The sequence below is a fragment of the Heptranchias perlo genome, chromosome 9 (assembly GCF_035084215.1).
Source record: "Heptranchias perlo isolate sHepPer1 chromosome 9, sHepPer1.hap1, whole genome shotgun sequence".
Classification (NCBI taxonomy): Eukaryota; Metazoa; Chordata; class Chondrichthyes; order Hexanchiformes; family Hexanchidae; genus Heptranchias; species Heptranchias perlo.
In genome coordinates, this window is record NC_090333.1 from 30,244,983 (window position 1) to 30,377,864 (window position 132,882).

The 132,882-nt window shown below is 44.3% G+C and overlaps 1 protein-coding gene across 5 annotated transcripts; it reads left to right on the top strand.

Annotated features, from left to right (window-relative positions):
• The first annotated feature begins 3,064 nt into the window (after positions 1–3,064).
• On the top strand, positions 3,065–109,155 carry ccdc24 (coiled-coil domain containing 24). Of its 5 annotated transcripts, none has more exons than XM_067990107.1 (9): positions 3,065–3,149; positions 7,657–7,826; positions 23,617–23,789; positions 39,535–39,702; positions 62,434–62,526; positions 75,456–75,510; positions 105,492–105,561; positions 106,901–107,015; positions 108,189–109,155. In XM_067990107.1, exons 2-9 carry the CDS (start codon positions 7,659–7,661, stop codon positions 108,913–108,915), a joined length of 1,569 nt encoding a protein of 522 aa, XP_067846208.1. In that variant the 5' UTR covers positions 3,065–3,149; positions 7,657–7,658; the 3' UTR covers positions 108,916–109,155. The 5 variants fall into 5 exon arrangements, with proteins under 5 accessions (XP_067846208.1, XP_067846210.1, XP_067846209.1 ...); XM_067990108.1 differs by having other exon boundaries at positions 3,066–3,149; positions 7,566–7,826; XM_067990111.1 differs by lacking the exon at positions 3,065–3,149 and adding an exon at positions 15,894–16,028 and having other exon boundaries at positions 7,766–7,826.
• The last annotated feature ends 23,727 nt before the right edge of the window (positions 109,156–132,882 follow it).

The window sequence follows — 132,882 nt, forward strand, 5'->3', positions numbered from 1 at the left end:
CAAGGGGGCAAGCAACCTTGGACCTGGTCCTGTGTAATGAGCCAGGATTAATTAATAATGTCCTAGTTAAGGATCCCCTTGGAATGAGTGACCATAACATGGTTACATTCCATATCCAATTAGAGGGTGAGAAGGTTGGTTCTCAAACAAGCGTACTGAGCTTGAATAAAGGAGACTATGATGGTATGAGAGCAGAATTGATTAAAGTGGACTGGGAAAATAGATTCAAGGGTAAGACAGTACATGAGCAGTGGTGTTCATTTAAAGTGTTATTTTACAACTTTCAAAAAAAATATATTCCACTGAGGAAAAAAGGGTGTAAAAGAAATGACAGCCATCCGTGGCTAAGTAAAGAAATTAAGGATAGTATCCGACTAAAAACAAGGACATATAAGGTAGCCAAACTTAGTGGGAGGATAGAAGATTGGGAAGTCTTCAAAAGACAGCAAAAAGTAACGAAAGGATTGATTAAGAAAGGGAAGATAGATTATGAAAATAGATTCGCAAAAAATATAAAAACAGATAGCAAGAGTTTCTACAGTTATATAAAAAGAAAAAGGGTGGCTAAGGCAAACGTAGATCCCTTAGAGGATGAGACCGGGAAATTAATGGTGGGAAACATGGAGATGGCAAAAATGCTGAACAAATATTTTGTTTCAGTCTTTACGGTAGAGGACACTAAGAATATCCCAACACTGGACAAACAGGGGGCTCTGGGGGGGGAGGAGCTAAATACGATTAAAATCACTAAGCAATTGGTATTCAGTAAATTAATGGGACTCAAGGCGGATAAATCCCCTGGACCTGATGGCTTACATCCTAGGGTCTTGAGGGAAGTGGCAGTCGGGATTGTGGATGCTTTGGTAATAATTTTCCAAAATTCTCTGGACTCGGCAAAGGTCCCGGCAGATTGGAAAACTGCTAATGTAACACCCTTATTTAAAAAGGGTAGTAGGCAGAAGGCTGGAAATTATAGACCAGTTAGCCTAACATCTGTGGTGGGTAAAATTTTGGAGTCTATTATTAAGGAGACAGTAGCGGAACATTTGGATAAACATAATTTAATAGGAGAAAGTCAGCATGGCTTTACGAAGGGGAAGTCATGTCTGACAAATTTGCTTGAGTTCTTTGAGGACATAACGTACAGGGTGGATAAAGGGGAACCAGTGGACGTAGTGTATTTAGACTTCAAGAAGGCATTCAACAAGGTGCCACATAAAAGATTATTGCTCACGATAAAGAATCACTGGATTGGGGGTAATATTCTGGCATGGGTGGAGGATTGGTTATCTAACAGGAAGCAGAGAGTTGGGATAAATGGTTCATTCTCGGACTGGCAACCAGTAACCAGTGGTGTTCCGCAGGGGTCGGTGCTGGGTCCCCAACTCTTTACAATCTATATTAACGATTTGGAGGAGGGGTCCAAGTGTAACAGATCAAAGTTTGCAGATGATACAAAGATGGGAGGGAAAGTAGAGAGTGAGGATGACATTAAAAACCTACAAGGGGTATAGACAGGCTGGGTGAGTGGGCGGAGATTTGGCAGATGCAATACAATATTGGAAAATGTGAGGTTATGCACTTTGGCAGGAAAAATCAGAGAGCAAGTTATTATCTTAATGGCGAGAAACTGGAAAGTACTGCAGTACAAAGGGATCTGGGGGTCCTAGTGCAGGAAAATCAAAAAGTTAGTATGCAGGTGCAGCAGGTGATCAAGAAGGCCAACGGAATGTTGGCTTTTATTGCTCGGGGGATAGAATATAAAAACAGGGAGGTATTGCTGCAGTTATATAAGGTATTGGTGAGACCGCACCTGGAATACTGCATACAGTTTTGGTGTCCATACTTAAGAAAAGACATACTTGCTCTTGAGGCAGTACAAAGAAGGTTCACTCGGTTAATCCCGGGGATGAGGGGGTGGACATATGAGGAGAGGTTGAGTAGATTGGGACTCTACTCATTGGAGTTCAGAAGAATGAGAGGCGATCTTATTGAAACATATAAGATTGTGAAGGGGCTTGATCGGGTGGATGCGGTAAGGATGGTCCCAAGGATGGGTGAAACTAGAACGAGGGGGCATAATCTTAGACTAAGGGGCTGCTCTTTCAAAACTGAGATGAGGAGAAACTTCTTCACTCAGAGGGTAGCAGGTCTGTGGAATTTGCTGCCCCAGGAAGCTGTGGAAGTTACATCATTAAATAAATTTAAAACAGAAATAGACAGTTTCCTAGAAGTAAAGGGAATTAGGGGTTACGGGGAGCGGGCAGGAAATTGGACATGAAGCTGAGTTCGGATCGGTCAAGGCCCTATGGGTGGCGGAGCGGGCCCAGGGGCTGATTGGCCGGGTCCTGCTCCTACTTCTTGTGTTCTTTAGATTTGAGGTTAGGATCAGATCAGCCATGATCTTATTGAATGGCGGAGCAGGCTCGAGGGGCCGATTGGCCTACTCCTGCTCCTATTTCTCATGTTCTTATGTAGGAAAAGCTCAACAGGCCAGGACTCTTTTCTCTGGAAAAGAGAAGGCTGAGGAGTGACTTGATGGCTGTCTTTAAAATAATGATAGGCTTTGATCGGGTGGACATGGAGAAAATGTTTCCACTTGCGGGGCAGTCCAAAATTAGAGGTCATAAATCTAAGATAGTCACTAATAAATCCAATTGGGAATTCAGGAGAAACTTCTTTACCCAAAGAGTGGTCAGAATGTGGAATGCACTACCACAAGGAATAGCTGAGGTAAATAACATGGATGCATTTAAGGGGAAGCTAGATAAACACATGAGGGAGAAAGGAATCGAAGGATTTGCTGATCGGGTTAGATGAAAAGAGATGGAAGGAGGCTCGTGTGGAGCATAAACACTGGCAAAGACCAATTGGGCCAAATGGCCTGCTTCTTTTTTTTATTCATTCTGTGCTGTGGATTCGATGTAACAGCAGGTTGCTAAATTGCCACTATATTTGGTTGCAAAGTTTCTGATGATGATTACTACGTATCGCTTTAAGGTGAATTTAGTGTTTTTCTTTTGAGCTGCAGTGCAGTAAATCCAGCTTTAAGAGACGCTGTTCCCGCGAGATGTGGGCCTTGGAGATGAGAGTTTGCGATGGCGACGGTGTCAGGTTGCCAGACTGAGCTGGAAGCTGCCGGCCGGGAGGTGAGTGCAGGTTGTCTGTTTCCCCGCTGGAGCTGCTGAAATCCGAGTCTCGGTCACTGTCCGTGAGTGTCCGGTTATGTTTAAAGGGTCTCTGGTCAGTCTCAAGCTCCGACATTTTCCAAGGGGGCCCTTTGGAGCAACAAGCCTGATACTGGCCGGGGAGGGGGGGGGGGGGGGGGGCAGCCTTGGTCGGCTTCGTCCGTGTTTTCATCGCCTGCAGGATCTCTGTGTGTTGGTGGAAGGCGGGCGAATAACAAGCGGCTGCTGCTCCTGTTTAAAGAGACACCGAAAGAAAGATGGCTGGAGAATTGTGCGCATGCGCACTATGTCCATTTTTTTTAAAAAAAAGAACAATAATAGCAACTAAATTAAAAAGGTCAGATGAAAATAAACAATTGGAACTTTGCTCTTAAGGTTTATGATCATATGTAAACCCCTTTAGATCATTTCTTTGCATCCGTCCATTACTCCCTCTAATTTCATTTAAGCCAAACCAGAACCTTCTCATCCTTTCTTTCGTTTCAGTCTCTATTAAGTAGTTGTTAGCTGCTATCTACTGAGGTTACCGTTCTTTTCATTAAACCTCTATATATAAATGATGAATGACTCATTGACAGTCAGATTTGTTCCCATGCCTGTAATCAAGAAAAGTGGAATTTGCCCATGTCTCTTTTTATTGATTTAATATTTTGGTTAATAAATTTATTAGTCTAATAATCTTACATTGGTGGTTAATTCTGACATTTTCTGAGCTGCACCAATTGGAGGCAGATATCGTCTTTGAAGCATGGGCACTAGAAGTGACTAAGACACCATGTGATATCAAGAAACTGCTGAGTGTACTGGATACAGCAAAGGCTACGGGCCCCGGCAACATCCCAGCTGCAGTGCTGAAGGCTTGTGCTCCAGAACTAGCTGCGCCTCTAGCCAAGCTGTTCCACTGCAGCTACAACACTGGCATCTACCCGACAAAGTGGAAAATTGCCCAGGTATGTCCTGTCCACAAAAAGCAGGACAAATCCAATCCGGCCAATTACCGCCCCATCAGTCTACTCTCAATCATCAGCAAAGTGATGGAAGGTGTCATCGACAGTGTTATCAAGTGGCACTTACTCACCAATAACCTGCTCACCGATGCTCAGTTTGGGTTCCGCCAGGAGCACTCGGCTCCAGACCTCTTTACAGCCTTGGTCCAAACATGGACTAAAGAGCTGAATTCCAGAGATGAGGTGAGAGTGACTGTCCTTGACATCAAGGCAGCATTTGACCGAGTGTGGCACCAAGGAGCCCTAGTAAAATTGAAGTCAGTGGGAATCGGGGGAAAACTCTCCAGTGGCTGGAGTCATACCTAGCACAAAGGAAGATGGCAGTGGTTGTTGGAGGCCAATCATCTCAGCCCCAGGACATTGCTTCAGGAGTTCCTCAAGGCAGTGTGAATGGCCCAACCATCTCCAGCTGCTTCATCAATGACCTTCCCTCCATCATAAGGTCAGAAATGGGGATGTTCGCTGATGATTGCACAGTGTTCAGTTCCATTCGCAACCCCTCAAATAATGAAGCAGTCCGAGCCTGCATGCAGCAAGACCTGGACAACATCCAGGCTTGGGCTCATGAGTGGCAAGTAACATTCGCGCCAGATAAGTGCCAGGCAATGACCATCTCCAACAAGAGAGAGTCTAACCACCTCCTCTTGACATTCAATGGCATTACCATCGCCAAATCCCCCACCATCAACATCCTGGGGGTCACCATTGACCAGAAACTTAACTGGACCAGCCATATAAATACTGTGGCTACGAGAGCACGTCAGAGGCTAGGTATTCTGCGGCGAATGACACACCTCCTGACTCCCCGAAGCCTTTCCACCATCTACAAGGCACAAGTCAGGAGTGTGATGGGATACTCTTCACTTGCCTGGATGAGTGCAGCTCCAACAACACTCAAGAAGCTCAACACCATCCAGGACAAAGCAGCCCGCTTGATTGGCACCCCATCCACCACCCTAAACATTCACTCCCTTCACCACCGGCGCACCGTGGCTGCAGTGTGTACCATCCACAGGATGCACTGCAGCAACTCGCCAAGGCTTCTTCGACAGCACCTCCCAAACCCGCGACTTCTACCACCTAGAAGGACAAGAGGAGCAGGCACATGGGAACAACACCACCTGCACGTTCCCCTCCAAGTCACACACCATCCCGACTTGGAAATATATCACCGTTCCTTCATCGTCAAAATCCTGGAACTCCCTTCCTAACAGCACTGTGGGAGAACTGTCACCACAGGGACTGCAGCAGTTCAAGAAGGCGGCTCACCACCACCTTCTCAAGGGCAATTAGGGATGGGCAATAAATGCCGGCCTCGCCAGCGACACCTACATCCCATGAATGAATATAAAAAATAATGCTGAGAGATTAAATCAAAGTGAATCCGGTGAAGCCTCAAATGATGCCTGTTGTTTCCACGAATACCCATATATTTAATAAATGGAAACTTTTTTTCCCAGATGGACAGCTCTCAAAGTTTACCACTTTAGTGACCTGCATTCACTAAAGTTATGATTTTAGTGATTGAATAAACCTAGCCTGTTTGTGTAAGTCTGTTGAGATTTGTGAAATTAACTGCTAAAACTGGTTGACAGCAAAGTAGTTGCAAAATGACAACTTCAGGTAAATATATAGACGTCAGCAATGACTAAATCTGCCAAAATATATATTCTTAAAGGAAAATGGTCTAAGACTCAATGCTGGAGATAATTTATTTACCCCATTAGTGTCCCACAGCAGTAGGCTTCAAAATCAATGAATTGACATTTTTTGTTCCACTTCGATTTTAATTCATATTTTTCATAATATAATTGAGGTTACAACAAGTTGTATTGTCATAAGGTGCTTATATGCAGAGAGACATCTGGACTTTATAGGGCAGGCACAAAGAGTGGACATTGAACAGGAGAGGGAAGACAAAAAAAAGCAGTTTGTGGGACAAACACAGTTGAAGAGAATAGTCTTGAGGCTTTTAAGGGCAGAGATGGGGATGAGAAGTGAAGGTGCTGGGAAGAGAGTTTCATAAGGTGAGAGCACAGTCTCTGAAGGAGAGAGAGTAGAGAACTAGGAGTAGACTGCTGTCAGAGGAGCAGAGGGTGTTTTCAGAGGTATATAGCTAAAAGAGATGTATGATTTTTATGATGTGGAGATGCTGGTGATGGACTGGGGTTGACAATTGTAAACAATTTTACAACACCAAGTTATAGTCCAGCAATTTTATTTTAAATTCACAAGCTTTCGGAGGCTTCCTCCTTCCTCAGATGAATGTTTTGGAAACATTCCACAACATTCACCTGAGGAAGGAGGAAGCCTCCGAAAGCTTGTGAATTTAAAATAAAATTGCTGGACTATAACTTGGTATTGTAAAATTGTTTACAATTATGATTTTTATAATATAGACGAGTAGATTTCCTGTGGTGTTGCTAATAGTGAATTAGTATTCAGTGTTTTGTAACAATAGGAGTGTTTATACCATGTAGGGAATAAGATCAGGGCCATGAATTTACAGTGACTGAATTAATGTATTTTGCAATTTTTTTTTACTGGTGCTTTGGGGATTGAATTACTCAATTCTGTGACAATTGTAAATGAGTAGCTTTTATATATTTATTTACTTTTCATTCCATGTCATTTTTAAAGCTGAGAATACACATCCAAGATTTTATGTGAGATACACCAATTGGAGGTAGTTATATGCTTTTTAGCAGTAGTGGGGAGGGGGAATGGAATTTGGGCACTTTGGTAGCAACTGGACCAACCCTGGGATTTGACAGCACTACAGTGGGGCTGCAAGAGTTCGGTAGCATGGGGCTGCTTTTGATCTGGCATCACTGGAGGGGAAACCTGGAGTTTGGCAGAACTGCGAAACGTGCACCTGAGGTTTAGCGCAACGGGGGATTAAATATGAGATTTGGCTCGTTGTGTGGGTCTGACAAGTGTTAGACTATAATTAGAATGTTTACATTTTCTGTCGACATAACAGGTGATAATCAAGTGAGATAATTGGATGCTCTTTACTTCAAAATGCAACTTTTTTTTAAACATGAACTTAATTACATGAGGAAATCATTCCCCCTCTCTCAGCTTAATGCACTTTCTGACGTTTATACATTTGCTTTTGCTTTGTGATCTATAATCAGTAGACTCCCTCCCTCGCGCCCTGCCTCCCTCATGCTCTCACTCATACAGTCTCTCTTTAACAATAAACCCTGAAGATAAATTTTACCTAATTAGAGGATTTGAAAATTGTTTGCTAGCTTTTCTTCAAATAATTTTGAAAAACCTTTGAGCAGAAGCTGTTAGGATATCCACCAGTACAATCAATGGCTGGTATTGTTGCATTTATCCCTCTGATTGTTTTCCTTTGCAGATTCTATGTGAGAAATAATTGGGAAGTTTTTCTAAATTCTCGAATTATACAATCCTTCCCGAATTCTAATGCCTCTGGATTTGACACACAGCTATGAATCTGAAGTGTGAGGAAAGATACAATGGATTTGCTGATAACTATGAACAACCTCCGTCACTATGGAAACTAATAGAGGAATGTGTCCCTGTTAGTGAGAGAAATGAAATCAGGGAGATTCTGGGAAAAACTGCAGTGGACCTCAGCCTGGACTTGCATGCAGAGGTGAGAAAAATCAATTCCATCCATCAAAACCATGCTCTGGGTAAAAATATGCTTGACTGATTAGGTATTTCAGACATGCATATTAATTTTGTCAGAACCTAAAAGCCAACTGTTCGGATATTTTACAGGCTAGGTTCTCCTCCCTCAGAGAAAAGGAAATGTATGATAAAATCTATATAATTGCATTTAGCACTCCTCAAGACTGTCACGCTTTTCAGAGGTGCTATATCTGAAAGCGTGGCCTCGGAGGTATCACACTTCCAAAGGTCTACATGTTTGTCAAGAAACAAAATCATAACTTGCTGAAATAAACACGTAGCTGTAGATTACCAGTCAAATGTTGATGAACTAAATGCGAAGGAATCAAAAGGAATAAGTAACCAGCGGAAAACTGAGCAAACAAATCCCTCAATTTTTTTCGGCACACAGCTCGGTTTTTACAGCTAGAAGGAATATTTCCAAATATGAACAATTACACAATTCTGAAAAAAAATCACTAAATGTACTCATAAAATTGGTTGCTTAATGTTAGGAATGCCTGCAATAAGTTTCACCCCATAGGGCTACCCTTCAACCTGGATCCTAGATTTGAATTGGAAGTTTCACCTGGCCTGGGTGTTGGAGATTAACAGCTGTGCTGGACAAATTGTATGTGAAAGAAATGCATCATAGGAGTTGTAGTTTCATTCTCACCTGCTCCTGTATTCATAGTGAACTGTGATAATCTGATGGAAAAGGACAGGGAGTTCCAGCTTTTGTGAAGAAATTCTATGTGAGAGAGGGATGCATTATGAGACCCTGCTTTGGAATTACAATAGGCACAATATTCTTCGATAACTAGGTAGAAAATTTACAAATAGCTGTGAGTGTCTGGAGTGGTGGGGGTGGGTGGGCAAGGGGTGGATGGCAAAAATCAAATATTTCATTCCTTTCAGCACCTTAAGATTAAATTTAAATAATTAAATAAAAATGATCAAGATTAACTTTTTAGGGACTGAAGTTTGAAGCACTTTTTAAGCTGGCCTGCCCTGTGCCATGACAAACAACCACATGTTCAGGTGCTGATCATTGGTTGGGGTGGGGGACCTTCCTGGGAAGTGCAGTAGCAACAAAAGGTTCAGAAAGAACTATACATTGACTCTGTGAAGCAAGTTTGAGAAAAAGTATCTTTTATGATTAAATGACTAACTGAAGTGAAGTTTTGCGGAGGGGAGAAGAAAGAATAAACAAGGATGCAGCAGGGCCTCAGTTAACGCTCTTGGTCTGGACTACCACGAGTAATGCCATGGTAAATCTGCTAATATTGTGGAAAATGAATGATCAAATCAACACCCAGCATAATGTTGAATTCTTTAATTTTAATTTGTTCCCAGTTCCAGACTTGGAACTCAGCTAGCCCTTCCGTTTTAAGTTTCTTGCTTACAGTAGAGGTGGTACAGAAATTTGTGTGACTCTCTTCACATTCTCTTAATATTCAAGTCCTTTGAGTGGCAATATTGTTGCCAAGAACAAATGCATAAAAATATTGTCTTCGGTGGCGCTCTGTATCCTCCACTTTAAAAAGTGTTTTAAGCTAAATGAGAGTAAGTGATAGAGACTTTCTTTTAATGTTACTTCAATTTAAAAAAAATACCAGTTGGATTTTAAAGCCAGATAATTACCTCGCCTGAGTTTTATCATTAGAAAAGGTTAATGCTAATGCCGTACACCTGTGAGACATAAATTCTACTTTCTAACACCAATGCAACAGGAGAAAAGAGAAAGAAACACAAAGAGAGAAAGGTCAGGCAATTTTGTTCCTCCATTCTAATTTGATTTTACAATTTAATAAAGTTGAATTTAGAAGCAAACAAAGCCTCTTTGACAGAAACACATGCCTCAGCATACAATCTTGATGAGGAATGAGTGGGAGTGGGGGAAAGTGGAGGGAGAGTTTAGGGTGAGGTGAGGCAACCAGGTAGTATAGGACTGGAATCATGAAGGTGGGTTCTTCCCTTACCTGAAGGACATTATGGTTCACTGTTTTTCTGGCACCAATCCACAAATGACCAGCTTTATTGAATTGCCAAGGGGGCATTTGAACTCAATGACATCTGGGTTACTAGTCCAGTTCCACAACCACAACACTATCATACCCATGACATTGTGGAAAAAACCAGAATGAAACCCTTCTCATGGATTCATGGTCTCTATTACAGGTGAAAATACGTTTTTGGCGAAGGGTTTGATAGCTTTTGACACCATGCCATCTTTCCCCCCTCGCTCCCCTATCTCAATTGGTGAGCATGCAGGGACTGAATGCAGAAGCAGACTGATTTCATCAGGCTCTGTGGAACCTTTCACATCTGTGCTCAAGAATGAGTATTTTTCTTCAACAAGAGCAAGGCTGTGTTCTGTTTAAAACATGCCCGTTTCTCCCCACACTGCTGATGGGCTAAGAGCACAAACGACTGCGATCTTAATTTTTAAAGCTGTATTCTAATTGAGCAGCTCCTGGAACATATCCTGGAAAAGCATGAGAGTTTGGAATAGTTTATTCCTTCAGTCATTTGTGGTTTACAGTAGCTTAATGACTTCTTTCCTGAAATGATTTTCCTTCTTGTAATCTAAATAACATGCTCCTGAGGCATTTCTGCCTCTCGTGAGATCGAAGTTATTGTAATTGCACAGGATGTAACCAAGCTGAAGATTGTTTGCTTATTGTACTGAAAGGCTGGCAAATGATTGCAGACTTTCTCCTTCGACTTATGCAATTAGGATTTGTGTTTTGAATGAGGCAAACCACATCCTGATTTGATTGTCTATTTATTTCATAATATGGTACAGCACAGAAGGAGGCCATTCGGCCCATCGTGCCTTTGCCGGCTCTTTTAAAAGAGCTATCCAATTAATTGCCCTCCCCTGCTCTTTCCCCATAGCCTTGTAAATGTTTTCCCTTCAAGTATTTATCCAATTCCCTTTGGAAAGTTAGTATTGAATCTGCTTCCACCACCCTTTCAGGCAGTGCATTCCAGACCATAACAACTCGCTGCATTTAAAAAAAAAACTTTCCCAATGTCACTTTTTTTTGCCAATCACCTTAAATCTGTATCCTCTGGTTACTGACCCCTCTGCCACTGGAAACAGTTTCTCCTTATTTCCTCTGTCAAAACTGTTCATGATTTTGAACACCTCTATCAAATCTCCTCTTAACCTTCTCTAAGGAGAACAACCCCAGCTTCTCCAATGACTCCACATAACTGAAGTCCCTCATCCCTGGTACCACTCTAGGAAATGTCATCTGCACCTTCTCTAAGGCCTTGACATCCTTCCTAAAGTGTGGTGCCCAGAATTGAACATGATACTCCATCTGAGGCCTAATGAGTATTTTATAAAAGTTTAGCAAAGCTTCCTTGCTTTTGTACTCTATGCCTCTATTAATAAAGCCAAGGATCCAATATGCTTATTTATATATTTAAGTTTTAATGGTATGTGACAGTATCGTTTGAAGCTTTTTAATTCTGAGGGTGGCTCAGCTTTAAAAGATTTGTATTAATTGTACATTGATGATTTTGTTGCTTCGGCTGAGTTTTAAGGATTTGGCAGTGTTTGATGATCTAGATAAATAATCTATAAATTGCAGGTCAGCAAGGACTTTGGGAAGGAAGCAGAGTCTATAGTATAGAGTTGTGGCTAGATTATTGTTTGTTATATTAACCCATGACTGATTTCTATTTTTGTCTTGTTTTGCTTTAACTATTTACTTTGGCACTGCTATACCTGACTCCAATCAGTCCCTCAAGAGGTGACGTTTTGTTCTATGTATGCTATGTTACATTTACTTTCGAGTACTATCATTACTGGTAACTTCCACATCATTGGCTGGGTTGTAAAATAAATGAGGTGCATCTGAAGAAGTGAGAGGTAGTAGAACCCCCAAGTGGAAACTATAAACATTGCTGCCAGAGTTAAGTCACCACCTTTCCTGTCCATTGGTGGACTGAGTGGCTCAGCTCACAGGAACAGGAGTAGGTCATTTAGCCCCTCGAGCATGCTCCACCATTCAGCTAGATCATGGCTGATTGGCACCTCCACTCCATTTACCTGCCTTTCTCCATATCCCTGATACCCTTACCTAACAAAAATCTATCTCTCATTGTTGAAAATTTCAATTTTCCCAGCATGGACAGCCTTTTGGGGGGAGTGTTCTAGAGTTCCACTACCCTTTGTGAAAAAGTACTTCCTGATTTCACTCCTGAATGGTCTAGCTCTATTTTTAAGATTATGTGCCATTGTTCTTGATTCCCGCACCAGAGGAAATAGTTTCTCCTATTGTTTTAACCTTTTAAACATCTTGATCAGATCACCCCTCAATACTCAAGTGAATACAAGCCAAGTTTATGCAACCTGTCCTCATAATTTAACCTCTAAGCCCCAGTACTCAACTCATCCAAAACTCTGCTGCCCCTATCCTAAATTGTCCATCACCCCTGTATTCACTGACCAACATTGGCTCCTGATTCCCTAATGCCTCCAGTTTAAAATTCTCGTCCACGCTTTCAAATCTCTTCATGGCCTCACTCCTCCTCCAGCCCAACAACCCTCTTAGATTTCTGTGTTCCTCCAACTCTGGTCTATTGTGCATTACCCGCCCTAAACTCTGTAATTCCCCCTCCCCTCCACCTTTACGATCCTCCTTTAAAACCTACCTCTTTAGCCAAGCTTTTTGTCTAATTATGCTGCTGTGAAGCACCATGGGACGTTTTCCTACAGAAAAGGTGCTATATAAATCCAAGTTGTTGTTCGATTTGTGAACTGACCAATCAGAGAATCTATGCTGCTCTCTTCTACATTTTGTAATGCATACAAATTCATGTAGGTCATTGCCTCTTCAAGATTACAAAGAGAATTCACAAAGTTAATCCAGCCAAATTGTTCACTGTGGTGAGGGGTTCAAATACCAGGAGACACAAGTTTAAAAATGAAGAAGTTAGGAATAAGAACTGAAGTCACGGAGAATTTTTTCACCTGGAGGCCGTGGAGCCATTGATTTTAATAGCACAGAAGGCTGCCATTCAATCCACTGTATCCGTGCCGGCTCTTTGCTAGTGCAATCCAAAACTAATCCCACTGCCTTGTGTTCTCCCAATAACCTTGTATCTTACTCTATCCTAAATATTTATCCAATTTTCCCTTAAAAGAGGCAATGTTCTCTGCCTCAATCACTCCCTGTAGCAAAGCATTTTATGTTCCAACAACCCTTTGTGTAAAGAAATGTCTCTTAATCTCTCTCCTCACTATCTTAGTGATTTTAAATTGATGACCCCTAGTCACTAACTCCCCAATCAGAGGACATAGTCTTTCCCTATTTACTTTAAAATTATGAAGCATTTTAATAAAGATGTCTATTAAAGCTCCTCCAGTATCTCACGTCCCTCTCCTCATAAGTAAAGTTTCCCATCTCTGGCATCATCCCACACTATGCTCTCTACGGCTTTAATGCCCTTTCTAAAATTACATACTGTAATCTAACTGTGGACTAAAGAATGTTTAGTATAAATTCGTTATTACCTCTTACTCTATGCCCCTATTTATAAAACCAACAAATCTACTGGTCTTTTTATGGTTTTATCTACCTGCAGTCTCACTTTCATGTATTTAAATCCTTAGGTGTCTGTTCATCGACACCTTCAGTTTTTTCATTAAGCGTATACTCCCATTTCTTGATTTTTTTCACCTTAAATTGCATCTGACACTTGTCCATCTAGATATAGAATAAGTTACTGGGAAAGTCACTGATGACAACAGTATAAATGGGTTCAAGAAACAATGATGCATTTCTGGTTAGAGAATAGATTAAGGATATGGTGAGTAGATCTATGAAAAAGATACCCGTTGGGCCATTTTTGAAAAATACTTAGGTTCCCTGTCTCTTACAGTTACTTTACCAGTTGGTCTTTAGCTCTGAAAATTTGACAATAATCTAGACTGAGACAATGGTTTTACCGAGGATTTGTTACAAAGCAGTAAATGAAAAATGTGATGCACATAATGGAATAAAACCAGTAATGAAAACCATATGGAACATGTATGAGTTATTTATGAAGGGAAAATTGCTCTGGGGTGGAGAGAAGGTGACTGTGTAAGTATGATCCGCAACTTGATAAGTTGGAATTTGTGATTTAATTGTACAGTAATGAAATCTTGAAGAAGAGAACAGAGCCAATAACTCCATTTCCTTTTTGAAAAGCACAATCAAACCTTTCAAGAGTCTAGTTGGGCTTACTGAATAAACTCTTAGTATAGCTTGGAGTTTGAGCTGTTTAAAATATGTTTGAAGTCTGCTCTTGTTCACTGTATAGCTTTTGTACAGAGGGTTGGTTGAAGCCTTTGAAGAAATGTATGAGATTTTCACACTGTTCAGTCACAGAACACATACAGATGTGAAACTTTGTGAGAGAGGCCCCCATGGAAATTTGATGACTTTATATAATTGATTCTAGAAATGCATCTAGACTGATGGATTGAAGTTCAATTAAGAGCATTAGAATGCTGTGGTGTTGTTGGATGTGATTTTATGTCCATGATCCCCTGTTTGACAAGTTCACAGACTTTGCTGTGCCACCAGAGAGGAGGGGGAAAGTCAGGCATGTCATCCAAGGGAGGAAAATTTGCAGAGCTAATTATTCTACATTGCTTTATGAGCCTCCCTGCTGCTGACCATAATGATTGACCAATACAGTAAGGCGGTTTGGACTTGAGTTAGTAGTCCCACCTTTCCCCACATCATGTTCCTGATCTCAATCATGAACTGAATTTTCTAACTGAAGGCTGATGGTAGCTTGATGCCCCTCTACACCCCCCAACTGTGCAAACGAACACACATGGGCACAGGTGTTTAGGTACATCTCCTAGTGCTGGTTATAGAATAGCAGTAGCAGAGGTAGTTATTCACTTTCAGCACCTGTAAAACGGCATGTGGTGTAGAGGGAACTGAAGCAGGGAATGTCGAATTAGGGAAAATTAATAATTTTTAAGGAATTCTATTTAGAAATGGAAACTCCAGTAACAAACAACTAATGGCATGGCTTCTTTTGACAGTTATTTATAAATTTGTTCTACCTAAACCACAGCAGAGAAACTCATTTGAAGTTGCAGCTGAGATTTATCACTGGGGCAGTGTAGGAGCTTAACTTTGCATGTGCTTGTGCTATACCTGACATAAGAGCGCTTGCTGCTGACACTGTGTGCCTCAAATGGAAAGTGTTCTGTTTACAGCACAAAGACTCCTCACCTAGATGAGCACATGTTTTTTTCAAATGTAGCCAGTATAAAAACAAATCACAGATAAAGCCTATCCTCAGTTCTGCAACTATAGCAGAGCTTTGTTGTATTAAAATTCAAGAGTTTGTGATAATTGGACCTGCTTAGCTCCTGTTTCTGGACACATCACTGTGTGGAGGCAGTAGCTTTGGGTCAGGTACTTCCTGGAAGGAGGGAGCATGATCTCTGTGCCAGAGATTTATACCTTTTGATAGGTACCAGCATTGGCTGAGATCTGGGAGCAGGACATGACACACAAGACCACCAAAGAAGAGAACATATTTGAAAGAAGTCTATTACTCCTCACTATTTATTTATATTTCTTGAAATGTGGACTGTAATATAGAGAGAGGCCACTGTGGAAAAATAGCAGAAGGTTAAACAGTTTTGTGCATGTAGACCTTAAACAGAATGCTGTTTGGCTGGATTAACAATCTGTATTGCCTTTCACACAGTCAGGATTCATCCCTCCTCTCCCCACACGACCCCCCAATATTTCATTTGAAACAGCTCATGGAGAATTTCTTTTTGACACAAGTTAAAGCAGTAACACAAAGCTCACATTGATCAAGCAGCACTGGTGAGCTATGGGATTGATGTTCAAATTGCAGTTTGGAATGCAGACAGCTCACGATTATTTTTCCATTAGTTGTATTTATACTATTTATTCCACTTAGCAAAATAATTGCAACACTAGTAATTATTAAGTGATTCCACGTAAGTAGTTTCTGAAATGTTTAATAAAGTAAGTCCACATCTCTGCAGATTGTCATCTGACAGAATTGTAGGTACCAGCTGGCAAGGAAATTATTGCTGACTTCGCTACCAATTTATCATTGGACTGTGAGTACGTCTGTGTACATAGACTATACAACCGTGCATAATGGGATGTGTTTCCAGGTAGGAACACTGCTTTACTGTTAATAAAACACTTGAACTTTCCTTCTGCTTTGTCTTACTGCCTTTGATACACTTCGTATATCATGTGACTTAAACAGCACCGTTGGGTAGATTTTAACTTTGTGTGATAGTGAATTGGCGGTCTGTTTTTTACATCTCTCCTGAAAATGGAAATAAAAATTGGGACAGATGTAAAACTGGCTGCCGATTCACTATCACCTGTTTAACACTATCGTACAAAGTCAAACTCTAACCCCATTACTCCTACATTAACTCTTATCTATCCAATCATGGCCAGAGCATCTCTAGCAATTGCTTCTCATCCCGTCCACACACCTTTACCTCTGGGGTTCCCCAAGTATGTATCCTTGGCCTCCTCCTCTACTCATCTACATGCTGCCCCTTGGTGACATCATCCAAAGACACGTCAGCTTCAACATGTACGCTGATAACACATAGTTTTACTTCTTGACTCCTCCACTGTCTGACATTCAGCGTTGGATGAGCTGCAATTTTGTCCAGTTAAATATTGGGCAGACTTTAGCTGATCCATAACTCTGCTACCCTCATCCTATCCCACACCAAGTCCCGCTCACCAGTCGCTCCTTTCCTCGCTGACCTATATTGGCTCCCAATGCCTCCAATTTAAAGTTCTTGCCCTCTGTTTGTTTAAGTCCCTTCATACCATTTCCTCTCCCTAGCTCTGTAACTGCCTCCAACTGTACAACGTCCCCAGAACTCTGTTTCTTTGACTCAGGCCTCTTGTGCATCTTTCCTTCCTTTACCCCACCATTGGCAACCGCAGATTCAGCCGGTTAGGTCCCATACTGTGGAATTCCATCCTTAAACTTCTCTGCTTTTCCATCTCCCTCTCATCCTTTAAAATCCCCCTTAAAACCCACCTTTTTGACCCAGTTTTTGGTCACACCCCCCTAATATCGCCTTTTTTTATTTGCTTGACATCCATTTTTGTCTGATTACATCTTTGGGATGTTTTTCTAAATTCAAGTTGTTTGTGTTAAATAGAAAAGTTATACACCAGACCAGTGTATTTAAAAAAAAGAAAATGGTAAATAAAAAGAGGAATACATTCAAGACTGAGATCTTTGGATTTTAGTTTGGTGAGGGTATCGAGGGATATGTAACAGTGGTGGGTAAATGGAGTTGAGGTACAGATAAGCTGTGATCTAATTGAATGGGGGAACAAGTTTGAGGGGCTAAATGGCCTCCTTCTGTTCCTATGTTCCTATTTTAAATAGAGAATATAACAGCTACAAAAATGTGGTGAATTTAAATCTGAGCATAAAATGCAAAGGGTATGAAATATCTTTTTATAAAAAACATATTTTTGCCATGAGCTCTATGTTACAAACAGTTCCCATCTGGTTGACAGTGAAAATTTCATTGTCTTTCAGAGCATGGAACTGTTCTCTTAATGTATCAGGAATGCTGTGATGATTTGTAAAGGTTGAGTAAGCATCCCTGGGATGAATGCAAGGTTTTTTTTATAATGGACTCAACTGTCTTTCCTTGCCTGTTGGCCACCCTACTGGATTTCTCTTTCTGGAATTTTACTTGAAGTTGGTCCAACTTTTTACTATTTGGATCTTTTTTAACTTGGTTATTTTTGTCTGGGTTGGATTTGAACTCAAGTCCCAGAAGTCCTCCAAATGTATTTTATTAGTTTAAATCTTAAACAAAGTACCTGTTGTCTTGTATTTAATTTGGGAGGACCGAAGATGTATTTACAAACATGCTGTGACTACATCAGTAGATGTTTGCAAATATGTCCCCATTAAGCATGTAAACGGCAGCCAATTGGAGTTAATGAATGAAGGAGTTTGTATGAGATCAATGTAATTTTCACAAAAGCAATTTTTTTTAAAGAGGGGAGGGAGGGACTATTCCCCTCTCCCCAAAAGTTTGGTTTTGTGATTTAAGACATAACACTCTTAAAGTATTTTCATTGTATTGTAATTTACTGAGTCTAATTGGTCCCAGACGTTCCTGAAGTTCACCTCTAAAATTGCATTTTACTCTTTGATATATATTGTAGATTTTTCTTTTTACAATGAGTTGTTTGACCTTCTTTATAAAAAAAAAAGCCAGAACCATTGCATTCCTTAGGCCAGGTGGAGTTTTCTCACAAGAAACAGATTACGACCTGCCCTTTGTCTCCAGAAATGTATCTAGATCAATTTGCTGAGTTCTTTGTCTGGTCCACACATGGAGGAGCTTAGACACCTACCACAATGGCCGACCTTCTCCCCTCCCGATTGCTGGGGACCATCCTCAAGGATCCCCAGCTTCAGCCTCCTGCTGCTGGTTTTCCCTCCCGGCCACCAGTCAGGATGTCAATTTGGTCGGCTGCCGGGCGAGAAACGGATCCAGAAAATGATTGAGGTCCTGCCGATCTACCTCTGCATTCCCAGGTTCTTCGGCTGTTTTCAGCCTCACCCGCAGCCTCCCCGTAAATATCGGGACCAAAGACTATTGATTTAGGGGACTATTCAGTTAGGGGACAAACTCAAAATAGCAATTACACTGATACTTTTAAATGAATATTTAACAAAGGTCTAAGGTAGAGTATAGCCCAAAATCTGTCCTGAGCCTGGCCACATCTCCAGTGCAACTGTTGGAGGAGGGCTGGAAAATGGGGCAGAAACCGGTTCCCCCAAGATTCTACCTTGTGGAGAGTAGCAAGGCACCACTAAAATTTTCTGGAACTCTGTCGGGGCAGGCACTGCTGATGCACCCTATAAGATCCTAAGGGGACTTAAAGGGGTAGATGCTGAGAGGATGTTTCCCCTTGTGGGAGAGACTAGAACTAGGGGACACACTTTAAAAATAAGGGGTCTCCCATTTAAGACAAAGATGAGATTATTTCTCCCAAGGGTCGTGGGTCTGTGGAACTCCCTTCCCCAGAGACCGGTGGAGGCAGGGTCATTGAATATTTTTAAGGCTGAGTTAGATAGATTCCTGATTAACAAGGGAGTCAAAGGTTATAGTAGGTAGACAGGAAAGTAGGGTTGAGGTGATGATCAGATCAGCCATGATCTTATCAAATGGCAGAGCAGGCTCAAGGGGCCGAATGGCCGACTCCTGCTCTTAATTCGTATGATCGTATGTAACCCTTGCAGGCAAGGACCCTAAGTATGCTGATGACCTTGTCTCCAGATTTGGGACAGGGTCTGAGTCTTTGCACATAGGCGCACTTAAGGGCTGCTCTGTAGCAATTCCACCACTAGAGCACGCTGATTGGAACTTTGGACTTGGTATCTATTATTGTAAAATAGAACAGATGCAATCAAGTGATCTGTACAAAAATAAACTGATTTGATACTGATGACCTCAAGTTTGCTACTTAAATGTGTATTATCAATTTGTTTTCTGACTGATTATCCACAGCAGCATCTCTGGTAGTTGACATGGAATCATATCTAGGGTACCACGCTAAAACCAACAGCAAGCATGCACGTATAAAGCTGTGTAACTGCCTGTTGTTTCCTCACTATGTATGAAAGACAAACAAAGACCCTTTCAGTTTGAAATGCAGTTTTGAAAACTTTTTTGCACAACTTGCAAACAGTAATTTTTTTTTAAAAATTGCTGAATTTAGATGGAAAAGATCAACCAGTTTGAGTTGGACTAGATGACGTTCTTTTCTGACTTGCAAACTACTATTCACATTTGTGTGAGCAGATTGTGCACGGATTCTTGGTTAGCTCTATTCCTGGCAATGCTATAGTTGTGGTTAATTCAAAAACTTTAAAAAAAAATGTGACATAAACTATATCAGCAGTTGTTCATGAGTTTCTGAAAAGTTTATAGAACATTTAAAATCATTAGCAACTTGCATCTATATACTGCCTTTAACGTGGAAAAACACCCCAAGGTGCTTCAGAGGCATAATCAAAAATAATAGATGCTGATCCAAAGAAGGAGGGGTGACCAAAAGCTTGGTCTTATTAAGGAGAGGGAAGTGGAAACAGGGAAGGGTTTAGGGAGAGAATTCCAATCACAGGGCCTAGACAGCTGAAAGCACGGCTGCCAAGGTAGAGTGAAGGGATGGGGGTGGGGGGGGGGAACACACAAAAGGCTAGACTCAGAGGAATGGAGAATTTGGTAAGGGGTTTGTAGTGCTGGAAGGGGTTACAGTGAATAAGGAGGGGGCAATGTATGTCAGTGATGATGGGCAAGTAGGACTTGGTGTGCATAGAACACAGGCAGCAGAGTTTTGAATGAGCTGAAGTTTACAGAAAGTGGAGGATAGGAAGCTAGCCAAGAGAGCATTGGAATAGTTGAGTTTGGAGGTGACAAATGCATGAATGAGGATTTCAGAGGCAGATGCACTTAGAGAGGGAGCGGCTGCTATTAAGAAAGAACAAGATTGCATTTATATAGCACCTTTTATGTCCTTTGGCTATCCCAAAGTGTTCAGAACCAATGAAGCACTTTTTGAAATGTATTCGCTGTTGTAGTATAGGCAAATGTGGCAGCCAATTTGTCAATAGCAAGGCCCCACAATAGCAATGATCTGTTTTAGTGGTGGGATAAATGTTAACCAGGGGTTAAAATGCCAACATTGTTCCTGTAGCTGGAGTCCAAGGGCTCAAACCTCCGACCTAGCTAGAGGCTGGAAAGTGAGCAGATCAGCTGTCTGCAGGCAGAATTTGGGGCAGAACCCAGTTCCATTGGGACTCAGCTCCATCTTTTGCTGACAGCCATTTTGTAGTGGGGGGAGGGGGGCAGTAGATCAATCTTCTACCTGTGTTCCACATCAAGGGGGTGTGTCAGGAAGTTTTTGGTCTGCCCTGGGAAATCTTCCCTTTACACCCTTAAAAGGCCTCAACAATGCCAGTGTAAGTCTCTTCAAGGCCTTTACAATGGCCCCAAACCTTATCTAGGTTAAGGTAATCAATCCCACAGGGCATTGATTGTCTTCTGTCCGGAGTCAGAATGGTTCCTTTTTTGTTTGGCTGCTAAGGGCCGAATTGCACTTCAGCCTGAGCTGCTGTGGGCGGTTCCACCTTACAAGGCTAGATAGGAGAGGGTGCTAGCAACCGAACCAGACCATGCAACTGATCCTGTCCCCAGGATATATGATAGGGTCTCCAGCCTGGGGCTGTAGTGGGAAGGGGTTCTGACACTCCATCAACAGAGCAGCCAATGGAAATTTGGACCTCAAGAGTACAAACCTTTACCGACTCTATCCATCCCACACCCCTACCCACCCCCTATTTGTAGATCCAAAGACCCTTTATCCACATGCTCGGAGCCCCATCCCCAATAATCCTGCAGCCAGGAACTGCTCTACCTCCCAGACTGAGGCACTTGATCCCCATTTCTCTCAGGTCCCAGACACTCTTGTGTTCCCACACTCCATGGACTATTTTCTACCACTACCAGACTCCAAACCATCATTTCTAGTGCTTGGGCCTCAGCTATTTACAATCTATGTTAATAACTTAGATGAAGGGACCGAGTGTAATGTATCCAAGTTTGCTGACGTTACAAAGCTAGGTGGGAAAGTAAGCTGTGAGGAGGACACAAAGAGTCTGCAAAGGGATATAGACAGGTTAAGTGAGTGGGGAAGAAGGTGGCAGATGCAGTATAATGGGGAAATGTGAGATTATTCACTTTGGTAGGAAGAATAGAAAAACAGAATATTTTTTAAATGGTGAGAAACTATTAAATGTTGGTGTTCAGAGGGATTTGGGTGTACTTCTACACAAAACACAGAAAGTTAACATGCCGGTACAGCAAGCAATTAGGAAGGCAAATAGTATGTTGGCCTTTATTGCAAGGGGGTTGGAGTACAAGAGTAAGGAAGTCTTGCTACAATTGTACTGGGCTTTGGTGAGACCACACCTGGAGTACTGAGTACAGTTTTGGTCTTACCTAGGAAGGATATACTTGCCTTAGAGGCAGTGCAACAAAGTTTACTAGATTAATTTCTGGGGTGTGAGGGTTGTCCTATGATGAGAGATTGAGTAAAATGGGCCTATATTTTCTGGAGTTTAGAAGAATGGGAGGGGATCTCATTGAAACGTATAAAATCCTTAGAGGGCTTGATAGGGTAGATGCTGAGAGGCTGTTTCCTCTAGCTGGAGAGTCTAGAACTCAGGGGCAGGATAAGGGGTTGGCCATTTAGGACTGAGATGGAGGAGGAATTTCTTAACTCAGAGGGTTGTGAATCTTTGGAATTCTCTACCCTAGAGGGCAATGGATGCTCAGTCGTTGAGAGTATATTCAAGGCTGAGATTGATAGATTTTTGGACTCGAAGGGAATCAAGGGATATGGGGATCGGGCGGGAAAGTGGAGTTGAGGTTGAAGATCAGCCTTGATCTTATTGAATGGCGGAGCAGGCTCGTGGGGCCGTATGGCCTATTCCTGCTCCTATTTCTTATGTTCCAGACTCCGGAACTCTCTTCCTAGTACTTTGGGACTCAAACACCACTCTTCCTTATGCTCTTGGACTCCAGCAGCTGCTCTACAGCTGCCAAATCTCAGCAACCCCTCATCCATCTAGGTGCTGTCAGGCTCCATAACCAACTTGACAGCACATCTGTATCCTATGATCCCCTCCGACCACCACCAGACCCTTCGAAACACATGTGAACTAATAGTGCTCTCATGTTCCAGATCCCACCTAGATGCACAAACCTCACTCTCCAATGTTCTTAGTCCCCAGGATCACCCTCTCGGCATTGCCATACTACAACTGAGTCTCAGGGCTCCCTGATGCCTGGATCCTGTACCTTATTGACACAGGAGCCAGAATGTCTGTACCCATAATTGATCTCCGTAATTATGCTTTTTTTTAAAAGAAGAGAAAGGAAGCCACTTATTTAATGCTAAGTACTTGTGACCTGCAATCAGAAACTTACAAACACTATTCAATCTGCATGGCTCTCTGATCCAACAATTAAGCTCTGCTTGACCGAGTTTTCTTAAAGGAATACAGCTTTACCTTAGCAGCAGAATAATATATTACATGGTATCACGCTCCTTTGCTTATAAAACGACTTATGATTTGCTGTGAGCGATGCTGTGATTTGCTGTGAGCTGTGGGAGATTTGCTGTGAGCTGTGGGAGATTTGCCAGTATATGTAAAAACTGGTGGCATGTGAACAGTTTCAAGGCTCTAATCTCATTTTGGATTCAGGTGGTGATTGTTATTCATGTTGATTTACATGTTGTCACCTGAATCCTTGGATGAGGTTGCAATTTACAACGAAATACAATAGCACTTTTGTTTTAACCATGTGATCACAGAAACCTACTGAAAGTCACTATTCAGTAAATCAAACTCCAAAAATAGAATAAATCAATAGGGTTATATATTGTATAGAATAATGTAGCCTGGGCTGTGTATCACAGTATATGGATCAGATCATGTTAATAAACTGCTGGAGCTTAACTCTGATTTATGATGTCATGTGACTCCTTAATATGTTACTAACTTGTAATAAGCCCCAGCCTGTGTGCTAACTAATTATCCATCATTCTCTTTATTTATTTATTTATTTATTGCTGCAATAAACTTCATTTAGTTACAGCTTTTAATATTGGTCTTAATTTTAGGTGGCCACTTTGTTGGAAATCTGGCGATTGATGAGAGCAACCAGCTTGACACTCTCTCAATCGCAAGCCTCACACGCAGTGCTACCAGAGGCTCCTGCCATCAAGGACCTGCTTCGACAAGAAATTCAGCTTCTACTTTTAAATATTCAAAAGAAAGCACATAAGGAGGGCAGGTAGAGTATTCACAAGATTTCTGTATTCTGTGGGTTTGGTAAAATCCTATAAGAATGGTGTAGATACTGGTTTGGTGCACTGCTGAAAATAGAGTGGTGTAATATATGGGAAGAGACAGAAATGACTAGCCTCTGTTACAAGGGAGGCATGACCAGCACAGATTAGCTAAAAGGTGCTTTCAAATTCTAAATGCATCAATGTTGAGGTGCATGGAAATTGTCCAAATGTGTTTAGTTTGGATCAGCCTGGGTGACTGTCTTTCTGCCGAAAGCAATTTAAGTGAGAACTAACTTTAAAAAAATGTTTCAATCAAAATTGGAAGAAAATACAAACATTCTTGGTCAAAATTAATAAAACCATGTATTCAACCCTAGCATGTGTCACAGCCTTCAGGAGTGGAGGGAACAATTAATAAGAAAAGATAACTATCTAAGAATGTAATTTGAAGAGTGTAAGAATAAAGACAGATGATCAAATGCCATAGAGAATAGAATTATTCCTGATCTGTTGGGCCTATGGATGTGCCATCAGTAGAATGCAGTTGGTTAATGTTGAATAGTATGGGTTGCTTTACCATCTGGAGTCTTGCTTTATATTTGGGATGCAGGGAGAAATTTCATACAGCTTAATTTTCTTGGAGGTGCAATCCATGGTTGTATGTCACCCTCAGGAGACTGATCATAGGGAGTAGGCTTGATGGGCCAAATCACTTTTTCTAGTTCTACACTTTGTTCTTATTATAATACTGATAAATTAGAAAGGTTTTACACAAATTAGAAGGAGCCAAGCACTGGAGCATGAAGATTCAAATATTCTGTACTTTAAGCTGTTGTCTTGGAGAAACTACTGACCCTGTGCCTTGCTGTGGAGGTGCTTCTCTCTGGCTCCCTAGTCTTCATTTCTCCTACTCAAAACTAATGAGTTTCCTCTCCACTCCCCACCCCTCCCACTCAACCTTTAAAGTCTCTGAGTGACATTGACAATGTGCTGAGCAGTTCTGTGTTTTGAGCTAATGCCTAAGAAGAACTGCATCAAGTCTGATCAAACACATTGCACTTAGGACCCTTGCATCCAGCAAAGATAAGAGTTGATTTACAGTGACTTCAAACTTGGGTCCTAGAGATGAAAGATCAGTGTATCTAATCCATTGTGCCAACCAGACTCCTGACAAGATTTACTGATCTTAGCCATTTTATTACTATTATATATGTATTGATGCAAATCATGTCAGCCTATGTACAATTATGCATCCATGTAATGCATGTAAGGATTTGCAAATCTAGAAGATGTTGAACTAGTTTAAATACTTGATATTGGGACATGAATTGCAGTAAGTCTTAAATTAATATTATCTGGTTTTAAGAGTTGATTAGAATTGTTGAAATTAAGGAGAAAACCATCAAAGAAGAAATGGAATGTTTTTAACGAAGTAATGTGCAAGGTATAAACTAAATATATGTCTTATAGAAGTGGAAGGTTATTATCAAAACCAAGTTCGTGGTTAAATCGGAAGACTAAAGTGCACTGGTAGGTTGTTCATTGATGCACCAAAGTGCAGATGCATTTCTTCTCCAATGTGCCCTAAACTGCCCTCGAACACCACCTGGTTGAAGTGGTGTTGGGAGATGCCAGGGAGAAGATTATCTACCCAAAATCCTGTTAACAGTTGGTGTATTGTGTGAGGAACACTGGAACTGAAAATAAATGCATTAAAACAACATTTTAAAAAAGAAACTGAACTTGTTACTTTGATGGCTTTTATTTTTCAAAATTATAGAACATCAGTATAAGTAAGTATGTAGATTGTTGGCTTGAAGGACTGCAGGATGCAAATTGCTCAAATAGCAGTTATTTTGGATCATTTACAAGAAGAAAGGATATCTCTTTTGAGTGAGTATTAATGCAGTCTGAATCCTTTAGCTTTAATTAACAGCAAGAAACTTGCACTGAACTATTCATGTAGGCTTGAAGATTAATAAGTATGAAATTGCTTTGATGGTTGTCCTGGGATTTAAAGGATTTTTTCTTTATTCCATGTCTTTGATCTACAATTTGGGAGGGAAAACAACAGCTGAGCGAAGAGATGTGGAAAGTCCTCCTTCATTTTGCCTGTATTCTTTGGCCTTCCTTGATGCTAATGGTGATGGAATTTGTTCAATTACTGAGGAGAGCTAAACATTTAAGAAGGATGTTGCTTTTATAGTCAGATTAGAGAGGGTTAACTAAAGTTAGTTTTTAATCTATCAATAGGGAAGTCTCACATTACAGGATTAGTGAATTTTGCTTATAATTCACATTCATGTGTGTGTGTTTTTATATATATATATATATATATATATATATATATATACACCTACACTTCTATTTTAGCTATTTGAGAGGAGGAGACTGATGGGAGGGTCCAGCCTGGATCTTGACACAGGCTGTTAACCAAACACAAAGCACATAAACAGAAAGGGATGATCCATTCCAAGACCTTTGACTCTATAAGGACTAGTGTAGTCAGCCTGGGATGTGTAGAGATTAGTAATAAGAATTGCTGTGAGTCTTAAGACTAAATGTGTCCTACAACAACATTTCTGTTTGGTGTTTTTAAATCCTTGCATCTTAGACTTTAAGATGCAGTAACTTAGTCATATTTGGGGAAGATGTCCTCTGTGCCACTTGAATGAAATTGTAAACAAGTTCTTTATGAACAGGTTTATGATTTTCCTTGTGCAAAGTGAGTGGAGGAAACCTCTTCCCCTCTCCAAAAAAGTGGGGTTTTCTGTTTATTTTTTTAAAAAGTGGTGAACCAGCTGGGAGAGTGAACTCCCATGGCCAGGATTCTTCTCACAGGCTGATGGGGCAATACTTACTCCTACTGTCACAAATATTTTTCAATTCAAGTAAGTCATTAGCAAATTAAAGCATTGTGCTATTAATATACAGGAGTGCACAGAATTCCAATGTTGAGTTGGACTCAACATCAAATTGTAAACCTGTTAAAAGTTTAAGAAAAACTTTTCCCTCCTCTCCCCCTACTGCCATATATTTGAAAACACAGGCCTAATATCCTGCCTACAGTGTTGACATGACTTCAGCTATATCTGGGAGGAAAATATTTAAAAATAAAACTTTTTATTGGTCAGGACAGTGTTAACAACCTCTTTTATTTGCTTTTGTCACCAATGCTTTTTAAAATGGTTCAGTCTAACTATTGACTCCGTTTTGAGGACACATTTAAGGCAATTCTTATGGCATTTCTCCTACAGTTCACTGGATAGCAATCAGAATTGAGAACCCTGGCACATTTTGTCATTTGGTTTGTAAATTCTGCTCCCTTCATTGTGTAGGGGTTTGATTTGTAAAACATATGTGGTGAATTAAGGGATTTCTGCAGTGTCCTGTCGCATTGTGCTATGAAGAAAAGCCCTTTGAATCTATCTAGCCTACTCCTTCCATAGACCATGTACAATTTACTTTATTATAGACTGTACTATACCTATTTATTTTGCTTAGTGAATGTCCTGTAAGATACTCCCTGGTCCCCAAAGATAATCAAACAAAGCTGCAGAATGTTTATTAATTACCTCATATCTACTTTTTACCTGAGGACTATTGCATCATCATCCCTGACCCCAGAGATGCAGAAAATATTCTATCCTGAGAAGTGCTCTATAGCCCAGATATTGTGATGCACGTTAGTGGCATTGGGGGTTGGGGGTGGTGGATTTCGGATGCACACAGGCCACAATTCACGTCAGAAAGGATATGCTGATAGGGTGAGATGAAGCAGGGAGGGAGGAAACTAATGTGGAGCATAAACACCAGCATGGACCTGTTGGGCCGAATGGCCTGTTTCTGTACTGTACATTCTACGTTAAAAAAACATGGGCCAAAGGCCTGGTGTAGCCTTTTTTGTGAAATGCCACACAGAAATTTACATCATTTGGGCTGGCTTTTGCCCTGGCTCTGCCTGTGCCCATCTAAAATGATTGAGTTAGTAAGATGGTAGGTGTGGCTTGCTGTAGTTGAATTTTTAATTCTCTTTCCAGTCTGAAAGTACGTTGAAAAGTTGTGGATGTTTTGGTGGAAGCATAGTTATTTAATTGTATTTTGTTGCCTGTATTAGATTATTTTGATGCGGAGGTCTCCATTTGTGCACATTGGTCAAATTTCTTTACAACTGGTCATACACTATTCTTGAATGCTAGGCTTGCTCCCAGCACCTGTTTTCTGGGCGCAGGGCACCTTTTACAATTAACAGGATGAGTAAGGCCAGCTGTCTCTGTTGCAAGTGTGGGTACACCCACGCTACAGGCAGGAACAACCCCAAAGTTATCAGCATTGCAATGTCAGGGCTTGCATTTATACATAATTTTACTCCTAAACTGATAGTTTATACAGTTTTTTGAATGTTTGCATAAGCAAGATTATTTTTAAAAAGTGAGGCTAAAATGAAGTTACTCATTTCAAGAGGGTTAAGATTGTGATTCATAATTAAAGTTGCAAATACCCAACGCTTATGTATTGTGAAAGATGGTTGCAAAGATGTGTTGGAATCAATACTAATTAACTTCTGGCTTTTCCCAACAAAAGATAGCCTTTATTCATAAGAAAATTGAATCATTAAGGACTTCTGCTATTGTCACTGTTGCTTCCCCTTAATGGGATGCTCTAAGATCAGGGACTTGCATAGAGAAGAATCATGAGACACAAAATCACATACCCTGTGCTACCTCTCTTGCATAGCTGCCAGGCTGCTTTGTGTGTAAAAAGGAGAAAAAAATTCCATTAAGAAGTGCTGCTGTCATGTGATCCATCCCCAACTCAGATAATTACCATGGACTTGTAGGACTTGCTCTGCGTTTACACTTCTCTGGATTTTTTGGAAAACTCCAGACGAAGCAATCATAGAATGGTTACAGCACAGAAGGAGGCCATTCGCCCCATCGAGCCCATGCTGGGAAAATGGGCCGAATGGAAATGAACAAACTCCAAGTGCCATGGCACATTAGGATTTCAACCTGTTTTTGGTGGTTAGAACAGCTTATTTGAAATGTTGAGCTATTAAAAGAAATGCATGAAGATGCAGTGAGCAATTTAAACGTTAACACCTCACCTCACAAGATGTGAAATTATTGTTAAGTATTGAATCATTAAGGACTTCTGCTATTGTCGCTGTTGCTTCCCCTTAATGGGAAGGAAACTGTGCTAACATGAAAGATAACCTGTGTGATTAATTACGGCTTTGGTTCCTCAGCTTTGGTTCTGGCAAGAGATCTGAACTTCATGGATGAAATAGGTTGCATTATCCACTTCAGCATTCTAGCGGGAAGACATACTAAAAGATAAAATCTATTTGTTTCATCTAGTTTTGTTTGCTTAGTAAACACTCTTAAATATGTTGTAAAAATATATATTAACTACAGTGGACTGATAGCAATTTAAAAACAAAATTACAGTATTATTTTGCTTTTGTGTAGTAATTAACTTGGAATAATCAGGCCAAGGAGATTGGTCTATCGGTGTGGTATTTTCCACCTTTGAGAGATATAAGTGCCATTGAACAATATTCACTAAGAGATATGAATGTGATTGTGTGTGTCAGGTCTAAGGGCACAGCTTTCAGTTCATAGGAAACTCTTTGCTTATGGAAATTGCCTTTTTGCTGTGATCACAAGACAAGTGTTGAGGGAGGAACTTGAATTGTAACAGCAGTCTGCCCTGGAACTTGTGACTGTCTCCAAACCAGAAGGCTGTCGCTAAATTGCTTAAAGTGGCAATCTTAATAATTAGCTCTATCCTATCAGATGGGGAAAAAACATGCAAATCAATTTATTTTTGTAGGTGGAACTGTAGAATTTTTGCATTGCAAAGCAGCAGTAAACAAAATAAATCAAAAAGAAAACAGATTCATTTTCAGCTGGTCTTGGGAAGCAGTCTCGTCTCTACTGTTTAGGTTTCTCGGCTTCCTCCGGATTTTTACCCAGCTGAGTGATCTTGCCTTGGGATCTGATTAAAGAAAAATAAACAGCTACTTCAGTCTTGAGCCTTGGGCTGCTGAAATCCTTTAATTTCATTTGATTTTCTGATTAGCATGTAGGTCTGAAACACTAACAAGAGATTGGAGGTGAAGACAGCTTGCTGAAGAATTAATAAAAATGATATTTAACCTCATGAAATAGATATGTTAAAATACTTAATACATCCAGTATAAAAGTGAGTCATACACTTTGATACACAGAAATTCATAGTTTATATTGTGAAAATTGCCCCAGTTTGAAACTGGCCTAGCTTCTCTGCTGGGTGGCATAACCTTAGACAGAACTTTTCCACTGACTGACAGGTCAGGCAAACTACCCAAACCCACTCCTTAAGAAACACACTCTCAAGTAAGCAGGCTACTCACAGAAATTAAAATTCAGATCCCTTTGAAGTTGAAAGGGATCCAAAAGGTTGCATTTCTCATCAGTATTAAATATATAACTAATCTTTGATATTGGCACATGATACTTGCCATAAATTGGTGATATCTGTGTTAATCACTGCAGAATCACTTTACTTGTCATTGCGGGAAAGATCCTGGCAAGAGTGATGCTCAATCGTTTTTTAAACACATTGCTGAAAAATTCCTACCAGCCAGTGAGTTCAGCAAGGGAAGAGGGACAACTGATATGTTCTTTGCAGCCAAAAAGAAGTGTAGACCTTCACTGTGTCTTTGTTAACTTGACAATGGCATTCGACACAGGCGGTAGAAAAGGTCTCTGCAAAGTCCTATCCAAGTTTGGGTGTCTAGACAAATTAATTGAAATGGTCAAACAATTCCATGATGGCTTGAGTGATAGAAGATGAGGGCAATTACATAGAATTTACAGCACAGAAACAGGCCATTTGGCCCAACTGGTCAACGCCAGTGTTTATGCTCCACACAAGCCTCCTCCCATTCTATTTACTTCATCTCACCCTATCAACATTTCCTTCTATTCCTTTCTCCCTTATGTACTTGTCCAGCTTCCTCTTAAATGCATCTATGCCTCAACCACTCCAATGTGGTAGTGTGTTCTACATTCTCACCACTCTAAAGAAGTTTCTCCTGAATTCCTTATTGATTTATTAGTGACTATCTTATATTTATGCCCATAAGTGGAAACATCTCTACGTCTACCATATCGATTTATTAGTGACTATCTTATATTTATGCCCATAAGTGGAAACATCTCTACGTCTACCATATCGAACCCCTTCATAAATTTAAGATCTCGATCAGGTCACCGCCCAGTCTTTTTTCTGGAGAAATGAACCCTACCTGTTCAGTCTTTGCTGATAGTTATACCCTCTCAGTTCTGGTATCATACTTGTAAATCTTTTTTTCACTTTCTCTGGTGCTTCGATATCCTTTTTAGTAAATATATGCCAAAATTCAAAGATTAGCTATATATTCCATCACCTCCCCAGTTACAAGTGGTGTCAAAGAAGGATGCATCCTTGTACCATCACTCTTCAGCATTTTGTTTGCTCCTATGCTTCTCGTGGCTTTCAGTAGACTCTAGGAGTCACTATCAGATTCAGGACTGATGGGCAGTTAGTTCTTCAACCTTAGAAGACTACAAGCGAAAACAAAGGTGCTGGAAGAACTTATTCCTATTTGCTGATGACTGTGCTCTTGTGGTCCACTCCCAGGATGATATGCAAACAATCATGAACCACATTGTAACAGCTTGCCTGTAATTTGGCATGATTATCAGCCTTAAAAAAAAAGATGGTGGTACTCTTCCAACCAGCCCCAGGCAAGGATTACACTCTATCATCACAATCTGTGATCACACACTTTAGGCTGTGGACAGATACACCTACCTGGGTAGCAGCCTATCTAGAGAAGTCCATATCAATACAGAAGCATCTTGCAGAATCACCAAAACCAGCTTAGCTTTTGGCAAACTTTGTGAGCGCCTCTGGGACATGAGAGGCATCAGCCTGCAGACAAGCTCAAAGTATATAGGGCTGCCATTCTCTCGACCCTGCTTTATGCCTGTGCAACTTGGACAACATATGCATGTGACATGAAGAAACTGAATCACTTTCACTTAAGCTACCTGAGATGACTAATGAAGATCAGATAGCATAACGAGAGCACTGACACCGAAGTTCTTAAAAAGGCTGATATGCCAAGTATAGGTGCTCTGATCGTGAAGGCGTGGTTACAATGGTCAGGTCAAGTGGTGCAAATGTCTGATAAATGAATCCCGTACATTTTTTTGAGCGCATTGACAACTGGGAAGCAATTTTGTGGTGGATGGCAAAAGAGATATATGGACTGCTTAAAAGTGATTCTGAAACAGTGCAAAATCGACATCCATAAGTGGGAACAATTTGCTCAAGATAAGAAAGCATAGTGAAAAACCATCCATGAAAGCACCTCCTACTATGAGCCCATCACATTGCTGATGTTGAATGTAAACGCCAGCTGAGGAAGTTTCAGTTGAAAAATCAAGATTCCCAACCTGGTGTGTCCAGGATCTACTATTCAATCTGTGGATGCTCATTCCGAGTAAAAATAGGTCTCATCAGTCATCAAATAACTCACTACAAAAAAATGAGATGATATTCTGGCTGTCTGCTTTGATATTGAAGGATGAACAATGACTATGTGAAATCTGCAATCAATTAATTCCACTAAAACCTTAGGCTTCCTATTGTACTTTTCCTAACAATTCACCTTGTGACAACTACTACAGCCAGAAAGTCTGGCTTTTGAGAAATAACACGTGATTGTGGGTCATTATTCCTCCATGTTGTTTAGAACCATACAGGTTTGCAGCACAGGTGGTGACTGTTCAGCCTATCTGTGTCTGTGCTGGCTCTTTGTTGGAGCAATCCAGAACTTAATCCTGCTCTCCCTGTAGCCTTGTATCTACTTCTGCTTCAAATATTTATGCATTTCTTTGCTTAAAAGCAGCAATAATCTATGCCTCAACCCTGTGGCAAAGTGTTACATGCTCCAACAAACCTTTTGTATAAAAAAAATTCACTCAGTGATAATTCTAAATGGATGACCCCTTGTCATCAACTTCCCAATCAAAGGAAATAGTCTTTCCTATTCACTTTAAGAAAACCACTTCATAATTTTAAAAAACCTTTTTAAAATTTCCTCTTCGCCTTCTCCAAGTCCAAATCATCTATAGGCACACTAAAAACAAAAGGGGACTCGGCACTGAACCCAGGGTAAACCTACAATTCCCCTGGGTAAACCTACAATTCCCCTGGGTAGACCTGGAGCTGCCAACTCTGGTTGGAGGTACTCCTGGAGATTTAAATTTAAAGCACAAAGTTTCCCGGGTTGCTAGCTGCAGTGCCCGGGAGCTTCATGCCCTATTTTGGGAGACTCATGGATAATCCGAGAGGGTTGGCAACCTTGGGTACACCACTTCCAACCATCCCCCAGTCCAATGGAATACCCATTTACTCCAACTCTCTCTAATGTTTAATCCATGCTGCTATTTTTCCTCTTCCATCATATGCCTGAATTTTTCAACAAATCCCTAGTGAGACACATTCATGAAATACCTTCAGAAAATCCATACTCACTACATCTACTACGTTCCATTTATCTGTTCAACAGTCATTTCTTCAAAATTTCTGAAATTTGTCAAACATGACTTGCTTTTAACACAGCTGTGCTGGCTGTCCTTGATTAATCTATGCATTTCTAAATGCTTGCTAATTTTATTTCCCCACAACTGATGTTGAACTAATTGGTCAATAGTTACCCAGTTTATCCTCTCTCCAGTTTTAAACAGAAGTGTTATATCAGCTACTCTCTAGCCCTGTGGTGCAATTTGCATAGTTGAAAACTTGTGGCCAGAGCCTTTTATATCTTCTCTCTATTTCAACAACCTAGGGTGCATGTTATGAGGGCCCAGTGACTTACCACCTTGAGTTAAGTTATTTTTGAGAGCTGATTCATTTTCTATAGTTGCATCTATCACTTGTTTCATATCTTCGAATAGTACTTCCATTTTCTCACTTCCATTATCATTTGTAAAAACTAATTCAACTTGCCAACACCTTCCAAACCTGAGACCTCCACTAGCTAGGAGAACAAGGGTAGCAAGTGCATGGAATAGCCATTACCTCCAAATTCCCCCAACAGTCATCATCCTGTTCCTTCATCGTTGCTTCATCGGTGCTAGTCAAAATCTTGGAACTCCCTACCCAACAGCATTGTGAGAGCATCTGCACCACGTAGATAGTAGCAGTTTAAGAAGAAAGCCCACATTCTCAAGGGCAACTATGGGTGGTAAATAAATGCTGGCTTTGTCAGTGATGCCCACATCCCAAGAATTAATTTTTAAAAATTTACTTCCCATAATTATTAATGACTCCTGTCCATTAGCACCTCAATGCTGAACTCCCACTGAGGCTAAGCACCACACTCCTCTGGCCTTTGACACTCCAATGGCTTCTCATAGCTCAAAATTGAGCTCTTTGTTATTCAAATTTACACTGTCTTGAGCTGCACAATAACGCAACTGCCACAGGGGAAAAAAACCTACCAAATCATAAACAGCTCATCATACCTCCTTCATAACCAATTAATTCCCTATTTGTGCCTCAAGCTAGCTCACAGATAAGGAACAAATTTAAATAACTCCCAGTATTGAATAGCTAAAATAAAGTAAATGTTTTTCAAAATATATCAATGAAAATTTGAATACTTATGTCCCAATCAATCCCACTGTGGCTAAACTTTATTCTCCTTTGGCCTCTCTCACTTCACTGGCTTCTCGCATTTAGCAATAAAGAATACAAGTTAATAACTCAGCACCGCCAAAAATCCAGTTTTAGTCACAGATTTGTCTCAGAGTTGTGCTGCATTGTTACGAATAGGGTTGGGACCTCAAGAACCTCTACCTTAAATACCTTCCTACTGACCACTATCTCTGGTAAAGGGAGAGGGGATTCATGCCTTAGGCTCAAGTACGGTTAACCACACTAGTGAATGGATTTGTTTAAAGAATTGATTATTTAGCATCAAGGTTCCTCATATACACAAATCTCACTTCAGGTGTCTTAGTTCAGCATCGACAGGCATACAACAGAACAGTCTACAGCATCAATAGCCACATTTTCCAGCTTACCCGCAACCACACAATCGACACTGACGCATTCAAGAGACTTCATCGGCCCAGACTGCCTCAGCTGTGGGGTTTATATCTCATTTTCCTTCGCACCTATAATTCGCACCTGTAAAAGGTATGATCAGTAAGTTCGCTGATGATACAAAAATTGGTAGGGTGGTAAATAGCGAGGAGGATAGCCTCAGTCTGCAGGACGATATAGATGGGTTGGTCAGATGGGCGGAACAGTGGCAAATGGAATTTAACCCGGAAAAGTGCGAGGTGATGCACTTTGGAGGGACTAACAAGGCAAGGGAATACACAATGAATGGGAGGACCCTAGGCAAGACAGAGGGTCAGAGGGATCTTGGTGTGCAAGTTCACAGATCCCTGAAGGCGGCGGAACAGGTAGATAAGGTGGTAAAGAAGGCATATGGGATACTTGCCTTTATTAGCCGAGGCATAGAAAATAAGAGCAAGGAGGTTATGATGGAGCTGTATAAAACACTGGTTAGGCCACAGCTGGAGTACTGTGTGCAGTTCTGGTCGCCGCACTACAGGAAGGATGTGATCGCTTTGGAGAGGGTGCAGAGGAGATTCACCAGGATGTTACCAGGGCTGGAGCGCTTCAGCTATGAAGAGAGACTGGGAAGATTGGGTTTGTTTTCCTTGGAGCAGAGGAGGCTGAGGGGGGACATGATTGAGGTGTACAAAATTATGAGGGGCACAGATAGGATGGATACTAAGGAGCTTTTTCCCTTCGTTGAGGGTTCTATAACAAGGGGGCATAGATTCAAGGTAAAAGGCGGGAGGTTTAGAGGGGATTTGAGAAAGAACTTTTTCACCCAGAGGGTGGTTGGAGTCTGGAACTCACTGCCTGAGAGGGTTGTGGAGGCAGGAACCCTCACAACATTCAAGAAGCATTTGGATGAGCACTTGAAATGCCATAGCATACAAGGCTACGGACCAAATGCTGGAATATGGGATTAGATTAGACTGGGCTTGATGGCCGGCGCGGACATGATGGGCCGAAGGGCCTCTATCCGTGCTGTATAACTCTGACTCTATGACTATGTACTATCATTTCCCACAATGCCATTTCCTTATTAAATGTGCTCAATTCCCCAATCATAAATCTTAACTTTGGATTTTTTTCATAACGAGTTGACTTCTATGGTATTCAAAAAACCACTGGCTCCAGTCTTGCCTCATATTGTCATTCTACAGTTATTCAGAAATCACACTTCAGCGTGGGTAATCCATTATCAGTTTTCACATTCAGATTAGACTAGATCAGAGAACATATTTGTTCGTATGTTCTTGTCAATTTCCATAGCACATGGGCGATTGTGGTCAAATGTTTCTGCCTGCTTCGGTAGGAAGCAGCCTTTTTTAAATCGATCACTAGCTTTGGTCAGCTTCAAAAAGAAATGAGCAAAGGCCACTTTTTCGATACATCATGAGTAAGTCAGTTAACCCATTCATCACTCTCTCAGAATCACTCACATTCTCATGCGAACAAAAGAAACATAATACAGAAAATTTAGCTTGGAGATCACTTATATGGTAAAGCCAGCGTTTAACTCAACTGTACAGGAAAATCCCAGAATCCATTACATGAAAGCATGTTCCAAGCTGACCTGCAGCCAAACTCCTACACAGTCAGGGCACTGCCAGTGACTGTCTGGGACATAAACCCCACCCTTAATTTTTATGCTTCATGTTCATTCCAGACCAATACCGTGGACATCTACAACATAAGCCAACGGCTGTCAGTGGATATGTAAACAAAGTGACCGCTGCCTTGTTCAGTTGATTAAGCAATTTCATCTTCCCTTTGCACAACCACTAGAAACATGAGGGTGTTGTACAATTTTACGGAGTAGCAAGGTTCTTGAAGGTCCAGGGGGTGATAGATGCCGCTCATATGACCCTACGTGCTCCCTTACACAATACCACACCAACATGATTGGGGAAGAATTCCAGTCTGAACATTCAGCCTGTTTACAATCATCAGCACTGAAATCTGCAAGTTGAAGCTCACTTCCTAGGCAGCTATCACAATGCCTTCACTTTAAGGCAGTCTACTGCCGTATCAATATTTGATCCGCAAAGGCAAGTCTCTGGATCGCTTCTGGGTGATTAGGGCCATTCTTCAATAGCCGTGGCTCATGACACCTCTGTGGTATCCCAGGACACTAACTGACACAGGTATAATGTGGTGCATACATCCGTCAAAATATTCATCAGCAGACTATTAGCAATGTGAAACAGGACTTCCAAAGTCTGGATAGATCTGGGGTGTCCTGCAGTGCACGCAAGGATTATGGTAGTCTGCACTTTAGCACACATGCTTTCCTTGCAAACAGGCATCATCATAAAGGCCCCAGAAGGGAAGGTCTCCAGGGACTGCAAGAGGAGCATAAGCATGAAGAGATGTTATTGCATGTTGCAAGAGCCATTCTTCAAGCTGTCATACTGGTGACCTTCTCATAACTTGGAAATATGTCCATTCAGTAACAATTCTATCTACGTCTTCCCCATGCCTTCCACAAGTATGCCTTCACCTACTGTGCCTTAAATCTTCCATATAACTCACAAATCTCCCAATCATGGCACCTGATGAAACATGCTGCCAAATCTTTGCAAGAACAGTCTGCCTACATAACAACTTCAGTGCAACCAGATTTTTAATATCCACATTTCTTCCCCTTGGTGACAAGTGTGCGACACATAGGGGGTAATGTTAACCCTCAGGATGGGTGAGTTGAGGTCGGAAACCCAACCCCAACGCAACCCTCCCGCTTCTGGTTTCAATGGAGGCGGGTGACTAACCTGCTCTGGAGGCGTGTCCCTAATTTAAATATTTAAATGGGGCTGCTTGCCTCAAATTTTCACTGTGTTTCAGATTTAATGCCTGTGGGCTGGGTTTTTCACGCCTCAGGAAACCCGGCAGCTTAATGGAGGCGAGAACAGCTGGATCCAGCACGTAAGTGCCTTTCCAGCACTGCTTGTGGGCCAGGAGGAGCAGGAGTGCTTCCCCTCGGCACACCAAGACAAACCTGCTGACCTCCCCGCGATCGGAACCCCCCCCGACCGATCTCTCCGGACCACCCCCCGATGTACCCTCCGACTGCTCTCTCCGGTCCCGTCCCCCTCGACCCATGATCTCTCACTCCCTCCCTCTTCTTTGCTCCCTAGTTGCAGCCTGGTGCCACAGGCCTTCCCACCCGACAGCCAGCTGGCCTCTCAATCTGGCTGGCTCCATCGGGAAACGGAGTCCAAAAATTTAAATCAGGTCCTGCCATTAAATTCGGCAGGATCTCTGGGAAACTCATACACGAACGAAGCACAAGACTAAGTTTAAGATTAGGATTAAGAACATTACGGCTGGGTTCAGCACTGGTCAAGATGTGCAGGTGCTAGTCCCGGCATTCACAGCTCCAAAAAGTTCTGTACCAGCTGACAAAAATGATCTCCATGGTGGTATAAATATGGCATATGTTCCAGCTTATTTTATGAAAACTACTCTCTCCTCTGAGGTATTACTCATGGAATTGTATGGATTTGGATTCTTACCTCCTGCTCTGCTGTTGCTAGTGTCTGGTGCCAGTCCTATGAGAACACAACACAGAGGCTAAGGCAGTGTTGTGGCACCTGTGTGTCACCTTTCGAATAAGAAGCCAGGGCAATTATCATGGTACCGGTATCTGTTTTTGTTTTTGTAGAATGTGATTGGTGAATCAGAAAATTAAGAAAGGAGAAAGTTTTTGGTAGAATATGATTAGTAACCTTTGTGGAATGTTAGGGTAAATGGGATAGATTAAGAGGAAGGGAGATAAGACTACCATCACAGTGTAGTTCTTAAACTAATATTATTATGCTGGGTACAAACCTAACCGTAGAGTGATGATTATTGGGTAATTTCTCTAAATTGGATGGTATTTAAAGGGACCTAAGGGAACTATTCTATTTCATTGGGGTTCATTGTTTTTAAAAACAGGAGCCTGACCTCATGGGATAGATTGTAACATGATTTTACTGCATATTTAGTAGGAGACAAAAATATCATACTTCTGCAAGTGGGGTGCTCTTCTAAGATAAGGGCTGAGTAGAGGAACTTTCTTTACCACTTTATTCAGCTGGAGTTGCTGACCAAAGGGAGTCTTATTCTGCATTAACCCCATGGTATACCTGTCCTGGGAGTTTTTGATGTTGATATTAGGTACAAAGACCTTCCATTCTTTAGAATCAACATTTTTCACTATAAACATAAAACTTGCCATTAAAAAGTTATAAAATGCAACTGTTAGGATGTTAGATTCTGACTATCTAGGTAGTTTAGGTTTACATATCTAATCGATGACAGTTATTCCTATCTGCTCTGGCTATGCTGTAGGATGTGGTACTGTAACACTGTGTGAAATCATTTCCAAATGGACATCTGTTGTAGTAGTGTTTTAAAATGGTTTGAGACTCCCAAAAGGTTCAATTTCCCACAGATGGAGAAAAAGTATGGGAAAGTAGAGATTAGAATAAGCCTTGTTCCTTAATTGTTACTGTAGCCATTCATAAATCTGAGGATAATAGGATAGCTGGTGCCTGTGCCCGAGTCATGATGGATGTACTTTCTTTACTTTAGGGATGAGAATGATGCCCTTTCATCTTACAATCCTGATGTTGTCAGTTTTGCACTGGGACAAAATAAAACTGGAAGCACGTTGAATAGACCTGCAAGCGCAGAGAGTTTGAAAGACAAATGGATGGTACTAAGAAGCTCTCAAACAGGCAGGAGCAGCGAGAATGAAAGGTTAGTACAATATATTGTATTGTATTGTATTAGTATGCCCAGAATTGAATAAAGTTACATTTTGTTTTATTTTGTCCTTAGGATGTGGGCAATGTTGGCAAGGCAGCATTTATTGCTCATCCCTAGTGGCCCTGAGGGCATTTAGAGTCAACATGTGGGGCTGTAGAACATTAGTGAGCTTTCATGTAATTTTTCTACTGCTAGCCCACAAAATGCCAAATTTATTGAGCTCAGTTTCACAACTTGCCATGGTGGGAATTGAATCTGAACCTTTGGGTTGCAAAGTCCTGTACCATAAACCACTAGGCTATCATACTCAGGGTTTATGTCAACATTGTGACTTTTTAATCAATGATTTATGATGGAGACTAGAGAAAATCCAACGGTCCAATTTAATAATAATTTGTGTTGGTGCTAATCTTTTATGGTGTTCATTATTTTCTACCCATTTTGCCCTGTTCCAAGTCTCCCCGGCTAGGTGTCACCGACCATTGGGAGGTACTCTTGCTCACATCTACGGATAAAGGTGCACATTCCATGCTTTATCTGAGCATCAGCACAACAACAACTTGCATTTATATAGCGCCTTTAACATAGGAAACATCCCAAGACACTTCACTGGAACGTTACCAAATAAAGTTTCACACCGAGCCACATTAGGAGATATTAGGACAGGTGGCCAAAAGCTTAATCAAAGAGGTAGGTTTTAAGTAGCATCTTAAAGGAGGACAGAGAGATAGAGAGGCATGGTTGTGACAAGGGAGATTGTGACAGCAGACCTGATGGCATGAATATGATATATGAAGGCCCTCATTAACCTTCATGCTGGATGGTTCTCTGAAGTACTCAATCACAGTAATTCATGTTATAAGTGATACTGGATAAAAGAAGGCATTTGAGAATGATCAACAGCTTGCACAACCTGACTGGCCGTACCTGCCAAGATACCACCATATCTGCAAGCTTTGGCACATCTGGCAATGGCTAGGGAGAATTGGCTTCCCTGGTTCCAGGTTAGCAGAGAGCCAGATGGAGTGATGTGCTATCTTCTTCAAGGACATTGTTACAAATTCAGGTCAGTTGTGGATACTTTCTCTCGTTCAATGATGCCGTTTCTAATGGTGGTCTAAGCATCTTACTTTTTATAGGAGTTGACTCACACTGCCTTACGTCTATATAGCAATCCCTTGGTGATTTAAACTGGATATTCATGTCCTTTAATCTCTCAGAAGGCAGACTGAGCAAACGTGGTGCAACAATTATTGAAACAAATCAATAAGCTGCTTTATTTCACAATAAGTTGAACACACAGAATGCTAATTATGATTGGATTCATTTCATATGAGCAATACAACTAATCTTTGCATAATGATACAAAATAGACAACACACCACGATTTCTACATCAGTGGGTCAACTTACATGACTAAATAAGATGACTTCTAACTGTTCTGCCAGCATTTCTGATCCCTTTTTCTCTCTTTCTCTCTCTCTTTTTCCACATAGGATATGTGGTGTTTTTTGATTACTTAACAATGAGCAATTTGTTAGCTTGTCTAAGTTTTTGGGGAAAACAACTTTCATTTAGCATATTAACCTCCCTTCATCTAGATGCCTTTTTAAATCTTTTGAGAATACATTTTGCTTAAAAGTATTCAAAATAAGTCTTTCTAATCCTTTCTGTGGAAAAAGGCTCAAAAAAAATCCTGAAATGTGACAGACACCATAGGGCTAGCACAACCAGTGAAAGCAAAAGCCTTCAGCTTCTTTCGGCATCCTTCAATGGGGATGGTGCTATGGAGTGGCAAACAGGGCCACCCTCTTTGCAACCACAACATGCAACACTACTTCCACTTCACCAGCCATCAAGCAGAGGGTCAGGTGCTAGACTTTTCTGTCATTTGCGTACAGACTCTGTTTAATTGGTTTTCATTTCATTTTTTGTCTATCACTTCTTTCTCCTCTCCCATGTCAGCCTGAGCAAAGACTGCCATGAAATTTAAATACCAGAATCTTTGCTCCACTCTGCAGCCACTTGCATTTAACTTTCTGCATCCCTGTGACTTTCACCTGAATCACAATTTTCCCATCCCCGACAACACAAGATCAAAGCTGCACATGAAGCTATGAATAATTATGCTCCTGTGCTGACCAAGGAAAACTGCATGCTATCAGCACACTACTTCAGGTCAGTTTTGTACGCATTTCTAGACATTTGGGATTGTATCTAGGTTGTAATCACATCATCTAATTTATTCAGATAAAATAAAAAACGAAGGGGATGGGGGAGGCTGGGGATAAAATGAGCGTAGCCAGAGATTATCAAACTAATTTTTACAAACCTTAATAAACGCACAAGAAAGACTTGTGTTTTATAGAACTTTATTAGATTTCTTTAAAAACATTTCAAATTTTTTTCAATTAATTATTCTGAAGTGCAGTGACTGTTGATGCCAGCACATGCCTCAGCCATTTTGTACACAAACATCAATCAGCTGAATTGCCAGTTGATTGTTTTTTGGAAGAAAAATGTTGGCGAGTATGCCCGGAGAACACTCTGCATTTCTTTAATGTCCACCTGAACCAGCAGTACAGGGAGATGGAACCTTGGATTAATATCTTATCTAAAGGAGGCACTTCCAGAAGTACACACTTCATCAGTACTTAACTGGAGTGTGACCCTAGAATATATGTTCAAAACCTGGAGTGGTACCTACAGCCACAACCTCCGACTAAGTGGCAAGAGTGTGACCAACTGACCCAAGTTTTCAGCTTCAGTGAGATTAATCTATTAAAGAGCCTGTTTCTTATCAGTGCTGTAAGCATATTTTTCTTTGTGAAAAATGCTTTACTTATAGGAGATTTATCTACTAACAATCTGATTTAGTCTAGTGGAGAATCATGCAGTTCTTCATCTTGAATTTCTCATGAAAAAAAATTATTTTATTTTTTATGTTGTAGCGCAGTTGTTTAATTGCACTAGCTACATGAAGCTGCACAGAAATAGTAAATTTTAGTGTAAGAGTAATGGAATGCATAGTGTGCACTAGACCTTTCGAACTCTCCCACATTCAGTAGGAGGCTTATTTGGGAGACCACAATGCCTGGCCCTTCTACAATGGATACACTCTGCTGAAGATAGAGAGAAAGCAAAATAAATTACGATTATGGGGGCTAATTTTATTCAAGAAAGGAGGGAGAGGGAAAACAGGGAACTACAGGCCAGTTAGCCTGACAGTCGTCGGGAAAATGCTGGAATCCATTATTACGGATCTGGTAACAGGGCACTTAAAAAATCATAATACGTTTAGGCAGAGTCAACATGGTTTTGTGAAAGGGAAATCGTGTTTGACAAATCTATAAGAGTTTTTTGAGGATGTAAGTAGCAGGGTAGATAATGGAAAACCAGTGGATATAGTATATTTGGATTTGCAAAAGGCATTCGATAAGGTGCCACACGAAAGGTTGTTACACAAGATAAGGGCTCATGGGGTTGGGGGTAATATATTAGCATGGATAGAGGATTGGTTAATGGACAGAAAACAAAGAGTAGGAATCAACGGGTCATTTTTAGGTTGGCAGGCTGTAACTAGTGGGTTGCCGCAAGAATCAATGCTTGGGCCTCAGCTATTTACAATCTATATTAATGACTTAAATGGAGGGACTGATTGTAATGTATCCAATTTTGCTGACAATACAAAGGCAGGTGGGAAAGTAAGCCTTGAGGAGGATACAAAGAGTCTGCAAAGGGATATAGACAGGTTAAGTGAATGAGCAAGAAGGTGGCAGATGGAGTATAATTGGGGAAATGTGAGGTTATTCATTTTGGTAGGAAGAATAGAAAAACAGAATATTTTTGAAATGGTGAGAAACTATTAAATGTTGGTATTCAAAGGGATTTGGGTGTCCTTCTACACAATACACAGGAAGTTAGCATGCAGGTACAGCAAGCAATAAGGAAAGCAAATGGTATGTTGGCCTTTATTGCAAGGGGGCTGGAGTACAAGAGTAAGCAAGTCTTGCTGCAATTGTACAGGGCTTTGGTGAGACCACACCTGGAGTACTATGTAGTTTTGAAATCCTTACCTAAGGAAAGATATACTCGCCTTAGAGGCGGTGCAACGAAAGTTCACTAGATTGATTCCTGGGATGAGGGGTTGTCCTATGAGGAGAGATTGTAAGAGGGCTTGACAGGGTAGATGCTGAGCAGCTGTCTCCCCTGGCTTGAGAGTCTAGAACTAGGGGGCATAGTCGCAGGATAAGAGGTCGGCCATTTAGGACTGAATTGAGGAGGAATTTCTTCACTCAGAGGGTTGTGAATCTTTGGAATTCTCTACCCCAGAGGGCTGTGGATGCTCAGACGTTGAGTATATTCATGGCTGAGATCGATAGATTTTTGGACTTTAAGGGAATCAAGGGGATGGGGATCAGGCGGGAATGTGGAGTTAAGTTCAAAGATCAGCCACGATCTTATTGAATGGTGGATCAGGCTCGAGGGGGCCGTATGGCCTACTCCCACTCCTATTTCTTCTGTAATCCTGTATTGATCGTAATGGTGAAAATACTTAGTTTTATAAGATGATTTTCACATCACTGGGAGTAGGAAAAGAGCGGCAATATGAATCAAATAACTTCACAACACAGAAGGAATCCATTCGGCTCATCAGCTTTTTTCCAGTGCAATCCAAAACTAATCCCACTGCCCCATACTCTCTACAGCCCTACATCCCTCTGCTTCAAATATTCATCTTCTCTTAAAAGGTGTAAGTTTCTGTCTTAACTATCTGCTATCAACTGTCAGCTCATCTGCTGATGAAACCCTCATCCATGCCTTTGTTACCTCTAGACTTCACTATTCCAATGCTCTCCAGGCTGCCTCCCATCTTCCACCCTCCATAAATTTGAGCTCATCCAAAACTCTGCTGCCCGTATCCTAACTTGCGCAAAGTTCTGTTCACCCATCACCCTTGTGTTCACTGACCTACATTGGCTCCCGGTCCGGGAATGCCTCGATTTTAAAATTCTCATCCTTGTTTTCAAATCCCTCCATGGCCTCACTCCTCCCTATCTCTGTAACCTCCTCCAGCCTTACAACCCTCTAATATCTCTGCGCTCCTCCAATTCTTGCCTCTTACTCATCCCCAATTTTAATCGCTCCACCATTGGCGACTGTGCCTTCAGCTGTCTAGGCCCTAAGCTCTCGGATTCCCTCCCTGAATCTCTTTGCCTCTCTGCCTCTCTCTCCTCCTTTAAGACTCTCCTTAAAACCTACCTCTTTGACCAAGCTTTTGGTCACCTGTCCTAATGTCTCCTTATGTAGCTCGGTGTCAAATTTTGTTTGATAACGGTCCTGTGAAGCGCCTTAGGACATTTTACTCTCTGTGGCAAAGCATTTCATGCTCTAATAACTCTCTGCATAAATTACCCCATACCCCTCTCATTCTGTGAATGACCATTTTAAATTAACTGCTACACACACAAAATTAAAATGGGTCCAGCAGAAAAAGAGTATTCTGGCAAATTGCTGTTACAGTCTTTGCACTATGCTTTTGTTTTAACATTGTTCTTAATATAAAAAGAAATGTAGAGAATTTTGCAATCTACTTTCTAATACACTAGTTTCTCTAGTCCAGATTATATCATATTTTCTGGAATCTGTCAGGCAAGTAGGATAGGCCCATTTATATTCTATTATCAATATAGCAAGTGTACAGTGATTTGGAATTGTATTCTGGGTACATGAATTCATTCATGGCTACAGAAATCATACCATTCTATAGGACTTTTACTATATTAGCACTGTGATTAGCAGTGCTGTTAAATTGAAGTCTGTGACACTGGTTTTGTTCAAGAACTGTGGCATCAAATTATACTGAAGTTAACAGATGCCTGACCCCTTTGGCACAACCAAATATCTATTCAAGAAGAGCTAATACAAATTGATGGCACTAAAAGAACAGACTCCTGGCCACTGTTGGATATGGTTTAATGATGTATGATTATGTAACCTTTTCTTACCGATACAATATTTATATACCATATATAATCAGCAAAAGGAACAATGCACTTTTGAGATAAAGGCATATCCTTGAAGACTTTGGAAACGCTTTAATTTGCTACATTGGTATTGAGCTGTTTAACCTTGATATTACAAAAGGCTGCAGCCAAATTGCAGACCCATTGCTTGTCTGTAGACAGAGGAAACCGATGAGCACATTTCCAGATGTAAAAATGGGGGAGGGGAGAGCAACAGGCTGAGATCTGTTACTGCTCAATCAGTTCACACCATAAGGTCCAGATGTGATACTGTTTATCATTTTGCACTGTCCTTATTTAAATGAACTGTCCTGTCCAAGTACAAATATATAATTGTAAGCAGCACTATAATGACATTGGCCCTTAATAATGTGCAACAATAACAATTCATTTTAGGTTTTATACAAGTGTAAAGAATAGGTGTCACCATCACTACTACCCATTTTAACTTCATATTTGAAATTATACAGCAATGGCTATAATACGCAACAGGAAAAAAGGAATGTAAGCAAAAATACAAATGAAGAAAAAGATAATACAGCTGAATAGCATTACTGCAATAATAACGAGGTTGAATAGAAGTTTGTAACATTTAAATACCTGAGGCAAGATCATGCCAATCAACACTAATATTGACAAAGACTAAGCTGAGTTACATTGAGTTATATCGAAACTATAGCATAGAAACAGGACATTCGGCCCAACTGGTCTATGCTGCCATTTCTGCTCCACACGAGCTTCCTCCCTCCCAACTAATTAGCAAATGGTATGTTAGCCTTTATTACAAGAGAATTTGAATACAGGAGTAAAGATGTCTTACTGCAATTATATCGGGCCTTAGTGAGACCGCACCTGGAGTATTGTGTACAATTTTGGTCTGCTTACCTAAGAAAGGATATACTTGGCATAGAGGGAGTGCAACGAAGGTTCACCAGACTGATTCCTGGGATGGCGGGATTGTCGTATGAGGAGAGATTGAGTAGACTAGGCCTATATTCTCTGGAGTTTAGAAGAATGAGAGGTGATCTCATTAAAACATACAAAATTCTTACAGGGCTCGACAGGATAGATGCAAGGAGGATGTTTCCCCTGGCTGGGGAATCTAGAACCAGGGTTCACTGTCTCAGAATAAAGGGTAGGCCATTTAGGACTGAGATGAGGAGAAATTTCTTCACTCAGAGGGTGGTGAGGAATTCTCTACCCCAGAGGGCTGTGGGGGCTCAGTCATTGAGTACATTCAAACAGAGATTGATAGATTTCTATATATTAAAGACATCAAGGGATATGCGGATAGTGCAGGAAAATGGCATTGAGGTAGAAGATCAGCCAAGATCTTGTTGAATGGCGGAACATGCTTGAGGGGCCGGATGGCCTACTCCTGCTCCTATTTGTTAGGGTTAGATGAAGTTAAGAACATATCAGGATACTCTTCTATTCCTTTCTTCCTCATGTGCTTATTTAGCTTCCCCTTAAATGCATCTATGCTATTTGCCTCAACTACTCCTTGTGGTAGTGCATTCCACATTCTTACGACTCTTTGTGTAAAGAAGTTTCTCCTGAATTCCCTATTGGATTTATTAGCGGCTATTTTATATTTAGGAAATCTAGTTTTGGATTCCCCCACAAGTGAAAACATTTTCTCTATGTCTACCCCATCAAAGCCTATCGTTATTTTAAACACCGCCATCAGGTCACTCCTCAGCCTTCTCTTTTCTAGAGAAAAGAGTCCTGGCCTGTTCAACTTTTCCTGATAAGGATATCCTCTCAGTTCTGGTATCACCCTTGTGAATCTTTTTTGCACCTTCTCCAATGCCTTTATATCCTTTTTATAATATGGAGACCAGAACTGTGCACAGTACTCCAAGTGTGGACTAACCAACGATCTGTATAAGTTTAACATAACTTCTTTGCTTTTCAATTCTTTCCCTCTAATGATGAACATCAGTGCTTAATTTCCCTTTTTTTTTAATGGCCTTATTAACCTGAGACGCTACTTTTAGTGATTTGTGTATATGTACCCTTAGATCCCTTTGCCCCTCTATCCCGTTTAGACTCTTGTTATCCAAGCAGTATGTGGCCTCCTTATTCTTCCTACCAAAATGCACCACCTCACACTTTTCTATATTGAAATTCATTTGTCAAATACATGCCCATTCGGCAAGTTTATTAATGACCTCTTGCAGTTTGACGCATTCTTCCTTTATACTAACCACATCCCCCAATTTGGTGTCGTGCACAAATTTTGAAATTGTACTTCCGATTCCCGAATACAAATCGTTAATGTAAATGGTGAACAACAGTGGTCCCAGCACCAATCCCTGTGGTACACCACTTCTCACCTTTTGCCAGTCTGAGTAGCCACTGTTTTCTGTTTTGTATCCATTCTGCTGCCTGTCCCCTGACTCTGACCTTAGCCATGAGTCTACAATGTGGTACCTTATTGAACGCCTGTTGAAAATCCAAATATATTACATCTACTGCATTCCCCTTGTCTACTCTTTCTGTTACTTCTTCAAAGAATTCAATAAGGTTGGTCAAGCATGACTTTCCCTTCTGAAATCCGTGCTGACTATTGTTTATTATATTTTCATTCTCTAGATGTCTTTCTATTACATCTTTGAGTAAAGATTCCATTATCTTTCCTACCACCGACATTAAGCTAACTGGTCTACAATTCCCTGGACTTGTTCTATCTCCCTTTTTAAATATAGGAATCACATTAGCTGTCTGCCAATCCTCTGGCACTTTTGCTTTTGCGAGTGAATTTTATATATATGCAGTAGTGCCTCTGCTATCACCTCCCTAACTTCTTTTAATATTCTCGGATACAATCCATCTGGACAAGGGGTCTTATCCTCCCTTTGATTAGTTTATCAATTATCTCCCCCTTTTCTGTCTTAAATGTTTTAATGTCTTTTTCGACCTCTTCTAATGACATGCCCACCTTGTTTGTCTCCCTGGTAAATACGGAGGCAAAGTAACTATTCAATATTTCTGCCATTTCACCGTCGTTACCTGTGAGTTTATCTTGTGCATCCCTTAGTGGCTCTATCCATATTCTGATTTTTCTTTTGTTATTTATGTGTCTGTAGAATACTTTATTTCTTTTTATATTCCTTGATAATTTAATTTCATTTTTCCTCTTTGCTTTCCTAATTTTTTTTGATTTCTTTCCTAACCTCTTCACATTCCCATTTGTCATCCTCTCCTTTATTGTCCCTTTACTTAGAGTATGTTGTATCTCTTTATTCATCCATAGTGTTTCATTATTGGCTAGTTTGTTCTTGCTTTTTAAAGGAATATATTTCTCCTGAACTCTATTGGTCACCATTTTGAATATTAACCACTGCTGTTCTATTTCTTTGTCTTTCAATTTTTTTTTCCAGTTTACCTGCCCTAGTTCCATTCTCATCCCCTCAAAATTAGCTTTTTTCCAATCTATTACTTTGGTCTTTGTCTTACTTATTTCTTTCTCAATCATTATTTTAAACCTTATTGTGTTATGATCGCTATTGCCTAGATGTTCCCCAATGCTTACTTCTCTTATCTGTTCTGGTTCATTTCTCATTACTAGATCCAGTAGTGATTCCTCTCTTGTTGGGCTTTTTACATACTGGTAAGAAAGGAGTCCTGTTCACACTGTTAAATCTCCATTCCCTTTTACCCTTTCCCTACCTCTTCTTGCCAGTTTATTTAGGCGTAGTTGAAATCTCCCTTGATTATTATTTGATGCTTTTTACTCATTTCATAGATTTGTCTACATATTTCTCCCTCCACTTCCCTTCCACTATTAGATGGTCTAATAGAATATACTTATTAACATGATCGATCTCTTCTTATCCTTTGTCTCAATCCATATGGGTTCTGTTTCTATCTTAATAGTACTCACGTCCCTTTTTTCTATTGTCATTATGTTGTCTCTAATTAGTACAACTACCCCACCCCCTTCTAAATACATTATATCCTGCAATATTTAATTGCCAGTCCTGTTCCTTATGTACATGTTTCAGTTATCCCTACCACATCTGGCTCCTCACTATGAATTATTGCCCCCTGTTTTGTTTCGGAAGCTATACACACTGCTGTACAGGCAATTTAAATTGTTTTTAGTAATTGTTCCCATCCCTTTGTTTTTAACAGTCATTTTGCATTAATGTTCTATAACTGTATTTGTTCCCTGACCCTTTATGTTACCCTTATTCCTTAACTTGGTCTGACCTTTACTGTCATTTCCTATTTCTTTTCCTTCAGTCTTATGTTCTCTTCCCCCGATCCCTCCCCCCATCTTAGTAATTTAAAGTCCTATTGACAGCCCTATTTATCCTTTCTGCTACAACACGGGTCCCATTCTGGTTGAGGTGGAGCCCGTCCCATTGGTACAGCTCCTTCCTGTCCCAGTACCGGTATCAGTGACCCATGAAATGGAACCACTCTTTCCCACACCAGTGATTCAGCTATGCATTCACCTTTCTGATCCGTTTATCCCTTTGCCAATTAGCACGTGGCTCGGGTAGTAATCCTATTACCACCCGTGAGCTCCTGCTTTTTAATTTAGTTCCTAGCTTCTGATATTCCCTTAGCAGGACCTCCCCCCTTTTCTTCCCTATGTCATTGGTCCCAATGTGGACCATGACAACTGGATCTTTCCTCTCCATTTGCTGCGAGATATCCTTTACCCTTGCACCAGGTAGGCAACACACCCTTCTGGACTCTCGGTCATGACTGCAGAGGATGCGATCAATCCCCTTAATTATAGAATCCCCTATGACTGCAACCTTTCTATTCTGCTCCTCCCCCACTTGGACTGCCTCCTGCTCCACGGTGCTATTGTTAGCTTTCTGACTGTCCACCCCGCATCCTACATCCTCATCCTTACAGGTAGAAAGTATGTTGCACCTGTTGGTAGGACTAGTGTCCGCAGGACTTCCCTCTCTACCTCCCATTGGTTCCCCTTCCCCTGCTGAGCTATGTGTCGGTGTGTCTCTAATTTGCACTCCAGCTCAAGAACTCTGAGCTGGAGTGACTCAAGGCAGAGACATTTCCTGCAGGTGTAGCAATCCGGGACAGTCTCACTGTTCACAGACTCCCGATACACAGCCTGCATGGCCATTTCTAGTTTGTATTTATTTATTTTTTGTATTAAGTGTTTCTATTAGTTCTAGAATTAAATTAAGATCTAGATTATATGTAGTAGATGGATTTTAGCTAGATTTTGAATTAATTATTCTGAATATTGATTTATTTAACTTTATTTATAGTTTATAGTTAGAGTGTGTATAGTAAATTAAAGACTTAGTTTAATTTCCCTGGGTTCCGTTGCTCCCCCCTCTGTGCTGACTATAACGTCACCTTTTGAGATTTTTCCCTGGATTTGTTTAACTGCTCTGGTTTCCCACTCTTTTTAACTGTTTGTTTAGCTTTAAGGCTTTTTAGCTAACTCTAACAGACTAACCACTAAAAACACTACCAACCACTGAAGACAGTAACCATTAAACACAATAACGAACTATATGAGGAGAATCATAAGACCTGTTGAGGATCAAAATTGGCAGAGTTGGTTGGGATCAGGACAACAAGTTATAGAATTTACACTAGGAAAGGTTCAAACCATGATTATCAGGATTCCTAACAAGAGGAAACAATCCTTCAGTTCACACAATTGAGCATCACACATGCAGGAGGATAAAAATCAGAGGAAAATGGCCAAACAATATCCTGGGGGACGATTTTAACCATACCAACCTGGCGGAAACCAGCTGGGTGGGCAGTTAAAATTGCCTAGGTTACTTACCCCCCACCCCCCCACAACCCCGGAAAGCTGTCAGGATCCTGCCCTCCACGATTTTAACCTGCTTTTCTGAGTAAGCGGGCAGGCAGCAAGCACACCTGCCCAAAGCCGCGGGATCCTTCTTTACACATGCATTTCTGATCCCAATGACATCATCAGGAACCAACTGCACTTTTAACTCGGGTCTGAGTTGAGAAGCCACTGCAGCTTTCCCACCAAATGAAGACCAGTTAGGATCTGCCAGGAAGAGGAGGCCAAAAAAGGTAAGTTTTTTTCCTTTTTTTGGGGCAGGAGTGCTCCTCTGGGCCCCACAAAGAAAGCTTAGGTCTCCCCTGCCCTAGACCTACCACCTTCCTGAACATGAGACCCTTAGGAGCCATGAGGTTTTGACCTTATATCAAAACTTACTCATGGAAAACTGGCCTGGAGTTAAAATTGGGGCATTTCTTTTTGTTACTTTTTTTTTCCTTAATGGTATATTTTCCTGTAATCCTTGGTGCCATGGCTCATCCCCATCTTGGAAAGGGTTTCTGTGTAATCAATCACAGGCTTATGTCAGTGTAGCTGTCTATCATATGTTGGAAGATGTATAAGAGCAGCTTGGAGATGACTTCTTCGTGTGGAGAAGCAACTGCCCACTGCTCAGCAGCTCCCCAGAATGACTGCTGAGATTGAAGACAGTAAAGGTAAGTAGATCACAAACATAACCCAGGGTTCTACCACTCCATGATGCTGCTTGTCAAAATGATCTTCATTTTACAGGGAAACTCTGGAATCCTGTCAACATCCATTTTGGCAACAGCACACAGCTGATGGACTGGATTGATGTCCAGCAGGAGGTATCCTCTCCAGCAAATTTATTCCACAGCACACATCGGTGTTTATTGATCTCATTGGTCCCAATTAGCCTTATTTTTGCAAAACTTTCTTAAGAAGGCACCTTGTGGCTTCATGACATTTTTTCAAAATCTGTTTCAATATACCTGGTGCCTACTGGGCTGTAAATAAATGAAGTGTTTGTACCAATGCCAGTTAATTTTCAACTAAGACTACTAAAGAATTTCTATACGAATGCAAAGTTTTGTGCACAGAATGTTAATCATAAATTGAAACATGAGGCCAGTTATAGATTGCTTTTCACACAGGTTCAGGAGAAAAGAATTAATCTGCTAAAACTGACCCACTCAAGTGTATCTGGAGTTCAGTGTTTTGACGAGTACTCATTCAGGCAGTAATCCTTTCTTAATCTCTCTGCTCGTTGGTTGCAGCTGCAGATATTATGGGTCCCATCTGCACTACTTAGTAATATGTCCTCCTTTCTCTCATTGCTTTCATAGCTCCTGATACTAAATGCCTGTGACACTGAGTGCTTTGAATGTAATCCTGATAATACCGATTCCCCTACCCACCCCCCACCCCTGAAAAAATTCCATCAATGTTTGATTTTCAAAAGATTGTCACTCATCTGAATTGAAGTGGGGAAAAAGTGCATATTAACCAGTATTTAAGCAAGCATAAGCATTGACTGACTCCAAAATATTTCCTTTATCATTTAATGATTTAAACCTTACATCTCAACTTGTTAACCTGCCAAATCAGGGGCAGCTGGGTTTGGTCGCAAGTACCACCTCACGACTGTCTTAAACTCGATTTTTAGATCTCTGCATTTCATTTTCTTGGATTGCTAATTTGTGTAATTTAATATTATACAATTTGATATTTTAATATTGTTCTCAAAGGGTGATTTTCACATAAAGATGTATTTGTATTATAACCCAGCCTGACCTGTGACGACTTCTTTGGTAACAGCATCATTAGCCTTTGTTTCAATTGTTCAACCTTCGCTTCTCTGCAAATCTGCTACTTTTTTCTCAGCTTATCTATTTTCTTGCATCTCTTTCTTTTTTCTTCCATTCTTAGTTTCTGTCTCAATTTCTTTTAACCTTTTACATAGTTTTCTGTTTATGCTTATCTCAGATTTCTTTTTCCTGTTTTAAGACTCTGTGACCTTCTGTTTCTTTCTCCCCACTCTTTTCCAGTTTCTCATCACACATGGGGCACAACATATCACAGCAACTCCATTCTGGTCCACCCAGCACTCACATTTCAGACTGCCCAGTCAATATCTGGTCCGAAAAATAGCCTTAAACCAATAGTAATGCACGAGGCAAGCCCATGGTGAAATCAGTGACCCTCTACTCATTCTGCAGTCAGTGGTGTTCTGCTGGTGGAATCCCGAGGCAATGTTTCCCCCTCTTCTCCCATATATTTACCAATGTGAGGCTCTCACATTGTCTGCTGCAATGGAAGCCCAAGGCAGATGGATCTGATCGTGTGGTGCAGTAACTATGGCCTTGTGCTGTTAAGTCCAGCTTCTTACCAAAATAAATTATCTTAGCTGAACTTTCTCTACATGTTATAGAGTTTTTCTCAGAAGGTCAACTGCCATTATGTGATAATGAAGCAAAATATTTTGTCGCCATGTTTTAAAGGAGCAACAATCCTGTCATTCTCACAAATTCTAATGTGGCAAAAAAAAGATAATTCCTCAGCCACTGCTAATCTACACTAGTGCTCCAGGGTAGCTTGGAAAAAAAAGGGGGATTTTAACTTTCCCTCTCCCCTTCCCTCCCCCTCTCCAACTCCCCTCCCCTTCCCGTCCTTCCATTCATTCCTTAACCTCCTCCTCCCTCACCTCAGCTCCCTCTCCCCACCCCTGCACCCGACTCCCTCCTCACCTCACCTTTCCCTTACCTAGCAATGCTCTCCGCTTGCCCTGCCCTCTCCGCTCGCACTTTCCTCCCTCTCTCTCCGCTCGCCCTGCCCTCCCTCTCTCTCCGCTCGCCCTGCCCTCCCTCCCTCCCTCCCTCTCCGCTCGCACTTTCCTCCCTCCCTCCCTCCCCGCTCGCACTTCCCGCCCTCCCTCTCCGCTCGCACTTCCCGCCCTCCCTCTCCGCTCGCACTTCCCGCCCTCCCTCTCCGCTCGCACTTCCCGCCCTCCCTCTCCGCTCGCACTTCCCGCCCTCCCTCTCCGCTCGCACTTCCCGCCCTCCCTCTCCGCTCGCACTTCCCGCCCTCCCTCTCCGCTCGCACTTCCCGCCCTCCCTCTCCGCTCGCACTTCCCGCCCTCCCTCTCCGCTCGCACTTCCCGCCCTCCCTCTCCGCTCGCACCTCCCGCCCTCCCTCTCCGCTCGCACCGCCCGCCCTCCCTCCCCGCTCGCACCTCCCGCCCTCCCTCCCCGCTCGCACCTCCCGCCCTCCCTCTCCGCTCGCACCTCCCGCCCTCCCTCTCCGCTCGCACCTCCCGCCCTCCCTCTCCGCTCGCACTTCCCGCCCTCCCTCTCCGCTCGCACTTCCCGCCCTCCCTCTCCGCTCGCACTTCCCGCCCTCCCTCTCCGCTCGCACTTCCCGCCCTCCCTCCCCGCTCGCACCGCCCGCCCTCCCTCCCCGCTCGCACCGCCCGCCCTCCCTCCCCGCTCGCACCGCCCGCCCTCCCTCCCCGCTCGCACCGCCCGCCCTCCCTCTCCGCTCGCACCGCCCGCCCTCCCTCTCCGCTCGCACCGCCCGCCCTCCCTCTCCGCTCGCACCGCCCGCCCTACCTCCCCGCTCGCACCGCCCGCCCTATCCGCTCGCACCGCCCTCCCTCCCTCCCCGCTCGCACCGCCCGCCCTCCCTCTCCGCTCGCACCGCCCGCCCTCCCTCTCCGCTCGCACCGCCCGCCCTCCCTCCCCGCTCGCACCGCCCGCCCTCCCTCTCCGCTCGCACCGCCCGCCCTCCCTCTCCGCTCGCACCGCCCGCCCTCCCTCTCCGCTCGCACCGCCCGCCCTCCCTCTCCGCTCGCACCGCCCGCCCTCCCTCCCCGCTCGCACCGCCCGCCCTCCCTCTCCGCTCGCACCGCCCGCCCTCCCTCTCCGCTCGCACCGCCCGCCCTCCCTCTCCGCTCGCACCGCCCGCCCTCCCTCCCTCTCCGCTCGCACCGCCCGCCCTCCCTCCCTCTCCGCTCGCACCGCCCGCCCTCCCTCCCTCTCCGCTCGCACCGCCCGCCCTCCCTCCCTCTCCGCTCGCACCGCCCGCCCTCCCTCCCTCTCCGCTCGCACCGCCCGCCCTCCCTCTCCGCTCGCACCGCCCGCCCTCCCTCTCCGCTCGCACCGCCCGCCCTCCCTCTCCGCTCGCACCGCCCGCCCTCCCTCTCCGCTCGCACCGCCCGCCCGCCCTCCCTCCCTCTCCGCTCGCACCGCCCGCCCGCCCTCCCTCCCTCTCCGCTCGCACCGCCCGCCCGCCCTCCCTCCCTCTCCGCTCGCACCGCCCGCCCTCCCTCCCTCTCCGCTCGCACCGCCCGCCCTCCCTCCCTCTCCGCTCGCACCGCCCGCCCTCCCTCCCTCTCCGCTCGCACCGCCCGCCCTCCCTCCCTCTCCGCTCGCACCGCCCGCCCGCCCTCCCTCCCTCTCCGCTCGCACCGCCCGCCCTCCCTCCCTCTCCGCTCGCACCGCCCGCCCTCCCTCCCTCTCCGCTCGCACCGCCCGCCCTCCCTCCCTCTCCGCTCGCACCGCCCGCCCTCCCTCCCTCTCCGCTCGCACCGCCCGCCCTCCCTCCCTCTCCGCTCGCACCGCCCGCCCTCCCTCCCCGCTCGCACTGCCCCCCCCTCCCGCACTGCCCCCACCTCCCTCCCTCCCCGCTCGCACTGCCCCCACCTCCCTCCCCCCCCGCTCGCACTGCCCCCCCTCCCTCCCCCCCCGCTCGCACTGCCCCCCCTCCCTCCCCCCCCGCTCGCACTGCCCCCCCACCGCTCGCACTGCCCCCCCACCCTCCCCCCCCGCTCGCACTGCCCCCCCACCCTCCCCCCCCCCCCGCACTGCCCCCCCACCCTCCCCCCCCCCCCCCCCTCGCACTGCCCCCCCACCCTCCCCCCCCGCTCGCACTGCCCCCCCACCCTCCCCCCCCGCTCGCACTGCCCCCCCACCCTCCCCCCCCCGCTCGCACTGCCCCCCCCCGCACTGCCCCCCCCCCCCGCACTGCCCTCCCCCGCACTGCCCTCCCCCGCACTGCCCTCCCCCGCACTGCCCTCCCCCGCACTGCCCTCCCCCGCACTGCCCTCCCCCGCACTGCCCTCCCCCGCACTGCCCTCCCCCGCACTGCCCTCCCCCGCACTGCCCTCCCCCGCACTGCCCTCCCCCGCACTGCCCTCCCCCGCACTGCCCTCCCCGCTCGCACTGCCCTCCCTCCCTCCCTCCCCGCTCGCACCGCCCTCCCTCCCTCCCTCCCCGCTCGCACCGCCCTCCCTCCCTCCCTCCCCGCTCGCACTGCCGCCCTCCCCCCCCGCTCGCACTGCCCCCCCTCCCTCTCCCTCCCCGCTCGCACTGCCCCCCCCTCCCTCTCCCTCCCCGCTCGCACTGCCCCTCCTCACTCCCTCCCCCCCCTGCTCGCACTGCCCCCCCTCCCTCCCTCCCTGGTAGCACTGCCATCCCTCCCTCCCCACTCGCACTGCTCTCCCTCCCCACTCGCACTGCCCTCCCTCCCTCCCCGCTCGCACTGCCCTCCTTCCCTCCCCACTCGCACTGCCCTCCCTCGCTCCCCGCTCGCACCTCCCGCCCTCCCTCTCCGCTCGCACCTCCCGCCCGCCCTCCCTCTCCGCTCGCACCTCCCGCCCTCCCTCTCCGCTCGCACTTCCCGCCCTCCCTCTCCGCTCGCACTTCCCGCCCTCCCTCTCCGCTCGCACCGCCCGCCCTCCCTCCCCGCTCGCACCGCCCGCCCTCCCTCCCCGCTCGCACCGCCCGCCCTCCCTCCCCGCTCGCACCGCCCGCCCTCCCTCCCCGCTCGCACCGCCCGCCCTCCCTCCCCGCTCGCACCGCCCGCCCTCCCTCTCCGCTCGCACCGCCCGCCCTCCCTCCCTCCCCGCTCGCACCGCCCGCCCTCCCTCTCCGCTCGCACCGCCCGCCCTCCCTCTCCGCTCGCACCGCCCGCCCTCCCTCTCCGCTCGCACCGCCCGCCCTCCCTCTCCGCTCGCACCGCCCGCCCTCCCTCTCCGCTCGCACCGCCCGCCCTCCCTCTCCGCTCGCACCGCCCGCCCTCCCTCTCCGCTCGCACCGCCCGCCCTCCCTCCCCGCTCGCACCGCCCGCCCTCCCTCTCCGCTCGCACCGCCCGCCCTCCCTCTCCGCTCGCACCGCCCGCCCTCCCTCTCCGCTCGCACCGCCCGCCCTCCCTCTCCGCTCGCACCGCCCGCCCTCCCTCTCCGCTCGCACCGCCCGCCCTCCCTCTCCGCTCGCACCGCCCGCCCGCCCTCTCCGCTCGCACCGCCCGCCCGCCCTCCCTCCCTCTCCGCTCGCACCGCCCGCCCTCCCTCCCTCTCCGCTCGCACCGCCCGCCCTCCCTCACCGCTCGCACCGCCCGCCCTCCCTCCCTCACCGCTCGCACCGCCCGCCCTCCCTCCCTCTCCGCTCGCACCGCCCGCCCTCCCTCCCTCTCCGCTCGCACCGCCCGCCCTCCCTCCCTCTCCGCTCGCACCGCCCGCCCTCCCTCCCTCTCCGCTCGCACCGCCCGCCCTCCCTCCCTCTCCGCTCGCACCGCCCGCCCTCCCTCCCTCTCCGCTCGCACCGCCCGCCCTCCCTCCCTCTCCGCTCGCACCGCCCGCCCTCCCTCCCTCTCCGCTCGCACCGCCCGCCCTCCCTCCCTCTCCGCTCGCACCGCCCGCCCTCCCTCCCTCTCCGCTCGCACCGCCCGCCCTCCCTCTCCGCTCGCACCGCCCGCCCGCCCTCCCTCCCTCTCCGCTCGCACCGCCCGCCCGCCCTCCCTCCCTCTCCGCTCGCACCGCCCGCCCGCCCTCCCTCCCTCTCCGCTCGCACCGCCCGCCCTCCCTCCCTCTCCGCTCGCACCGCCCGCCCTCCCTCTCCGCTCGCACCGCCCGCCCTCCCTCCCTCTCCGCTCGCACCGCCCGCCCTCCCTCCCTCTCCGCTCGCACCGCCCGCCCTCCCTCCCTCTCCGCTCGCACCGCCCGCCCTCCCTCCCTCTCCGCTCGCACCGCCCGCCCTCCCTCTCCGCTCGCACCGCCCGCCCTCCCTCTCCGCTCGCACCGCCCGCCCTCCCTCTCCGCTCGCACCGCCCGCCCTCCCTCTCCGCTCGCACCGCCCGCCCGCCCTCCCTCCCTCTCCGCTCGCACCGCCCGCCCTCCCTCCCTCTCCGCTCGCACCGCCCGCCCGCCCTCCCTCCCTCCCTCTCCGCTCGCACCGCCCGCCCTCCCTCCCTCTCCGCTCGCACCGCCCGCCCTCCCTCCCTCTCCGCTCGCACCGCCCGCCCTCCCTCCCTCTCCGCTCGCACCGCCCGCCCTCCCTCCCTCTCCGCTCGCACCGCCCGCCCTCCCTCCCCGCTCGCACTGCCCCCCCCTCCCGCACTGCCCCCACCTCCCTCCCTCCCCGCTCGCACTGCCCCCACCTCCCTCCCCCCCCGCTCGCACTGCCCCCACCTCCCTCCCCCCCCGCTCGCACCGCCCGCCCTCCCTCCCCGCTCGCACTGCCCCCCCCTCCCGCACTGCCCCCACCTCCCTCCCTCCCCGCTCGCACTGCCCCCCCTCCCTCCCCCCCCGCTCGCACTGCCCCCCCTCCCTCCCCCCCCGCTCGCACTGCCCCCCCTCCCTCCCCCCCCGCTCGCACTGCCCCCCCACCCTCCCCCCACCGCTCGCACTGCCCCCCCACCCTCCCCCCCCGCTCGCACTGCCCCCCCACCCTCCCCCCCCCCCCCTCGCACTGCCCCCCCACCCTCCCCCCCCCGCTCGCACTGCCCCCCCACCCTCCCCCCCCGCTCGCACTGCCCCCCCCCGCACTGCCCCCCCCCGCACTGCCCCCCCCCGCACTGCCCCCCCCCGCACTGCCCCCCCCCGCACTGCCCCCCCCCGCACTGCCCCCCCCCGCACTGCCCCCCCCCCGCACTGCCCTCCCCCGATTGCCCTCCCCCGCACTGCCCTCCCCCGCACTGCCCTCCCCCGCACTGCCCTCCCCCGCACTGCCCTCCCCCGCACTGCCCTCCCCCGCACTGCCCTCCCCGCTCGCACTGCCCTCCCTCCCTCCCTCCCCGCTCGCACCGCCCTCCCTCCCTCCCTCCCTCCCCGCTCGCACCGCCCTCCCTCCCTCCCTCCCCGCTCGCACCGCCCTCCCTCCCTCCCTCCCCGCTCGCACTGCCGCCCTCCCCCCCCGCTCGCACTGCCCCCCCTCCCTCTCCCTCCCCGCTCGCACTGCCCCCCCTCCCTCTCCCTCCCCGCTCGCACTGCCCCTCCTCACTCCCTCCCCCCCCGCTCGCACTGCCCTCCCTCCCTCCCACCCTGCTCGCACTGCCCCCCCTCCCTCCCTCCCTGGTAGCACTGCCATCCCTCCCTCCCCACTCGCACTGCTCTCCCTCCCCACTCGCACTGCCCTCCCTCCCTCCCCGCTCGCACTGCCCGCCCCCTCTCTCGCTCCCCGCTCGCACTGCCCTCCCTCCCTCCCCGCTCGCACTGCCCGCCCCCCCTCTCGCTCCTCGCTCCCCGCTCGCACAGCCCTCCCTCGCTCCTCGCTCCCCGCTCGCACAGCCCTCCCTCGCTCATCGCTCCCCGCTCGCACAGCCCTCCCTCGCTCCTCGCTCCCCGCTCGCACAGCCCTCCCTCGCTCCTCGCTCCCCGCTCGCACAGCCCTCCCTCGCTCCTCGCTCCCCGCTCGCACAGCCCTCCCTCGCTCCCCGCTCGCACAGCCCTCCCTCGCTCCCCGCTCGCACAGCCCTCCCTCGCTCCCCGCTCGCACAGCCCTCCCTCGCTCCTCGCTCCCCGCTCGCACAGCCCTCCCTCGCTCCTCGCTCCCCGCTCGCACAGCCCTCCCTCGCTCCTCGCTCCCCGCTCGCACAGCCCTCCCTCGCTCCTCGCTCCCCGCTCGCACAGCCCTCCCTCGCTCCTCGCTCCCCGCTCGCACAGCCCTCCCTCGCTCCTCGCTCCCCCCTCGCACAGCCCCCCCTCCCTCGCCCCCCTCGCACAGCCCCCCCTCCCTCGCGCCCCCCTCCCTCGCGCCCCCCTCGCTCAGCCCCCCCCTCGCTCAGCCCCCCCCTCGCTCAGCCCCCCCCTCGCTCAGCCCCCCCCTCGCTCGCTCCCCGATCGCACAGCCCCCCCCTCCCTCGCTCCCCGCTCCCCGCTCGCACAGCCCCCCCCTCCCTCGCTCCCCGCTCGCACAGCCCCCCCCCTCCCTCGCTCCCCGCTCGCACAGCCCCCCCCCTCCCTCGCTCCCCGCTCGCACAGCCCCCCCCCCCTCCCTCGCTCCCCGCTCGCACAGCCCCCCCCCCCTCCCTCGCTCCCCGCTCGCACAGCCCCCCCCCTCCCTCGCTCCCCGCTCGCACAGCCCCCCCCCTCCCTCGCTCCCCGCCCGCACAGCCCCCCGCTCCCCGCCCGCACAGCCCCCCGCTCCCCGCCCGCACAGCCCCCCGCTCCCCGCCCGCACAGCCCCCCCCCTCCCCGCCCGCACAGCCCCCCCCCTCCCCGCCCGCACAGCCCCCCCCCTCCCCGCCCGCACAGCCCCCCCCCTCCCCGCCCGCACAGCCCCCCCCCTCCCCGCCCGCACAGCCCCCCCCCTCCCCGCCCGCACAGCCCCCCCCCTCCCCGCCCGCACAGCCCCCCCCCTCCCCGCCCGCACAGCCCCCCCCCTCCCCGCCCGCACAGCCCCCCCCCTCCCCGCTCGCACAGCCCCCCCCTCCCTCCCCGCTCGCACAGCCCTCCCTCGCTCCCCGCTCGCACAGCCCTCCCTCGCTCCTCGCTCCCCGCTCGCACAGCCCTCCCTCGCTCCTCGCTCCCCCCTCGCACAGCCCCCCCTCCCTCGCCCCCCTCGCACAGCCCCCCCTCCCTCGCGCCCCCCTCCCTCGCGCCCCCCTCGCTCAGCCCCCCCCTCGCTCAGCCCCCCCCTCGCTCAGCCCCCCCCTCGCTCGCTCCCCGATCGCACAGCCCCCCCCTCCCTCGCTCCCCGCTCCCCGCTCGCACAGCCCCCCCCTCCCTCGCTCCCCGCTCGCACAGCCCCCCCCCCCTCCCTCGCTCCCCGCTCGCACAGCCCCCCCCCCTCCCTCGCTCCCCGCTCGCACAGCCCCCCGCTCCCCGCCCGCACAGCCCCCCGCTCCCCGCCCGCACAGCCCCCCGCTCCCCGCCCGCACAGCCCCCCGCTCCCCGCCCGCACAGCCCCCCGCTCCCCGCCCGCACAGCCCCCCGCTCCCCGCCCGCACAGCCCCCCGCTCCCCGCCCGCACAGCCCCCCGCTCCCCGCCCGCACAGCCCCCCGCTCCCCGCCCGCACAGCCCCCCGCTCCCCGCCCGCACAGCCCCCCGCTCCCCGCCCGCACAGCCCCCCGCTCCCCGCCCGCACAGCCCCCCGCTCCCCGCCCGCACAGCCCCCCGCTCCCCGCCCGCACAGCCCCTCCCCGCTCGCACAGCCCCCCCCTCCCCGCTCGCACAGCCCCCCCTCCCTCCCCGCTCGCACAGCCCCCCCCCCCCACCTCGTGCCCCTCCCCCCCCCCCACCCCGCTCTCCCACCCCCCTCCCACAGCCCCCCCTCCCTCGCCCCCCGCTCGCACTGCCCTCCCTTCCCCCCTCTCGCACTGCCCTCCCTTCCCCCCTCTCGCACTGCCCTCCCTTCCCCCCTCTCGCCTCCCCCCTCTCCCCGCGCCCTCCGCCCTCTCTCCCGCCCCCCCCCTCGCGCCCTCCGCCCTCCCTCGCGCCCCCCTCCCTTTTGCGAGTGTTAAATTGGAGTGACGTCACACGACCAACATTAGTGAAATTGTGTTTTATGGAGACTGATCAAACATCAGTTAGAATTCTCTTAATTGTCTAACTCCAAGATTGTGTAAGAAGTTATTAGTGAAAATGTATGTAGATTTTCAGAAAAATGTTGCCCTTAACTTTGACTCCTTCCTCTTCTAGCCTTTCAGTTCTTTCCAACTTCAAGGATAATGTAGAAGCCATAAAGGACAAGGTTAATGTTACAAATATTGATGAGGTTGTGGCACATTTACAGTGAGTATCATTTCCCGTTCTTAAATATCTTCAATGTTTGCTAAAACATTACTAGCCACATTGTGGATTGAGAAAATTTTGGTCTTTGCTGTTTTCTCGCGTCTGCTGAAAGATAACAGTGTAGTCCCAGTTATGATATTTAGGAACCTTTGTTAAAACTGCATTACTTTGGATGATGTAGTGCATTCCTGCTCTTCCTGACGCCATAAAATTGAAATTTAAGGACCACTGGTAAGGTTGCTCCATGCTCCGCCCCACCCATTGGTCCGCAAAATGGTGTCGGGGACCCAGATTTACATAGTGAAATAAGGCTATTTCAGGCAGGAATGCTGGCCAACCCATTTCAAGGCCCGCTTGAAAATTGAGTCAGGATGGCCTCGGGCGGCCAATGAGCAGGATATGCCTGCCGCTCCGTTTTCCAGTGTAAATGAGGTGGTAGGTAGGCAAAGATTAGCTCAGTCGTTGCTGTGAAATGGAACAATTTCCTGTGCCCACTAACATAACTGACTCCAAGGTCAGTTATGATATGTACTAGGTGCAGGTTAAAGCTCCCTTCACTGCCTCAACTTCAGAAGAGCATCCCTTAATGCACCAGTGTGGATTTTCCATTGCCCACATCTCCCACCTTTTGTGGCCTCTCTGAACACAAAAGCCACCTTACTATTTATCCCATACAACACTTTTGTGCTGTATATCCATATCTAAGACCAGCTAGAAATTAGTTTGAGACTGTCTAAACTTAGTTCATCGAGGACCCCTACAACCAACTGAAAGAAAAATTTCCTTCTGTCAGCCTGCGCTGCAATCAATGGAAGTTCCAGAGTGGGAAGTGCACTGTATGAATCTGCTACATTACCAATCCTCATTGGTGATGATGTTGAACAGAAAGCTTGGTGGTGTGATCTCTCAAATAACCACATCACTGCAAAGTAGTTAAGTTTCCAGCCAGAACAAAAGTCAGTCAGAAAATTCTTAATCTGAAACAGTGCACAGAAAGAATGGAATAAAACATTGTTTCCTCTATTGCTGCATAATTTATACATACTAGAACGTTCCTTTGATTCAGTAAAAAATCTAGTTAGTTTTTAAGTATGTTGTAGTCCATGGGAGAAACCCAACTGCTATCTTTAAATCTCATTATATTGGCTGTTGCCAAGCGTAATAGCTGCCATCTGGATTACGCTGAGCTTCCCAGACTGACCGAAGGAATGCAAACAGTAAATTAAAGTAACAGACTCTAAAGGGAATTTGGGGAAGAAAAAGACAGAAAACCCTGTTTTAGCAACAAAGAATCAATTGTTGTGAAATGAGACACATATTCTGATGAAGTGAGTAAAAATAACCTTATTGAGACATGTTCTTGCTTTTATTCACCTGTTTTAAATAGCATAGAAATAAACCTTTACTTCAAACCCTTTTAATTGGGATCATCAGACCAGCATGTAAAGTGGAGAAGGTAGGCTAACACAGTGGTGCAGCGTCAGATACAAGCGGTGGGTTTGCAGCCACAGTTCCTCACATGTAAATTCCCAATCTTTGCCTCAGAGAGACTAAATAGAGAGCCAAACTTCAAATAGCAACCTTGACTGATATCCAAACTTGTCTGGTTTATGGGTGAATTTGATCAGTTATGTGCCAGGCCATTAGATGAAGTGCTTTTGAGTGTCTGGATCCTGAACAGGTCACAAAAGTCAAATGCAATCTTTAATCTAAGTCTGCCTCATTCGTCAACATTTTGCATTGATCTCTCAGCTATTGCAAGATAATTTAGCCACAGCAGCTTTTATAGCTGGATTTACAATATTAATTATTATTGCAGTGGATTCATTTTAAGACATCTCAAGGTGTTTATGTCCTGTAGTTATATCAATTTTTAAATTTAATGATAGATTGAATATTTTTTAAAAATCAGTTTTTATTATTATATAGTCTAGTCATTTGGTTCAACGGACTTCAGAGTAACATTTTAAACTGGTAATCGCTTAATTTTGTTTGTATATAAAACTAGAATGAAAGATGCAGTAGGTATTGAATTTATTCCTCTGGGGTCAATTAAATCCTCTCAATATCTTGCCATGTTCCCCATTGTATATATCCTCTTTGTAAAACAAGAACTGTCAACATTGTAATTTTGAGTTGAGTTACCTGCATATCTGAGAAGTTGTTTTGTTCCACAAACATAAACACAGTTAAAAGGGGTATACTGTGCCCATCAGATGCATTGCAGAGAACAGCACGTCCATGTTTTAATCTGACTTCAGTGATGCAGCTAGTCAGTGAAAATTGTGTCACAACTCACACTACGCTGATATATACGGAATATAAATGTTGGAATGTGTCACTGTCAAAGGAGCTGTGTCATCTTGAACTTGGTGAAAACAGCTCACAGTTATACAAGTCACTTCTTCAGATAGCTTAGCTGTCATATATTGCATACTTCCCTCTCCACCCACATCCCCAAGAGTGAGTTTGTCTTAAAAGATTCTTTCCCAAAAAAAGGAAGTAGTGAAACTTTGGATGTGTAACACAAATAATTTCCTCCAGTGTTTGTTTCTGAGGTGGTGCATTTCTTGTCTCCAGAACATTATCATAGTTGGCTAGGAGTCTCCACAGCAATACAGCAATGAAATTACTCATATCCGTAAGTGGCAAAGAACACTTACCCCTTACCTTCCTGTTCCAAGCTACATAGATAAAAAATTATCTGAAAGAAAGTTTAAAAAAAATTGGATTGAATCACAAATTTTAAATTTGCTGTCCATTTCAGCCCAGGCAAAAAGGTTCAACTCATTGGTATTTCTCTTTCCTCTGTCTCCATCCCTACTCACAAAGACATTTCAGTGCACAAATACACACATCAGAGGTTCTTGCAGCACAACTACTCACAGCCTAACCTCTCCAGTGACTCAGTGTGGTTTTGTGAGAAGTATTAAAATGATGAGGGGCACTGTAATAGTCACCATGATGAATTACTAACAGAAAATAAAATATAGTCAGATTATTTAACTTTGCTGTTATGCACCCATGCCTCCTCCTCTTACTTGGTTTTTGAGGGCATGTAGGATTGCTCATCTCATTTCTCTACCAACCGCTCTATATCATGTGTGCCGAGTGGGCTAAACGACAAAGCCTGCTAGTTTTTCCTGTTCCAATGCTCCAGATTAGATTCACACTTTTCGTGTAATGTACAACACTTTTTTTACTATCTTTTTCTAGCTTTTCTGTATATTTTTCCATATACGTAATCATGTAAACATGCCAAAAAATGCAGCTACTTTTTCTTCTCCTGTTGTTAAATTCCATTGTATTTATTTTCTCACTCCTCATCCCATTTATTTTTGTTTTCCTCATTTTTATCTCTCTCCAGCTCTGTTACAATATCAAAGATTTGTGCTGTGCATGTTACGCTACATCGTAGTGCACAGCTTGCTGCTGGCATGCTGGATTTTTTTTTGTTGTCTCAGTAATGTTGGTGCTAATGTCCCAGTGCTGCTGTAGTGCCCTGTGCATGCAAAATATGCCCTGCAACCTGCAATGTAGAATGCATAACACCAATATCATTATATACGAGTGTCATTCACATTGTATAACTATGGCTGAAACTGTATCTCTTTCACCTAAGACGACTAATAAGATAATTAATGAAGATCAGATTTCGATACGAGATCCCTGACATTGAAGTTTTTCAAAAAGCTGACATGCTCCGATAATGATAGTCAGGTCATGTGGTGTGAATGTCTCATGAACGAATCCTGCAGATGATCTTTATGGCACATTGACAGCTGGGAAACGATTTTGTGGTGGTCAGCAAAAGAGATAGTGAAACCTGTACAATTGGATGCCCCCAAAAAGCAGACACTTACCGACAGTCCCAAATAACTTACATTGTAATAGATACAATCTGCACCTTGAAACCATGGACACTCGTCAATTACGAACTGCGGACAGCCTTCAATGCACAAATTCCGTTTACAACTTAAAACACCGGACATGCAGTTAAGTGCGAGGCGACAGTGGGGGGGAAAATGGCTTTTGTGTAATGGAGATCTCTTTACCCAGCATGCACAGCGGCAGATAAACTGCTCTATCTCTTCCACTATGGATGCTGGGTAAAGAAATCTCCATTACACAAAAGACGGGAACTGCCGGTGGGGTGGGTAGGGCGGAGAGTTGGGAATCACGGGCCCTGAAATCGTGGGTGGAGGGGTGGGGGGTGGGGGGTAGCCTGAAATCGCAGTGGGGGGGAGGTGCCTGAAATCGTCGGAGAGGGGGCCGAAATTGCAGGGGGCTAAAGAGTTAGGCTGGGGGAGCGGGAGATGGGAGGCTGGGGGAGCGAGCGATGGAGAATGTGGGCTGGGGGGAGCGATGGAGAGAATGGTTTCCCTTTTTTCCCCACCCTCGATTTCCCCTCTTCGCCTACTCACAGGTGGCCTCCTGGTTCTTGGAACTTCTCACACAACAGCTGCTGGTGCGAAACCACAAATAAAGATTCTCAACTACAGTGGACTCAATCTTTTATGAGGTAAATCCAGTAACATTTGTAGAAGTCACATGGTCAGATGTCATGTGGTCAGAAGATCACGCGATCGAATCTCCAGGACTGCCTCGATCAGAGTTCACAACCCTACTCCACCAGTACGTCAGGTACTGATGAGCTGCTAACCCAACCCAACCCCCAGCACTTCAAACATTAGCAGATGTAGCACATGGAGGGAGGGGGTCCCGGACAAGGGTTTGCAGGACATTAATCCCCCCCAATTTGGCTGGGATCTTCTAGGTATTCCGGCCCTATAGCAGCCACCTCGCCCTGTGCAGACTGCCGACATAGCAGATCCCAGGATCAGGACATCCCTCCCTCAAAGAAAAAGGACTCGGGATGGCAATGAACTGGGAAACCCAACAAACAGAAAATGAACTGAAATCACATCCCGCTGGTAGGGCTCCAGAATTAGGCACGATGCCAGGTGAGGGCGAAAAAATGTAGGAATGCTACAGGAGATACAACCAATCCCGGGATATTTGGCTCATCCGGTTTACTGTACGTACAGTGACCACTATAAAAATAAGGACACCTGCAAATAAAGGACCCTGATGCAAGTCCCTTAGGTGTCCCTAATTTACAGGTTTCACTATATAGACTTGCTTAAAAGCTAATCTGAAACCGTGACAAATTGACGTCTATAAGTGGGAACAACTTGCTTAAGATAAAGCATGGCGCAAAACCATTCATGAGGGCACCTCCTACTATAAGACCCGGCACATTGCTGATGCTGAATGTAAATGCCAGCTAAGGAAGTCTCGCTTGAAAAATCAAGATTCCCAACCTGGTGTATCCTCGATCCACTGTTCAATCTGCAGATGCTCATTCTGAGCAAAAATAGATTTCGGCAGTCATTAAAGAACTCACTACAAAAAATGAGATGATATTCTGGCTGTCTTCTTTGATATCGAAAGATGAATGATAACTGTGGCAGTTTCCATTACTATATTCAGCCCATTGTTTTGAGATGCCAATAAGACTCTGTAAAAGTAGCTGATTTTGCAGTCTTTTCTATTGTCATATAATCAGTGAGATTCCCAGTAAGGATTGGTGTGCGGCTATTGGAAAATTGGGAATTCGTGGTTTAAGGAATAGCTAGTTTCAAATTGCAAATCCTTAACCTATTGTTTTAGCAGAAGAGTTAATTAGTTTTAAAATAAAGGAACTTACAAAATAATACATACATGGGAGTTACCTCCATGGATTCAAGAAAGATTATAAATTTGAGTGCAAAGATTAATCAGTTTATAACCATGTGAACCCTGAGATTAAATTACTGTGTAACTAGATTTACCCCTATGTAACCAGATGTTTTTAAAATAATGGAGATGTGCAGTTGGTATAGGCAATTCTATTTGATTTTATCTCCATTTTTTTTGGGTTGGAAGGGTTGATGGCAATGCTGCAACATACATCAACAAGCAGGATACTCAATAACATCCTTGTTGAAGAGTTAACAGCATTTCTAATGCAATTAAGCTTGCAATTAATTAGCTGAAAGTAACGGTGGATATTTTAGAGAAAGTAATTGGCAGCAAAGAGTGAATTATACTAATCAAGTGCTCAACACCATAAACAATGAGAGGAGAACTTGAGCAGTTTATGAATTTCACCTGAACACCTAAGATTAGAATACAGCCTTGAACTTATTTCAATTGTTTGTCATTTATGGTCTGCAAAATGTTACAATGCCCAGCACATCTTATAAACAGTGCCTGGGAGTGGTCTCATGACTGGTAGCTCTGTGAGGTAAGGAAGCTGTAGATTTCTTGTTCCAATTGAAAACTTTAAAGTTTGTTTTATGCTCCTCTGCTGGTGAATCAAACAATCTGCCTCATTGGTAAACATAATAACATGATTTCATGAGACTGACTGCAGTCTTTTTTAAAGTCACATGTCTTGAGATAATTGTTTTAAATGAGAATTCTTTCTTCTGTTGTTATTTTGTGGTACTCTTTCAAAAAGACCCTAATTTCTGTGGTAAATTTACATAAGAATAGAGTGCTGCAGGAAGTCAGTATTCCCAGATAAGATTCTTACTGTACACAGTGTATATTTATTCTCTTGGTATGTTTTAGTTTCCAGGTACTCAACTGGAAATTAAAAATAAACCTGAAACAATTGTTAGTTATTGTATATTTGGTGGTGTTAGTATGCTTCTATCTATAATATATTAAAAATGGTAGATCAACACTCCAGATGTTATACTCTGTCCAATGCAAATTTCTATGTCACAGTTAATATCGGAGCCAAATATCTGCAATTTTTAATTGAGCCTCCCACAAACAAAGCCAGAGTTTTGATCTGCAGCCTGACCCGTAACTGACCTAGGAATTCATTTCAATACTGCATTGCAATCTTACTCTGTACTTAAAGGGACACAACAGCAACAACAACAACCAGCATTTAACATAGTAAAACGTCCCAAGGCATTTCACGAGCATTGTCAGACAAAATTTGACACCAAGCCCCATGAGATATTAGAACAGGTGACCAAAAGCTTGGTCAGAGGTTGGTTTTAAGAAGTCTCTTAAAAGAGGAAAGAGAGGTTTAGGGAGGGAATTGTAGAGCTTGGGACCTGAATAGATGAAGGCACAGCCGCCAATGACTGGGTGAAGGAAATCGGGGATACATGAGGCCAGAATTAGAGGAACGCAGTGTTCTTGGAGGGTTGTAGGGCTGGAGGAGGCTACAGAGATAGGGAGGGGCGAGGACACGGAGGGATTTAAACACAAGGAAGAGAATTTTAAAATTTAGCGTTGCTGAACCGGGAGCCAATGTAGGTCAAGTGAGCAAAGCTAGTGCGTGAACACACCTACACATCAGCAGCAGAATAATATGTTGTTTTACATTGTATAATCATCTGTTTTTATAAAACAGAAAATTCCCTTACCAATAGTGAGCAGCACCATGGGAGATTTGGTGGTAATGCACAAATGGTACATTTAGCATGTGTTTCATGTTTGTCAAACTTCAAATGTTACATTTAAGTTTCTGTATCATACTTAAGAAGTATAAGGAAACAAGGCAGTCATTTGGAATGTACAGAGAAACTCTCCAGGAACAGAAAATACCAGTCAGAATGTCTACAGCTCCTTAATTATTCTTACAAATAACACTTTTAAAAAAAAAAGACAAACAAAGCAAGGGTTCTGACCGGTTTGAATAGCAATTAAACTCTGAATGAACTCACTCATTATTTCCTTACAGCAGTTAAACTTTTGTGACATTAAATGGACACAACTTAATTTAAGTAGCAGAATAATTAGGGTTGCCAACTCTGATTGGAAGCAATTCTAGAGGTTTCACCAAATGACGTTCTGACTACGTGACGTCAAACCACATAGCATCTGCAAATGTTATTTCATTTACCTTGTAAAGGTTGTGTTACCTGTAGTTGAGTATCTTTGCTCATGATTTCATGCCAGCAGCTGTGATTTGGCCCCTGGTGCCCGTGCTGGTGCTAGTGCTCTCTCCTGTAAACCCATCACCCAGATAGGAACAGGAGTAGGCCATTCAGCCCCTCGTGCCTGCTCCACCATTTGATAAGATCATGGCTGATCTGTGATCTAACTCCAGATACCTGCCTTTGGCCCATATCCCTTAATACCTTTGGTTGCTAAAAAGCTATCCATCTCAGATTTAAATTTAGCAATTGAGCTAGTATCAATTGCCGCTTGTGGAAGAGAGTTCCAAACTTCTACCACCCTTTGTGTGTAGAAATGTTTTCTAATCTCACTCCTGAAAGGTCTGGCTCTAATTTTTAGACTTTGCCCCTACTCCTAGAATCCCCAACCAGCGGAAATAGTTTTTCTCTATCCACCCTGTCTGTTCCCCTTAATATCTTAAACTTCGATCAGATCACCCCTTAACCTTCTAGATTCCAGAGAATACAACCCCAATTTGTGTAATCTCTCCTCGTAACTTAACCCTTGAAGTCTGGGTATCATTCTAGTAAACCTACGCTTCACTCCCTCCAAGGCCAATATGTCCTTCTGAAGGTGCGGTGCCCAGAACTGCTCACAGTACTCCAGGTGCAGTCTAACCAGGATTTGTATAGCTGCAGCATAACTTCTGCCCCCTTGTACTCCAGTCCTCTAGATATAAAGGCCAGCAATCCATTAGCCTTATTGATTATTTTCTGCACCTGTTCATGACACTTCAATGATCTATGTACCTGAACCCTTAAGTCCCTTTGGACATCCACTGTTTTTAACTTTTTACCATTTAGAAAGTACCCAATTCTATCCTTTTTTTGTTCCAAAGTGGATGACCTCACATTTGCATACATTGAATTCTATTTGCCACAGTTTTGCCCATTCACCTAACCTATCAATATCCCTTTGTAATTATATGCTTTCATCCACACTGCTTACAATGCCACCAATCTTTGTGTCATCGGCAAACTTAGATATGAGACTTTCTATGCCTTCATTTTTTTTTTTTTTATTCGTTCACGGGATGTGGGCGTCGCTGGCAAGGCCGGCATTTATTGCCCATCCCTAATTGCCCTCGAGAAGGTGGTGGTGAGCCGCCTTCTTGAACCGCTGCAGTCCGTGTGGTGACGGTTCTCCCACAGTGCTGTTAGGAAGGGAGTTCCAGGATTTTGATCTAAGTCGTTAATAAATATTGTGAATAATTGAGGCCCCAAGACAGACCCCTGCGGGACTCCACTAGTCACATCCTGCCAATGTGAGTACCTACCCATTGTCCCTACTCTCTGTCGCCTTTCGCTCAGCCAACTTCCTAACCAAGTCCGTACTTTTCCCTCGATTCCATGGGCTTCTATTTTAGCTAACAGTCTCTTATGTGGGACCTTACCAAATGCCTTCTGGAAGTCCATATAAATAACATCCATTAACATTCCCCTGTCCACTACTTTAGGGCTACAGTGTAAAACGGGCCCTAGCAAATCAGCAGCCTGTTTTACGTCTCTCCCAATTTTAATTTACGTTGACTTCATTATGTTGCCACTTTTAATAAAAGGGCTTTAGGGCATTTTAGATAGCAGCAGATACATCGTTCCTGTCAGCATTTAAAAAGTTACGTTCTCAGAAATAATGTTTTATTTAAAAACATTTAAAATTTATTTCATTTTTCATGCTTTCTTTCAAATCATAAGAAAATAAACATGTTTGATATCTAGTTTTCTTTTCTTTTTATTTTACTTTACTTAACACACATCTTAAAGTAAAACCTGAGGTAGCAAGATGGAAATCAATTAACCAAAATGTCATGGTATTGGGAGCTTTGGGTAGAACCTATGTGCACAATTTTTATGGTAATAGATTTAGGTTATTTCAAATCAAACCAAACTTCTAAACCAAGGCTGGTACCACTCTTTATGCACTGCCAGCAAGGCCCTCTACTCGGGCTCGTCTCACTCTGTGTGAGGACCTGGGCTGAGCACCAATGGGCTTCTCAGCTGAAGGTGGTGCTGGGATAAGACTATGACCACCCTGTTTAGATGTTGATGATAACACCTCAACAGGGCTTCTCAACCTTGATGATAAAGTCCTCTTGTTTTCTGTGGTGCAATGAGCTTCTGTATGGATGGAGGAAGAGATTGACTATTGCTCAATTGGGATGCTATTGGTAGACTCTGAATACACCAATGACTTCTGCACGTCCTCTTGTATGGAAGAATCGTCATCTTTACAAGTCCTGTCATGTGTAGGCTCTATTTCACTTATACTGAATGTTCTTGACACGTCATCCATTAGATGTGGTTGAACTTTACTCTGACTTTTCACCTTAGAGCAAGGAACGGGAGAACATGCACTTTTTGGTGCAAGACACCTTGCTGATGCTCCCTTGCCACAGTAAGTGGGTACAGATAAGTCCACAGCCCCAAAAGAGGTTCTGTGGTGATACAGCGAGTATTCCAGAATTTCCCAATTTTATCCTCTCTTTCTACTGTAAATACTGACGCAAAGTAATTGTTCAACATGTCCGCCATTTCCCCATTGTCAATGACAATATCCCCACTTTCAGTTTTTAAGAGGCCAACACTGCTCCTGACCACCCTCTTTTTCCTAATATAACTATAAAAGTTCTTCGTATTGGTTTTGATATCCCTTGCAAGTTTCTTTTCATACTCCCTTTTTGTAGCTCTTACTATCTGTTTTGTGACCTTTTGTTGATCTTTGTATCTTTCCCATTCACCAGGATCTGTGCCATTTTTTGCCTTTTTGTATGCCCTTTCCTTATGTCTTATACTGTCCCTTACCTCTTTAGTTGTCCATGGCTGTTTTTTTTGGCAAGTAGAGTTCTTGCCCCTCAGGGGTATAAACCGATTCTGTATCACGTTAAATGTTTCTTTAAACATTTCCCAGTCATTTTACCCATTAACAGATTTGCCCAGTTTACTGTGGACAGTGTCTGTCTCATCCCATTGAAGTCGGCCTTACCCAAGTCTAGAATCTTAGATCCTTTCGTATCCCCCATTACCCTCTCTCCCTCCGACCTCCATTCCCCAGTCTCTTTCTCTCACTCCCTCCGCGCCCCCCCACCACCGACTGCCGACTTCCAACAGTATCCGGCACACCAGCCAGTCCCGGCTCCCTGCAGCTGTGGGTGGGTGATGTCACAGAGCGGGTGGAAGGCCGCTGCTGCAGCAGGAAATTTAAAGCACAGCCTCCCGGGCTGCTAGCAGCAATGCCCAGAAGACCCGTGCATCATTCTGTGAGACTCCTGGACAATCCGGAAGTGTTGGCAACCCTAAGAAGAATACAATTTTGTATTGCATTACGTTATTCTTTACATTAAGCTTTAGAACAACTCATTTAGATTACAGCTTTTTAATTCACTTGTTTGCCTCCATTATACCTTATATAATCTCACAGTCCCCACGTACTAATTTACAATGTAGCTTACGGTATGCATGGTAATTATAGAATTGTATGTTTAAAAAATATATTGCAATGCAAGAAAGAATTTGCATTTATACAGCAGCTTTCACATCCTCAAGATGTCCCAAAGCTCTTTACAGCGAATGAAGTGCAGTCACGGTTGTAATATAGGTAAACAAAGCAGCCAATTTATGCACAGCAAGGTCCCACAATGACAGTGGGATAAATTACCAGATAATCCACTTGTGGCGGTATTCGTTGAGGGATAAATATTGGCCAGGAGAACTACCCCGCTTTTCTTTGAATAGTCCCATGGGATCTTTTACAACCATCTAAGAGGGCAGAATGGGCTCCAGTTTAATGTCTCATCAACAGCACTCCCTCAGTACTGTACTGAAGTGCCAGCCTAGATTACGTGTGCATGTCTCTGGAGTGGGGCTTGAAGCTACGACCTTCCGACTCGGAGTCAAGAGAGCTACCACTGAGGCTGACGCCTAACTGTAAAACTCTGTGATCTGTAGAATTACAACTACAAGTTGATCAAAAATTGCCTGTTGCTTGGAGTGTTCCTCCATGTCAACACAGACTATATCAGACAAATGGAGTAATAAAAAATACAATAACATAACACTAACCTTGCAATGAAGTGTGTGTCAATCAGTACAGAATGTTCAATTTTTTTTAAAAAATCATTAAAAACTGCTTTTGATTTAGTCTGGCCTATCCCAGCCACCTGCCTTCAGTTTTGCTGTAGATCAGGCACAATGTAGAAATCCTTAGAGGCTACCACTTGCCTTATATCTGGTTACATTTAGTTTAAAGTACTGGAATTTGTTTACACCAGTGTGAGGAGGTGTTCTCGCTAGTTGGTATCTACAGCCATGACAATGTTGTAGACTGTAAAATAGGCCTTTAAGAAAAGAAAATGAATGAGAATAAAATTTGAATCTGATCCATACCAGTTTATAGCTACAACTACTGTGAATGCTAGACAGGGTAATCTGAAGAGAATTCAGGTAATTTCTGAGTTTTTACTAATGTCTGCTGAGATATTATGCACAATAACATTCCCAATAATAATTTTCAGGCTTGTATATCAAGAGGAGTTGCATTTTCCTGTCCTTTGGTGATCCCATTTTTGATCAATGTCTAGGTACATCTGGTAGAGTCCATAAACCGGCAGGTTCTGCAGGGATATGGTGTAAAAGTGGTGAGCGTACAAATAGAATAAAAACATAGGTATTATGAACTTCAACAAAATAAATAACGCAGCATACATATCAATGGCATTTAATTGCCCATGTTAGTAGAACCTCAAATTAATCAGCAATATTTGTTATTGAAGTTTACCTACTATGGGAATTTGTGAGATGCATTCAGTTAGCAGATTGGCACTATCCAAAAGAATTTTGACAGTTTATATTGTGTTTTTCAGTAAGGATCTGAGTACTTCAGCTCCCATATCTTAGATACTGTTTAGATATTTAGAACAATTCTTTTAAGTTTTAAAGATGAGTATGTATCCTTTTCTTCTACAGATCTATTTTACAAGAGGAATCCAATACTTTGGAGAAACATATCCAGTTCTTACAGGTAAATGGTCTTTAAAAGATCTGGTAAAATTAATTAGTTACTTACCCTATGGCTCTAAATTCACCTCTAAGGCCTTATTCACAAATCTTTTGCAGATCTGAAAATAAATCCCATTTTCTCTGCAGTTTGTCTGAAGTAGTAGAATTTTCTGCACAAATTCCACATATTTATGAGTAGTATGTTTTTAAATGAAGTTCAATGTTTGTTTGAAGATTCCCAAAAGTTTTGTAAGTAGAGCCATATACTAGCAACATTTTTTTAAAGAACAATTACAAAAGCATTGTAACAGCAGGAGATCCTCCTTCAGAGTCCAGTGGAAAGCTACCCTATGGCATCATACCAAAGGAAGGAGTCAATCCCTTCAAGAAAGGTAGTGAAAAGGCAAAAATCTCTGGAAAAAGGAAGGGGAAGAAAGTCTGGTTGCAAAATAAGTTGTTTGTTTAATGTCCCTCTAGTACCTTTTTCACGTTTTTTTGCTTGCCTATTTTCTTCCTCCCTTTCTCTCCTGACTCTTTGCTTAATATAGTTCATTGAATGCTGATCACCACCTATTGCCTCACCTAAGTGGCCATTATTCATGTGAGAGACATGACGATGAGTATTGCCAGGCTTTTTGACCTGAGGATGGAAGGGGACACACATGCCAACTGAGTCCAATTCTAATCTCCCCCATGCACACTTCTAGGAAAGACCACTGGTTAGCCATCAGAAGGAGGACTCCTGATTAATTTTCTCCTCCCTATCTCAGGGAAAGTACGTCATTTGTAGCATCGTACCACTGCCCCAGGTGCAAGCAAAAGTTTGTAGGCAATTGTTAAAACAGTCCAGCATCCAATCCCTGTTTGATGGCTGTTGAAGTGTAAGTGGGCTGGATGAGGTGGTTGAGAGTAGGGTTGCCATTTGTATCACTCCACAGTGTGTTTGCATCGAGGAGGTGAAGCCAAGTTTCCAGCCAAGGTGACCTATTACTGTTGCGACCACTACAGTTGCTGGATGTGCCAGGATAATGCTGCATCCCACATGCAGGTCTCTTTGCAGAAGATGGCGCACTTCTGCATTTCGCTTTCTGATCACCTGGATCCTATGAAGGCGGTTCTCCACGGTCGTTGTAAGGTAGATGAGCTCAGGTGGCATCTTGGGGCTGCAGCCAATTAGGATACCCTGGCTGTTGATCACTCTAGCATGCTTTTTTCATGCAATGCCAATGAAAGTTTGATTTACTATGACAGGAGTGCTTCTTAGGAATCATGCAACATTCATATAACTTAGTGGTACCATTGAGTCTGCTGTCCCATTATCCTTTGGGAATAGTAGCCTCTACATGCGAGCACAGAACACCTTGTGTGAAGCGTGACCTGCCTGGCATCACTATGTTAGCCCCCTCCCCTTCCAATCATCTCCGATAAGTGGATTCCATTCAGGAAACCCATTGGTGCAGTAATGTTAGTGGGGGAAATGAAAAATAATTACAACATGAGAACCCCAATGTCAGGAAAAAATAAATAAAAATGGATAAGAAATGACTGAAAACACTTAACCTTAACATTACTGTGTGGGGGAAGTAGATGATCTGTCTGTTCTGTTTCATGCACTTTGTAACATAATAGTTTTAAAATCTGCAACCCGTTAAATGCTATTAATGAGATTAGGGCACATATGCACCTGCATGCGTTTATTCTTACCAACTGTCCTTATCTTCTTTACCACAACTGTGTAGAAATACTGTTGTAAAACACAAGCATTCCTGTAAATATGGGATCACTTTTCCATGGCCAACTACATCCTGACTATTACCTATCAACCCTGTGTACTCATCTCACAGGGGCGTATCATAGAAATGATATCCTGCATGCCATGCCAGGAAATGTGTAAAGGAAGACCATGTCCCCATTCTAATATATTAATGAAACTCCTGCATTTTTAAGGCGAGCATTTTTCCTACGCCACCAAAATTGCATCTGACATTAGGTTGGGATCACCTGATTGGAAAGTCCCTGCTCATGTTTTTCTTTTCTAGTATTATTCAATATTAGCCATTGCAAAAACTTTTGCAATAACTAACTATTTCTATACATCACTGATAGTGAGTGGAGCCAGGTACTACAACATTCAGGTAATTCATTGTGAATTTTTATTTTGTCAAAAATCACAGAGCAGTTGTGGTTAAAATCACAAAGAAGTCAAACAGTATGTAAAATAAGTCAGAAATAAACAAAATGCAATTTATTTACAGCTCATGGCAATTTGAATAAGTATATGTCTCAATGATCAACACAGTACTGATGCAAAATAATCTACCTGTGTCAGAATGAATAAATTAAACATTTATTTCTGCTGTTCTGATGGTTTTTTTTGCACATTGTCATTTAAACAGTGAGGCCCCGAAATTCCAATGGCACTGTTGCGTTACCAGAAGCGAGGTGGGGAGGGATTTCCACCCACCATGACGACCAGGTCCTGACCCAATCCTAGATTGCGAGGTCAGGTAATTAACATATGTATCCCCCTACACTAGAACTGCACCATTTGTTGGCCCCAAAGACTTGCAGAATTTTGGACCCAGAGTGCCGATGACATCAGCAGAGTGGTGAACTGGCTGGAAAGAGTGAAAGGAGCCCAACAGTGAAATGAGAGAATCACTGAAGCAACTGGGTTAATAACTATCTCAATTAGTATTAATTCATCTTTTTACACTGCTGAGCTCTGATCTCATTAGAGCCAATTTCCCTGATATAGTCACCACTACTCACTGTGTAAATAAAAATATATGGAAACAAATAGCACAATAAAAGAAAATTGAATTCCAATTCTTTATAGCTAGTTGATTTTTAAAAAGGGACTTAATCATGACATTCGCTCTTCAGAGGATAATTTGTCAAGTTAGGAAAGTATATTTCTTTTAAAAATGTGTTGATTAATGGAAGTATGTCCAGAATGCAGGCAGAATGTCTGTTATACTTTGGGAGTTTGAGCCAAAATGTATCATCATATTTTCCAAAACACTATCCAGAATTCTTTGTTCAGTGTGTCTTTCTATCATTTTACAGTGCTAGTACAATAACTTCGTGAAAATACAGACTTTGATGGAGGTGAAACAGCGGTTGAAGTTTACATATTGGCTGCAGAATCTGAGACCCACAATAACTCTCCACTTAAGAAAAAGTGCACAAACTGTAATAATAATTTGCCAGAACATTGTTTTTCTGAGACGCTGTTTTTAACCTTGTGCATGCAGCAGTTATAGTCAGTGATGAGTGCCCATCAACTTAAAATTGTCACTCGCAGAGTGATGAGAAAGGTTAGAAGAAATTTCCTTATGCCAAGAATTGTTAGATCATGGAATGCTTTGCCAGAGAGAGTAGTTGAGACAGAGACCATTGCATCTTTTAAGTGAAGAGCAGGCAAACATTTGAAGCAGAAGATGAATGGCTGTGGCGATAGAATAGGGCAGTGGGATTAGTTTTGGATTGCTCTAGAAAAGAGTTGGTACAGAAACAATCGTCCAAATGGCTTACTTCAGTGTTGTAAGACTCTATGGTTCCGTGGTTCTACGGTGGATATATTTTTTGCCTTCTTGAACCGCAGCATTCCGTGTGGTGAAGGTTCTCCCATAGTGCCGATAGGTAGGGAGTTCCAGAATTTTGACCCAACAATGATGAAGGAACGGCGATGTATTTCCAAGTCCGGATGGTGTGTGACTCGGAGGGGAACGTGCAGGTGGTGGTGTTCCCATGTGCCTGCTGCCCTTGTCCTTCTAGGTGGTAGAGGTCGCGGGTTTGGGAGGTGCTGTCGAAGAAGCCTTGGCGACTTGTTGCAGTGCATCCTGTAGATGGTACACACTGCAACCACTGTGCGCTGGTAGTGAAGGTAGTGAATGTTTAGGGTGGTAGATGGGCTGCCAATTAAGCGGGCTGCTTTGTCCTGGATGGTGTCGAGCTTCTTGAGCGTTGTTGGAGCTGCATTGATCCAAGCAAGTGGAGAGTATTCCATCACACTCCTGACTCGTGCCTTGTAGATGGTGGAAAGGCTTTGGAGAGTCAGGAGGTGAGTCACTCACCGCAGAATACCCAGTCGATGACCTGCTCTTGTAGCCACAGCATTTATGTGGCTGGTCCAGTTAAGTTTCTGGTCAATGGTGACCCCCAGGATGTTGATGGTGGGGGATTTGGCGATGGTAATGCTGTTGAATGTCAAGGGGAGGTGGTTAGACTCTCTCTTGTTGGAGATAGTCATTGCCTGGCACTTGTCTGGCACGAATGTTACATGCCACTTATCAGCCCGAGCCTGGATGTTGTCCAGGTCTTGCTGCATGCGTGTAAGGAATCTTACAACACCAGTTTATAGTCCAACAGTTTTATTTGAAAATCACAAGCTTTCGGAGTTTACCTCCTTCGTCAGGTGAGTGAGTGAAGCATAGCATATATTAAGCTGGGAGGCGATCACAGCAATCAAAGGTGTCATTGGTGTTCAGACAGGTTAGCCACGGAAAACATTACATCCCAGTATACTGAATACACAGTGGGTCAGATTACACAGACAGATAGAGAAAGAGACCCGAAAGGCAGAGAGAGAGAGAATGTCCAGTTGTATTAAAAACAGATAACTTTTTTTTCCGCTGCTGGGGTTACGTGTAGCGTGACATGAACCCAAGATCACGGTTGAGGCCGTCCTCATGGGTGCGGAACTTGGCTATCAATTTCTGCTCGACGATTTTGCCTTGTCGTGTGTCTCGAAGGTCGCCTTGGAGAACGCTTACCCGAAGATCGGTGGCTGAATGTCCTTGACTGCTGAAGTGTTCCCCGACTGGGAGGGAACCTTCCTGTCTGGTGATTGTTGCGCGGTGTCCGTTCATCCGTTGTCGCAGTGTCTGCATGGTCTCGCCTATGTACCATGCTCCGGGGCATCCTTTCCTGCAACGTATGAGGTAGACAACGTTGGCCGAGTCACAGGAGTATGAACCATGCCCTGGTGGGTGGTGTCCTCTCGTGTGATGGTGGTATCTGTGTCGATGATCTGGCATGTCTTGCAGAGGTTGCCGTGGCAGGGTTGTGTTGTGTGGTGTCGTGGACGCTGTTCTCCAGAAAGCTGGGTAATTTGCTGCGAACGATGGTCTGTTTGAGGTTGGGTGGCTGTTTGAAGGCGAGTAGTGGAGGCGTGGGGATGGCCTTAGCGAGGTGTTCGCCGTCATCGATGACATGTTGAAGGCTGCGGAGAACATGGCGTAGTTTCTCCGCTCTGGGGAAGTACTGGACGACGAAGGGTACTCTGTTGGTTGCGTCCCTTGTTTGTCTTCTGAGGAGGTCTATGCGATTCTTCGCTGTGGCCCGTCGGAACTGTCGATCGACGAGTCGAGCGTCATATCCCGTTCTTACGAGGGCGTCTTTCAGCGTCTGTAGGTGTCCATCGCATTCCTCCTTGTCTGAGCAGATCCTGTGTATTCGCAGGGCCTGTCCATAGGGGATGGCCTGTTTGATGTGGTTAGGGTGGAAGCTGGAAAAGTGGAGCATCGTGAGGTTGTCCGTGGGCTTGCGGTAGAGTGAGGTGCCCGTCTTTGATGGAGATTTGTGTGTCCAAGAAAGAAACCGATTCTGAGGAGTAGTCAATGGTGAGTTTGATCTTGGGATGGAACTTATTGATGTTATCGTGTAGTGTCTTCAGTGATTCTTTGCCGTGGGTCCATAGGAAGAAAATGTCGTTGATGTATCTGGTGTATAGTGTTGGTTGGAGGTCCTGTGCATTGAAGAAGTCGTGCTCGAACTTGTGCATGAAAATGTTGGCGTATTGGGGTGCGAATTTGGTCCCCATGGCTGTTCCGTGTGTTTGGGTAAAGAACTGGTTATCGAAGGTGAAGACATTGTGATCCAGGACGAAGCGGATGAGTTGTAGGATGGCGTCTGGAGATTGGCTGCTGTTAGTGTTGAGTACTGAGGCTGTTGCAGCGATGCCGTCATCGTGGGGGATACTGGTGTAGAGTGCCGAGACGTCTGTCGTGGTGAGAAGTGTTCCTGGTTCAACTGGTCCATGGGGGCTGAGTTTTTGTAGGAAGTCTGTAGTGTCGCGACAGAAGCTGGGGGTTCCCTGTACGATGGGTTTCAGGATGCCCTCGACGTATCCAGAGAGGTTCTCGCACAGGGTTCCGTTGCCTGATACGATAGGACGTCCGGGTGTGTTGGCTTTGTGTATCTTTGGGAGGCAGTAGAAGTCTCCCATGCGGGGAGTACGTGGGATGAGAGCGCGTAGGATGCTTTGAAGGTCTGGATCGAAGGTCTTGATCAGTTTGTTGAGCTGGTGGGTGTGTTCTTTGGTCGGATCTGCGGGTAACCGTCTGTAGTGTTCCTGGTTGTCCAGTTTTGCTCCACTTTTCCAGCTTCCACCATAACCACGTGAAAGAGGCCATCCCCTATGGACAGGCCCTGCGAATACACCGGATCTGCTCAGACGAGGAGGAACGCAATGGACACCTACAGACGCTGAAAGACGCCCTCGTAAGAACGGGATATGACGCTCGACTCGTCGATCGACAGTTCCGACGGGCCACAGCGAAGAATCGCATAGACCTCCTCAGAAGGCAAACACGGGACGCAACCAACAGAGTACCCTTCGTCGTCCAGTACTCCCCCAGAGTGAAGAAACTACGCCATGTTCTCCGCAGCCTTCAACATGTCATCGATGACAACGAACACCTCGCTAAGGCCATCCCCACGCCTCCAATACTCGCCCTCAAACAGCCACCCGCCCTCAAACAGCCACCCAACCTCAAACAGACCATCGTTCGCAGCAAATTACCCAGCTTTCAGGAGAACAACGTCCACGACACCACACAACCCTGCCACGGCAACCTCTACAAGACATGCCAGATCATCGACACAGATACCACCATCACACGAGAGGACACCACCCACCAGGTACATAGTTCATACTCCTGTGACTCGGCCAACGTTGTCTACCTCATACGTTGCAGGAAAGGATGCCCCGGAGCATGGTACATAGGCGAGACCATGCAGACACTGCGACAACGGATGAACGGACACCGCGCAACAATCACCAGACAGGAGGGTTCCCTCCCAGTCGGGGAACACTTCAGCAGTCAAGGACATTCAGCCACTGATCTTCAGGTAAGCGTTCTCCAAGGCGGTCTTCGAGACACACGACAACGCAAAATCGTCGAGCAGAAATTGATAGCCAAGTTCCGCACCCATGAGGACGGCCTCAACCGGGATCTTGGGTTCATGTCACGCTACACATAACCCCACCAGCGGAAAAAAAGTTATCTGTTTTTAATACAACTGGACACTTTCTTTCTTTCTTTCTTTCTCTCTCTCTCTCTCTCTCTCCTCTGCCTTTCGGGTCTCTTTCTCTGTCTGTGTAGTCTGACCCACTGTGTATTCAGTGTACTGCGATGTAATGTGGCTAACCTTTCTTAACACCTTTGATTGCTGTGATCGCCTCCCAGCTTAATATATGCTATGCTTCACTCACTCACCTGACGAATGAGGTAAACTCCGAAAGCTTGTGATTTTCAAATAAAACTGTTGGACTATAACCTGGTGTTGTAAGATTCCTTACATTTGTCCACCCCAGTCCATCACCGACATCTCCACATCATTGCTGCATGCGGGCATGGACTGCTTCATTATCTGAGGGGTGGCAAATGGAACTGAACACTGTGCAATCATCAGCGAACATCCCCATTTCTGATCTTATGATGGAGGGAAAGTCATTGATGAAGCAGCTGAAGATGATTGGGCTTAGGACACTGCCCTGAGGAACTCCTGCAGCAATGTCCTGGGGCTGAGATGATTGGCCTCCAACAACCACTCCCATCTTTGTGCTAGGTATGACTCCAGCCACTGGAGAGTTTTCCCTCTGATTCCCATTGACTTCAATTTTACTAGGGATCCTTGGTGCCACACTTGGTCAAATGCTGCCTTGATGTCAAGGGCAGTGATGCTATTAACTGCTGAAAACCAGCAACGTCATATGAAGGAGACCAGACTGCCTCTATGCAAAGCAGATATCTTTAAGACAGTTTTGTATATCGGCTATTCTTTGAACCAAGATTAAAGAACTCTAATTTGCAGGTAGAGATCATGCAAAGCTCAATGTTTAATACACAACACTCTGTCTACCTAAATCCATATCTAAAATATTATTTAATCATAAAAAATTCTTTTTGAAGCATGACTGCGCTTTGTTTCCATCACATAGACATCACTGAATTATAGCATGTAAAGTATAAATAGTAATCCAATACTGTATTTAAAAGATATTTTGCCACCCTTTGCCCCAGTGCAAATGTCTGATTTTGCTATTGTCTGAAAACTGAACCAGCAGAGTTCAGGTTGGGTCAGCAGATCAATAGGAGCTGGGATCAACTGTTGTATCAGCACTGTTCTTCCTGGTACACAACAGCTGATGTGCTGAACTAGCGTACAAGTGGAGTATACTAAAAATTGTTATGTTGGAATCTTCTGTTAGAATAAAAATTGTTAGAATGGTTTTCAAACATAAATGGAGCTCGGCTGTAATTGACCATCAATCAATGGATTATCAGTGGAACAATCGGAAGTTGGGTTCAATTAAGGTAGCCATTCAAATGTGAATTACCTGCTTACCTAACTGAACTTTTAAAAAGTGATCAACTAAGCGTGAAGTCAGGTTCCGGGTGTGTTCGACATGCAAGCTTCCACTGTATATTAAACATTTGATAGAATTGTTTCTTAAAGCTGGAAGTAATTGTGGGGTTTTCTCTATCGTTTACTCAATTTTTATTTTAGGATGATAATAGCATCAGTAATAAAACAAACTGGAAAGAGAAACGAGAACTATAAAAACAGATTGTAAGAGCTTCTACAAGTATGTAAAAAGGAAGAGATTAGTGAAAGTATACGTGGGTCCCTTAGAGGCAGAGACAGGAGAAATTATAATGGGGAATAAGGAAATGGCAGAGACGTTAAACAAATATTTTATATCTGTCTTCACAGTCAAAGACACTTAAATCATACTGGAAATAGTGGGGAACCAAGGGTCTAATGAGAGTGAGGAACTTAAAGTAATTAAGATTAGTAAAGAAAAAGTACTGGAAAAATTAATGGGACTAAAAGCTGACAGATCCCCTGAACCTGATGGCCTACATCCTAGGGTTTTAAAAGAGGTGGCTGCAGAGATAGTGGATTCATTGGTTTTGATTTTCCAGAATTCCCTAGATTCTAGAATGGTCCATGTAGATTGGTAGGTAGCAAATGTAACCCCGCTATTCAAGAAAGGGAGGAGAGAGAATTTAGGGAACTATAGTCCAGTTAGCCTGACATCAGTAGTAGGGAAAATGCTAGAATCTATTACTAAGGATGTAGTAACAGAGCACTTAGAAAATCATAATATAATTAGGCAGAGTCAACATGGTTTTATGAAAGGGAAATTGTGTTTGACGAATCTATTAGTTTTTTGAGGGTGTAACTAGCTGGGTAGATAAGGGGGGACCAGTGGATGTAGTATATTTGGATTTTCAAAAGGTTTTCCATAAGGTTCCACACGAGGTGGTTACACAAGATTAGGGTTCATGGGATTGGGGGTAATATATTAGCATGGATTGAGGATTGGTTGACGGACAAAAAACAGAGAGTAGGAATAAACGGGTTATTTTCGGGTTGGCAGGTTGTAACTAGTGGGATGCTGCAAGGATCAGTGCTTGGGCCTCAGCTGTTTACAATATATATCAATGAGTTAGATGAGGGGACCAAGTGTAATGTATCCAAGTTTGCTGACGATATAAAGCTAGGTGGAGGTAAGCTGTGAGGAGGAAGCAAAGAGGCTGCAAAGGAATATCGACAGGTTAAGTGAGTGGGCGGGAAGGTGGCTGTTGGAGTATAACGTGGGGAAATGTGAAATTGTCGACTTTGGTAGGAAGAATAGAAAAGCAGAATATTTTTTAAAAGATAAGAGATTAAGAAATGTTGATATTCAGAGGGATTTGGGTGTCATTGTGTACGAATCACAAAATATGCAGGTACAGCAAGCAATTAGAAAGGCAAATGGTATGTTAGCCTTTATTGCAAGGGGTTTGGAATATAAAAGTAAGGAGGTCTTGCTGCAATTATATCGGGCTCTGGTGAGACCACACCTGGAGTACTGTGTATAGTTTTGGTCTCCTTACCTAAGGAAGGATATACTTGCCTTAGAGGGGCTGCAACAGAGGTTCACTGGATTGATTCCTGGGATGAGAGGGTTGTCCTATGAGGAGAGGTTGAGTAAAATGGGCCAATATTCTCTGAAGTTTAGAGGAATGAGAGGTGATCTCACTGAAATGTATAAAATTCTTAGAGGGCTTGTTATGATAGATGCTGGAGAGTCTAGAACTAGGAGTCATAGTCTCAAGATAAGAATTCAGCCATTTAGGACAGAGATCAGGAAAAATTTCTTCGTTCAGAAGGTTGTGAATCTTTGGAATTCTGTACCCCCAAAGGGCTGTGGATGCTCAGTTGTTGAGTATATTCAAGATTGAAATTGATAGATTTTTGGACACTAAGGGCATCAAGGGGTATGGGGATTGGGCAGGAAAGTGGAATTGAGGTAGATCAGCCGTGATCTTATTGAATGGTGGAGGGCTCGCGGGGCCGTATGGCCTACTCCTGCTCCTATTTCTTATGTTCTTATGAGATGGATGCAGTAATTATATCAATTAAATAGGCGATTAAAACCAAGATTACCCGAGATTTAAATTTTTAATCGACTGACTGGAATAACTTTTTCAAATGATTGGATAGGTTTACAAAAAAAACATTGTTGTGGACATCTTGGAAATGAGGTTGGTATAGTTTCCACCGACAGGTGTAAATCGTCACAGTAGTTTTTGGCGTTGAGCTGCTCTGTTTGTTTACATTACTTAACCAGAGGTCTGGAAAAGCTTCAAAGGATCAAAAGTGTAAGTTTAAAGTATTTTCTGTTTTAAAAACCCAGGGGAGAATTCAGTTTGGAGCTGGTGTTTCTTCAATAGTGTTCAGCTTTGATTTTTAATATCAACAAGCTCATGGAGTTCAAATGCAAATGGTGTAGAAGTTAGAAATGAGTCATGCCTATTTTTGAATTTCAACATTAATTTGTTAATTCATTTCTTGTATCATAAATTTTTCTTAAAATTACTGGTAGAGGGATTGTTGCCATGGCAAACTATTTCAGAAGACCTCACTGTGTTTTGTTAGTGGGTTGCTCTAAAAGGAGTCCCAATGATGAGAATGTCTCTTGTTCTGCTTGAACCTGTTGCTTCGTCCAACAAATTGATACTAGTGCCGTTTTCCGAACAGGCTGTTCCAGGAACTGGCCCAGTACAAATGGTGATAACAACCCTTTAATTAAAATTCTAATTTTTTATTTTTAAAAAATGCCATATAATAATTACCCAAATTAAACTGAGCCTATAACAAGCTCAGAGTTTGAAATAAATAGAATCATTCACTACTTAAGTCTCAGTCATTCACTTGTTTACAAGATGCACATTTTTAATGGTGAATTTGTGTGTTTGCTCAGATGTCTCTGTAGTCATAGAACTCTGCATGAATGCATTTATGTGTGGCTTTTGCATGTGTTCTAAAAGGAGAAAAATTAGTTTCAAATTGTATTGATATTTCATATTCAAAACTCAACTAAAATAACCAGCGGAAAATGGGACTAATGAATGTGTCTCACCCTGGCTTGTTAATCTAAATGCTGATTTAATGTGTTGTATTGGATGCACGGTGCAGCACCTTTTTTACAGATGAGAAACACTGGAGTTTGGCTGAGACCTTTTCATGCTAGATTTTCAGGCTAAAATTCCTAAACATTTAATTTCTTATTGTTCTGTGCATGGATGCCTCAAAATAAAGTCTCAAGTACAGGAATTCCAGTTGGTTCTTGAGATTTGTGTAGGAGAGCAGTGATGGCCAGCAGGATGATGATGGGGAACAAAAGCAATGCTGTGGAGGGAAAGTTCTAGAGCTGAAAGAGCAGAACTGGATAGATCAGACAATATCAGATCAGACAACTTTTAGGACCAACTATGGTGTTTTCAACTCTCTATTGATGTGAACTGGAGGCTCACTGTCTTTCATCCAAGGGTCACTTTGCTTGCAGACCAATTAAAGATTTCCTACCTATTACCTTTGACTGACCAATTCATTTATTTCTTGAAAATGAATAAGTGTAATGTTACTGAGTAACATTGCATTGAATTGAATTTTTTTTTATTCATTAATGGGATGTGGGCATTGCTGGCAAGGCCAGCATTTATTGCCCATCCCTAATTGCCCTTGAGAAGGTGGTGGTGAGCCGTTGCCTTGAACCGCTGCAGTCCATGTGGTGAAGGTTCTCCCACAGTGCTGTTAGGTAGGTAGTTCCAGGATTTTGACCCAGCAACGATGAAGGAATGGCGATATATTTCCAAATGTAAGGAATTTTACAACACCTGGTTATAGTTCAACAATTTTATTTTAAAATCACAAGCTTTCGGAGATTATCTCCTTCGTCAGGTGAGTGAGTGAAAGGTTCTCAAATCGCATATCTTATATTAGGCTGGGACACGCTCACACCAAAGGTGTTCAGACAGGTTAGCCATGCAAAACAGTTCTGAATACACAATGGGTCAGAATACAAAGCCAGAGAGAGAAAGAGACCCGAAAGGCAGAGAGAGAGAGAATGTCCAGTTGTATTAAAAACAGATAACTTTTTTTTTTCCTGCTGGTGGGGTTACGTGTAGCATGACATGAACCCAAGATCCCGGTTGAGGCCGTCTTCATGGGTGCGGAACTTGGCTATCAATTTCTGCTCAACGATTTTGCGTTGTCGTGTGTCTCGAAGGCCGCCTTGGAGAACGCTTACCTGAAGATCGGTGGCTGAATGTCCTTGACTGCTAAAGTGTTCCCTCCTGTCTGGCGACGGACACCGCGCAACAATCGCCAGACAGGAGGGTTCCCTCCCAGTCGGGGAACACTTCAGCAGTCAAGGACATTCAGCCACCGATCTTCGGGTAAGCGTTCTCCAAGGCGGCCTTCGAGACACACGACAACGCAAAATCGTCGAGCAGAAATTGATAGTCAAGTTCCGCACCCATGAGGACGGCCTCAACCGTGATCTTGGGTTCATGTCACGCTACATGTAACCCCACCAGCAGGAAAAAAAAAGTTATCTGTTTTTAATACAACTGGACATTCTCTCTCTCTCTCTCTCTCTCTCTCTCTCTGCCTTTTGGGTCTCTTTCTCTCTCTGGCTTTGTAACCTGACCCATTGTGTATTCAGAACTGTTTTCCATGGCTAACCTGTCTGAACACCTTTGGTGTGAGCGTGTCCCAGCCTAATATAAGATATGCGATTTGAGAACCTTTCACTCACTCACCTGACGAAGGAGATAATCTCCGAAAGCTTGTGATTTTAAAATAAAATTGTTGGACTATAACCTGGTGTTGTAAGATTCCTTACATTTGTCCACCCCAGTCCATCACCGGCATCTCCACATCACAATATATTTCCAAGTTGGGATGGTGTGTGACTTGGAGGGGAACATGGTGTTGTTCCCATGTGCCTGCTGCCCTTGTCCTTCTAGGTAGTAGAGGTCGCGGGTTTGGGAGGTGCTATCGAAGAAGCCTTGGCGAGTTGCTGCAGTGCATCCTGTGGATGGTACACACTGCAGCCACAGTGCGCCGGTGGTGAAGGGAGTGAATGTTTAGGGCGGTGGATGGGCTGCCAATCAAGCGGGCTGCTTTGTCCTGGGTGGTGTTGGAGCTGCACTCATCCAGGCAAGTGAGAGTATTCCATCACACTCCTGACTTATGCCTTGTAGATGGTGGAAAGGCTATGGGGAGTCAGGAGGTGAGTCACTCACCACAGAATACTCAGCCTCTGACCTGCTTTTGTAGCCACAGTACTTATGTGGCTGGTCCAGTTAAGTTTCTGGTCAATGATGACCCCAGGATATTGATGGTGGGCGATTTGGTGATGGTAATGCCGTTGAATGTCAAGGGGAGGTGGTTAGACTCTCTCTTGTTGGAGATGGTCATTGGCTGGCACTTGTCTGGCGCGAATGTTACTTGCCACTTATGAGCCTATGCCTGGATGTTGTCCAGGTCTTGCTGCATGCGGGTATGGAGTGCTTCATTATCTGAGGGGTTGCGAATGAAACCGAACACTGCAATTGTCAGCGAACATCCCCATTTCTGACCTTATGATGGAGCGAAGGTCATTGATGAAGCAGCTGAAGATGGTTGGGCCTAGGACACTGCCCTGAAGAACTCCTGCAGCAATTGCTCCTTCTAGATTTACTAGTTCTCATTCATATTGGTGACCAGTTGACTTCTATGCTGGCTGTGTCCACCTCAGCAGATGACAACATAATCCACTTGTAGATTCAATTGAAGTGACTGAAAAATCTATTGGTTGCTTGAGACAACATGACCAGAAGGTCAGATTTTGCCATGTACAACTCTTCATCAAATATCTCCACCTTTGTTTGGTCTCAGTTAATAGTTTAAACCAGTAGAAGTGTTCTGAGGAAGGATCTTAGACCCAAAACATTGAGTGGTCTTTTCTTGTTACAGATGCTGACTGACCTGCTGTGTATTTCCACCATTTTCTGTTTTATTTCATTGACACTTTTCCCGACTTGTTGGAAAATGCAGAGCTCTGTGATTTATCTAATGTGAAAATGTGAAACAAGTGCCCATTCATTCAGCATCTCAAAGTATTTGCTTTTAGCATAGCTCAAGCTGGGTTTTTTTCTGATGTAATCACTGGGGAATATTTAGCATCTGGAAAAAACAGCTCCAACCTGCAAATGTACAGGATTTCTTACCACATCTGTTTCCCTACTTCTCTATTGGATGTGTTTTAGTTGTATTTATTGCAGTGCCATTTTTCCTGTGGAGTTTGAAAGGAGCATTATCCTCTGGAATGTTTAGCTTCCAGACCCAAAATCCCTGAGATTCTGTAAGTGTTCCATTCTGCAACATTAACGTACCTACCTTCAGCAAAAAATTCACAGAAAAAAGTTTTTAAAAACAGCTTGCATATCCAGCCCAACTGGTGTTTTCCACATAGCTGTTATTTATATAGTCATATTGCTTTTTGATGCAGTTTGTCATTTTTTTAACTGAGGCTCAAAAGTGCTCACTGCTGTGGTGCTGTCAGTGTATTTACATATTTAGAAAAGTGTCTGTCTACTTCTAAAATCTGCCTTAAAATCGACCCCATTGTCAGTTAGATTTCATAATCAAGTTTTTGATGTATATTACTGACCTGTATTTGGGCATAATTTCAAAGTTTGCAGATTACACGAAACTCGGAAATGTAGTAAGGAGGATAGTAGCAGACTTCAGGAGGACATAGATAGATTGGTTAAATGGGCAGACACATGGCAGATGAAATTTAATGGAGAAAAGAGTGAAGTGATGTATTTTGGAAGGAAGAATGAGGAGAGTCAATATAAACTAAATGGTACAATTTTAAAGGGGGTACGGGAACAGGGAGACCTGGGAGTTTATGTACACAAATCTTTGAAGGTGGCAAGACAAGTCGATGAGGCTGTTAAAATAGCATATGGGATCCTTGGCTTTATAAATAGAGGCATAGAGTACAAAAGCAAGGAAGTTATGCTAAACCTTTATAAATCACTGGTTAGGCCTTAACTGGAGTACTGTGTCCAATTTTCAGTACCATACTTTAGGAATGATGTCAAGCCTTGGAGAGGGTGCAGAGGAGATTTACTAGGATGGTACCAGGGATGAGGAACTTCATGTTATGTGCAGAGACTAGAGAAGCTGGTATTGCTGTCCTTAGAACAGGGAAGATTAAGGGGTGATTTAATAGATGCGTTCAAAACTATGAGGGGTTTTGATGGAGTAAATAAGGAGAAACTGTTTCCACTGGCAAGGAGGTCGGTAACCAGAGGGCACAGATTTAAGGTAATCGACAAAAGAACCAGAGGGATGATGAAGAGAAATTTACGCAGCGAGTTATAATCTGGAATGCACTGCGTGAAAAGGTGGTGGAATCAGATTCAATAATAACTTTCAAAAGGGAATTGTGTATATATACTTGAAAAGTAAAAATTTGCAGGACTATGGGGAAAGAGCAGGGGAGTTGGACTATTTGGATAGCTCTTTCAAAGAGTCAGCACAGGTACGATGGGCCGAATGGCCATCTTCTGCGCTGTATGATTCTATGATTCATTGCTTGTAGCAGATCATTTTGTGCTGCTGGCAAAATCACTTAGTAATCTAGTGCACTCTACTCACTATCTTGGACAATATGCTAACTAGTGGGATGCGTTGGTAAGTGCCCCCAAGTGCAGTAATATAGTCTTGCATGGCTCAAGAGGGGACATTGGAGGTATTTATTGTAGAATACAAGGAAAGAAAAAAATATCTAGAAATAAAAAGCTGGTACCAGTAAACGCGACTGTGAAGGTATTGTGTTGTCATAAAAATCCAACTGGTTCACGACTGTCCTTTAGGGAAGGAAACCTGCCATCATTACCTGGTCTGGTCTGTATGTGACTCCAGACCTTCATCGACATGATTGACTCTTAACTGCCTTCTGAAGTGGCCTAGCAAGCCCCTCAGTTGTATCAAACTGTTAGAAAGAAGACGACGAAAACTGGGCAGAGCACTCGGCTGCGACCTAAGCATCGAATCAGGACACGACAAATGCACATCCAGCCCAGTCAACCCTGCAAAGTCTTCCTCACTGACGTCTGAGGACTAGTGCTAAAGTTGGGAATGATGTCCCACGAACTAGTCCAAGGCTTCTTCGGCAGCACCTCCCAAACTCGTGACCTCCATGACTCTGGGTAGGATCCTCACCACATAGAGGAAGCCCACTGCTGCTGCCCAGGAACATGCAGCAGCAACACCATGAAAAGGAGGAGGGCTAGTTAAAGGGGGAAGTCAATCACCCTGAAAATATTTTAAGAAAGTTCTCGGTTTGGACCATCAGTGAGTGTTTGGTGCCATTATGGAGGAATGGCAAGGCTGACATTTTCACTGATGCCCCTCGGTCTACAGCCACCCCTCTTGTGGCAGTCCTTTGGGTTGCTGGCAGCACCAGTATGAGACACGTAAATCGGACGGGTTCCCGGGCCCTGCCTCCCCGCCATCATTTACCTGCAGCCGGGTGGTCGGGTGGAATAGCCAGTTTCCTTGCTGGGGTGGGAGGAGCAAAATTTATGGTTCTCGTAGAGGGAGCGAGGCGGCAGTCAGCCTCTCTGCCCAACATCCCATAATTTTACACGTCTATACCACCTGAAGTCAGGCTATAGCGGAGAAAAATCCAGTCCTTTGTGTAGAATTCCTATGGTGTGACATCAAAAAATGTGGACTGCGGGCAGAAGTCACTAAATATCACTAGAGTGAAAATTCATGAGGCCAAATTGGGAAGGTTGGGCACAAATATTTGCTGTTGAGTTGCCTCTTAATTCCAATTTTGAAGCATAGTAACAGTGGGTTTCAAGGGATGCCCTTTATGGCTTTTCGAATTATCGGACCATTCTGTAGACCACTCCTCCTTTAAACAACCCCGTAATTGTAGCCTGTGGGAAGGTTGTTCTATACCTCTTTGGTTCTGGGTTGAAGTCCCAGCAACAACTGGGGCACTTTCCAGTCTTATTAATTTATGTGTTGAGTACTGATCAGTTGATGTAAATAATGGATCTATAATCTAGTAGTAAGAAAATTAACTTTGATCTTCTGTGGTTATGAATGTAAGCCCCAGAACAGTCCACAACAGAATTGCTTAGAATTGCAAGCAGTGGAGGTTACAGGTGCTATAGTGAATCCTTTCACCTCTGGAACTGGGTTATAATCCAACCAGACTGATGGATCAATGTCCTCTTTCAACATTTGTAAACAATTTTACAACACCAAGTTATAGTCCAGCAATTTTATTTTAAATTCACAAGCTTTCGGAGATTTTCTCCTTCCTCAGGCAAATGTTTCAAGATCTCCTTGAAGCCTACGCATTTATACATATTGAACAATAATAAATGGTGTTTACAGACTGCCTCTGCAACTGCCCGTTGCCAAGGCAATCACCGTGTTCAGACAGAGAGGTGTTACCTGCAGAACCTCCGAATACACATTCAATAAAAAAACAAACAGGGAAAAAAAAACAGAGAAAAAAAAACACAGAGAGAGGCAGAAACATCCGGAAGGCAGAGAGAGCCAGCAAATGACCCATTATATTAAAAACAGATAACATTTGTTCGCTGGTGGGGTAACGTGTAGCGTGACATGAACCCAAGATCCCGGTTGAGGCCGTCCTCATGAGTTCATCTTTCAACATGAGTTTGGGGCAGTCTAGCTCCATTTCCAAGGTGGCACAAATTAATAGTGTAAAGCTACCCCTTAACTCTGTACTGAGTTTCTATATTTTTGAGCTATGCATTCTTTTTATAGCAGCAAAATGCAAAGAGAAATATAGTTTTTGATGCTTTACAGTATCTTAATTGAATTCTAGAATTACATTTATTGTTGTCAGACTGCACTCAAGTGAATAGTCAGATGTGAAACTCAGACAAAAAAGCCTTAGAAATCTCTACAAAGAAACTGTAAATAGAGGAAGGTAACAGAGTTTTACAACTGCTGTCAACTGCTGAATGTTTTCTTAATAAACGGTCACCCAGACATGATCCCTCTAGTCTCAGTAAAAGAACATTTAGCACAAGGGAGCTATATGTTTTTGTAAAGTGTAGAGGTTTGCAATATTTATATAATTGAAACAGCTTCTGTATAGTGTGTACTGTATCAGTATAAGAGCTGACACTGAAACGTACAAGACATAAGTGAACTCATTTACCTTTTGCACTTTATTTTTGATGTTGATTTTCACACTGTCTTTAATTCCCTCATCCACCTCAAAATCCTGTATTACATGCCGGATATCTCCACTTCAGCATTGCTTTCCTGACATAAAGGAAGATGCTGCTGGTTGTCAGAGGCCAATTAGTGCAGCCCCAGGACATCGCTTCAGGAGTTTTTCAGGGAAGCGTCCTTGGCCCAAACATCTTCTGCTACTTTATCAATGACCTTCCCTTCATCGTAAAGTCAAGAATGGGACTGTTCATTGATGATTCCACAGTGTTCAGCTCCATAATATCCAGATTTGGGCTTCATAAGTAGGAGTTAACATTTATATTACCAAGTATCAGGTAATCCTTATCGCAAACCAGATAAAACGCTTGCTTGACCTTCAATGCCACCGTCATGATCGAGCCTGCCAACATCAACAACTTGGTGGTCACTATTGACCAGAAGCTTAACTAGACCAGCCATATCAACACTGGCTACAGAACAAGACAAAAACCGTGTACTCTGCGATGAGTGCCTCACCTCCTGATCCTTCAAAGACTCTCTACTATCTGCAAGGCTCAAGTCAGGAGCTTGATGGAATACTCACCGCTCGCCTGGATGGGTGCAGCTGCATCAACAAGTAAGAAGCTCAACACTGTCAGGATATGGCAGTTTGCTCGATTGGCAGCCCTGCCATCAGATTCAATATTCGGCCACTCCATCATTGGCATAGTGTAGCTGTAGTATGTATGATCCACAGGATGCACTGGAGTAACTCGACAAGCTTACTTCAGCAGCACCTTCTTCCCCTGCAACCTCTACCACCAAGAAGGACAAGAACAGCAGTGACATTGGAACAGCATCACCTTCCAAGTCACACACCATCCTGATTTGGACATATATCTCTATTGCTTCATCGTTGCTAGGTCAATGTCTTGATATTCCCTACCTAACACCATTGTTGGAACACCAGCACAAGAACTGCAGTGGTTCAAGGAGAAGGCCCACCACCACCTTGTCAGGGTAACCATGGACGGGCAATAAACGTGGCCCTGCCAGGATCACCCACAACTTGAGAACAGGTATTAAAAGATACTAATTAATAGAGCCTCGAGCAACTTCTGGTCTCACACATTGTCATTTAATAAAGTTTTTCTGTGTTCCATGTCACCAATCAGTTGATGGTTCCATGAATGCATCTCCCACTTCAGAAAGGAGCCTAGAGATTTTAATTTTTGAGATAAGCAGATATGTTTCTTGGCTACCTTCATTGCACCTGTAGCATTTTTAAGTAAAGATGGATTTCTGCTGCCAAAATGCAATACCTTTTCCCTGCTCACAAATTATGGAAATAGTTGGATTTCAAAGGAATCCAACAAGATATAACAGCAGCCATATCATCTGAGTATTTATCTACCCCTCTCCCATATTTAGTTTGAAATAGTATTGGATTTATCTTTTCTATACTGTTTACTATTTTATGTACCCCTTTAAGGACTCTTTTATTTGCTTCCTTTCATGACTGAAAAACCCAACATTTCCCGTTTTTTCCTCTTAACAAAGTCTCTTGATGTTGAGGATTATTCTCATACTTTTCTCAAAGCTACATCTGGGGTTTGTGTCTTGCCGAAAATTGGAACACTGCTTCAAAATGCAGTGTGATTAGGACACCGTACAGTTTTAACACAACATCCTATGGCTTGTACTCTACTGTTTTGCCCATATAGTTCAGTATCATATTTGCTTTATTGATTGTTGTTTTGCAGTGACTGGACATGCTAAGTGCAGAGTCTACTTATACCCCAGATCTCTGTCAACTTCACGCTGGGCTATTTCAACTCTATTTATTATTGATGAATTTTAAAAGAACATATTTGGGGGCTGCTATATCCATAAAGCCTCAGTAGAATTGCCAGATGTTTGAAATCCATTAAGGTGCATTTATAGGAACCACAATGATGCTTTAGTGAAGAATATTTTAGACCCACCAGTTTTATATTCCCCATCTGGATTGTAGTCACTAAATTGTGTTGCAATTTGACAATAATACCAGCCATGGACTTTGAATGGGAAGTGTTTTTTTTGAACCAGCAGCTCCAGCAGCTACAGCTTGTAAGCACATAGATTGGACAATTAATGTTGTTGGCAATGTTCTCCAATGTTCGTCCATCATTACGCAAGAAACCTTTCACAAATGGAAAGATTCTCTGACTCCTTCACTAATGCCAAGTCCATCTCTTGCTGTACGAGACTAAAAATTTGCAATTTGTTTTAATAGACAATGGATTTTAGAGCTTTGTTAGCCCACCAATTGAGACAGTAGGCAATATCTCAATTTGATAAGTATTCAAACTATACATAGCTCTCAAGTCTGATGGATTTTGTATCTGCAGATTAAGTCCCCAGACCATGGTTACAGCAACAGCAGCTGTTATCTATCTTATACTGGCTAAGAAAACAATTCGCTCTCTTCAGCCTCCATTGGCAGTTGGTCGTGGGAATAATCTGAATGCCTCTCTGATGTCAATTAATCACGACTGTGGTAATACTCTGGCCATCCTTGAAAATCTGTTGTATTCTATTGATGTCATTTCATTTCAGTGGATCGGACAGTAAATTTTTATTTAGGAGGCTGCGGGCCTCCATTTTAATAGCTTTTTTATTTTTAACAACTGGAGGCCGGGATTCTCGGACCTTCTGCTTCTCGCCATGTAAGAGGAGATGAGAAGGCCCGGATCAACAGGTAAGTGCCTTTATTGCACTGCTTGTGGGCCAGGAGGAGCAGGAGTGTTTCCTTCAGGCCCAACAAGCTTACCTGCCGCGATCCGATGCACACGATCGGCTAACCCCCACTCTCTGGCAACCCGCCTCCCCGGATGTGTGCGACCCCAACCCCGCCCCCCCCCCAAAATGTCCGGTTTCCCACCACCACCACCACCTCGTGTCTCCGGCCCCAATCCCCCCTGCCCCCACTGATCTCCGACATACCTGACATCCGTTTCCCGGCTGTTTTCCTGTCTGACAGGCAGCTAGCCTGTCAAACTGGCTTGTTCGCCAAGAATCACCAGGACGTCTGGGAACCCTTTACTCTCGGGCTTCTTGTCCCGAAATCCTCCACCCCACCCACCCCGCTCTTTCCACGGTTCGGAGTAAAAATCCAGGTTCAGATCTGAGAAGTAGTGTTTGAAGATTACACGAGCAAAGATCTTGGCAACCGGAGACTCAATAAGAGTTAGAACACCCAAACACGATGAAATTCAGAAACAAGGTGGTCAATTAGAGCACGGTCTGACTGTGCAAAGCTTCTTTAGAAGAAAGTGGAAAGAAAATGGACAAACAGGCTGAAAGAAAACAGGGAAAGAGAATCCTAGACAGGCAAGAACTGAAAAGAATTTGACAAAAAAAGAATAGACAGCAGAGTAATAAGAGAATGGTGGAAGAAAGAGAGAAACTGAAGTTGTACTGTGATTCAAAGGAGAAAGGCACAATAGTAAGGAGAGCCAAAGGCCAAAAATAACTTGCAGTAGAGAATTAGAGGAAAAGATTTCAAACCAGAAGTAGAAGAGAATTTGGATAAATTGACTGAGAAATGCAACAGAAGATGAAAAATAAAGAATAAATAAAAGAGCACATGCTGGAAGGAAACTTAAAAACAGGGAATACAACAACAGCTAATGTAGCAGGATAAACTAAAGGCGGTTAGAAATATATGGAGGGAAGTGGATGATGTTGGAGTAGCTACACAGCAATGAAGAATGTAAACAATCTTACAACACCAAGTTATAGTCCAACAATTTTATTTGAAAATCACAAGCTTTCGGAGGCTTCCTCCTTCGTCAGGTGATTTTCAAATAAAATTGTTGGACTATAACTTGGTGTTGTAAGATTGTTTACATTTGTCAACCCCAGTCCATCACCGGCATCTCCACATCATGGCTAGCAATGAAGAAGAATAAGGAGGCCACATACTGCTTGGATAATAGTCTAAATGGGATAGAGGAGCAGAGGGATCTGGGGGTACAGATAAACAAATCACTAAAAGTAGCGACATTTAAAAAAAAGCAAACCAAGCACTGGGGTTTATTTCTAGAGGGATAGAATTAAAAAGCGGAGACGTTATGTAAACTTGTGTAGAACCTTGGTTAGACCACGCTTGGAGTACTGTGAACAGTTCTGGTCTCTATTATAAAAAGAATATAGAGGCACTGGAGAAGGTGCAAAAAAGATTTACTAGAATGATACCAGAACTAAGAGGTTATACCTAGCATAGATGCATTTAAGGGGAAGCTAGATAAACACATGAGGAAGAAAGGAATAGAAGGATATGCTGATAGGATTAAATGAAGTAGGGAGGGAGGAGGCTCGTGTGGAGCATAAACACCTGCATAGACCCATTAGGCCGAATGGCCTGTTTCTGTGCTATACATTCTATATAATAATGACCAGATAATCTGTTTTAGTGTCATTGGTTGTAGGATTATTATTAGGCAGGACACTGGGGAGAACTCTGCTCATCTTCAAAATAGTGCCATGAGATCTTTTATGTCCAGGCAGACGGGGCCTCAGTTTAACGTCTCATTCAAAAGACAGCACCTCTGACAGTGCAGCATTCCCTCAGTACTGTGCTGAAGTGTCAGACTAGATTATGTGCTCAAGTCCCTGGAATGGGATTTGAACCCACAACCTTCTGACTCGGAGGCATGTGTGCTTCCACTGAGCCAAGGCTGGCACCTTTAAAGACATCAAGGACAGGGCTTCAGAATCTGTAAATGGGCGGAGAGCCACTGGTGGATCCTACAGTGGGCACAATGATGAATGCTGAGGGAGACACAAAGGGAAGCTGTGAGATTGTTGAGAAGGGATTTCAGCCCGGGATGATTGCAGGAGAAAAGATTAGCTGTGGAGTAATGAATGGGAAGAGAGATCAAGGAAGGTGTGGTTGTGGAGAAAGTGGAGATGAAATGTGACATAGCTGGATGAGAGGAAAAGGAGGAGAGTGGTGCACGACAGCTGAAAGAGAAAAAGGAATAATAGGCTTGAGTCCAGAGTGGCATGTACGTCGACAGTATCTATCTCTACTTCTTCGCCACTTCTGCACAGATTCTGGTAAGAAAATATTTTTAGAATTTTGAGAATACCTACCATTTCTGAATGTGTGGATGGAGGAAGAAGGGTTGTAGAGGCTGGTGCGTAGTGTTAGTTGGAGCCCCACTGTGCACAATGAGTCACATAACGTTCAGGGGCATTATCATTAGAATTCTGAGACCACGTCTTGCTTTTAATATACAACCAGTTGATCTATTCAGGGCTAGAGGGCAGGAGGGTAATGGGACCAAGCAAGGGGAAGTGGAAGGGGGAGGAGGGAGTAGAAAGGGGAGAAAGGAATGGGAGTAAGGGAGAGGAGGAGGGTTAGGAAGGAGAGGGGAAAATGGAGACAAGAATGATGGCAGACTAGGCTGAAGGATGGCAGACTGTCTCTGTGGGGGTGGTGCTGGTTGAGAAACTAACCAGGAGTGCCAGGGGAATTGGTTGAGAAGTGCCTTGGATGAGGATTGGGGATTAAAGGGTGTCTCAACGGGAATATAGTTTGAAGGGCTGATAAGTACCTCAGTGGGGAAGGGGCGCAGACTTGGTTCTATCTTAAGAATCTTGTCACTGAGACTGAAGCTTTTTCATGCCTGTGATACAAAAATGTACTTAACTGTTGAATTTTTAATAATTTCCTATATTTCTGACATTTTTTGTCATAATACTTACCACAAATACTTGACATGAACTTGGGGTACAGTTCAAACATTGTAAATTTTATTAATACTGTATATCATGCCCCAAACTCATCCCAAATAATTACAGTCACTATATAAGTGGCAGTAAGAGCTGCAGTAAGGTTTCTCCTGAGACAGATACCACACTGATGAGGCCATTTTGTGTGCTGCTACTGAAGGTTGGTGATACTTTCCCAGTATGTCGATCCTTTTACTGCTTTGGAGGTTCAGATAGGACTTTTGCTGCTAGTTTTAATCAGCTTTGTTCAAAGTGCGACTTTGCATCGGGATTTCTCATTGTAAATCCCTCTTTTCTTATGCTATGAAAAGGAGGAGAATGGGGAAATGAAAGAGGCTAGATTGGAAGCTTTTACACAGAGGTACCACAGACACATATCTACTCACCAGGGTCTACAAACCAAGAAGGGCTTACTTAGACTTTTCTGACTGTCATTGCATCAGTAGGCTGCAATTACCATTGGAGGTTGTTGTCAAATGTTGGCTGAACTAGGAGAACAGCATTGTCTGTACCAGTCAAGATCAGAACTGCCTTGAATTTCTTTGCAACTGGATCCTTCCAGGCAGGATCAGATGACTTGTGCCACATTAGTCAGCCAGCTGCTCACAAATGGATCAAGAAGGTCACTGCTGCTTTATTCAGGAATGCTGCGCGATTCATATTCTTCCCAATGGACGCAGACAAACTGAGAGAGGGAGCTATCAAGTTCTACAGACTGGCAGCAGTCCCACAGGTTCAAAGAGCAATTGATGGAATGCATGTGCCCCTCATAGTCTCAAATGAGAACTCCCTCAATTTTATGAACAATGAGGCTTTCATTCTATTTATGGGCAGTGCCAATCACTTTATCCTACACATCAAGGCCAGAAACCCAGTAGCTTGCCTTGATGTTTCCCAGTCAACAATCTGCCATACCAATCCTCATGAGTTAGAGCCATGTATCAGGGTGGTTGATGATGAGCAGGGATAGCTTATGACTCTAGTAAGCTTCTGCAGACAAAGTTGGACAACGGATATAATGAGGATCATGCCACTACAAGGTGTGATAAAGGAGATTAAAGGCATTCTCAAGTCTTGTTTTAGGTACCTGGATAAACCTGATGGAGCCTTGTAGTACAGCTCAGAGAGACTCTCAATAATCACTGTAGCTTGCTGGGTACTACAAAACTTTGCTGAAGGCAATAATGATGAAGAGGAGGTAGAAGGACTCCCCCACCCCACCCCACATAATGAGGGTGACAGGAAGGAGTGGACATGGAACAGAGAAAGGAGAAGACAACTGATAGCCTAATGAATAAAGACTGACTCCTCAAATAACGTCACCATACCTGCCTGCTCTCTCTCTCCACCCTTACAAAGTCACTCACTATCAAAGACTTGTGCCAAGTTCCTTTGTAGGATGGATGTCTACATTTCTCGTGCTGTCATCCAAACTACCAAAACTTGAAAGCCTACACAGAAATGAACTCAGAACTGTACATGTACAAGCCATGTTTACAGAACAACATTCACCAAAAAGTGCCAAAAATTCCAATCAGCCTGTCTACTTCTTAACAATGTGCTACCTCGCTACCAACCTTGTCACCTCCCACAGCCTCTCCTGTCTGTTTGCCTTTGATGTGTAAGGCCTCCTCTTCCTGCAGACTCAGAGTTTTAAGTGATAACAATCCTCTCCGGTTACATTTTCTGGTGATGGTTATGCGTGAGTCAGGCAAATGATTGGCATGGATACTTGTCCCATATGAGTGTGTGCATGACAGGATGACGAGAGGAACAGATATGTTCTTAAATCAAGACGCCTTCAAAACTAGCAGAAGCTGTTGTGAGAAACTTTGAGTAGATAGAGTGGTTGTTAGCTCAGGTGCTTGGGTGTTTTGAGAGATTGCACTTTGGATTAATGAGTATCCTTGATACCTAAGCACAGAGAGAAAAGTATGATAGATAAGGAGGTGATTGAAGGCAGTATGAGTGGAAAAAGATATATATTGTCACCAGTGCCTGGACTTATCTTAGCAACCCTTGCAAGGTCATTGAACCATTTTCTGCAGCTGCTGACTCCACCAAAACTGCTTCACATTCAGACAATTTGGCCACAGCTGTTTGCTGCTCTGAAGAAAATCCTATGTCCACTTAATTTGCTATAGCATTTTAAACACTGCAGCTCTGAATTTCCTGCCCAATGATGGTATTACTGCTCTGCATGGCAAATGAGAACCCTGGGAGAAATTGCAGCTGGTTAGTGATGGAGGCGTGTGTCTGCTGCTAACCTATCAATGGGAGGAGGATCCAGCCTGCAGTTTGATGACTAAGAATGAATTAGTCAGGCTTTATTTGTTCATTGTAATTTAATAGTTAGATTGGGAACTTTGCCATGCATTGACTCATTTAGTCACAGCCAATGATTTACAGTGGTACTTTGTTTCTCCGGTTGAAAGCAAAAGAATCATGAGACACAGGCAAGTAGCATCCTGTGCAAGCCAAGATACATATTTCCCTCCCTTAAGCGCTTAAACATTCCAAAGTGGTCCACATAGGACAGCACGGACACCAAGCAGAGGTATAAGAGATGATTGAATGCACAGTTGAAAAGATAGGTTTTGATGAGTATTTTAAAGCCAAAGGAAAAGTAGCAAGGCAAAAGAGGTTTAGGGAAGGAATTGCAGAGTCGCACCATGATAGCTGAAGGTTCTGCCACTGAAATGTGAATGGTGGAAGGGAGAATACACAAGAAACCAGTGTCAGAGAACCTCAAGGCACAGGTGGGAATGTGGGGCTGGAGGAGGTTACAGAGGTGGTAGTGGTTGGGGGGGGGGGGAGGGGGTAGTTTCAGAGCTACCAAACAGGAATTGCCACAAAACAAACCAATCAAATTGCCCAAATAATTTCTTCATGTTGTTTACAGATGTGTTTTCCTTTCTGCCTTTATATGAAACTAAAAAATAACAATTATAGCATAATAAACAAATAAAAGATTATGCAAATCTGACAGAGTCACTGAACCTACATCCACAGAGGTCTGCTATTCTTAAAGGTTGAGTCTGCTTCAGTCCCAGAGTTAGAAATTTCACCTGGGTCTTGGATATTTTGCCTGAGGGGGCTTGACAGGATAGATGCTGAGAGGTTGTTTCCCCTGGCTGGAGAGTCCCAGAGCTAGGGGGCATTGTCTCAGGATAAGGGGTCGGCTATTTAAGACTGAGATGAGGAGGAATTTCTTCACACACAGGGTTGTGAATCTTTGGAATTCTCTGCCCTAGAAGGCTGTGGATGTTGAGTCATTGAGTATATTCAAGGCTGAGATAGATAGATTTTTGGACTCTAGGGGAATCAAGGGATATGGGAATCGGACAGGAAAGTGATCAAAGATCAGCCATGATCTTATTGAATGGTGGAGCAGGCTCAATGGGCCGTATGGCCTACTTCTGCTCCTATTTCTTATGTTCTTATTTCTAGCTCTTTCGGGAGGACACTTGTGTGTCAAGCCCCCTCAGGTGAAATATCCAAGACCCAGGCGAAATTTGTAACTCTGGGACTGAAGCAGACTCAACCTTTAAGACTCAGGGAATAGCAGACCACTGTGGATGTAGATTTAATGACTCTGTCACATTTGCATAATCTTTTATATGTTTGTTACGCTATAATTGTTATTTTTTAGTTTTATATACAGATTCAAGGAGGAAAGGAAAACACATCTGTAAACAACATGAAGAAATTATTTGGGCAATCTGTTTTGTGGCAATTCCTGTTTGGTAGCTCTGAAACTACCGTCCCCACACCCCCCCAACCACCACCACCTCTGTAACCTGCACGTTCCCCTCCAAGTCACACACCATCCCAACTTGGAAATATATCACCGTTCCTTCATTGTCGCTCGGTCAAAATCCTGGAACTCCCTACCTAACAGCACTGTGGGAGAACCTTCACCTCACGGACTGCAACGGTTCAAGAAGGCGACTCACCACCACCTTCTCAAGGGCAATTAGGGATGGGCAATAAATGCTGGCCTTGCCAGTGACGCCCACATCCCATGAACTAATAAAAAAAAACCTCCTTCAGTCCCACATGGGAGTTACAGTTTCAAAATCAAAAATAAAAATATTTAATCTTTTTAGCATTCTATATAGAATAAGTCATCAAATTTTGATTCTGATCTGAGACGCTGAAGCCAGAGTCAATTTGTCAATCAGGCTCGGACTATGGCCCATGGCCTTAAAGATCTGGCTCATTTTGGAAACTCGATGATGGGTAAAATTTCCCTGGTGCAATGTTATGCCAATGACCTCTTTCGCAAGAATTACAAATCAACCATCTTTTATAATCATGCACGTCACTAAGAAAAAGAAACAAGGTTTTGAGGAGGAAAGAAAGAGTAAACAAATAAAGTACTTTCGCCTTAGGCAAACATTGCAAATTCACTGTGAGGATATAGCAAGGAAAATATCATGTAAGTAACTGAGAATAAGAAGTTTTGAGGAGAGAACAAAGAAAGTATTTGCATCGTAAGCAAGTTTAGCAAAGTAGTAGGTAAATAGTATTATAAATGTTACATCTCTGGGACCTGTATGTTCCAGTAACACAAAATGGATAATATTTTACCTTGTATCAGTAAATATAAACCACACTCCAGTTCTTGAACTATGGGAGATCTACTCGCTATGAAAAGAAAATGCACACATTTACTTTCACTGTCCTTGTTTATCCTGCTCATGTGCTCTCTGTCTCTAAGTCTGCTTGCTGCTTTTTTCTGTTACAGCAATTGGTAGCAGATGTACTAAAGTTAATGGGGTATAAATTGATCTTGGGAGCTAGTGCAAAACAGGTGCTAGCACATCGGCCGCCTGTTTTATACTCGGCTCAGTTTTCTTTTCCATTGAAGTCAATTCGCTATCGCCCATTTTTATATCAACTAATTCATACCCCAATCATTCTACTCTGCAATATTGAACTGTCTTTGAAAGCATTTGGCTGAACACCAATTCTTCTAAAATAATTGCTGTGTTCAAAAATCCACAATAATCTAATGTTAAGTAATAGTAGTGCAGATAAAAAGAGGTCGAATATCATTATGTCCTCCATCAGCAAGAAAAATAATCTATCCAACCTTCAGGCATCATCCTATTTGAGTTCACTTTAATCTTAATGTAGAACACTGAATAAATATAAAATAAAGACGATCAATGCCCATCATGAAATGAAATAATAAGCAAACTCAATTGAAAACTACAAAAATAATAAATGAGAACACAAAGTAATTTTTAAAACAAAAATTATTTAAAAAAAATCTAGTTTGATATCAAAAGCTTATTGTTATTTTATAATTGGAGAATAGATACTCACTTTGTTAAGGAATGATAACCATGGGGCTTTAACCCTGCTTCATGTTATCTGCAGGAGTGCTTAGAAGAAGAGCATAAGTACAGCTTGAACCTCATGACGCAAAGTGCAGTGCCATCAATTGCAGGTATGTTCTTTTCCACTGTGTGGGTTCTGAGCTCCAATTTGTACGGGCAAGCAACCAATGTATGTCAACAAAATACTCTGCCATTGTTTCCAATATAATACTGTAATGTGCAAAGATTAGCTTATGATGAAACAAGGATTTTCTGTAAAACATATTTAACAACGACAACTTGCATTTATATAGTGCCTTCAACCTAGTAAAAGGTCCCAAGGTGCTTCACAGGAGCGTTATCAAACAAAATTTGATACCGAGCCACATTATGAAATATTAGGACAGGTGCCCAAACTTGGTCAAAGAGGTAGGTTTTAAGGAGCATCTTAAAGGAGGAGAGAGAGGTAGAGGTAGAGAGGTTAGGGAGGGAATTCCAGAGCTTAGAGTCTAGGCAGCTGAAGGCATAGCCGCCAATAGTGGAGCGATTAAAATCGGGGATACGCAAGAGGCCAGAATTGGAGGAGCGCAGAGATCTCGGAGGGTTGTAGGACTGCAAAGGGGATAATTATGTAAAAATCCACAAACTTATCAGCAACCATTCATGAGTTTATAAATTTGTAGAATTTAGGAGCTGTAATAATCATGAAGTGGGGCTATTATTTTAATGTCATTTAAAAAAAAATGACCCCCTATCCGCTCCATCACCAAGATCGCCTACTTCCACGTCCACCTCCATAACATCGCCCTTCTCTACCCCTGCCTCAGCTGAAGGTTCTGCCACTTTTTGTACATAATTTTTACATATCCCTTTCGCAAACTCCCACCAGAACAATGTAAGGCAAGAACAGTACAGAATTAGAAAAGAGACCAGAATCAAAATCGAGCCAGTCATTCAATGGCTAATGATCCTCCTCCTTTTCAACATCACACACCCAAAACCATACAGAATATGAAGAGTACTGAATGTAGAAGCAGATAAGAATCTGTAGAAAATCTGGTGACCTAACCGTGAGTTGCACTGTACGTGTCAGAAGATTCTCCAGGTTAGTCTATCATGGACCAACTTTTCTTGCCCTGTTTTATGAAGATGCTCTAGAAGAATTATGATGACTTCATTAAATTCAACCTTTAAACCATTAAATAACTGTAATAGTAAATTATTTTACCTCAAGTAAATGCTAAAAACCATTTTATCGTTACTTGATATGTACCAAACACTATCCTCCATCTAACCTGCATTATGTCTGAATCGGATGCGCTTGATGCTTATGCTGTTTGGAATAAAAGGTAAGTGATTTTTTTTTCTCCTCTACGTTCTCATCCTTCTCCTCATGCCACTCATACCACACTGTTTGAGAGGGAGCACTAGATGCTCCTGAATGTTGTTAAAGCTTTTGTTTTTCTTCAGAACTAAAAGAGGAACGAAAAATCCTAGAACGGGATCTGCAGCTGCCACCGTCAATACAAAGTCTGTCACAGATTCACAAACCACCTGGGTACAGGTCCTCACAGATATCCTGCAGGTAAGAGGCATTGAAAACTCAGTTTCCTCCTCCTCAGATTATAAGCAAGCAGAGAGGCTTTTTACGGCCACTGTGCTCAGCTTGGCTGAACGCTGTACCTTGAAATTTAGTTGCTGATAGTCAGATTCAATTTGAAATTCAGAACTCTCAGAATTACATTAGTGTCAATGAAGCATTTGCTCACTATTGGTCATCTACATGGAAATGGCAGGCCACTGGCACCCACAGAGGCATAACATTGGCATCTGCCCTAACATCACCCCAGAATATTGAAACGGTGCCATCCTGCTCTGAGGAGGCCTGAGGAGCCCAGTGACCTGGTGAATTTTCTTTATCTACGAACCCTTCCCTCAATGGGGCCGGGGGCCTTTTTTAAAGGTAATAGATCCCTCTGGGACTGATTATTTGCGGCTGATGAGGGATTGGGGCCGTTAGTTCCCCTGAGGCCTTATAAAGGCAGAATAGACAGAATTTCCCAGGGTAGCCTGGTAATTCCCCTACACATGCTCCCTTAACATGGGGTGGGGGGGAGGGGGTGTAGGCAGAAGATCTTCCCATGACCCCACCCACTGAAATTTAATGGGGCATTGTAAATGGGATGGAATTCTGGCAGAACCGCTGCAGAAATCTTCTTTTCTAGCCTTCCCAAACCCAGGAATTTCAGGGCCCATGTGTTTTTTCCCCCCTTTTATCTTGCTGCAGTTTCTCGAGCCCCTCTGAGAACAATGCCCAGAAAGATCAGGCTGGCGATCTGCTCCTCATCTTCCTCCAACTTCATGATGTAACTGACTGCTGGGAGGTGCATGAGGACAGTTTCCTGGGATGACAGCCCTTTGATTTTGTCTCCCTCCCTGTGAGGGATAATGACTGGCCCCTGCTTGCTGCCTTCCAACAGTGGCATGACTGAGATCAACAACTCACTAAATGAGCAGTTGCAGGTGTGAAACTGTGAGCTACCAGTCTGCAGAACTGTGTCCTGGAGCTCCAGAACACTATGCCATTATGTTGTCTTTCACATGGCCTCCACTAAGTTGGTAATTCACACACACATATATCTTGCATCACATGCTTAGAAGAAGGACAACCACAAGCCACTCCAGAAAGTGTTGATTATAGAAAGGTTTTATTGTACAATGACATTCTACGTAAAACATTCTTCTTTATTTGATATAGGAAGACAATGGGATGGAGCAACACAGCAGCAGACCCATCAGAAGGACTTCACTCCTCAACATTAACATCTGAGCTGTCAGAAGCAGATCTAGAACAGAGAATGAAACAGCACAATATATCATCTGTAGGTGGATCCAGTGCCAATGGAACTAGGGACTGTTCAATAAAATTGGGACATTCTGGAATACTCGCTGAATCACCACACAGAACCTCTTTTGGGGCTGTGGACTTATCTGTACCCACTCACTGTGGCAAGGGAGCATCAGCAAGATGTCTTGCACCAAAAAGTGCATGTTCTTCCATTCCTTGCTCTAAGGTGAAAAGTCAGAGTAAAGTTCAACCACATCTAATGGATGACGTGTCAAGAACATTCAGGATAAGTGAAACAGAGCCTACACATGACAGGACTTGTATGGAAGAATCGTCATCTTTACAAGAGGACGTGCAGAAGTCATTGGTGTATTCAGAGTCTACCAATAGCATCCCAATTGAGCAACAGTCAATCTCTTCCTCCATCCATACAGAAGCTCATTGCACCACAGAAAACAAGAGGACTTTATCATCCAGGTTGAGAAGCCCTGTTGAGGTGTTATCATCAACATCTAAACAGGGTGGTCATAGTCTTATCCCAGCACCACCTTCAGCTGAGAAGCCCATTGGTGCTCAGCCCAGGTCCTCACACAGAGTGAGACGAGCCCGAGTAAATGGCCTTGCTGGCAGTGCATAAAGAGTGGTACCAGCCTCGGTTTAGAAGTTTGGTTTGATTTGAAATAACCTAAATCTATTGATTACCATAAAAATCGTGCACATAGGTTGTACCCAAAGCTCCCAATACCTTGGCATTTTGATTAATTGATTTCCATCTTGCTACCTCATGTTTTACTTTAAGATGTGTGTTAAGTAAAGTAAAATAAAAAGAAAAGAAAACTAGATATCAAACATGTTTATTTTCTTATGATTTGAAAGAAAGCATGAAAAATGAAATAAATTTTAAATGTTTTTAAATAAAACATTATTTCTGAGAATGTAACTTTTTAAATGCTGACAGGAACGATGTATCTGCTGCTATCTAAAATGCCCTAAAGCCCTTTTATTAAAAGTGGCAACATAATGAAGTCAATGTAAATTAAAATTGGGAGAGACGTAAAACAGGCTGCTGATTTGCTAGGGCCCGTTTTACACTGTAGCCCTAAAGTAGTGGACAGGGGAATGTTAATGGATGTTATTTATATGGACTTCCAGAAGGCATTTGGTAAGGTCCCACATAAGAGACTGTTAGCTAAAATAGAAACCCATGGAATCGAGGGAAAAGTACGGACTTGGTTAGGAAGTTGGCTGAGCGAAAGGCGACAGAGAGTAGGGACAATGGGTAGGTACTCACACTGGCAGGATGTGACTAGTGGAGTCCCGCAGGGATCTGTCTTGGGGCCTCAATTATTCACAATATTTATTAACGACTTAGATGAAGGCATAGAAAATCTCATATCTAAGTTTGCCGATGACACAAAGATTGGTGGCATTGTAAGCAGTGTGGATGAAAACTTAAAATTACAAAGGGATATTGATAGGTTAGGTGAATGGGCAAAACTGTGGCAAATGGAATTCAATGTAGACAAATGTGAGGTCATCCCCTTTGCAACAAAAAAGGATAGAACAGGGTACTTTCTAAATGGTAAAAAGTTAAAAACAGTGGATGTCCAAAGGGACTTAGGGGTTCAGGTACATAGATCATTGAAGTGTCATGAACAGGCGCAGAAAATAATCAATAAGGCTAATGGAATGCTGGCCTTTATATCTAGAGGACTAGAGTACAAGGGGGCAGAAGTTATGCTGCAGCTATACAAAACCCTGGTTAGACCGCACCTGGAGTACTGTGAGCAGTTCTGGGCACCGCACCTTCGGAAGGACATAGAATCATAGAAGTTACAACATGGAAACAGGCCCTTCGGCCCAACATGTCCATGTCGCCCAGTTTATACCACTAAGCTAGTCCCAATTTCCTGCACTTGGCCCATATCCCTCTATACCCATCTTACCCATGTAACTGTCCAAATGCTTTTTAAAAGACAAAATTGTACCCGCCTCTACTACTGCCTCTGGCAGCTCGTTCCAGACACTCACCACCCTCTGAGTGAAAAAATTGCCCCTCTGGACCCTTTTGTATCTCTCCCCTCTCACCTTAAATCTATGCCCCCTCATTATAGACTCCCCTACCTTTGGGAAAAGATTTTGACTATCTACCTTATCTATGCCCCTCATTATTTTATAGACTTCTATAAGATCACCCCTTAACCTCCTACTCTCCAGGGAAAAAAGTCCCAGTCTGTCTAACCTCTCCCTATAAGTCAAACCATCAAGTCCCGGTAGCATCCTAGTAAATCTTTTTTGCACTCTTTCTAGTTTAATAATATCCTTTCTATAATAGGGTGACCAGAACTGTACACAGTACTCCAAGTGTGGCCTCACCAATGCCCTGTACAACTTCAACAAGACATCCCAACTCCTGCATTCAATGTTCTGACCAATGAAACCAAGCATGCCGAATGCCTTCTTCACCACCCTATCCACCTGTGACTCCACTTTCAAGGAGCTATGAACCTGTACTCCTAGATCTCTTTGTTCTATAACTTGGAGGGAATGCAGCATAGGTTTACTAGAATGATACCTGGACTTCATGGGTTAAGTTACGAGGAGAGATTACACAAATTGGGTTTGTATTCTCTAGAGTTTCGAAGGTTAAGGGGTGATCTGATCGAAGTTTATAAGATATTAAGGGGAACAGATAGGGTGGATAGAGAGAAACTATTTCCACTGGTTGGGGATTCTAGGACTAGGGGGCACAGTCTTAAAAATTAGAGCCAGACCTTTCAGGAGTGAGATTAGAAAACACTTCTACACACAAAGGGTGGTAGAAGTTTGGAACTCTCTTCCGCAAACAGCAATTGATGCTAGCTCAATTGCTAATTTTAAATCTGCGATAGATAGCTTTTTGCCAACCAAAGGTATTAAGGGGTATGGGGCAAAGGCAGGTATATGGAGTTAGATCACAGATCAGCCATGATCTTATCAAATGGCGGAGCAGGCACGAGGGGCTGAATGGCCTACTCCTGTTCCTAAGATTACCCCCTTTGAGTTGTTGTACATACAGTTGTCGGCTCTGAACATCAGGTGTTGCTGTAGGGTAGCATAAGGTTCTTAGCCTCCAGTGTAGTCAAGCATTTTGGAAAAGGTATGCTTAAAAGATAAGGAGGAATTCTAACTGAAAATGTCACTCCACTTTGTAAAATTTAGCTCCCATGCAAGTCACTTGGAGTCCTGTTTAGTTACTTTCCTTTTGACGCTTCTCGAGTCTCATCTACTCTTGCTCTGAAGTCCTAATGTCTGGAAAGTTCTAAATGGTTGGCATGCTTTTTCCCTTTGCTGTGACTCCCCAGCAACTCCCTCTCCCCACCCTTCCATGTGGGAGTGTGTAGAAGTGCAGCTCCTCAACACCACTAGGTACCCCCATTCCAAGCATCTTCTGAGCCCTGCAGCCTGATCCCGATCCCTGGGCAGAAGCCAAAATCCCACACAGCCTGGTTTCAGCCCCCCCACTGAACTTTTTTTTTGCGGTCCCTTTCCCATTCCATAAGCTTCCCTCCTCAAATTCAGCATTTTTTGACCCAATCCCTGGCACTCCCACTCCATCAAGCATCTTTTGGACCATTGGGCATGCTTCTCAGTTAGCCACTACTCTCCCCCACACCCTCTGGTGCATTTTAGGTAGCTGAATTCTCCGCTCGAATATTTATTAATATTTGGATCCCTCCTCCCCAAAAAGAGTGTGTATCTGGGCCTGGTCCCCAATCCTATGTCGGTCTCTTCCTCCCCACCTACTGTTTTCTCAAGGTCTCCTTTCCAATCATTTGCCAGTGACCCTCTCCTCCCAACTCATTCTCCTCCCATTTCTCTGACCCTCTTCCATTTCCTTTCCCATTTCCCACGCCTTTCATTTCACACTCCTGCTTCCTTTCTCCATCTAATGCCTCCCCCATTTTGGAACAATTACCCCCCTGTCCTCATACCCTGCTTTACCTGAATACTTGGTCTTGATTCCTCATATGCAACACCATGGGAGACCAATTAGGGAATTAAAATAATTGGCGTTGTAAATCTTATCATGAAATATGAACCTTAAATTGGAAAACCATAAAGTGTCTGTGATAGCAGAGAACCCCACAACTGGCAATGTCTCAGTTAATGATATGGAAAAAATCAATCCAGAAAATTACTTTAAACCAAATTGTAAGAGTAGAACAAGGGTACAAAGGTTAAAACTAGTCCACGGTAAATTTAGGGCTGTTATCAGGAAGTTCTACACACAAGAGTTATCAATATATGGATTGGATTTCCAAATAGGCTGGTGGAGTTGAAACCCTGGAATAATTTAAGAAACTATTGGATGCCACAATTAGGATTTCTCTGGATGGATGAAGTAAATTTGGCTTGATCTGTATTGATCCATATTTATTTTGTGATTTCCCCCAAAGAGATTGTGTGAAGTCAACATGCTTGGGGGATTGTAAACAATTTTACAACACCAAGTTATAGTCCAGCAATTTTATTTTAAATTCACAAGCTTTCTGAGGCTTCCTCCTTCGTCAGGTAAATGTTCAGGAGCTCCTTGAAGCCTACGCATTTATACATCACAGAACAATACATGGTGTTTACAGACTGCCCCTGCAACTGCCCGTTGCCAAGGCAATCACCGTGTTCAGACAGAGAGGTGTCACCTGCAGAACCCCCGAATACACATTCAACAAAAAAACAAACAGGAAAAAACAACAAAAAAAAACAGAGAGAGGCAGAAACATCCGGAAGGCAGAGAAAGCCAGCAAATGACCCATTATATTAAAAACAGATAACATTTGTTCGCTGGTGGGGTAACGTGTAGCGTGACATGAACCCAAGATCCCGGTTGAGGCCGTCCTCATGGGTGCGGAACTTGGCTATCAATTTCTGCTCGACGATTTTGCGTTGTCGTGTGTCTCGAAGGCCGCCTTGGAGTACGCTTACCCGAAGGTCGGTGGATGAATGTCCATGACTGCTGAAGTGTTCCCCGACTGGGAGGGAACCCTCCTGTTTGGCGATTGTTGCGCGGTGTCCGTTCATCCGTTGTCGCAGCGTCTGCATGGTCTCGCCAATGTACCATGCTCTGGGGCATCCTTTCCTGCAACGTATGAGGTAGACAACGTTGGCCGAGTCACAGGAGTATGAACCATGCACCTGGTGGGTGGTGTCCTCTCGTGTGATGGTGGTATCTGTGTCGATGATCTGGCATGTCTTGCAGAGGTTACCGTGGCAGGGTTGTGTGGTGTCGTGGACGCTGTTCTCTTGAAAGCTAGGTAATTTGCTGCGAACGATGGTCTGTTTGAGGTTGGGTGGCTGTTTAAAGGCGAGTAGTGGAGGTGTGGGGATGGCCATAGCGAGGTGTTTGTCCTCATTGATGACATGTTGAAGGCTGCGGAGAACATGGCGTAGTTTCTCCGCTCCGGGGAAGTACTGGACGACAAAGGGTACTCTGTTGGTTGCGTCCCGTGTTGGTCTCCTGAGGAGGTCTATGCGATTTTTTGCTGTGGCCCGTCGGAACTGTCGATCGATGAGTCGAGCGTCATATCCCGTTCTTACTAGGGCGTCTTTCAGCGTCTGTAGGTGTCCATCGCGTTCCTCCTCGTCTGAGCAGACCCTGTGTATTCGCAGGGCCTGTCCATAGGGGATGGCCTCTTTGACGTGGTTAGGGTGGAAGCTGGAAAAGTGGAGCATCGTGAGGTTGTCCGTGGGCTTGCGGTAGAGTGAGGTGCTGAGGTGCCCGTCTTTGATGGAGATTCGTGTGTCCAAGAAAGAAACTGATTCTGAGGAGTAGTCCATGGTGAGCTTGATGGTGGGATGGAACTTGTTGATGTTATCGTGTAGTCTCTTTAGTGATTCCTTGCCGTGGGTCCATAGAAAGAAAATGTCGTCGATGTATCTGGTGTATAGTGTTGGTTGGAGGTCTTGTGCAGTGAAGAAGTCCTGCTCGAACTTGTGCATGAAAATGTTGGCGTATTGGGGTGCGAATTTGGTCCCCATGGCTGTTCCGTGTGTTTGGGTAAAGAACTGGTTATCGAAGGTGAAGACATTGTGATCCAGGATGAAGCGGATGAGTTGTAGGATGGCTTCCGGAGATTGGCTGTTGTTGGTGTTGAGTATTGATGCTGTCGCAGCGATGCCGTCATCGTGGGGGATACTGGTGTATAGTGCCGAGACGTCCATCGTGGTGAGAAGTGTTCCTGGTTCAACTGGTCCGTGGGTACTGAGTTTTTGTAGGAAGTCTGTAGTGTCGCGACAGAAGCTGGGGGTTCCCTGTACGATGGGTTTCAGGATGCCCTCGATGTATCCAGAGAGGTTCTCACACAGGGTTCCGTTGCCTGATACGATGGGACGTCCGGGTGTGTTGGCTTTGTGTATCTTTGGGAGGCAGTAGAAGTCTCCCACGCGGGGATCACGTGGGATGAGAGTGCGTAGGATGCTTTGAAGGTCTGGATCGAAGGTCTTGATCAGTTTGTTGAGCTGGTGGGTGTGTTCTTTGGTCGGATCTGCGGGTAACCGTCTGTAGTGTTCCTGGTTGTCCAGTTGTCGGTATGCTTCTTTGCAATAGTCTGTTCTGTTCTGTATGACTATGGCTCCTCCTTTGTCCGCTGGTTTGATGACGATGTTGCGGTTGGTCTTGAGAGCGTTGATGGCGTTGCGTTGTGCTCGGGTGATATTCTGGACTGTCTTCTGAGTGCGGCTGATGAATCTGGCATTGACGCATTTCCTGACAGCTTGAGCATACATGTCCAGCTGAGGGCAGCGACCCTCCGGAGGAGTCCAGTTTGACTCTTTCCTCTTCGGTTGCTGTACCGCGGATCCCTCTGTCTGCTGTTCCGGATCGTCGATTGTCTCATTGGGTTCGCTGCTGAAATCTTGGGGTTTGTGGTAGAATTCCCGGAGCCTCATTCTCCTGATGAATTCCTCTGTGTCCGCCGCGAGACTAGTGGGATCCATTTTGGTAGTGGGGCAGAAATTGAGCCCTCGGCTGAGAACTTCGATTTCGTCTGCTTGAAGGGTGTGGTCGGATAAATTGACAATAGACTTCCCTGTGGTTGCAACCGTGGTACCAGGGGAAGCTTGGTCGTTGCTGGTGGTGATGCCGAGTTTCTCAAGCTTCCTGCTCTTGGTTTTCATGTAGGCAGCGTAGTTCCGTTGCCTCGTCTGTTTGGCGGTATAACGTAGCTGGTCTGCTATGTCCTGAGTACAGGTTGAGAGTATGGACTCTATCTTGGTTTCAATGCCAGATTCATCAGCCGCACTCAGAAGACAGTCCAGAATATCACCCGAGCACAACGCAACGCCATCAACGCTCTCAAGACTAACCGCAACATCGTCATCAAACCAGCGGACAAAGGAGGAGCCATAGTCATACAGAACAGAACAGACTATTGCAAAGAAGCATACCGACAACTGGACAACCAGGAACACTACAGACGGTTACCCGCAGATCCGACCAAAGAACACACCCACCAGCTCAACAAACTGATCAAGACCTTCGATCCAGACCTTCAAAGCATCCTACGCACTCTCATCCCACGTGATCCCCGCGTGGGAGACTTCTACTGCCTCCCAAAGATACACAAAGCCAACACACCCGGACGTCCCATCGTATCAGGCAACGGAACCCTGTGTGAGAACCTCTCTGGATACATCGAGGGCATCCTGAAACCCATCGTACAGGGAACCCCCAGCTTCTGTCGCGACACTACAGACTTCCTACAAAAACTCAGTACCCACGGACCAGTTGAACCAGGAACACTTCTCACCACGATGGACGTCTCGGCACTATACACCAGTATCCCCCACGATGACGGCATCGCTGCGACAGCATCAATACTCAACACCAACAACAGCCAATCTCCGGAAGCCATCCTACAACTCATCCGCTTCATCCTGGATCACAATGTCTTCACCTTCGATAACCAGTTCTTTACCCAAACACACGGAACAGCCATGGGGACCAAATTCGCACCCCAATACGCCAACATTTTCATGCACAAGTTCGAGCAGGACTTCTTCACTGCACAAGACCTCCAACCAACACTATACACCAGATACATCGACGACATTTTCTTTCTATGGACCCACGGCAAGGAATCACTAAAGAGACTACACGATAACATCAACAAGTTCCATCCCACCATCAAGCTCACCATGGACTACTCCTCAGAATCAGTTTCTTTCTTGGACACACGAATCTCCATCAAAGACGGGCACCTCAGCACCTCACTCTACCGCAAGCCCACGGACAACCTCACGATGCTCCACTTTTCCAGCTTCCACCCTAACCACGTCAAAGAGGCCATCCCCTATGGACAGGCCCTGCGAATACACAGGGTCTGCTCAGACGAGGAGGAACGCGATGGACACCTACAGACGCTGAAAGACGCCCTAGTAAGAACGGGATATGACGCTCGACTCATCGATCGACAGTTCCGACGGGCCACAGCAAAAAATCGCATAGATCTCCTCAGGAGACCAACACGGGACGCAACCAACAGAGTACCCTTTGTCGTCCAGTACTTCCCCGGAGCGGAGAAACTACGCCATGTTCTCCGCAGCCTTCAACATGTCATCAATGAGGACAAACACCTCGCTATGGCCATCCCCACACCTCCACTACTCGCCTTTAAACAGCCACCCAACCTCAAACAGACCATCGTTCGCAGCAAATTACCTAGCTTTCAAGAGAACAGCGTCCACGACACCACACAACCCTGCCACGGTAACCTCTGCAAGACATGCCAGATCATCGACACAGATACCACCATCACACGAGAGGACACCACCCACCAGGTGCATGGTTCATACTCCTGTGACTCGGCCAACGTTGTCTACCTCATACGTTGCAGGAAAGGATGCCCCAGAGCATGGTACATTGGCGAGACCATGCAGACGCTGCGACAACGGATGAACGGACACCGCGCAACAATCGCCAAACAGGAGGGTTCCCTCCCAGTCGGGGAACACTTCAGCAGTCATGGACATTCATCCACCGACCTTCGGGTAAGCGTACTCCAAGGCGGCCTTCGAGACACACGACAACGCAAAATCGTCGAGCAGAAATTGATAGCCAAGTTCCGCACCCATGAGGACGGCCTCAACCGGGATCTTGGGTTCATGTCACGCTACACGTTACCCCACCAGCGAACAAATGTTATCTGTTTTTAATATAATGGGTCATTTGCTGGCTTTCTCTGCCTTCCGGATGTTTCTGCCTCTCTCTTTTTTTTTTCCTGTTTGTTTTTTTGTTGAATGTGTATTCGGGGGTTCTGCAGGTGACACCTCTCTGTCTGAACACGGTGATTGCCTTGGCAACGGGCAGTTGCAGGGGCAGTCTGTAAACACCATGTATTGTTCTGTGATGTATAAATGCGTAGGCTTCAAGGAGCTCCTGAACATTTACCTGACGAAGGAGGAAGCCTCCGAAAGCTTGTGAATTTAAAATAAAATTGCTGGACTATAACTTGGTGTTGTAAAATTGTTTACAATTGTCAACCCCAGTCCATCACCGGCATCTCCACATCATGCTTGGGGGAGAGAGGGAAGAGATGTGAAAGATTGCTGAACCTGATCGCTCAGCTTCATAATCAGCTACAGGATCATAGTTCTTTCCGAATTTGTATAGAAAGATTGTGCTGTGTCTTTAGATGTAATTGTTTTGGGAATAAGGGTCACTGACATTTGCACATGTATGATACCATTCTGTCTGCTTATTATTAATGAGTGAGAAATCCGCTCAAGTGCTTTCAAAGTCTGTGGGACAACAACACTTTCCATTCAATGTATTCTGCCTCCACATGTTTTAGCAAAAATCTCATTCCTGAGAAATTGTAGATTGATCTTTGCTGGCTTCAGTGATCAGTGAATTATGTTGTTTGACTTAAATTAACTTTCAGCTTTCTTTCTCCTGCATTCCATCCTTCTTGCAGCCTTTTGCTGAGTGCCTCACGGCATTGTTTTAAACAAAAAGTCATTACCTGTGTCTGTCTCTCATTTTTATCCCTAGCTGCTTTCAGCCATAAGAAAGGGTTCAGAGATTTTCCAATATAATAGTTGTGAAGTGTTTTTCAATTTCCAAGGTAAGCTAATGAATCACTTATTATTTACAGTCTATGAGAAGGCAATGTCTAAGCTAGCTCATCAGCATCTTAACTGTGTATTCTCTCTGCCTTTTTTAACTTGCCTGAATATACTTTGCTTTTAAAAGCAATCATTAAATGTAATTTTTTCCCAAATATTTTCTGTAGAAAAGTTGTTGAAAAATCCTGAAACAGGACACCCTTTCCATCAACCAACATTCTATCCATGCTTTTCCTCTTATACCATATGCCTGAATTTTTTTAACTTCAACAAATAATGTCCATTTCCACCTCTCTACATGGTTTTGCAAGTTTATCTTTACTTCCAGGAAACACAAGAGTTAAATTCACAAGACATCTACTACCTAGTAGTATCAATAATAATACTACTAAATTCCTGTCCGTCAACTCAGCAGCGATGATGGGGCTGAAAGTAATAATGATAAAGTCTTTTGAGCATCAGAACTCCACATTAGTCATGGAAACTATGGTTATGAGAAGACACATGACCTATGATTAATTCCATTGGAGCAGAGAAGGCTAAGAAGGAATTTAATCAAGGTTTTTAAAATGTTGAAGGGTTTTTATGGAATGAATAGGGAAAGACTATTTCCTCTGATTGGCAAGTTAAGTGATGAAGAGTTATCAATTTAGAATTGTCACTGAGAGTAAGGAAAGGGATTAGGATGTGTTTCCCTGCAAATGCTGCCTGACCTGCTGAGTGTTCCCAGCATTTTCTGTTTTTATTTGATTTCCAGCATCTGCAGTATTTTGCTTTTGTTCAAGGGATTAGGAGAAATTGCTTCATGCTGAGGGTTATTGGTGTGTGGAATGCTTTGCCACAGAGAGTAGTTGAGATAGACACCATTGAATCTTTTAAGGGATGATCGGATAAATTGTGTAAAATATAAGGCTGTGGGAGAGATTGGGGCAGTGTGATTAGCTGTTGATTGATCTATCCTTGGCTAAGGTCTGGTACTGGGATACTACTTACATAACTCCCAATGTCACAGCAGGTTGGAACTCTAGTTTCTCATTCTTTGATTGCATTCTCAGAACTACCTGACCTTTTTCATTATTTAAACACTTTGCTTAGGGTAAAATTGAAAAGAATTGCTCATTGACCTTTAGCTTAAGTGCAGCAGCCTTTTATTTCAAGATGATTGAACATTCCCTCAGTTCTGAAGATCCAGCACTACAGCTGAAAGGAGGGACGAATGAAGCTTCAAAAGGGATGCTTGACCTTTGCTGAGCAGTTAAACGCTTGATAAAAATATTTTCACTACCAAAGGATACTTCCATCTACTTTGTATAATGTCTGATCAAATAAATGACATTATTTTTGGAAACATGGGGTCTGATTTTCAGTGTGTCTGTCAGGTGGAACGGGATGGTAGCCCTTCGAAAATCGCGGCACTGAACTTAACACCCAGCTCCCGATCCACCTGCCACCATTTCCAACCAGTCTTGGAAATAGGCAACTAGAATGGCAGGCGCCTCATTGAGGCAGGCAGATCCGATGATATACAAAGGACCCCGCTGCAATTTTCAGGTACCAATATGTGCACACGGTCCGCCCGTTTGTAGCAGGGACCACTGCAGGCCGCTCAGAAAACAGTGCAGGTAAGTTTTCAGATTGACTTTTCTGAGGCCCACAGCTCCTGTCTGCATAAAAATCTTCTACTCCGCTACCGGTCCTTTCATGACTGCTCCCCTCGCTCGGATTGCTACCCTTCCCCCCCCCCTTAAGTTTTGACTTCCAGCTCAGCGGCCGATTCGCTTCACCTGTCCAATATCCGCCGATAATGAAAATCCGCCTTATTGTCATACTGCACATTTGTTAAATAATGTTTAAATAATGCGGTGTAGATTATTTAAAATAAACTACCCTTCACCCTCATTCTGTGGAGTTCCTTATTTCCATACGACTGATGCATACTAAACAATGAAGACTTTCAAACTGTGACACTTACATATTCTGCTATTTTTTTGCTATATAATCCAAGAGTAGACAGAGTTGCTTCAATTTGCTTTTTTTTTTGCCCAGCAGCTTCCCAGAGTCTTTCAGCAATCTTACAAGCTTCTTGACTGTACTTTGAGGTTGGATAAAACAATAAAATATAGTCAGCATACAGGACAATGTTACAGGACTGGCTACAAATGCTTATTCATCTCTTTATGTTTCTGAATTGTGCCTGCTAGAATTTCCAAAGATGACACAAAGAGTAAGGGTATTCAAGGAGAGCGTCTCCCGTAGCCTCAGAGAGGTATTAGTTCTGAGTGTAGGGACTTAGATCCACCCTAAATAATTTCCAAATCCCAAATAGCACAATTGTAGAAGAGCCCACATGACAAGATAAAGGCTTTTCAATATCGAGTGAAGTTGCTGGAAGTAGTATCAGATTGTCATCAAATGGTAGCAAACTGGCAAGCATTGTCCATTTGTGTTGGAATCTGGAAGGGTGAGCTCCCTTCAAGGCAAATGTCAATAATTATTGCAAGTACCTTGTAGCTGAAGCTGACAAGAAATTGCTGTTGCTTCCTCACAGAGAAGGACATTTGCCCCCTAGCAGTTGTCATGATTTCCACAATCAAATTTTCTTATGATAAATTTGGTGATTTTTTTTGAGCTCGTCAAGATGGGAAATATTGGCAGTGGAGAATAGAACATTTCCCATCTCAGCCAACCATTATCAGCTTCAAGCACTCTTGGGTCAGGTATAATATAGATTATATGCAGAATAAAGTTCTATCTACTCTGCTCCAAAAATGTTCCCTAATCCCCAATGTCAGAAGTGCTCCTTCTACTGCATCAGTGTGACAGTTTCAGTTTAACACACCAGCCTTCATTGTGGTCTTTCTGAGTCAACTTACCAATTTAGCGCCAAGTTTGAGGCAGTTTTGTGCTGCACTGGACTGAAACTCACCAAACTTATTTCACACCAGCCTCTTACAGTGAGCAGAGAGCATGAAAAGTGTGATTCTGATCTGAAGCTTTGCAGTAATCTACTCTCAGGTTTAAGGTGGCATCTTAAATTGTGAGACCACAAATCCAATGGTTTGAGTGGTGGCCAGAAGCTTTCACACAAAGAGGGAGGAAATTGGAGAGTCAACCACTGGGGTTGCTTCTCCCCAGCAGAACCCTGTGAACAGGTTGGATGCCTGGCATCTCGGTGGAGTTCTGGTAAGTAGCAATGGAAGAAAAATATGAATAACAATTAAAAGCCTACACTTACCTTTTTATTTACTTGATGCTGTACTGCACTACCTCAAGACTTTCAAGTTTCAAGTAAGGTGATACCTGAAAGAATTGTGCCTGCTAGAATTTCCAAAGATGACACAAAGAGTAAGGGTATTCAAGGAGAGCGTCTCCCGTAGCCTCAGAGAGGTATTAGTTCTGAGTGTAGGGACTTAGATCCACCCTAAATAATTTCCAAATCCCAAATAGCACAATTGTAGAAGGGGTGTTTGTTAGTGCTGTTGGGGAAGGTTTAAACTAGAGTGGCAGGGGGATGGGAACCTGAGCGGGGAGTCAGAAGGGAATAAAGTTGAGAGCAGCAAGAGAGGGGAAGACCCAGGGGAAATCTACAATACAAATAGTACAAACAGTTGTTCAAGAACAAGTGAGAGGGAAAAGTGTAGAGCAGCGGAAAGAAAGTGTACTGTAGGCACGAGAGATAAAATAAAAACTAGAAGGTGCAAGGCGATTAACCCAGCATCAAAGCTGTGGCAGGGGGTTGGGAACCTGAGCAGAGAGACAGAGGAAAGCGTGTCAGGAAGGGACAGAAGGTATGGGGAAAAAGTAAAGTGTTAAAAAAGGAAAAAGCAGGAACTAAGTGTCACAAAACATATTTGAAAGTTCTTTATCTGAATGCACGTAGCATTTGTAACAAAATGGACGAGTTAACGGCACAAATAACGAAGTATGGGTATGATCTTGTGGCCATTACAGAAACATGGCTGCAGGGTGACAACGACTGGGAATTAAATATGCCAGGGTATTTAACAATCAGGAAGGACAGGCAGGAAGGAAGGGGAGGTGGGGTGGCTATGTTAATAAGGGAAGGAATCACTGTAATACAGAGAAAAGATATTGGGACAAAGGATCAGGATAATGAAACAGTTTGGGTGGAGATAAGGAATAATAAGGGGAAAAAAACACTTGTGCGCGTAGTATATAGGCCTCCTAATAGTTGCAACTCTGCTGGAAGAAGTATTAATCAGGAAATAGTCGGGGCGTGTAATAAGGGAACAGCTATAATTATGGGGGATTTTAACTATCATGTTAACTGGACAAATCAAATTGGGCAGGGCAGCCTAGAGGAAGAGTTTATTGAGTGTATTAGGGATGGATTTCTTGAGCAGTATGTAACTGATCCTACAAGGGGGCAAGCAACCTTGGACCTGGTCCTGTGTAATGAGCCAGGATTAATTAATAATGTCCTAGTTAAGGATCCCCTTGGAATGAGTGACCATAACATGGTTACATTCCATATCCAATTAGAGGGTGAGAAGGTTGGTTCTCAAACAAGCGTACTGAGCTTGAATAAAGGAGACTATGATGGTATGAGAGCGGAATTGATTAAAGTGGACTGGGAAAATAGTTTAAAGGGTAAGACGGTACATGAACAGTGGTGTTCATTTAAGGAGTTATTCTACAACTTTCAAAAAATATATATTCCACTGAGGAAAAAAGGGTGTAAAAGAAATGACAGCCATCCGTGGCTAAGTAAAGAAATTAAGGAGAGTATCCGACTAAAAACAAGGACATATAAGGTAGCCAAACTTAGTGGGAGGATAGAAGATTGGGAAGTCTTCAAAAGACAGCAAAAAGTAACGAAAGGATTGATTAAGAAAGGAAAGATAGATTATGAAAATAAATTAGCAAAAAATATAAAAACAGATAGCAAGAGTTTCTACAGTTATATAAAAAGAAAAAGGGTGGCTAAGGCAAACGTAGGTCCCTTAGAGGATGAGACCGGGAAATTAATGGTGGGAAACATGGAGATGGCAAAAATGCTGAACAAATATTTTGTTTCAGTCTTTACGATAGAGGACACTAAGAATATCCCAACAGTGGACAAATGGGGGGCTCTGGGGGGGAGGAGCTAAATACGATTAAAATCACTAAGGAATTGGTACTCAGTAAATTAATGGGACTCAAGGCGGATAAATCCCCTGGACCTGATGGCTTACATCCTAGGGTCTTGAGGGAAGTGGCAGTAGGGATTGTGGATGCTTTGGTAATAATTTTCCAAAATTCTCTGGACTCGGCAAAGGTCCCGGCAGATTGGAAAACTGCTAATGTAACACCCTTATTTAAAAAGGGTAGTAGGCATAAGGCTGGAAATTATAGACCAGTTAGCCTAACATCTGTGGTGGGTAAAATTTTGGAGTCTATTATTAAGGAGACAGGAGCGGAACATTTGGATAAACATAATTTAATAGGACAAAGTCAGCATGGCTTTACAAAGGGGAAGTCATGTCTGACAAATTTGCTTGAGTTCTTTGAGGATATAACGTACAGAGTGGATAAAGGGGAACCAGTGGACGTAGTGTATTTAGACTTCCAGAAGGCATTCGACAAGGTGCCACATAAAAGATTATTGCTCAAGATAAAGAATCACTGGATTGGGGGTAATATTCTGGCATGGGTGGAGGATTGGTTATCTAACAGGAAGCAGAGAGTTGGGATAAATGGTACATTCTCAGACTGGCAACCAGTAGCCAGTGGTGTTCCGCAGGGGTCGGTGCTGGGTCCCCAACTCTTTACAATCTATATTAACGATTTGGAGGAGGGGACCGAGTGTAACATATCAAAGTTTGCAGATGATACAAAGATGTGAGGGAAAGTAGAGAGTGAGGAGGGCATAAAAAACCTGCAGGGGGATATAGACAGGCTGGGTGAGTGGGCGGAGATTTGGCAGATGCAATACAATGTTGGAAAATGTGAGGTTATGCACTTTGGCAGGAAAAATCGGAGAGCAAGTTATTATCTCAATGGCGAGAAACTGGAAAGTACTGCAGTACAAAGGGATCTGGGGGTCCTAGTGCAAGAAAATCAAAATGTTAGTATGCAGGTGCAGCAGGTGATCAAGAAGGCCAACGGAATGTTGGCTTTTATTGCTCGGGGGATAGAATATAAAAACAGGGAGGTATTGCTGCAGTTATATAAGGTATTAGTGAGATCGCACCTGGAATACTGCATACAGTTTTGGTGTCCATACTTAAGAAAAGACATACTTGCTCTCGAGGCAGTACAAAGAAGGTTCACTCGGTTAATCCCGGGGATGAGGGGGCGGACATATGAGGAGAGGTTGAGTCGATTGGGACTCTACTCATTGGAGTTCAGAAGAATGAGAGGCGATCTTTTTGAAACATATAAGATTGTGAAGGGGCTTGATCGGGTGGATGCGGTAAGGATGTTCCCAAGGATGGGTGAAAGTAGAACTAGGGGGCATAATCTTAGAATAAGGGGCTGCTCTTTCAAAACTGAGATGAGGAGAAACTTCTTCACTCAGAGGGTGGTAGGTCTGTGGAATTTGCTGCCCCAGGAAGCTGTGGAAGCTACATCATTAAATAAATTTAAAACAGAAATCGACAGTTTCCTAGAAGTAAAGGGAATTAGGGGTTACGGGGAGCGGGCAGGAAATTGGACATGATTTTAGATTTGAGGTTAGGACCAGATCAGCCATGATCTTATTGAATGGCGGAGCAGGCTCGAGGGGCCGATTGGCCTACTCCTGCTCCTATTTCTTATGTTCTTATGGTTAGTTACATCAACAATTATGAAAAGTTGCATCTTTTCAATTGGGATGTATTTAATTGAGCATGTAGGACACAAAGAGCCCACTAGATGGCAGCAGAATACTACAAATCAATTAAAGGACGGCAAGAGCTTTAATGTTTCTTGAATCAGGTTTGTCACTGTCTTTTAAAAAAAGTTAATTATAGTGTAATGAACTAAGTAAATGTGAAGATATTTACATTAAAATAAAAACATAAGACAATAAACCCTATTTATTTGCATTGCTGTTCTGTTATTGTTTCACCCAACTGCCCCCACCACCCACTGCTAAACATTATGGCTTAGGTCATGACTGAGGATCATAGCTTAGCAACCTACATTTGTTGTCTGTATATTAAAAAAACTGCTGCGTTCTATTTATCTGCCTGGCCTGTGATAACCAGCAGCTGACTTTCTTATTCCCCTCACAGCCTGAGCCCCAGCTTACCAGGCACTGGCTCCCTGCTCCTTCCAAACCCAAACCCTGACCCCACCCTCTCCCTTTCAGCATAAGGCCCCAGTCCAACACTTGCTCCCAGCCTTCAGATTTTCTGTCTCACCTACGTGTTGCTTCAGGACAGACCAATAGTAGTCAAAGCCATGGCTCTGGGTCTAGCACAGCGTTCTCCAATACGTTAGCTACTAGTCATGTGGCTAATTGGGAATCCAGATGTGGATAATTGCATTTTTGATTAGCAAATAACAAACGAGTAATAAACATCATCACTGGGCATGTGATCTCAATACTCAATGGGTGTCCTTGTACACAAATCACAGAAAGTTAACACGCAGGTGCAGCAAGCAATTAGGAAGGCAAATGGATTGTTGGCCTTTATTGCAAGGGGGTTGGAGTATAAGAGCAAGGAAGTCTTGCTGCAATTGTCCAGGACTTTGGTGAGACTACTGTGTACAGTTTCGATCTCCTTACCAAAGGAAAGATATACTTGCCTTAGAGGGGGTGCAATGAAGGTTCACTAGATTGATTCCTGGGATGAGAGGGTTGTCCTTTGAGGAGAGATTGAGTAGAATGGGCCTATACTCTCTGGAGTTTAGAAGAATGAGAGGTGATCTCATTGAAACGTATAAAATTCTTAGAGGGCTTGACAGGGTAGATGCTGAGAGATTGTTTCCCCTGACTGGAGAGTCTAGAACTCGAGGGCATAGTCACAGGATAAGGGGTCGGCCATTTAGGACTGAGATGAGGAATTTCTTCACTTAGAGGGTGGTGAATCTTTGGAATTGTCTACCCCAGATGCTCAGTTGTTGAATATATTCAAGACTGAGCTCAATAGATTTTTGGACTCTATGGGAATCAAGGGATATGGGGATTAGGCAGGAAAGTGGAGTTCAGGTTGAAGATCAGCCATGATCTTGTTGAATGGCGGAGCAGGCTGGAGGGACCGTATGACCTACTCCTGCTCCTATTTCTTATTTTCTTATGTTCTCTTATTCACACGATGTATGCATGTGTACTTTAACCTTTTTATGCATTTCTTGGTAAAATGGTAAGATGAAAAGCAGAGTGTGCGAGTGTTTTTTGATTGTTGTGTGTGCTTTACTTCCTTGGTTGCTGCTTATTAGTTATTTGCTAAATTGGTGTTTAACATGGGTGAAAACACCACGGAAACACCAGCAACCTTGTATGGAGAGGGGAGATATCATCGAGATGAGCTTGACCAATAACCACTACAGGTCAGCAGAAGAAAGCAAGCCCAACCAAGAATGAGCAGCTCCAACAAGGCATGTCATGGCAACAGTCAAACAGCATCCAACCGCGTTCTGGATGGAGAGCAGGGGTGGTTCTGGCACGTCTCGTGCGAGTCAACATTCCAGCAACCACTCTGATGAGTCCAAGTACCGCTCACAACTGCTAAACAAAAATCTAGAAGCTCCACTAAGATGTGCCAGAATTCCAAACTTTGGTGGAAGAACTGCAAAAGTTTCGCACTGAATGGTGGTAGATGTTTGTCCTTGGCATGTATATTTACTTAACAGTTACCTGCATTGTGTGTAAGATGTTTTCTATTAAAGTGAGTGCATGTGGCTAAAACAGTGTCGCTGTAGCCACCCTTGTGGCTAGTCAGCGATTTCTATTGTTCAACACTGGTCTAGCGTAACACCTACTGAAAGACAGAGAAAGGGAGACAGAAATAAAGAGCAAGAAGCAAACAGAGAGACAATTACAGAAAGAGATAGACACAAGTTTTAAAAAATATTTGTCCTCCATGTCCCACAGATCCAATTACTCCATGCTAACATGTGACTATTAATGCAATTGCTGGGGACTAATTGTTCTGCTCCCAGCTGGACTCTCATTCTGCAAATTCACCGGTGATCAACTATTTGGTGACATAGTGTACAGAGTACCCAGGTGTCCAATCATGAACACTTTACAGCGTTGGTAATCTACGTCAAGGTTTAGACAGTTTCTAAAAAACAGTCAGTTTACGAGGTAGACTATGCCTCATTCAGCGAAATAGCAGGGGTGTTGGCAGAGATAAGATCCTTGAGGTCACTTTCACAGAAGTGTTAATGGCCAGCAGTATTTGGGAAGTAGGGACAGACAAATAATCATACAGCTCACAACAGAACCCCAGACTAGATAAAAGGCTATCTGAAAAAACACTTCTGGGTCAATGACTCCTCTGGTAGGAAATGGCCAAAGTCATCCTTTTATCAACCTGTTTGCCTGACTGAGTTTCAACAGCAAAGTAAACTTGCTGAACATCACTGTAGAAATGAACAGTCAACACTAGCCAGTGTCTTAGAAAAGAAAAGTGTCAGCGGCAGCATTAAACTTTTTTTTTAATCTGTCAAATTGTTGAAAAGATGCAGGGCTAACTTTGAAGAGGGCATGATGCCAGCAGACCCCATTTTAATAATCAAACAAAAATGATCACTCTAATCAAAAAAAATGGTGGGGGGTGTAAAGTGGGCTGCCGACTCGCTGTTGTCCATATTTGCACCACCGCCCAAGTCCATATTCAACCCAACCCCTGTCTGATAATCTAACCTGCCCTTCTCATAACTCATAAAAATTATCCAAAAGTCTGGTGTATTTGAGGCACTTTAAAAGCAAATTTAACTTCAGGAATTAAAAAATGGCCTTCTAAAATGTATAAAAATATAAGTAAAAATTTCAGAAATTAACGTCTAATAAAAAATGTGCTGTACTGAAAAAGAACTGTAAACATTGTTTAAAAAAATATACAAAGCATGTGGCAGTTCATGAACTCCTTCAACCCATGGAGTTCTTCTTGCTCTCATTCCAAATACATCGTTCACCTGAGGAAGGAGGTAGCCTCCGAAAGCTTGTGAATTTAAAATAAAATTGCTGGACTATAACTTGGTGTTGTAAAATTGTTTACAATTGTCAACCCCAGTCCATCACCGGCATCTCCACATCATTCCAAATAGGCATAGAGGGAAAAGAAAAGAAAACCTGTCATAAATGCAGAAGAAATGTGTTAGGTATTCATTTGACTACTTCTGCATCAGATCTGAGAGCTTAATGAGGTTAAAGCATGAATTGGGTGCAAAGACTCTAGCACCCAGAAAGCAGCAGACTACAGAAGTTAGCTCAGTTGAAATTGGATGCTGGGCCTGCTTTCCCAATTCTGCCATCCCCTGCATCTCTGGCACTCCTGGCAGAATCTAACCCTTTATCATTTAAAAAAATAATATTGTGTTTATACCTTTGGGTAAATTTTGTACTCATCTGGCTGAAGATAAATGCGAAATGGCCACTTTTTCTACCTGTTGCCAATATGGAGCACTCCCAAATCAACTATTCAAGGTAGAACTCCCTGTACTCTGTCCCAATAATGTGCCTTAATCCCAGCCTCAGAAATTCACTCCCACTACACGTGTCAGACATCTCCATTTATGGAATTTTAAAAATGTTTTTCTGTCACTTCTTTCAAGAGTCATGACACAGGATATTGGGCTGTGACTTTGATGTAGAATATTGGGTGGATATAAATTGTATATATTAATATTGTTAGATTTTAGGCTGGAATAGGATCTATTGTACGATTTCAGGCAGCCAATCAGGATAACTTCAGAATAAATTCCCAGGCATTTATGTCCAGTACTGTGTCCTCAATTTACTAAGAAATGGCCAGAAAGATTTTTCAGAAAGTATTGTGAGTAGTTGCATTGATTCCTCTTCGTTATTGGTAGCTGTTTGCTGACTGCCCACTTTTGATTCATAGTTTTGACCTTTTGGTAATATTTGGTCTTGCTCGCTATGTCCCTTAGCTGTTGTGACATTGGTTAAATTTCATATTCATAAAACAGAAATCAAGTAAGACATAGACATTTTGCAGGTATGATGCCCATGTGTGATGGACAGGTTTGGTAAGAATTCAAGAGGACCCAGGCACCTAAACCCAGAACTACATATTGAGAATAATAAATAACCCAGAGTAGAATCCATTAATGTAGGCAGAACACGCTAGACCAAAAATTTGATAAGTTTTCCCTCTTGTGGAATTAAGAGTTCAGTGCTGAGGCCTACCCAATGTGCACACTGTTGGCAAGGTGAATCGCCCCGAATGGCCACCAGCTCCATTTTCTATTTCATTTGACAAGTCTTGTACATCATGGGATGGATTGGATTTCCCTCCTCTGCTATAGTTGGTGCACTCTTCTATCACATAGCTCCAGCTATCAGCCTTGACATGTCCCCACAAAATCCACCCACTGGGATTTTGGAGACCAAGGGGGTGAAGTTCTGCAAGGGTTGTCCAGCTCGTCCCCTGCAACTTGGGCAGAAGAGTCATAGAAATCCTGGGAAAATGGCGTCAATTTTCTGGGGTTTCCAAAGTTCTTTCGCCAAAGTCACGGGGGAGAAGGGGAAGAACTCTTGCGAAAATTCACTCCCCAGTTAGTCATAGAGGGAGCCCGAGACTTGAATCCCAGTCATCAACCTCCACCCTCCCCATACAGGACCATTTTAAAACCGGTGGTCAGGTACACTAGATTAGAAGCTGCTGTATGAAAATCCCAAATGAGGGACTAAAGCTGCTATGTGCTGGTGACCATTTCCCATGCAGCAGAAATTATTTCCGGCACACCAGAGGTATGTCCATGGTGTTTTCCAGCAGCTGCAGTTTACTTGGTCAGATTTTTCATACTGCACCGTTACACAGAGACGAGAGGATGTAATTCAAAAATACTTCCAGATATTCCACGAGAGGAAAAGTGTCTATTGATGGGGTTGATTTCAACTCTAGCCGTCCGGCAGAAATCGGGCAGGGTGACAGTTAAAGACGAGCAGGTTCCTTATCTGCTCGGAACTTGACCCTTTTCCAGCCATTTCCAATTGTGACCTTTAGGGTTCAGCAGGTGGATGAGGTGCTCACCTAAAGCAGCCTCATGAATTCATGCAAATCAAGGTCCCATCAATGGGACCCCGACTGGATCTTAACTGGGGCCTGAGTGGGGGAGCCGCCATGTCTTTTCCGCCAGGCTCAAGCAGGTCAGCAGCTGGTGGGGAGGACGAGGAGTCACTACAGGGTAAGTACAAAACTTTCCTTTGTGGGACCAGGAGGAGCAGGAGCTATCCTCCGGCCCCCACAAGGAAAGTCACAGCTTCTCCGGCTCTGTAATCTCCCCGTCCCTCCCTTAAACCTCCTCCCCACCACTTACCTGCTTGTGGGTGACCGAGGGCCGCCTGGTCTTCCACTGCCAGCCGCTCTGCGTCCTTTTCTTCCGGGCGTGGTGGACTGGTGGCATTTAAATGAGGCCCGGAAGTTAAAGCACCTCAGGCCTGAAACTTAGGCCAATGAGTGGGTTTCACATTTGTCCCAATTCCCGCCTGCCTGAAACCCACACCGGGTTAAATTGACCCCGACATATCCTTATTAGACCCCGACATATCTTTATTTTATGCTACTCATCAAAGTGATAAATATGAGTGTTGGGTAGTGGAAATTTCTGACACCCGAGGGCAAGATTTCCCCTGTACTTTGTGCAATTAAATCATAAACCTGTTTATAAAGAACGGGTTTACAATTTCACTGCTCATAGTGTCAGGATCAATAACAGTCAGCTATAGGGTAACGTTCCCTCTTCTCTATCTCAACAATGTGCTTTCACTAGTGTGATTTTTTAAATGTCCTACATGGTTCATTCACATTGCCTCTCTGAACAAGATTTCCAATTTCATGCCAAATCATGGGCAGGTTTTTTTTGGTGCCATGAACACTTGAGAACTAACATTGGTTCATTTGCAATTTGGTTATTCTTAATCATATACAAATATTTTGAATTTTTTTTTATTAACACTTTTCTTTGCAGATTTTCCATCACACTTTTAGGCAGTAAAGTACCCAGCTACTTTTTAAAAATTCATTCATGGGATGTGGGCGTCGCTGGAAAGGCCAGCATTTATTGCCCATCCCTAATTGCCCTTGAGAAGGTGGTGGTACGCTGCCTGCTTGAACCGCTGTAGTCCGTGTGGTGAAGGTTCTCCCACAGTGCTGTTAGGTAGGGAGTTCCAGGATATTGACCCAGCTACAATGAAGGAACGGCGATATATTTCCAAGTCGGGTTGGTGTGTTACTTGGAGGGGAACGTGCAGGTGGTGGTGTTCCCATGTGCCTGCTGCCCTCGTCCTTCTAGGTGGTAGAGGTCACGGGTTTGGGAGGTGCTGTCGAAGTAGCCTTGGCGAGTTGCTGCAGTGCATCCTGTGGATGGTACACACTGCAGCCACAGTGCGCCGGTGGTGAAGGGAGTGAATGTTTAGGGTGGTGGATGGGGTGCCAATCAAGCGGGCTGCTTTGTCCTGGATGGTGTCGAGCTGCTTGAGCGTTGTTGGAGCTGCACTCATCCAGGCAAGTGGAGAGTATTCCATCACACTCCTGACTTGTGCCTTGTAGATGGTGGAAAGGCTTTGGGGAGTCAGGAGGTGAGTCACTCACCACTGAATACCCAGCCTCTGACCTGCTCGTGTAGCCACAGTATTTATGTGGCTGGGCCAGTTAAGTTTCTGGTCAATGGTGACCCCCAGGATGTTGATGGTGGGGGATTCGGCGATGGTAATGCCGTTGAATGTCAAAGGGGAGGTGGTTAGACTCTCTTTTGTTGGAGATGGTCATTGCCTGGCACTTGTCTAGCGTGAATGCTACTTGCCACTTATCAGCCCGAGCCTGGATGTTGTCCAGGTCTTGTTGCATGCAGGCAGGGACTGCTTCATTATCTGAGGAGTTGCGAATGGAACTGAACACTGTGCAATCATCAGCGAACATCCCCATTTCTGACCTTATGATGGAGGGAAGGTCATTGATGAAGCAGCTGAAGATGGTTGGGCCTAGGACTTGATTAATCTGGTAACAAAACACAAGATTAACAGCCAAGTAATTTAGTCCTAATATGAAAAAAAAACAAATTTGAAACACTGCAGGTTAATTACTTTTTTAATTCACATTTCTGACATTCTAAAATAAACATACTCTGGAATCTACAGGTTCCATTTTAAAGCTTTGCTGGGTTTCAGTTTGTAAATGAATAAAATTTACAGCAGATTTTTTTGATGTAATGAACACTGTGCTAACATGCTGTCCTGCTACGAATCCTCTTCCTGTTACACCATCCCCTCGGCACCAGTGGTAGTGAATGTGGGGCCTGTTGCATAAAAGTAGCCATGGGAAGCTGAACCAAACTGCTACTGAGAAACAGCTATTAAGGGGTCAAAATCAAACAACAGCTT

Coding starts and splice junctions, on each gene's coding strand:
- ccdc24 (XM_067990107.1), top strand. CDS start 7,659: ATGAATCTGAAGTGTGAGGAAAGATACAATGGATTTGCTGATAACTAT. Junction 7,827..23,616: donor GCCTGGACTTGCATGCAGAG/GTGAGAAAAATC, acceptor TCTTAATTTTAG/GTGGCCACTTTGTTGGAAAT. Junction 23,790..39,534: donor AAAGCACATAAGGAGGGCAG/GTAGAGTATTCA, acceptor TCTTTACTTTAG/GGATGAGAATGATGCCCTTT.